This window comes from Micromys minutus (assembly GCF_963924665.1).
Source record: "Micromys minutus genome assembly, chromosome: 2".
Taxonomy (NCBI): Eukaryota; Metazoa; Chordata; class Mammalia; order Rodentia; family Muridae; genus Micromys; species Micromys minutus.
Genome location: NC_137971.1, coordinates 1,697,454 through 1,841,632, shown reverse-complemented (window position 1 = coordinate 1,841,632; position 144,179 = coordinate 1,697,454). Strand labels below are relative to the sequence as shown.

The 144,179-nt window shown below is 43.4% G+C and overlaps 3 protein-coding genes and 1 pseudogene across 4 annotated transcripts; 3 read left to right on the top strand and 1 right to left on the bottom strand.

Annotated features, from left to right (window-relative positions):
• Positions 1 to 4,685: 4,685 nt before the first annotated feature.
• KCNK18 (potassium two pore domain channel subfamily K member 18) lies at positions 4,686 to 21,151 on the top strand (the record flags this gene model as incomplete). Its single annotated transcript, XM_080912068.1, has 4 exons — positions 4,686 to 4,736; positions 7,972 to 8,596; positions 11,297 to 11,425; positions 20,352 to 21,151. The coding sequence occupies 4 exons, from the start codon at positions 4,686 to 4,688 to the stop codon at positions 21,149 to 21,151; spliced, it is 1,605 nt and encodes a 534-aa protein (XP_080768194.1).
• A 12,057-nt stretch (positions 21,152 to 33,208) lies between these two features.
• On the top strand, positions 33,209 to 33,861 carry LOC308417981 (eukaryotic translation initiation factor 4E-like; annotated as a pseudogene). Its single transcript has one exon. The product of its transcript is annotated as a eukaryotic translation initiation factor 4E-like (transcript).
• Positions 33,862 to 45,828: 11,967 nt separating this feature from the next.
• SLC18A2 (solute carrier family 18 member A2) lies at positions 45,829 to 78,197 on the top strand (the record flags this gene model as incomplete). Its single annotated transcript, XM_080911630.1, has 15 exons — positions 45,829 to 45,949; positions 47,416 to 47,767; positions 57,090 to 57,148; positions 57,412 to 57,495; positions 57,775 to 57,867; positions 58,640 to 58,729; positions 58,818 to 58,861; positions 58,930 to 58,990; positions 61,748 to 61,843; positions 69,136 to 69,214; positions 69,365 to 69,416; positions 70,267 to 70,330; positions 71,870 to 71,989; positions 72,076 to 72,209; positions 78,093 to 78,197. 15 exons carry the CDS (start codon positions 45,829 to 45,831, stop codon positions 78,195 to 78,197), a joined length of 1,554 nt encoding a protein of 517 aa, XP_080767756.1.
• A 434-nt stretch (positions 78,198 to 78,631) lies between these two features.
• PDZD8 (PDZ domain containing 8) lies at positions 78,632 to 131,065 on the bottom strand. Its single transcript, XM_080911607.1, has 5 exons — positions 130,111 to 131,065; positions 113,352 to 113,474; positions 100,598 to 100,700; positions 89,023 to 89,185; positions 78,632 to 86,030 (listed from the first exon to the last, which is right to left on the bottom strand). Exons 1-5 carry the CDS (start codon positions 130,977 to 130,979, stop codon positions 83,836 to 83,838), a joined length of 3,453 nt encoding a protein of 1,150 aa, XP_080767733.1. The 5' UTR covers positions 130,980 to 131,065; the 3' UTR covers positions 78,632 to 83,835.
• Positions 131,066 to 144,179: the final 13,114 nt, after the last annotated feature.

The window sequence follows — 144,179 nt, the reverse complement described above, 5'->3', positions numbered from 1 at the left end:
AAAAGGCCAATGAATTTGGAAACATCTTGATTTCACAGCTATTCCCAACAACAACAAAAGGGCATTTTGGTCTGGGAAGGTGAAAAAGTCTTACAATCCAAGAATGAGGACTTGAATTAGATTCCCCCAAACCACATAACATGCACACACACACACACACACACACACACACACTCACATATACTCACACACACACACACACACACACTCACACACACATACATACTCTCACACACAAACACACACACTCACACTGAAACATACATACATACACACACACACACACACACACACACCAAATCAAACAAACAAATACCAAATACAATAAAAACTAGCCACAATACTGCATGAACCAAAACCTCACAGCAGCTCATGCTTGTGACTCCAATACAAGAATATGAAGACAAAAGAACCCAGCTGGCTAGCTGGTCTCACCAAATGTGTGAACTCCAGGGTGAGTACAAGACCGTGTTTCAAAACATAAGATGAGATGGGCTCGTCAGTGTGTGGCTTTAATCCCAGCACTCGGGAGGCAGAGACAAGAGTAGCTCTGTAAGTTCAGCCTAGGGCTACAAAGAGAATTCTAAGCTAGTTAGGGCTCACAGTGAGACCCTATTTCAGAGGGAGTTATGGGAACACAAGCAAGGAAGACACTTAACAGTGACTTCAGGTCTTTACATACATGTGTACACATACATGAATGGGCATATACATTTATACAGATTTTTTTTTAGAGGAGCAAAATAGCCCCCCAAATAAAAGCAGGGGTGGAGGAGTTGAAACATTTGAGAACCCTTATTAAAACAAGTTTTTAAGAAAATCTAAGCTGACACCCTGGCTATCATAATGAATCATCCAGGGTGGGATTTGTTGTAATTTTGCAAAATGCTGGTGTATCTCCTTACAGGACCACACCATCCTCACATCCTTGGCAGCAGGTCATATTGAAAAGCATCCTATCCACTCTCATTTCATTTCTGTTGCGGTGACCAAAAGAAATAGGGGAGATCTGAGGTTTACTTGGCTCACAGTCCGGGTTACAGTCCCTCACTGAGGGGAAGTCAAGGCAGGAACTTGAAAGCCAGGCACATCACATCCACAGTCAGGAGCAGAAAGAAACAAATGTCATGTCCTTGCTTGCTTGCTCTCAGTGAGCTTTCTCTTGTAGTACTCAGGACCCCTTGCCTGTGGGACGATGTTACCCACAGTGGGCTGGATCTTCCTGCATCAATTAGCAACTAACTAACTCCCACAGACACGCCCTCAGCCAGGCTGAGCTAGGTTCTTCTTTAAGACTCTCTGCCCAGGTGATTCTGGTGAGAAGTAAGCACTAGATGAGGGTCTGCAATCAAAGAGGGCTGCACAATTCAGCAGTTGGAAGCTGCTTCTACTTAGTTTGATAGCCTGTCTAGGACTACCTTTCCATCGGTAGCTTAGGAAAGAGAGGCTGGGCTGGGGGCCAGATCTCTTTTGATGTTTATAAATGACAGGAGGTTGGCTTTAGTACTTTAGTTTGGATGAACAGTTCTCATTCTCTGAGTCCTGGCTGGAGAGGGGGGGGGGGCAGAGTGATGTGACAGATTCCCTGGAAAGAACAGAGAAACAGAATTTAAAGGCAGACAGACAGATAAACAAACATGGGAGGGCAGTTATCCTGTAATTCTGAAGACCCAACAGTATTTCACCATATACTTCTCACAAGCCAGAAGTGATAGCAAAATGCTGGGTGATTCTAACCCAAGAGTTTTGGTCTCTTGGCAGCAGGAAACAGCATGGTACCACCTTCCTTTAACTAGAGGAAGCAAGGCCCAGACCTGTTCTTGGAGCTCCCTCTGGTGGTAAAGATGGAAATAATCCAGTTCCGGGTTTGGTGGAAGCTCATCTTGCTAGAGGACTCCAAGGAACAAAAGGAAGAAAGACCCTCTTGCCTTTGGAGGGTATGGTATGGGGACAGCTCTCCCCTCTGTAAAGAAACTACCTGCTTAAATTCTGAAGAAATGCTGTCCTCTGATGTCTGGCTGTTGATGTATGTCTCTCTGTGTGTGTGTGTGTGTGTGTGTGTGTGTGTGTGTGTGTGCGCGCGTGCGCGCGCACGAGTGCATGCTGCACCAACCACATCTCCTAACCAGCCCTGAGTGTTCTCATAGTCTTCCCAGACAATGGCAGCTCTGATCACCTGTCAGCCCTGTGTGGATGCTCACATGCCACACTGCTTGCTGTAACTTGAAAGTCTAAGCTCAGAGGAGCAAAGGCTCCTGACTGGGAGATGGGGGCTGCAGTAAGGGAGAGGCAATAGAGCTGAAGCTTCAGGGGTGTAGCAGCCAGCTGTGTTGCTCAGGTCAGAAGCTTCTCTTTGTCTAAAGCTCAGGGAGCTGGAAAGCAACAAGAGGCTATTCACAGACAACAGCTGGGCCAGGCCGAGGTCTCCAGCTAAGCTCTGTGGCTCTGGGCTTGTGTGGACCTCTCTGATCTCCTTTCTATATTTGTCTAATAGACTGGCTGGAAAGGTGACTTTCATCTTTAACACAGAGAGAAAGACATACACATAGGTCAACAGATATGAAGACACACACATATATACACACTTATAAACACATACACACATAAACATGTGTACACACATAAACATACACACACACACATATACACACACAAATGCACCCAAGCATGCACATATTCACATAGACACAAATACATGGAGACATATAAATATTTCTACATCCACACTAACACCTAAACACACATATACATATGGACAAACACACTAACATACATTCATAGACATGGTGGTTCCTCTTCACTGTCAACTTGACGAGATTTAGAATTCTGAAGAACCACCCCTGGCTGTGCCTGTGAAAGTGTTTCTAAAGAGTTTAACTGAGAATCCTGCCGGGAGGAAATACATTTGTGGACACTGGGCACTCACTCGGTGGAAAAATCCAGGCTTCTTCACCTCTGCCTCTTAAAGAGTGTGAACCCAGGTCATGCATTTGCTGTCATATCATCTGTGAATAGTGATACTTTGGCTTCTTCCTTTCCGATTTGTATCCCCTTGATTTCCTTTAGTTGTCTTATTGCTGCAGCTAAAACTTGAAGTATATTGACTATATATATCTATACTATATAGATATGAAGAGAGTGGGCAGCTTCGGCTTGCCCCTGATTTTGGTGGATTTGATGTGGCAGACTGAGTTAGTACCCAGTGGGGCTTCCCCTTCTCTAAGGAGAAGGGAAGAGGGTGGTTGGGGGAGGGGTATGTGAGGGTGGGACTGGGAAGAGAGGAGGAAGTTTTGATTGGGATGTAGTGTGAATAAGGGGAGAAAAGAGGTGTGAATCAGTTTAAGGCAGCAGTTATTCATGCTCTGAAGTGGACAAGGGACGGGAGACATGGCAGCGGCCCGTTCGGCCTGTACAGGGCTTGGACGTTGACTTGGCTCTTCAAGGGCTGTATCTCTCTCACTAATATGAAAACACTGTGTGGACACTTCAACTCGTTCCTGTTCTCTCTTTCGACATGGTTCATCACATGGGGGTCACAGGAAAGACTCCATGCCCACACCTTCCCTCTCAGCAGGCAGCTCCCTGAGTGGTCCCAGCACTGTGAAGGAATCACCCAGCTCTGCCCTGGTGCAGACACTTGGCATGGGCAGGAAGCACCCAGCCAGTCAGCTCTAGTTAGGACAACTTGTAGGAACTGGTTCTTTCCTCCCATCTTGTGGGTCCTGGAGATCAATGTAGGTGGTCTAGGCACCTGATTCTCTAAGCATCTCGTTGGCCTCTGACTTTATTTTTAAGATATATTTTCAACTCACAGCAAAGCTAAGCAGAAAGCAGACTGTTTGGTTACACTCCACTCCTAACTCTGGGGACATGGCCAACGTTCCACACTGTAGGTCCCCCTGTGACAGTCACTGAGCCTGCCCTGACACGCCTCTGCCATGTAGAATCCACAGTAGGGTTCATGTATGTTCGGTAGAGTTCATGAGTTTAGGAAAGTAAACTGTGATGTGCACATACTATGTAATAACGCACAGAATAGTTCTAGTAAAAAAATCTGTGTGCTCCTGGCAATGTTAAGAGCACATACTACAACATTGGCTTTTCTAGAGTGTCGCTGAAGTGTGTATGTTCATTGTGAAGCCTGTTGGCATTTTTGGTGCTAAGTAATATTCTACTAATGGATGTACCAAGATTTATTCCCTCGCCTATTGAAGGACTTCCTGATTGCTTTCAAGTTTTGGCAAATATGTAAAGTTATTGTAAGCATCTGTTTATTTTTTTAGTACATATGCATGTGTGTATGTATGTATGTATCTATTATCTATTTATCTACCTATCATCTATCTATCTACTTATTTGATATGTACGCACATGTTTAAATAGGCTTGTATGCCTTAGCATTTGTGGGGCTTCTAAAGAAAACTTTTAGGAGTCAGTTTACTCCCACAGTAATGTGAGGTCCTGGGTATTGAACTCAAGTGGTCAGGCTTGGTGGCAAATGCCTTTAACTGCTGGCCCCTAAGCAATCTGTTTATAAGATTCTGTGCAGATATGGGTTTTCAACTTATTCAAATAAATATCAATAGAGTATGGTTGCTGGATTGTGTTTAATTTTTAAGGAAACTAAATTTTCTAAACTAGTTGTCTTGATTTCCTTTACTGTTATTATGATAAAACAGCCAGCAATGGCCGACCACAGTGATTGGCAAAACGGCTTAAAGGAGAAGCAGCCTCAGGTAACTCAGTCCTCTTGCTGAGACACAGTCACTGGTGCCCTTAAAAAATCAGTTCTTTCTTTTTTTTGGGAGGGGGGAGGAGACACGTGCTAGATGCTGCATTTCCTAGTGGCTGAGTGTTGTTATTCTTAGATAAATATAGGGGAAGGGATGTGTGCGGTCTCCACATCACTGGCTGAAAGAAGTCTTATCGGGCACATTTTGCCCCTTCCTCCTCTGTTCTGTCTTTATTTTGAGACAGGATTCTCACAGCTGGAGCACAGATGGTGAAGCTGGAGCACACTTGTAGCTGGAGCACAGATGGTGTAGCTGGAGCACACTTGTAGCTGGAGCACACTTGTAGCTGGAGCACACATGTAGCTGGAGCACACATGTAGCTGGAGCACACATGTAGCTGGAGCACACATGTAGCTGGAGCACAGATGGTGTAGCTAGAGCACACATGTAGCTGGAGCACAAATGGTGTAGCTGGAGCACACATGTAGCTGGAGCACACTTGTAGCTGGAACACACATGTAGCTGGAGCACACATGTAGCTGGAGCACACATGTAGCTGGAGCACACATGTAGCTGGAGCACACATGTAGCTGGAGCACACTTGTAGCTGGAGCACACATGTAGCTGGAGCACACTTGTAGCTGGAGCACACATGTAGCTGGAGCACAGATGGTATAGCTGGAGCACACATGTAGCTGGAGCACACATGTAGCTGGAGCACACTTGTAGCTGGAGCACACATGTAGCTGGAGCACACTTGTAGCTGGAGCACACATGTAGCTGGAGCACAGATGGTATAGCTGGAGCACACATGTAGCTGGAGCACACATGTAGCTGGAGCACACTTGTAGCTGGAGCACAGATGGTGTAGCTGGAGCACAACACAGATGGTGTAGCTGGAGCACACATGTAGCTGGAGCACACTTGTAGCTGGAGCACAGATGGTGTAGCTGGAGCACAGATGGTGTAGCTGGGGCACACATGTAGCTGGAGCACAGATGGTGTAGCTGGAGCACACATGTAGCTGGAGCACACTTGTAGCTGGAGCACACATGTAGCTGGAGCACACATGTAGCTGGAGCACACATGTAGCTGGAGCACACATGTAGCTGGAGCACACATGTAGCTGGAGCACAGATGATGTAGCTAGAGAACATGAGCTATGGGAGACATTTCATATTTAAACTCCATGATCTACTTCATTCTCTCACTACACTGGCTAGCATGTGCATTTTTGGCCTGATATTTTGATCACACTGTATATTGGTTTCTTTTACTCGCCTCACAAGTGATGGGATTATGAGCATATTCTGGACACCGTGTTTCTGCAAGGCTGGAAGTGACCCAGGATTCCTAGGCAAGCCTTCTGCCATCTGGGTTAATATCTCCAGATTTGCCTTCCTCATCCTTTCTGGAAGAACTGCCCTTACCTTGTTAAGCCTGTGGCAGGCCACATGATCTCTCCTCAGGGCAGAAGCAAAGGGCTACAAGTGGAAATTTAAGCAAGAAGTAGTTCTCTGGAGGCTGCACATGTGGGTAGGTGGGGTCAAATAAGCAAGCCTTGGAGGTCTGGCTTTCTCTCCCACCCTCTTCCTGCCAACCTTTTATATGAAGACTTTCTTCCTCCCGTTCCCACACGCTCCCCCACAGTGATTAAACCTGCAGGGTACAAATATAAAGTTGGCCGTACAACTTGATTGTAACACAGCAATTTGATCTTTAGGAATCAATGCCACCCTTAATGTAGGCGTGTAATTGGCTCCTCATTACTTGTAAAAGAATTGGTGGGTTATTTGTGTTTGAGCAGCTTGGCCCCTGAATGCCTATATGGGAGGTGGGAGGATTGGGGGAGAGAGCGGAGAAGAATATGGTGGCCAGGGTCTTCAGAACTGTGCTATTCTTCCCGTCTTGGTCCATTCATATTAACTATATCAAAAGCCACACGTTGGGTAATTTATAAAGAACAGAAGTTAATTTCATGCAATTCTGGAGCTAGAGGTCCAGCGTGACATTAGTCAAGGTGTTAGCATCTAGCGAGGGCCTACTCTGCTGACAGCATCCTCCTGTGTCTCGAGAGGTAGCCGCTTGCCTTACCTGCTGAGTTAGTTCTTCCAAGCCCTATATGACTATTTTACTGAGAATTAATAAACTCTAAAATCCCTTTCTAAAAATAATTATTATTTTGTGTATATGGATGTTTGCCTGCATGTAAGTCTACATGTCATGTACATATAACTTCCGTGGAGGTCAGAAGACTCGTAAGTCTACATGTCATGTACATATAAACTCCCGTGGAGGTCAGAAGACTCACTAGCTGTGAGTCACCGTGTGGGTCCCAGAGGTCAAACCCAGGTGCTCTGGAAGAGCAGTCAGCAGTCTTAATTGTTCAGCCACCATCTCTCTCCAACCCCAGTGTGTGTGTGTAGGATTACACATGCATGCACATACCATGGAACACGCGTGGAAGTCAGAGGGCAACTTGCAGAAGCCAGCTCTCTCAACTCACGAGTGGATTTGAGGAATGAAACACGTGGTCAAGTCTGGTAGCACCCACTCTTACTTGCCGAGCCAAGAGGGGCTCTCTTTCCAGTCAGCGTAGTTACTCAGTCCAGCTTGGGGAACACCAGTCTCCTGGAGTCACTCAGAGGTCAACGGGCGACTCATGGGCAGCTACATCATCCAGGAAGAGTCCCTCCCCCTGACCTCTGAGGTATCCTCAGAAATGGGATGGCCTTGTAAATGTAGTGTGTGGATGGTCACGGATGCTCTGATTTCCAGCTAACAATAGCCACACAGCGCCCAAAAGATAGAGTTTCCCAACAGAGGAACCAATTTCGGGTCTAACTAACCCTGGATTTAGAAAGACTTGCTGTCCTCTGGGGGAGGAAGAACTCAATAAATAGTAAGTTCAGGCTAGGTAGATGACTCGCATGTGTATGGCCAAGGTGAATTCAATCCCCCAAATCATCATTTGAAAAAAAAAGAAGAAAAGGGCAGAGCCTGGCTGCACCTCTTTATAATCCCAGTACTGGGGAGGCGGAGCCTGGGGAGGCGGAGTCAGGTGAACCAGTTTCAGACCAGCCAACCTGGCCTATTTATTTGGCAAATTCCAAGTGAGAGACCCATTTTGGAAACAGTAGGCCTATGCTGTGCTAATTCTTATTCCTGTTGTCCAGTATTCCAGGTGCCCGAATAGTGTTCAGAAAGAACAGTCATTTGAGTAGGTACTGAATGCCAGATTTGGTACCTGGAAGACGAAGCTGCAGTTTTGGAGCGGGAAAGACAAAGTACAAAACAATCTCTGAGGTCCTCCCAAAATCCCCCGCCAGAAACTCTGGCGCTGGTCAGGAGGATCAATAACAAACAATTTGGGGCGCTAGCAGGGGCGCCATCCCAGTTGTTTGGATACGCCGAACATGATGGGTTCCGGCTGCTTCCGAGTCCTCTGGGAAGCTCATGCACCATCCACTTAAGGCTGGAGCCTGGCCATTCTCCGGCCACTCCCACCTTCCTCTCCCAGGCTGGATGCTCCTCTGCACATTCCTCCTGTCCTACCCTCAGCTGCTCCGAGAGGATGGAGGCTGAGGAGCCACCTGAGGCCAAGAAATGCCGCTCCGAGGTCCCGGGGAAGGGCAGGGGATGCTGCCCTGGGGTCCTGGGAAAGGCCAGGGGATGCTGTCCTGAAGCCCTGGGCAAGCTTCTGCCCGGCCTCTGCTTCCTTTGTTGCCTGGTGACCTATGCGCTGGTGGGTGCTGCTCTCTTCTCCGCCGTCGAGGGTCGCCCTGACCCAGAAGCGGAGGAGAACCCTGAGTTGAAGAAGTTCCTGGACAAGCTGTGCACCATCCTGAAATGTAACCTGACAGGTAGGTAGGTGCCAAGGGACAGTTACTGCCTCGGAGATGCCGTGGCAGGAGGCTGTGAGCAGCTTGCCGGTGACATCCTCACTCCTGACAATATAGGTAAATGATTTCCCTGAGTCTCGCTTTTGTTCTCTGAGCAGTGGGGAGAGGAACAGACGCCCTTCCAGGGGTGCAGTGAGGAAAGATAAGCCAAAAGCGGGTGCTCTTAAGACCCGGCTTTCCCTTCCCAGCTGTGCCTCAGGCTCCTATCAGCCCCACCCGGCCCTCGGGCTTAGGAGAGGGGTAGTCACTGGAGATTTGGTAGGGTGGGCGGGAACTCCAGCTTCGTGACTTCAAGGAATCATCCAAATCGGGCTTGCATTCTCCAGGATGAACAAGTTTGGTTCCTATTGCAGTCTGTTTATAGTGGGCTTGTGGGGGGTGTGGTCAGGGGCTGGGACCAGTGATGGCTGGCTTGTTGTTTTAGCTTCATGAGATCAATGGTGGCAGGACTATAGTCTGGGGGGGAGGCTTCTGAGACCTGCCAATAGTAAGAACCCCTTTAAAACGGAGATGAGACACACTAGGTCCCCGGAAGGCATCCTTAGTGCCTGTCCATCTGTATTTCTTCCCTTGGTTTGGTCTTGCAAAGATATAATCAACAGAGCAAGAGAAGACCAGAGATGATAGATAGTCAGCAGAACAAGAGAAAATAAAAGAGAATAAGAGATAAGTGAAAACAAAAACCAGGAGGAGAAGGTTTGGGACCTGCTTCACTCTCTCACTGTCCCGCATGGCTTTTTCATGCTGGTACTCCCCAGGGACGTGGTTTGGGAGCAGGTCCTGTCAGCTGGGACCGAGGGAAAGCTGGTCCAGGGAAGCAGAGTCCTGCTCTGTGGAGGGTGTCTCTTCTCATACTTTTGTCAGAGTGATGGTTCTGCTCAGTGGCCAGGGAGATGCTGTTGGGACACTTAGGGGTGTCATGAGACTCTCATCCCCATCAAGTTCAAGGCTCCCTGAACCAGCCCCCACCTCAGATTTGCCCAGGAGATCTGTTTAAAGCACACATCTCCAAACTTTCTTCCAGATGCACACAATCAGAAGCCCTGAGGCTGGACTGGAAATCTCATTTGTAAAGGGACTGTGCAGCCACAGAGTGTTGGGGGAGTCAAGGGCTGACACGTATTATTAGATGTCATCGTGCATTTTATCACTTACTTCTCCCCAGCCACCCTTACCTTGGGTAAGCATTGTCTCCCTTTTGATAAAGGCCCCGGAAGGCTGCATAACTTTCAGAGTTCACGTACAAGCCAATAAGGCATTCTATCCCAGACATTTATAATGTAGAGTCTGAGCTTCTTACCACCAGGCAACACTGCTTGACAAATGGGGGAAACTGAGGCTCAGAAAGCAGCCTTTTGTCTAGAACGTTAAGTAGTCAGGTGAGTCTTGGTGCCAGATCCGCAGGCTGGTGCCATTCAATTAAAATGAGCAGTGGCTTCCGCTGTGGGCTAGGCTCTGTGCCATGCTGTGAGCCCAGGGACCAAGGCTCTCCATCCCAGGAGACAGCCGCAGGCTGAGCTGGAGCTCCGTGAGCTCATCAAGCCGGCGGTTCTGTGTATTGCAGGAGCCAGGGCTTCTCACCACAGTCAGCCTTGCTGAAAGCCCTTTGCCTCCAGTTCAGCTTCTACAAGACACACGGCAGAGGCTTTTATTCCTCTTAAAGATAAATGAAGGAGGCTGGACATGGTGGTACATTACTGCAATCTGGCAAAGATGGGAGGATTGATACCATCTGAAGCCAGCTGTCCTACAAAGCAAGCTCTAGATCAGCCAAGGGTGCATAGCAAGAATTCATCTAAAAAAAATAACAGCAACAAACCCCAAAGATTCAAACAATAGCAAAGCAAAGCAAAACGTAAAAGAAATGCTTCAAATACTAAGAAATCCTTCAAGGGGTTGAGGTTGTAGCTCAGTCAGTAGAGAGTTTGGCTAGCATGCATAAAGTCCCAAATGTCACATAAACCAGCGAGATGGCCCATGCCCGTGATCCTAACACTTGGGAGGTGGAGTCAGGAAGATAAGAAACTCAAGGATATCTGAGGTTATTTTAGCATTGAGGGTCAGCCTGGGCCCTCTTTTTCTCTCAGTTTGAGGCTATGGAAGGAAGGAAGGAAGGAAGGAAGGAAGGAAGGAGGAAGGAAGGAAAGAAAGAAGGATGAAAAAAGGAAAGAAGAAAGAAAGAAAGAAATGAAGGATGGAAGGAAGGAAGAAAAGAGGGAAGAAAAAAAGAAAGGAAGGGAGGAAGGAAGGAAGGAAAAAGAAAGGAAGGAAGGAAAAGGGAAGGAAGAAAAAGAAAGGAACAAAAAGGAAGGAAGGAAAAGAAAAAAGGAGGGAAGGAAGAAAGGAAGGGAGGAAGAAAGGAAAAAGAAAGGAAGGAAAAGGAAGGAAGGCAGGAAGGAAGGAAGGTACCCCCTAGGATTGTTGAACTCACACCCAGGCTCCCATGGAACTATCGGACCTCTCAGTCGCCGTAGGCACTAGCAGCTGGATCTAAGCTGTGGGAAATCTTTTCAAAGATGGCTTTGATGGCCACTGGCTTTGATGGCCACACTGCAGTGCTGCTGGGGACAGTGGGGGTGGGGGTGCTGGCCCTGGTCCTCACACTGGGCAGGACTGTCTGGACAGGCACGCAGCCCTTTCATCACTCTGGTCTCTCCCCAGTGGTTGAAGGTAGCAGGAAGGACCTGTGTGAGCATCTGCAGCAGCTGAAGCCCCAGTGGTTCAAGGCGCCCGAGGACTGGTCCTTCCTGAGTGCTCTCTTCTTCTGCTGCACAGTGTTCAGCACAGTGGGTAAGAGCAGGGCTTGTCCTGCTGCAAATAACAGCCTGCCTGGGACAGACATGGGGCTGGCATGTGCGCGGAGACATCCTTGTATCCAATACAAGGAACAGTCAGAAGACAGCATTCTTCCTTGTCAGTGCCTGCAGCCCCATGCCTGGGCAAGGGCCCTGGTGTGCAAGATACAGGCCATGTTGTGGTCCCTCTTGTACCATTGACTGAATTAATGCTCATGTGTGAAGCAGTTGGCCCACCTAGATCAGCTGGGAGGAGGGCAGTCATGATTTCAGCCCACAGGCTCCTGGGAAAGCTAAAAATGTTCACAGGTGATCAAATGGGATTTGTGCATGACGGTGTGCTCAAGGGGTCCTGAAAGTGAGAATAGGGGCAGCTGTATCAGTCTTGGATGGGGGCATCTAACTATGAGAATGATTTAAAGGCCTCTTAGGGGTGTCATTCTGCGGAGCCTGCTGTAGTTCCAGGGTGGGAAGGCAGAGAGGTGGGGTGGTTGGGTGATGAGGACATTCTAGGTCCCACATAATGTAATCAACACATACCTGGGTCTATAAGGAGGTGTATCAGTGAAGACAGGAGGGGGGGGGGAGAGAAAGCAGGAGAGAAAGACAGGGAGAGAGAGAGAGAACATAAACTAAACACTTGGTGTTAAAAGAAAGTATGTCAGGAATAAAGAGAGGAAGGAGGGAAAGGGTATCTATTTATCTATCTATCTATCTATCTATCTCTATCTGTCTGTCTGTCTCTATCTCTCTATATCTATCATCTATCTATATGTATCTCTCTATATATAGAATAATATATAATATATATATATATATATGGAAGTATGTCAGGAGTGAAGAAAGGAAGGAAGGAGGGCTGCAGGGAGGGAGGAAGGGATGGGAGAGGGAGGGGAAGAGAGAGAGAGGAGAAGGGAGAGGGGAGGGAAAGGAGAAGGGGGAGGAAGAGGAGGAAGTGAAGAGAGAGAGAGACTGAGGTCAGGTCATGGGGTTGAAAAGGCTTCTCGTCCTTAGAACAGGGGCCTGTCCAGCAAACTTCCAGTAGGGAAAGAATTGGTAGCTCAGCCTCCCAGAGACCCATACAACTTCAGCACAGGACCAGGAGGGGAAACTGCCACATGAAAGGCAACAATGACAACCTAAGTTGGGTCCACAGCTATGATTGGAGGGCAGGGAAGGCCTAGAGGAAGATCTGGAACACGGGGTAGAGACTCCAGACTAGCATCAGGTTTCAGGCTTTTATGGATAGGATGGGCAGGCTGGGAGAGTAGACAGGATAGGGCTAGATGCTCAGGGCTGCTGAGAACGTGGGCTTCAGACCTTGACTTCCCGGTGGCAGATGACGTAGGGAATGAGGGAGCTACAGAGGAGGGTGTGGTGTAGATATGGAATGGAGCAGGGTATCCAAGCTCTGGGGTCCAAACATCATAATGTGCTTTCTGTGGCTGCAAAAGTTACTACCCAGTCCAGGCCACGTCCGTGTCTGGTGCTCACCCCGGAATGCGGGTGATTTGAGCTCCACATTCTGAGCCCAGCAAGGTGACATCACAGGTCGAGGTCCTGCAGTGGGTGGAATTGGTGCTCGAAATGGACTTTAAGACACGGTCTGCTACTGCCTCTCAAGGAGAGAGGGGCTGAGCCTGTGGGTCTGTGAGTGCTTCAGACCTCTGTCTTCTGCTCAGGAAGCTGTTAGCTTAGATTCCTGAGCCTCCCCATGGAGCCTGGGGCACATGGTAGCCCTAGGAAGGGCAGACTTCCCAGAGAGGACAGAGCTGGCCATACCTGGTCTTTACACTTGACTTGCTTCTTCCCAGGATACAAAGAGTTTTCTTTCTATAACAGTCATCTAGAGGAGGCTCCTTTATAACTGGGGAGGGGCTTGAAAAAGGGGGTAGCTGACTTGGGAAGAGTGCCATAAACAGCCACACATTTAAAGATTGGCTATGAGACCCCTCAAAGCCATACACCCTCTTCTCAGGAGTCACACAAAGGCCAGGATCCTGAAGGACAGAGGGCATGGAAACTGGGCCGTGGATGTGGTCTTTTGTTTGTCACAACTCTTTCTTCCTGTTGTCCCACAAATGCATGACTGAAATTAAAATATCCTTGTTCCTCTGGAGTGTGTGTGTGTGTGTGTGTGTGTGTAAGTGTGAGGTGTGTGTGAATATGTGTGTGAGTGTGTGTATGAGAGTGTGTATGTGTCTGAGTGTGTGTCTGAGTGTGTGGGTGAGTATGTGTGTGTGTGAATGTGTGTGTGTAAGTGTGAGGTGTGTGAGAGTATTGTGTGAGTGTGTGTGTATGTGTGTGAATGTGTGTGAGTATGTGTGTATGTGAATGTGTGTGAGTGTGTGCATGAGTGTGTGTGTGAGTGAGTGTGTGTATGTGTTGAGCTTGCTCAGGCAAGGCAAGTACTATACCACTGAATTCCCTCCCCAGCCCTTACTTCATGCATACAGTTCTGCTCATGCCCTAACCAGACAGGCGCAGTTACCATCCCCATACTCCAGATGGAGAAACACGGCTCCTGTACACCTGAGCCCACTCTTCTCTCTCTCTCTCTCTCTCTCTCTCTCTCTCTCTCTCTCTCTCTCTCTCTCTGTAAACCACTTGTCTCCCCAGCACATGGGACCCGGGAAGCCTGTCTGGTGGCAGAAAGGGACCATAGACATTTGAGAACCCATGGTTCTCAAAGCCCCTAAGAAATGGATCTGCTCCTGAGTGGGGAGGGCATTTTCAGAAGGACCAGGGAGAGAGGCTGCTCACTAAGACCTCAGTGTCAGTCTCCATGCCTCATGCACCTCCCAAGCTCCAAGAGGACTCTTGCAGCCCTTGGACTGGCGACAGGCAGGGTGGGTAATGTAGGTAACAGGTAGCAAAGCACAGGAACTGCAGCACAGCAAGGACCAAGTGATCGAAAACCTCTGTTAGTTCTCACAGGGGCCCATGAGTGGGTCCTGTGACTGTTTCCATCCTCAGGATGACCAGGGCAGGCAGGACAGCCCTGTGACCACTGTAACCGGCTAATTCTCCGTCATAGGAGCCCAACCCATCCATTGTAGGAGGCTGTGCTTCACTTCCGTTCTCTGTTAGACAGGGGACATGTCACCCTGCCCCCAAGCTGTCTCCGGGCTTTCCCAGACGGAGTCGGCTGAGAGCCACCAGCCTAGTGTAACGGATCAAGGCATGTTGGACACGTGGAGTCCACACAACTGAGGAGTGTGTGAGGAATGGAGATTAATGTTCGGTGCTTCACACAGTGGTTCTCAACCTCCTAATGCTGTGACTCTTTAATATAGTTCCTTGTTGCGGTGATTCCACAACCGTAAAATCACTTTCATTGCTACTTCGTAACTGTAATTTCGCCAATGTAAAAGTCCTTGTTTCCCAATGGCCTCAGGTGACGCTGTGAAAGGGTCTTTCTAACCCCCAAAAGGGTCGCAACCCAAGGTTGAGAATCTCTGGCCCTAGCCAGCTGGCCTTTCTAAAACTGCTTTTGAAGAACCGTAAGTTTCTCATCTTCTTTCCTCTACCTCCCAAGTGCTGTGACTAGAGGCATGTGCCACGATGCTTATGTAGTGTGAGTATTGGTCCCAGAGATTTGCATGTGTTAGATGAGCACTGAACCAGTTAAGCCGCGTTCTGCCCCCTCTGAGACACACAGGCTCTCAGCGCAGCTGCGTATGCTAACCTCCTTCCTATCTCCCATAACCCCCGGGAGCCCTGCCCCTGACCTATTAGAACCCAGGCCCAGGCAGCCGTATGAGCCCTCCAGGTGTCTCTAACGGGCGCCAAGGCCTCAAATCCCTGATGTAGTTGAAATACATTAGCTTGGTGTAAATCTCAGGGACGCCAAACCACTCCCTATTGTGTGAGTCAATTAGAGAAGCCTGTGCCCAAACGTACCCTGGAAGAGGATGGTGGGGTGTGTCAGCACCGCCTGTGACCACCGCTGGGTGTAACCGCTGGGTGTAACCGTCCCTCTGCAATGCTGCTTCAGCTCTGCCTCTCCAACCGGCCTGAAAGACGCCTGGCTCTGGTGCTATGCAAAGACACACCTAATAGGTGTGAGGCTGGTCAGTTCTCACCTGGGTCGGCCCCCTGCGATCAGGAAGAGAAATGCTTGGGCTGTTAAATACTTGGCAGGCTAAGTGCAGGGGAGTGATTGTATCGGAATAACGGATGCATTATAGGAAGCGATGGTTTTCCATTCTGCGTTTTAGCATTCGGTAATTGGGGCAGATAGCCCATTGCCGGCGCGGGGCTGTGAGCCCTCAGAGACCTGCTTCCCAGGGGTCTTTTCTGGAATGCAGCAGATCTTTGGGACTGTAAACACGACTCACTCAGAGGGTCTTGGGAAGCCCACCTTAGGTTGGACATGTTCCTGGGCAAGGTCTCCAGGTGAAAGATCCAGAATCTTTGGGATGCAGCTCTGTGACCCCGCCGGAGGTCATCTGCCTTATCTGTTTATGGTCCATTAAATGTGGGCAGTAATGGAGTTTGCCAGAAGTTCTGCTGTGCAGGGGATTTTGATCCTAAAAAGCACTTTACAGACTGTGCAAGCAAATATTAGATTTGATTCTTTAAATTGAAATAAATTTAACTCCATGCCCTGACCTTGGAAACTACAGAGGGGAGGCAGTTACTTCTGAAGAGCCTTTTGTTAGCTTTCTGAAGTGTATGAGAACATGAGGCTTGTACCCTATCTGGGAAATGAAGCGTTCCTTACGTGGGGCACTTGTTCATAGCCTGCGACATCCTTAAGGGCTGATGGCTCTGAGGAACCCACGTGAAGCTTGGGCATAGGGTCTTTACTGATGCTCCAGGGGCAGCTTTGAACTTCCTATCCTCCTGCCTCAGCCTCCCAAGTAATGAAAGTTCCAGACCCTGCTCCAGTACCTTGAGGATTAAGTGCTGCCCTGCTCCAGTACCTTGGGAATGAAGTGCTGCCCTGCTCCAGTACCTTGGGAATTAAGTGCTGCCCTGCTCCAGTACCTTGGGAATGAAGTGCTGCCCTGCTCCAGTACCTTGGGAATTAAGTGCTGTCCTGCTCTAGTACCTTGAGGATTAAGTGCTGCCCTGCTCCAGTACCTTGGGAATTAAGTGCTGCCCTTCGATTTTGCACCCAGGTCACAGAGCTCATGAATCAGAGTAAGGTGCCCTGTTCCCTCACTTCAACCACTTGCTCCTCTGTGTCTTTCAACTCTTTCAAACTTCTCTGAGTGGGAACTCACTCAAAAATCAGCCTATTTGAGAGAATTCAGATATGCCAGCTCTTGGTTCCAGTTCCTAGCACATTTCTTACACTCCAAGGGATCACCCACCCCCTTTTCCTTGACAATGTTTCTCTGTGCAGCCCTGGCTGTCCCGAAACTCGATCTGTAGACCAGGCTGGCCTTGAACTCACATCTACCTCTGCCTCCTAAGTGCTGGGATTAAAAGTGTGTACCACCACCCAGCTGACATCCCTTCCTTAAGTCTTAGATACCTCTTCTTTCTAGAGTCACCCCACTCCCCTCCCTCTGATCAATGCCTGTCCTAGAAACTGTAAAGAGACACCATACCAAGGCAACTCCTTTTTTTTTTCTTTTTAAAGGAAAGCATTTAATTGGGGTTCACTTACAGTTTCAGGGGGTCAGTTCATTATTATGGTGGGAACATGGCAGTGTCCAGACAGACATGGTGCTGGATAAGTAGCTTAGAGTTCTTTCTACATTAGGATCCTTGGGCAGCAGGAAAAGGGAAGGAGGGAGGGAGGGAGGAAGGGAAAGAGGGAGGAAGAGAGAGGAAAAGACAGACAGAAACAGAGGGAGAAAGAGAGGGAAAAACAGACAGACAGACACAGAGCAAGAAAGAGAGGGAATATCAGACAGACACAGAGAGAAAGAGAGGGACAAACAGACGCAGAGAGAAAAAGAGGGACAGACAGACAGACACACACACACACACACACACACACACACACACAGAGAGAGAGAGAGAGAGAGAGAGAGAGAGAGAGAGAGAGAGAGAGAGTTAGTTTGGGCCTGACTTGGGCTTTTGAAACCTGAAAACTCACCCCCTTTTGGTTGATATGCAGGTGAAGGCAGGCACAAGATAAGGCAAGGCCTGTGATTAGACAGTGGAAAAGTACGGTGGGGATAGAGTTTTGGAAAGTCAGGTGAGAAGCCAAGAGAGGAGGAAAAGTCAAGATGAAGGAGGAAGAGGATGAACCTTATCCATGTGACTTTAAATAGCCACAGGTAGTTATGAATATTTTATGAGGGATGGATTATTGTAGGACAATTTGTCTTCTCTAGGTGGGCAGATTATAGCCTATCAATTGGCTTGGAGTTTATTGCATGGCTGTTTTGTGGAGTGAGAATTTACTGATATAAATCTGGTGAATTACAAGCCTCTAGAGTTCTGATTTTGCTGGGTTGCAGGGAATGTGAGCAGAGTTCGAAGTTCTGGGGTAGCCTCTGCACGTGGCTAGCCATGGAGTTGGGGAAGTTGTTGCAGGGCCCAGAGAGTAGCCTGTGGCTGACTGGGATGGAAACTGGGAAATTAGTAAGTCAAAAGGAGTTGTTTAAGAGCTCTGGGCCAGAGAGTCTGCTGAGTCTGGCTAATTGAGAGGAGTATACCCGCAGATGCCACGTGGCTCTACAATGCCGATGACAGTGACAGTTGGTGGTTCCTTTTTCTATTATTTATCGATACAACCCCTTGTGACACACCCCTCCAACAAGGCCACGCCTGATCCTTCTAAAGCCTATCAAAATGCTCCATTCCCTGGTGAACAAGCATTAATATGTGAGCTTTCTAATCGTCACACTGGCCTGTTTTTGATTTCTTACACACAGTGACAGCTTTGCTCTGGAGACATTTTGGTGAGTGCGCAGCAGGCCGGATTTCAGCTCCTGGTAACACCTTCGATGTTTGGGGTGGTAGACAGACTACTCAGCGGCATGAACATGCCACTGCCATGGGAGCATCGCACGTGGCCGGTTTTTGGTCCCTGAGCTAGCTAATCTTGAGTGTCCACTTGCCACACCTGGGAAGAAGATACTTTAGCTGTGGGGTCACCTTCATCAGATAATCAACACCAGGGCATGATCATGTGTAGAAGTTATGGCCGTTCTTCCTCCCAGCACCACGATCCCAGAAATAAGACTCAGACTCAGAAACATTTGCAAATGCCTTGGCCATATAGCTAGGCTCTGCTCTGATTAGATCACCCCTAAAGATGACCCATTAACCCATTAACCCATTTATTTTAACCTACATTCTGCCATGTGACTGGTTACCTGTTCTCGGGTGCCAATCAGCTGTTTCCTCCCATCCTCCCATAGAGCCTGGGTCTATCCCATAATTCTTTCTCCTCCCAGATGTCCCACCTCCCATTTCCTGCCTAAGTCATAGACTGTAGGCCTTTTAGTTGACACGTGATGCATCCATTCAATACACAAGATATTCTCTTTACAATTATGGGGCCTTTTCTTGACTTCTCACTGAGGGCCCAGCCCACTGAGGGTAGCATGATCCTCAGGAAGCCAGGCCTGGCCTGTCTAAGGAAGGTGCTGAACACTCTCAGAAGAACAAGCCAGTAAGAAGGTTCTCTCATGATCTCTGCTTCAGTTCCTGCCTCTAGGTTCCTGCCTCGGGTTCCCGTTCTAGCTTCCCTCAACAATAGGCTGTAACCTATAAACCACACAAACCTTTCCCTCCCCCAATGCTTTCTGCCAGCACAGCAACAAAAGTAAATAAAAATAGTTCCCCTTCCCATCTCTGTTCCAATCACCTCACCAAGAAATCTTCCCTGAGCCTAAATCCCACATGCTAGCCTTTGTCTTAATCATGATTATAATAGTTGCTCTATTCTGTGACTGGGCCTCATCTCAAACAGTAACAGTCGCATTGGTGGGTATTTGATACACATTGGCTTCCCCTGAGCCAGAGGCTAAGCAGAGGCCTGTGTCCTCAGGCAGGTCTACTAAGCACTCAGCAACTATCCTGATACCACGTGGTCCCCACCCAGCCCCCAGCCTGGAAGTATTCAGTGCTTAGAGACAGATGAAAGGGGTCTGATGAGAAATTTGGGAATCAGCTCCCTTCCCTTCTTCCCTAGGACTGGTGAGGTGGGCATCCCAAGGCCTGCACTTGGGAGACCAAATCTCCAACAGGGAGCCAGAAGCAGAGAGGAGACCGGTGTTCAGACTTCTAAGAATTATCTTCAATTTAATTTATATAATGGATGCATTTTTCTGTATTAATCAAAGATTAAACATAAACACCCACAACAAAGCTTTTTCCTCTGCTTGTCAATAGCTAAAAGAGCTCCATTTGCCTATTCTGAGGGGCTGCTGGCTCTGCTCTGGCTCTTGCAGAAGAGAGGGTGGTAGAGGAGTGTCAGAAAAACAGACCCTGGTGGGCCCTGGACAGCCAGGTCTCGAGGAATGAGATTTCGCAGTCCATTATCAAGGCAGGAGCATGGCAGCATCCAGGCAGACATGGTTCAGGCGGAGCTGAGAGTTCTACATCTTCATCTAAAGGTGGCTAGTGGAAGACTGACTTCCAGGCATCTAGAATAAGTGCCTTAAACCCACTCCCTCAGTGACACACCCACTCCAACAAGGCCACACCTCCTAATAGTGCCACTTCCTGGGCCAAGCATATACAAACCATCACACTGCCCCTCGGTCAAAGCACACGCTACTCACGTGGTGGATGCTTTGAAATAAATATTTATCCATGCATACGTTTATTTTTAGTAAGGGGATTAAACTCGCAGCCTTATGCTTGCTAAGCACAAACTTTCCCTGTGAGTTTTGCACCACCCCCAGGTTAGATATTTTTGCTGTGTAAAGTTTCATGTTAAAGGAAAGAAAAGGCAGGTTTCTCAGGATGGGAAATGGATACCAACACCAGGCTGTCTTGTTTCTCAGGTTATGGCCACATGTACCCTGTCACCAGGCTCGGGAAGTTCCTGTGCATGGTGTATGCACTCTTTGGAATCCCTCTAATGTTCCTGGTCCTCACAGACATAGGGGACATCCTGGCCGCCATCTTATCCAGGGCTTACAGTCGGTTCCAGGCTCTCCTTTGCCTCCCCCACGATATCTCCAAATGGCACCCCCTTCCCTTCTGCCGGAAGCAACCTGACAGCAAGCCCGCTGATGAAGCCATCCCTCGGATTGTAATTGAAGCTGGTGAGGATGAGTTCCTAGATCCGCAGCCCAGCAGGGAGCCTGAGTCTCCGAGCAGCAACGTGGAGCTGTTTGAGAGATTGGTTGCGCACGAGAAACAGAGCGAGCTGCAACCACCCACAAGGCCCGTAGAAAGGAGCAACTCGTGTCCCGAACTGGTGCTGGGGCGACTGTCCTGTTCCATTCTTAGCAACCTGGATGAAGTGGGCCAGCAGGTGGAGAGGCTGGATATCCCTCTCCCCGTCATCGCGCTCGTCATCTTTGCGTACATCTCCTGTGCAGCGGCCATCCTCCCCTACTGGGAGACCGAGCTAGGCTTTGAGGACGCCTTCTACTTCTGCTTTGTGACACTGACCACCATCGGGTTCGGGGACATCATGCTGGTGCACCCCCACTTCTTCCTCTTCTTCTCCATCTACATCATCGTGGGCATGGAGATCCTGTTCATCGCCTTCAAACTGATGCAGAACCGGCTCCTGCACACCTACAAAACCCTCATGCTGTTTGTTTGCCAAAGGGAAGTTTCGCTACCTTGCTGAAAACCTTGAGGGCTCTGGCGTCTCTGCGACAGATGTGAGCCCCGCAGGCTTCCCCCACCTTGGTTTTGAACAGGGTTAGAATCTGCCATCCGAGCTACTGAGGCTTGGGAAACAACCTACAAGTTCAGTGTCGAGATCCCTCAGAAACCTGGCCACATGGTTACGTACCTCTGTTAGGTACGGCAAGAGGAAAGGTTTATCTTCCTTTGTTCCTAGTCCAATCAGTGTCCCTGTCTGCCTGAAAGGCACCGTTTTAAGAATATGAAAGAACTGACAACTTCACTGCTTTTTTGTGATAAGAAGGGAAAAAAATGACCTTTGTCCTTGGCATGTGTATTTTGAGGGGAATTAAAATCTTCCCAAGTGGCCCCAGCCTTCCCTGATGAGTCGGAGTGTATCTAGGTAACCGTTTCCCTGAACAACTGCTCGGATGCACTTGACACCTGCTCCAGCCTGGGCTGCTGACATCACCAAGTGAAGTTGTCACCTGGGAGGAGTCTTCATGACCAGATTCTAGTTAGAGTGCCTGTCTCACTGCTTAGCCCATGGATGGTGCCACCTGTGTGAATTCGATGGTGATACTGTTGTCACATCAGGAATGTACTGGTCTCCACTGGGTAGAGACACTGAAGAACTGCCCCTGAGTAGCTGATGTGGAGTAGTTACACCACCTATGTCTTGGCAACTTACTCCCTCTGTGGACTATCTTTGGCCAATGAGGTGTGAGCCTGTGCTGGACCAATTAGAAATGTCACAGAGGGAGCAACCTTCATCTGTGGAAAATGGGCAGACAGATGGCACTGGCTTTCCTACACAGTAACTCTGGGCTATGCTGTATACCATTGACATTCTTCCCAGCCAGCTTCAAATAAATGATCATTAGCACATTTCCAGTCTTCGATCCTCATCATCCACACCTAATTCACATCTGTCTCCAAGCAGCTTTTGAGGACCAAGAAGAAGACAGTAGCAGATGACAAGGAGATCTGGCTGGCAAGGTTGGGGAAGGATACATGTGCCACTTCCTTTATTTGAAGGTTACTGGAAATACCTTGTGGCTACATCTTGTCTCTTTGACATGCTTGCAAGCTCAGAGTCCTGCAATTAGCAAAATTTGTTTCTGGGTCAGTGATGGCTGGTGTTACAGAGGAGAGTCACGGAAATGATGTGAGGTGGTAGTTTGAAAAGAAAGTACCTGGGCCTGAGGGACTCACTGTCTTAGATTCCAGCCATTGCCAAAGGAAACTTCTCAGGGGAGTAGGTCTTCAGTTTTTCCTTCTGGATTATTCTCCCTCTTCCCTGAAAGGGTTAAATTCTAAATCCCACTAATCCTTGAAGATCTACCTCGGACAATGGAATCAACCAGGTGTGAACAAGAGCCTGTGCAAAGATAAAAGCACCAAGGTGACATTTCAGGCCAGTGCTCTGGTTTTGCCAGCTGACATTCCTCAAGCTTTGTTGGTACTGGTGAGGTGTGGCAGAGCCCCCCAAATCCAAATTCATAGAAGACTGCCCCCTCTAAGGGGCTTACGATGGGGCTGGAGGATACCTAGAAGTTCTACAGACACCTACCAAACACTGGGTATTTATTCAGTTCGGGACACACAAAGCAGAACCAAGTGAATCCTCAGAGCATTAGTGACTTCACGACAAGCAGATGAACTCCTCAGTAACTTCCACCTTTCTCTTTTGGTTACCTATCTTCTATGTCTGTCTGTCTGTCTGTCTGCCTGCCTATCTGTCTGTGTGCATGTACACATGTGCCAAGGTGTGTGTGGGGGGGCAGGTAGTAGAGGATAATTTGTGGAGTTTTTCGTCTCCTTCTATCATGTGTGTTTTGGGGACCAAACTCAGACGGTCAGAGCTTGGTAGCCATCACTTTCGCCCACTGAGACATCGCATTGGCTGTTGCTTCTGAGACAAGGTCTCATCTAGTCCATGGTAGCTTAGGATTTGGCATATAGCCAAGGATAATCCTGAACTTTTGATCCTCTGCCTCTACCTCCTAACATGCTGGGGTCATAGGATTCTGCCACCATGCCTAGCTCACTCCATGCTGAGGGCCAAACCCAGGGCCTCATGCGTGACGGGCAAGCACCTTACCTTACCTGCAGGCAAGCACCTTACCTTACCTGCTGAGCTACACCTGCAACCCTGCCATGTTCTTCTTGGGACAAATGCAGACATGGAGGCTGTCAAGAATGCACATTATGCAGATTAAGTAGATGAAATGCTTCACTCGCTCACTTATCCAGTTTGTTAACAACAAAACTTTTCATGGCTCTGTTGACCTGTGTGTCTCTCTGCCCCTCACTTCCTACCCTTGAGTCGTGCAGCCCACAGGCAGCAGTGTATTTCTGCATGTGTATTCCAGAAAATAGACTCTCCAGGTTCAAGAATAAGAACTCATGGCACCAAGCCTTTCCTCGACGGCTCCACTCCTTGCTTCAAGCACTTTCCGTTGCCCCTTGGTACTGTCTGTCTTACCGATCTAGACGATGTATTTATATTGTGTGTTACCATGACAAATACCTAAGAAGACAAAAACATGGAAAGGTTTGCTTGGATTCATGGTTTCAGAGCATCCTGTCAGGGGGTCTCTTGGCTCCATGTTTTTGGGACTGTGGTGAAGCAGGAAAATGTGACAGGAAGAGGTGGACAGGGGGGAGGGGAGAGGGAGAAGAGGAGGAAGAGGAGAAGTCAGGGACAAGATATACCTTTTAAAGGCACACCCCATCCTGGTGACTCACTTTCTCCCACCAGGCCTTATCTCCTATGAGCACATTTACCTAGGAATCCATCGATGGGTTAGCTGATGAAGCCAGAGCCTTAGGATCCAGTCACCTCTGCATAGAGCTATCAGCTGTGGGGTCCAGCTTTTGACAAATAAATCTCTATGGAGACAGTTCATCTGCACACCACAGCAGCCTCCTGAATGACCTAATCATGGGTCTGGAGCATGAAGTCCGCGAACAGAATGGTAGGGTTCTGGATTGATGGACACACAAAGATCTCTTTTCATAAGGGCATTGATCCCATCCTGAGTATTCAACCCTCCTGATCCGTCTAATACTAACATCCTCACCTCCACTGGAAGTCAGCTTCAAAATGTGGCTCTGGGTGACACAGTCAGTCCATAATACTCAACCCTTAGGGGCCACTGGTCTGGGCAGTGGTGTTCGAAACATCTCTGATGAGTGCAACTTGCAGCCAAGGTTGAGGACCAGACCATTAGCTGCTCTCTCGGAGTTTCAAAGTTCCCTTTCCCTATGGTTTAGCTGAAGATTTACTTTGTAGGCTCAGTTCCCTGTAGTTTCCGTAGACTGCCCAGATTACCAGAAGTGGTTGGTTTTGTCCCCTACATGTTCCCACTGTACCCCAACACCAGAATACAATGACATTCTAGTCCTCTGTCCCCTGTCTAAACTTGGAGCCACCTGAGTACAACCACAGTGATCTTTGCACTGACAACCACATACAGAACTCAGTGGGTCTCTATTAGACTACTCTGTGGGAGCTGTGAGGGGCCTCACTTACCCAGAAACTCCTAGGCCCTGGAGTGGAGGAGCACTTGCTGTGTCTCTCGCCCGACCTCCCCTGTACGTGGGTGCCACACTTGCGCAGAAACTGTGACTCTGGCAGCCTGACACTATTTAACCAAAAGACTAAGTTCGGGTGAATTCGGAGGTGGGTTCAAAGGGCACAGCCAGTGAGGTAGGGTGAGGAAACAAGTGGCGACATCTGGAAGGTCCAGTCCCGGGAGAATCTGGAGACTCTTGTGCTGACTTTATCAAGGTTGCAACCCATGGAACCTTCTGGTCGGACCTTGGCGAGGTAGAATGCGAGTCCTAAAATGGCCACCAGATGGCGCGCCAGACCGTGTCGACCTCGCGCTCCAGGGCCAGCAGGTGGCGCGTTTGCCTTTTGCTGCCTCTTGGCAGCTTTAGGTGCCTGGAAAAATGCTTCAGGGGGGAAAAGAGCAGCCAACCTCCCGGCAGAGTGGCCTCGATCTCAAATCTTGCAGTCAACTGAGTTTCCAGGAAGAAAAAGAAGCTCTCTCAACCCCTGATCGCTGTCCCACTCAGCACATCACCCAGACTTGAAAGACACGTAGTCCCGATTTTAAGTTCTCCGTTGACCTAGCACGTAGTAACTGCTCCAAAAAGAACGCCCCTCTTGGCTTTTGGGATATATACTCTTCAAAGGCATGCCCCTGAGTGTCCCCAGTTGGTGAGGCAGCTGGTCTAGGCAGCACTCCTTCACTGTCCTGGTGGGTTAGAAAGGGAGATTGTAAGGTATGAGCCTCCATCCCCACAGCCTGGGTAGCTTGGATAAGCAAGGCGAGGCGCTGTAGCACCCCAAACACACTTACCTCCCACTTGTGTGGGTCTCTAGCATCATCAGCTTTGTTTGCCTGCCGTTTCTCTTCGGTCTTTATATTGGATACTTTAAGCCTGTACCCTGGAACCAATGCACCCACTCTGCTCCCATGGCATGGGAGGAGGATTTAGCCTCCTATATCCTCCATCCCCACCCCACACTCTAGGCTCGACCCTCAGCACCCCCAGCAACATCCCCTGGCTTTCCTCTCATCTCCTCTCTCCACCTAAGTGCAGATCCATCTGGCGTCTGGGTTAGTCTGGTGGTATCCACTCACTTGGTACCCAGGGTTCATAGCTCAGGCCCTGGAACACAGCCCTAAAGGAGAGAGCTTAGAATGCTCAGCGTATAGTATCTCCCGTTTTGTCTGCCGGTGCTCAGCACAGCCTTTCAGGGGTGACCCGAACTCCTCCTTTCCTAAGGAATCAGATAAGCTCCACGACTTAGGAGCGATGCTGGGCCCACTGGGACCACTATATTTCCCCCCAGCTCTCTGGAATCTGACATCCAGCCACGCAGGCAGCAGGTATATCTACAGCGGGTGGCCTTAGTAGCTTGGTTGTTGCCATGGTGATAGGTGCTCACCTCTAGTCAGTAAGAACTTGGAAGCTGATGTGGGCGCAGGACAACAAAGAACATTTCTGTCTTCGATGCAAATTATGGCTTCTTTTCATCCCCTTTTAACTGTCCCGGCTTTGAGCCTTGCAATCTAGATCACAGAATAAAGCCCTTTTAAGAACTATAAATTAAAATCATAGGCCATTAAAGAATCTTTCTGAGGTTCAAGTTCAGGTTGGTCTTTTCAAAAAGTATTTGGAGGAAAGCCTAGAGAGCGGGTGGAGTAATCAGCACGTCACTGAGCCAACACAGATTTATTGAACAGTGATTGCATGCTCAGACAACTGAGGGCTTACAGTCAGGACTGCATCTTTGTGCCTCAGTTTCCCTGGTGTGCTAGCTGGTTTTATGCAGTCATCTGAAAGGAAGGAACCTTAATTGAGAGATGTCCCTATAAGATCAGGGTGTAGACAAGCCGGTAGGCCATGTTCTTAATTAGTGACTGATATACGAGGGCCCTGCCCACTGTGGGTGGAGCCAACCCTGGGCTGGCGGTCTGGGTTCTATAAGAAAGCAGGCAGAGCAAGCCATGGGGAGCAAGCCAGTAAGCAGCACCCCTCTGTGGCCTGCCTCCAAGTTCCTGCCCTGTGTGAGTTTCTACTCTCAGTGATAGATTATGATGTGGAAGTGTAACACAAATTGTTTCACCTTGCTTTTGGCAACAATGTTTCATCACAGCAGTAGTGATAGTAACAGTAAGACTCTTGCAGGGGCCCATGTGGAAAACAAGGGGAGTCCCCTCCCTCTGCCTTTGTGCAGGTAGGACCCTCTGAATTCAAGCTGTCACTTTCCCCTTAGGGTTTGATCTGATCTTTGAATGTTTGTTTATCCTTCTCTCCCTGAAGACCCAGTTTATTCAGTCTGAATGGAAACAGCCCATATCCAAAGTTCTGAACATGGATGTAAGATTTTTTCTCTCCTGGCTCTTTGAAGGAGCCAAGGCCCTGCACCCCACATCTTTATGCATGGGTGGCTCTCAGCACTCAGACACCCTAGTCTCAGAGGCAAGCAGTCACTTCTCCCTATAACAGCTCAGGATGCCCACTGGAGGTGATGACAGAGCTGAGGAGCCTGGGCGGCTATCTTCAAGTCAGCTAGCTGCTGGCTTTTTGGGCCAGTCAGGCATCCGTGACCTTGGCTTTTGGTAGCCTCCATCTGATAGCAGCAGACAGCCCCACAACACTGAGAGCTCAAGGCTTCTGCTTCCTATTTGTAGAAGACGCAGTGGGTATTAGTGTCCTAAACCTGACTCTCTGTTACTTTGCAAGTGCCATTACCTAGCTGTGGGGACTTGGATGTCAGACTTTCCTAGACTCCGTTCTAATGTCTTGTTTAGTGGCCAGGTCTGATCCCTGTGTCTTCTATAGCTGATCCAGTCACCACCGTGTCCTCCAGAGCTGGTACAGCCACTAGCACGTAGTATGTGCTTAGTAAATGCTCATTGATAAATATTAGACAGTGCGAGACAGGTCTTAATTATGGGACTGCTCATGAGACACGCAAAAAGAAAAAACCATGCAAGAACTAGGTAGACTTCTATGCCTAGAGTGAAGACTGAGCCAGTATTGGGGTTGAAAGAACCCACTTTATGCCTGGGAAAAGTCCTGGGTGAGACACCGTTGAGAGAAGACTAGTCAGAACAGGCCTGTGCTGGGCAGACATTCTCCTGAGTCCCAGTGCTTCTCTAGAGCAGTGGTTCTCAACTTTCCTAATGCTGTGGCCATTAATATAGTTTCTCACGTTGTGGTGACCCCCAATCTTTAATTTTTTTTCATTGCTACTTCATTGCCATAATTATATTACCGCCAGGAATTTTAATGTAAACATCTGTGCTTTCTGATGATCTTAGACAACCCCGTGAAAGGGACTATTGACCCCCAAAGGGGTGGGGACCCACAGGTGGAGAAGCAGTGCTCTAGACCCACTAAGGCTGAGTTCCTTGGGGTTCTGAAACCTCGGGTAGCTGACCAGAACATAGCTGCAGTGGAGACTGCCTTCCAGCAGAGGGCAGCAGAGGGCCCCAAGACCTACACATTGTGCCGCTGTGGCAGGGTCACAACTACCGTTTTCTTTTGCTGTTTTGAGACATAGTCTAATGGAGCCCAGACGGGCCCTTCCCTGGCTGAGGCTGAGGAAGGCACTGCAGAGTCCTGACCCTCCAGCCTCTGCATCTAGAGTGGCTGAGATTACAGGCCTGTGTGCTTTTAACAACCCTATTTTAGAGGACGCTGGGGATTGAACTAGGACCTCAACCTACCCCTTAGCCACATCCCCAGTGCCCGAAGCTGAAGCTCAGGGGTCGAAGAGAAGTGACAGTTTATTGATCTTGGGTCTGATACATATGAGCGAGCACTCTGGTCAATGCCTCCACAGGCCCCGTCAATCACAGCTCTGAGATTCAGGGAGACAAGTCTCTGGTGCAATATACCGCTCCCAGCTGACCACTGGTCCTTAGAGTGCACAGGTAGGCCCACAGGGCCTGCTCACTGCGTGTTCTGTGAGAGGAGCACAGATACAGTCATAGGCTCACAGGGCCAGCTCACTGTGGTATTGTCTATGAAGACCAAGTAATAGGAATGTCTGTCAAGAGAACAAGGCAAATCAATTTCACTAATGCACTGCTCCATACCCCTGAAGGTAAAATAAAATTGTTAATATTGCATGATATGTATGTGTGTGAGTACAGGTACCACAGCACGTAGGTAGCGGTCAGACAACCACATTCAGGAGTTAATTCTCTTTGTCCACTGTGTGTTCCAGGGACCCAAATCAGGTTTTCAGGCTTGTATAATAATACTTTTACCCACTGAGCCATTTTGCTGACCCAAACAATTTAAACTGTCTGCTCTTGTGCTATGTAGGCAAGAAAGAAACCAGGTCCTCGGTGAAGCTAGAGCAAGTGTTCTACCATTTCGGTACACTACCCTGCCCATGAAAGTTAAACATTTACAAACAACACCGATCACCTTTGCAGTAGAAAAGGCACAATAAAAATAAATTTTAACTTGTGGGCTTATATTTTTTTAAAACCTACTTTAATAAAGGTTTTTAAATGCTTCAAGACATCCTTATAGCCCATGGACCAAAAGTATGGAGGAAAATGGCTAATAAGTCAAGGGGGGTGTGAGCCTGTTTCAAAGTAGTTCTTTGTGGCGAGATGGAAATCTTCTTTGTTAGCAAGTCCAATCCCCTCAAATCAGCAGCAGCTGCTAGACCCAGAAGAAGCTTCAAGGCTCCGCAGATCAGCAAAAGCTGGCTGAAGCAGCCAGAAGACATCGAGAGGTTCTTTGGTACGTCTCTTTCCATGAAGTCATTACAAGCAAAGACCAGCAAGGTGGCCAGAGCACCACCCACTGTCTGCTGGGTTATACGGATACTCTTTCCAAATGTCCCCCGTCCTCTCAAGCGTCCTCTCCAACAAAACATCACATGACACAACCAAGTCTCCAACAAAACCAAAAGTTCCCATTCTGCTAATTATTGGATGGTTTGCCAGAAAAGCACGGCATCACCAAACTTCACCTCTGTTGGCCAGAGTGACAGCTGTGGACAAATCTTCAAGACAGCAACTGGGAAGTGGCCGTCTCTCTTCCCACACACTCTGATGAAATCACCACTCAATGCCCCGGAATGAGTAGCTGTTAGCACCCTATGAGCTGGTCCACGGAGATTCACCTGCCTGTGCTTTGTAGAGGCCTGTGAGCCTTTTGAATGAAGTGGCTAGGTTCACTGAAAAGTGGGTCGTGTTTGGCACGCTGTCCTGCGAGCTTTGGGCTCACTCTAGTTTTCAGTCTTTCTATACTAAATGCTAAATCTGGGTCACCCCGGCAGTTCCTAGTGTCCCCAGTGAAGGTGGCCATTGTGGGTGATTGAGGTCCTTCCACAGATGGCTGGGGGCTCCCAGGTTGCCCCATTGCCATTTGGAAGTCTTATGTCTGATATACAAACTCCTGCAGGCATTCCCAAGTGATTTCTTATGCCAAAGTGTCATCTCTCATTTTGGGGCTGTCTGGGTGGGGTCAAAAGAGACAGCGGGTCTACTGTCCTCTTTGGAGATCCGAGCTCTGTGCTTCTCCGAGGATCTGGAAAATCTCGAAGTTTAAGATCAAGTCAGGTGAACCACTTATCTGTAATCCAGTGTTGGGAGGCAGAGGCAAGAGGATTACCAGGAGTTCAAGACCCATGTGGGCTACACGGTAAGTTCCAGGCCTGCCTAGGCTTATATGGAATACAGGCCAGTTAGGATTACTCCGCAAGTTACTGTCTTGAAAGTAAAATGTTAGGATGAAGCACATATGTGAGCCAGGGGACACAAATGTCCCAGCAAACAAGAGCTGTGTTCTTGTGTGTGTGCACGTACACCCGTGCAGGCCTGCTGCCCCCAGACAATAGATGACAGTCAATATAAATCCAATTGGGCATAATGACCAGCTTTCTCTTCCCCCTCAGAGATGGTGACAGTGATTTCTCAGACGCCTTTTAGTTACAGACAAGTTTCTGAACAACATAATTGGGTTTGGGTCGTGCAGCCTGCAGTGCCGGAGTATTGATTATTTGTAACCATCCCCTGCCCTGCAGATGTCCGCTGTGTGTTCAGCATAACAAGAGGACAGGCAGCTCTGAGGGGGAGACGTGGGAGCCTCGGCATAGGAAGAACCCGAGGCTGACATCTACCGTGGGTAGCAGTGCCAGCAGCCAAATGCTTTCATGCAACACTCCCAGGCAGGCCTGTGACATCTCTGAGTTTTTCAGCTGAGCCAGACTCTAGAGTCAAGAATAGGATTGGTAAGAGGGGAAAGGAGGAGGAAAATCACAAGAATGAGAATTATTCCTGGACATCAGGGGCCCCGTCTGATAGAGCGGAGGTTATGTATTTGGAGTGTGTGCGTGTAGGTAATATTGAATGTCAGCTAGAAGAATTTACATTCGATCTCAGAAAGCCGTATAAGGCTCTCAAACCAGAGCTCACTGCAGGAAATGTATAGGTTCCCCATATCTCTGATGGATCAGAGATGGCAGCTGTGTTTAGAGGCCAGTGGTACAGGAGGAGGTGACCCTGATGGAGGAAAAGGAGGGGCCATTCAGCATGGCAGACACCAGGGTGGCTACTGTGACCCTTTCTTTGACAAGGAAACTATGAACAGGAGATGGCATCCAGGACTTTGCCTCGGGCAGTGCTTCTGTGAGGAAGGCAGGAAGACATCCCTGGAAGGCAGTCAACTCATCCCTGACTCAGAGTCAGGGTGGGCAGGCAGGGCAAGGCTGCCCAGATCTGTGACCTGCAGAAAGATGGTCGGTAGGCTACTCCACTATGCAGGGTTTTAACAAACACAACCGGCAATGCTGGGGGCTTCTTGTCCACAGCTTCAGGGCAGGAGACATTTTCTGAGACCAAACAAAGCCGTAGTGAGGGTTGAGCGCTGAAGAGATGGAGTGGATATGCCAGCCTCCGAGAGAGGAGGGGCCCGAGCGTGGGGCCAGCAATCTAGTGAGTCACCCTCAAATGGCAAATGTCCTGCCTAAGTGAACAGGGAACTTGAGTCATGAGTGACATTTAGAATCTTTACTCTGTCCCTGGTACCCTAGAGCCCTGGGAACAAAGCTGTGAACAGGACACAGTAGGCCAGGCCCCCACTGAGACAGGGAAGGGTGAGGAACCCAAACATTAAGAGGGTTTAGTTTTGGGGCATGCCAACACAGCCCAGGCCATGTACAGAGTGGGCAGGGAACACTTCACTGGGAAGAAATATGTGTCCACCATTTTCTTTCAGCCTATCTGTGTTTTAATCTAGGGCAGAAGTGATAAGGGTGGGTCAGTTTGGCAAGAAGGAAAGAAGAGTAACACCACCGGAAGTCACAATGGCGTGAAAAGGGTCCAGGGGTGGAGCAAGGCACAGGGTGCAGAAATAGGTGCACAGGAGTGAGACCATGGTAAGCAGAGACTACAAACAGAAGGTGTAGGTGTGCACGGGGAGGGGGCGTGCAAAGGCTGGTAGGCCTGAGCTCCTCATACTGGAGTGCTGGGGTTTGTACAGACACCTGAAGCCTTGTGAGAGCCCAAGGAGTTGATAAGAGTTGAGACAGGGAGAGGTGACAGATTAAGATGGGCAGTGGACAGGTCTGGAGTGCCATCACTGTCCCTCCCAGGTGAGGCCATTGAGAGGGTTTACACAGTGGCTTTGCCACCAGAGGTCACGTGCTCTTTTGCTCAGTAAGCATGGGTGGCTGCCGCTGGGGAGCTTCAGCAAGCTTCTGGAGAGTGGAGGAGGGAGCAAACAGCCCAGGGGTGTCGTGTGGCCCCTCACAAATCTCAGTCCCAGCAAACATCCTCAGACAGGTTAGCGATGCTATTAAAGTCACAGAACCTGGAGACCGGAGTTTGCAGATAATGCTGCACGAAGCGGGTGGATCCAGTGATTGGATTATTAAGTTACAGCATCTGTGACTTAATTTCATTGGCCGTCAGCGAGGCATCCTTCAAGCAAATTGACATTTGCTTTGCCAGTCCCTCTTAGAGTCAGAACAATTGATTTGGTTACATTTTATGCACAAGATTTGCTTTCCCCATGTCAAAGCCTTAGAAAAGCAGAAGGACATGAAATACACTCTTCAAAGTTGTAAGTCTATTTATACTAAACAACTTTTAGAGTTGGTATCATAAACCAAAACAACACAACAAAATACCCTCTTATTCAATGGAACCGAACCTGGCTGAGAGGCCTTGGAGGAAAGGTGAGGTCGGCTACTCTCAGAAGTAAACAAAATCCTCCAAGCCCAGGAAGGTGATACTTTTGTTTCTATTTGTAGCCGATCTTTTGTTCGGATTTTCTGCGGTGGTTGAGAACCAGTTCCTGGAAGGGGTTCTATGATCTCCACACATGCTTCATACAGACAAAATAAATAAACTATAAAGCAGTTATTTAAAAGAATGTCTCCTAGAGATGGCATAACATTGAAACCATTTTTAAAATAGTTTTTATCGTCCTGCTCTATGTTTTAAATTATATGACTACAGAGTTACATAAGATATTTTCATGCGTGTGATCAGATCAATCTAAGATGGCGACTGTGGAACCGGAAACCACTCTTACCACTAATTCCCCACCTGTGGAAGAGGAAAAAACAGAGTCTAATCGGGAGGTTGATAACCCAGAGCACTATATTAAACACCCTCTACAGAACAGGTGGGCACTCTGGTTTTTTAAAAATAAAAGCAAAACTTGGCAAGCAAACCTTCGATTGATCTCTAAGTTTGATACTGTTGAAGACTTTTGGGCTCTATACAACCATATCCAGTTGTCTAGTAATTTAGTGCCTGGCTGTGTGACATCTCACCTTTTAAGGATGGCATTGAGCCTAGGTAGGAAGATGAGAAAAACAAACAGGGAGGATGATGGCTAATTACATTGAACAAGCAGCAGAGACGAAGTGACCTTGATTGCTTTTGGCTAGAGACACTGCTGTGCCTTATGGGAGAATCTTTTGATGACTACAGTGATGACGTGTGTGGAGCTGTTGTCAATGTTAGAGCTAAAGGTGATAAGATAGTGATATGGACGACTGAATGTGAAGACAGAGACGCAGTCACACACGTAGGGAGGATGTACAAGGAAAGATTAGGACTTCCTCCGAATATAGTGATTGTTTATCAGTCCCACGCAGACACAGCTACAAAGAGCAGCTCCACCACTAAAAATAGGTTTGTTGTTTAAGAAGACACCTGAGTATTCTCACAGGAGACTGGGTCACACAATCGAGATTGGGAGCTGAACCAAAGCCTCACTGAAGCAGGGTGGACTGCGCTGAAGTTGATTCCATCCAAGTGTTGCTAAGATATAAGAGAAGTCTCCTTCACCTTTGTCTTTACTTCTGTGTCCATTCTCCTCCCCCACCCCCAATGTTTGCTAGTGTGTCAATTATCCCAATCAAAGAATTACAGTATACGTCACCCCAGAATGCACAGATGTGTTCCTGGCCTGCTCTGTCATGGTTAGCCTCACCACAACACACACACATCTGCCTTTCCACAGTATTCCAGAAAGAACTTGCATTTCTATCACCTTAGAAGGAAGAGATTTGGTTCTGTTCCACTCCACGCACGAGTGGGCTTTGCTGGTGTGAGAGTCTGAGTACAGCTGTCTAGCAACCTTCTGTTTCCTGTCACAGCATTGTCCCTGCTGTCCTCTTGCTGATGGCTGCTGGATGTTAATTCGTGTGCTTCCCTCCTTGATAGCATCAGTGATTCTGATTTCAGTTTTTCATTTGTTTTGCTTTTGTTTTTTTCCTCATGTAACACTGGTGAAGGATCCAGGAATACGACAGAAAGGTGGAATAAACATTAAATTTGTGCAAAAAAAAAAGATATTTTCATGCAAGTATATATGTGCTTTGAACATTTCCCCTATAATGCATCTCTTCTTTCCGACCAATTCCTCCTTTCATTAGTGGAGAACGAATTCCCTTTGTTCTCCTAGACAGTTTGGCCTCTACCTGGGCGCATGTGGCTTCCATACTCAGTGAGATGCTGCTGGTGGCCGAGACTGAATGGTGGAAGGCTGAGGAAAGAGACTACAATCCCTACAGCATCTGGCATAACCAAACTGCACAATCAGGGAGCCTGATGTGGTGGTTAGAAAGCACTTACCACGAAAGAGTGAGCGCATGAATTTGGATCTTTAGAACCCATGTAACCAGCTTCCTACCACGGCGAACACCTGTAAACTCAGCATGTGACCGCGAGAGATGGCTGGATCCTGGAAGCTCATGGACTAGCTAGGCTGGCCTATGGTCAAAACTCCATGCTGAGAGGCCCTGTCCCAAATAAGGTAGAAGGTCCCTGAAGACTGGTTGACACTTTAGGTTGTTTTCTTGTCTCAAATGTTCCATCCACACATGCTTTCATACCCACACATGTTTCCATACCCACACATGTTTTCATACCCATACATGTTCCCATGCTTACACATGTTCCCATACCTACACATGTTTCCATACCCAAACATGCTTTCATACCCACACATTTTCCCATACCCACACATGTTCCCATATCCACACATTCCCATACTCACACATTTTCATACCCACACATGTTCCCATGCTTACACATGTTTTCATACCCACACATGTTCCCATATCCACACATTCCCATACTCACACATTTTCATACCCACACATGTTGCCATACCCACACATGTTCCCATGCTTACACATGTTTTCATACCCACATATGTTCCCATATCCACACATTCCCATACTCACACATTTTCATACCCACACATGTTGCCATACCCACACATGTTCCCATGCTTACACATGTTTTCATACCCACACATGTTCCCATATCCACACATTCCCATACTCACACATTTTCATACCCACACATGTTCCCATGCTTACACATGTTTTCATACCCACACATGTTCCTATATTTACACATGTTTCCATACCCACAGATGCTTCCATACCAACACAAATGTTCTCATACCCATTCATGCACTATCACCTACACATACACCCACATTAGCATCCATACCTACATATGTACCCATACACAGACATGTACCTACACATATAGACATACATCCATACTTATACACATATCTACAACTATACACATACCCACACATGTACAAGCAAGACAAATGTGGCCACCTGACAGCCCATAACATTATTCTTTTATTTTAATTTTCACTCATATATTATATTCCAACTGAATTCTCCCCTCCTTTTCCCCCTCCCAGCCCCTCCCCTCCCCCTTTTATCTCCCCCAGATCCACCCTTCTACCTTCCCTCAGCAAAGAGCAGGCCTCCCAGAGATATCAACCAAACATGGTCCGACAAGCTGAAATAAGACTAGGCACATATCAAGAGGAGGCAACCCAGTAGGAGGAACAGGGTCCCACAAGAACGCCAAGTTACTCAGCCATAACATAGGCTGAGGACCTAGGTCAGACCCTACAGGCTCCCTGATGTCTGCAAGCCCCCATGAGAGTCCCAGCCAGTTGATAGTCTTCTCCTTCCAATTGTTGTGTCTCTATTCAGACAGCTGCCTCGCATAGAACTTTCCAGATAATGGCAGAATATTTATTCTAAACAGTAAAGATCTATAAAGAAAAGAAGAAAGAAAAAGAACTCTACCCGAGTCGTTTGCCTTTGGCCAGATACAGACCTGATTTTGCTTGTGATCCTCAACTAGTCTGGCTTGACCCCATGAGACCTGTGTGCCCCTTGGAGATTTCCCTCTGTGTTTCCTGTGCTTAGTACCACCCCACTCCACACATAATGCCCCTCAGGGTATCCAGAGTCAATGGCTCATTTGGTGGAAGCATTGTAGGCTGAGTGGACCACCTGCCTCCCTTCCTAGCCCACCATGACTAAAGCCTGCTTCTTTATTTGCGCTTCTTACACTCGAGGCTCAACCTGCTGCTCTTCCTACACAAACGGGCTCCCCTGAGCTTGATCCGTCTGCGCTGTGCCACCTGTGTGTGTCACACGTGTGCGCCTGCCTGCAGACTCCGGGGAGGTGCCCACTGGACTCTTCTCCCCAACAAGAAAGAACCTGCTCCTTCCTCTTCCTTCATACTCACGTTTAAACTGCAGCAGAGACATGTAGGCCTAGCATATCACTTCTCCTGGCTTCTCAGCATTCTTGAGTCTCCTCTCTTGCAAAGACATCCCCAAATCTATGTCTCCCCCTCAAACTGTGACCCAGAATGAATTGTTCCTCCCTTAAGCTGTCAGTGTTTGGTCACACAGATAAGAAAAGAAGTGGATAGGAAAGCAATATGCTCTGTACAGTATTTTCTTCTCCACATGTGCCTATGATAAAGCTTAATTATCTTATAAATTAAACGTAGTAAGATTCTAATAACATTGACTCATTAAAAATAGAGCCATTAAGACAAATGACATCATACATCATCTCAAAATATCTTACTGCAGGTTCACGTCCTTCTTATGACAATGGTAGATGATAGCAGGGGACAGCCTGGTGGCTTCTCTGTGGCATATCTGAATCCCCAGTACCTCTGCTCTTGGAGCCTAAGGCCATTGAACACACAAGCTATGGGGCTGCTTCTGTCCATTTGATGACTGAGATGTCTATTATGTGGTTGACCATCCGGTGGACAGTGTCCATGCAAGAGATGACTCACGCCTCTGGCTCGATAAGACATCAAACTGCTCAGGAGGCTGAACAGCTGGAAACTTATGAGTTGCTTATTTCTGGAAATTTCCACTGAACTTTTCTTTCCAGACCACAGTTGGCCACTGATAATTAAAACCTCACAAAAGAAGCTTGCATTTGAAGGGAACCCTGCATATGTATTGTCATGGAAACTAAAATTAGCTCAGTTCTCCATTTACATACACACACACACACACACACACACACACACACACACACAATGTCACACACACAATGGCCTGACCATGAAATGCTCCCCTGGCCTTCAGGCTCATGCATGTGAACCGGTGTTCTCTAGGTGACAACTCTATTTTGGGAGGTTGTGGAACTTTGAGAAGCTAAAGCCTGCCTGGTATATAGTGGGTCCCTGGGGCAGGCCTTGAGGTTTTGTATCTTGACCTGACTTACTGTCTCACTTTATTTTCTGATTTGTACACTTAAGCAAGCAGCCACCAAAGCTCCCATGGCCAGGGCTGCCACTGCTATGGTGAACTGTATCCCTTCAAACTGAGCTGAAATAAATCTCATCCTTTAACCTGGTTCTTTTCATTTATTGATCACCACACGAGGAAAATGACTAATATACCATGAGAGCCTGTGGGAATTTTCTGGGATACAGGCAGGTGAACATTTTTGCTCAGATATCTGCAGTTTTCTGTCAGTTCTGAGCAGAAACAGATGAGAAACCGAGGCACATAATAATATGTCTCAAATAATGTCTGGTTAAAATAAATAAATGAACGCTCTGTCCTGGTTGGCAATATACTTTAGTATCTCAAAATCTTAAGAGTTAATGGAAAAGTCAACACTGGTGGGACTTCTGTGCACTTTTAGTCTCTAACATCTGGTAAGAGGATGAGAAGGTAGAGAGAGATTGCGGTGAAAGTGGGGTACTGAGCCAGCTTTTGTGGGAACTTAAAAGCAAGGACCATGCTCTGGAACATCTGAGGTGAAAAGGCAAAGTGTCCCCTGGCATGACACCTGAGAAGACAGTGTGTTAATTATGATCATTAATTTTGAGCAGAAGCACTTGAGAAGAAGGAGCAGTGTTGTAAGGGTTTTTCTCACAGAGGGGTCTTTCTGGAGTACTGTCTGTGAACAATTAGCTTCCCAGAGAAGGCATGAGGGCTAGTGACAGAGAGCTGGAAGGCAGCTAGGAAAAGAGAAAGAACTTTCCAGAAAGAGAGAAAGGGTGTGCAAAGGCCCCAGGCAGAGAAACAGAAGACTGTCGGGAGGTAAGACAGTCATGCTTCCTATTGTCCCACAAGATGTCTGACAAAGGAATTTAAAGATGTGTAATGCCTACTCCTGGTTGTCAACTTGACTGAATCTGGAATGAACCACAATCCAGAACTGGAAGGCTCACCTGTGATCCTGATCTTGAGTCTGGGAGATACAAGTTTCTGACCTGGATCTTGACATGGAGATCTTGAGGCATAGTGGCTAGGTATCACAGGAGATTAGGACAAGGAGATCTCTGAGCTCAAGGCCAGCCTGGGAAAAAAAATCCCAGATCCAGGTGTGGGGGTACACACCTTTAATCTGGGCCACATCTGCTGAAGACCTACTAAGGACATTGGAAGAAGGAAGATTCGCTCTTCGTTGACTGCTTGCATTTACTTGCCAGCCCATCTGTTGGAATCCACTTCTACAGAAGACCAGCTGAAACACGTAGCCTTGTGAGACTAACTACTAGATCCTTGGGCTTCCCATCCACAGCTGACCATTGTTGTGAAGTTGGACTACAGACTGTAAGTCAACCAAACAAATTCCCTCACTATATAGAGACTATCCATAAGTTCTGTGACTCTAGAGAACCCTGACTGATACAGAATGAAAAGGTTTGTTTTGGATCTTTGTCCAGAGGAGCTAAATTCACCATGATATGGAAGGCAAGGTGGTAGGAACTTGAAGTGTCTGTTCACATTGCATTTGTTCATGGGAAGGCATGAGATGACCGTTGACATTTGGCTTCTACTTGCTCAGGACGTCATTGCATTTGACAGTACCATCCAAGCTCAGGGTAGGCCTTCTGAGAGTAGTGAAACATCTCTAAACACCCTCCCACACTTTCCCAGATGTGTGCTTCCCAGGAGACTCTAAATCCATCAAGGTTCACAATGAAGTTTTACCTTTGCCATCAAAGCTCCACTTCTTGTCAACTTGATACCAGATACATCACTTTTAAAATCACGACATACCACCTTTTGTCTTCTGAGGCTCATATACATCTTCTATTTAAAAAAGGCATTTGGTTCTTCTGCAAATCTCTAAATTGTGGTAGTTTGAATATACTTGGCCCAGGGAGTCCACTATTTGATGGTTTTATCTTATTGGAGTAGGTGTGGTCTTGTTGGAGGAAGTGTGTCATTATGGGGGTGGGTTTGAGACCTTCCTCCTAGCTGCCTGGAAGTCAGTATTCTGCTAGCAGCCTTGAGATAAAGATGTAGAACCTCAGCTTCTCCTGCACCATGCCTGCTTGAACATTATCATGTTCCCACCTTGATGATAATGGACTGAATCTCTAAACCTATCAGCCAGTCCCAATTTAACGTTGTCCTTTATAAGACCTTAGTCATAGTGTCTCTTCAGCCATAGAATACCTAACTAACACAAAAGTCTTAACAGTTCTAACATTGTTCAAAAGCCCAAACTCCAAATCTCTTTTAAAACTCAAGGCAAATATTGGGGCCCTTACAAAATTACAAAACAAGATGGGATGACTTAGTGGACAAATGCACCTGCTGCCAAGCCTAAAGAGCTATCTCCAGAACCCACATGGTAGAAGGAGAAAACAATTCTACAGGCCTCTGTCCTTCACACGTACGCTGTGGCTGCCTATGTACCTCTATATATACACTAATTGACTGACTGACCAACTAAGTAACTAAACAACTAAATGTAATGTAAAAAATATTCTGGTCATGGTGCATATGCATATCCCAGCACCTGGGAGGCAGAGGCAGCTGGATCTCAAGGCCAGTTTTGCCTACACAATGGTTCTGGGCCAGACTTGTTGTGAAACAAGTTACATACTTCCAGTCTACAATGGCATAGAATAAGAATTTCCTGTCCCACAAGAGATGAATGAGGCATGGAAAGAAAGATTGGTCCAAAGCAGGACAAGCTGCTGCTGCCACCATGCCTTTTCTACCATGGCAAACTGTACCCTTCTGAACTGTGACCCAAATTTGTCTGGTTGACTCTAAGGCAAACACTAGATGTCACGGCTCTATGAACAATACCTGGGGCACTTGTTGGCATCATCTGGGCTCCGATAGCCTTGGGCGGTCCTTCCCTTCTATCTCTGCCTCCGGCAGTACATGGGACCTCTGTCTTAAGCCAACTCAACCCCGTGTTTGCAGTTTTCCTTGGCCTCCCTGCAGGCTACGCATTGCCTCCTCTCACAGCCTTTCTAGAAACTTCTTTCAAACCCTCAGCACTCTGTCTTTTCTCCATTTTGTGCACCTGAAAGCAATGCTACCTTGTGATGACATTCTGCTGCTGGTTCAGAATGCTGCCTGGCTGTTCTATCACCGCTGTAGTAGACTCTGTGTGCCTGAAGAAGGCTTGCAGTGGCTGAAGATGGGAAAGCATTTACCTAAGTGGTCATTTTGGAACTGGAAACTCTTTGGTCTTGACTTAGGCTCTCTCCTTTGAAATTCATTTCCTTGTCTACCCAGCTGGAGCTTTGGTGGGGGGTCCTGCCCTCGAGGTACCTCTCCTGTTATCCCAGTGAAGAGCTCTGGGTCAATGTCCAACTTAGAGCTATTTCTCTGAGGCTTTATCATCAGCGACTTCAAATTCAGTCACACTCCTTTCCTTGCTAAGCTTCACATTTTTAGGTCTTTCTGTTCCACTTGCTCTCCAGATAAACACAAAGAGTAGTAGCCATAAAAAATTAGCCCTTTGTGATAGAATTTGGCCTCAGTCAGTTCCGCAGGACATGGGAAGAACATATCTAGATTTTTAAAATCAGAATATAACATGGGGGGGGGGGGAGAGACTGGAGAGATGGCTCAGTGGTTAAGAGCACTGGCTGCTTTTCCAGAGGTCCTGAGTTCAAGTCCCAGTAACCACATGGTGACTCACAACCATCTGTGATAAGATCTGATGCCCTCTTCTGGTGTGTCTGAAGACAGCTACAGTGTACTCATGTATGTATAAATAAATAAATAAATAAATAAATAAATAAATAAATAAACAAATAAAACATGAATGTTTCCTAGTCTCTTGTCTAGTAGAATCATTGTTCTCTCAAAAACCTCCGGAGTCTTCCTGTTACTTGTCTACATTTCTTTCAGTATTCTGGCTTGTCTCTGCCCACAGTTAACAGGCATACATATAGACCATCGTGGTGGGAAAGGCATGGTGGCAGGAACACGAAGTACTTGGTCTCGGTCATGGTATGTCCACAGATGACTAGAGACAGATGAAATGCTGATGCTCCACTCACTTTCCTTTTTAAATTTAGTTTATAGCCCCAACTTGTGGGTTAGCATCACCCACACTGAGGTTGGATTGTTACTTCTTACTTAAAGACCTCTCTGGAAACTTCACTTCCCCACCAAGCTGTGGCACGGATACACCTAAGTAATTGATGATGAGGATTTACCACAAGAAGGGAAAGCAGACCCTGAACAGATCAGGAGAAGGCTATAAAGAGTTGATGGATCAGACACGTCAGGGCTTTCCCAGCTCCTCAGCTTCCAGTCCCTGGCCTCTAATGTGTGAAGAATCTCCACACCACATTATACCTCCATGTGTCCTCTGTTTTAGAATTTGTCTGAGATCAGCTTTACTCGATTGAGAAAATTATTCCTTCGCCATCTTTCCTTTCAACCATCCATTGTCTCTCCTGGATGAAATAAAGGCTTACCCCTCACCCAATCTAACTCTGACAGTCTTGCTGTCAAAGTGCTCTAAGTCATAAAAGAACTATTACATTAAACAAAAAGAACAATATTGGTGTCTCATTAATCAAGATAGTACACATTATTTATTTATTATTGCCATGGTTTTATTTTGTTTTGTTTTTGAGATAGAATCTCACAAATTACAAGGGTTGTCATTGAACTTTTGATCCTCTTGCTTCAGTATCCCAAGTCCTGGGAGTTCAGAGGTGCACGACCACACATGTCTAGAGTAATATACCTCTAGTTCAGTTTTTATTTCTGTGTTTAGTAATTATTTGTTAAATTCATATTCTATGCAGGATATTATTGATAATCATTAACCATGGATAATTATAATCACACAATCCTGAAGGGAACTGATATGTTTAGACTCTTATGGCCGTAAGAAAAAAACATTAAAGTTAATACATTATTCATATATTTCAGTTCACATAATAGGTGAGGTGAACAAAGGAATTAACTTTCAGAAACATCAAAGTCGCATACAGTTTTGTTGGGAGGTAACCAAGAATGCTTTGAAGTCTCAAGCATATGCTACCTTAATTTCTCTTGTTGCTGTGACAAAGCACTCTAACAAAGGCAACTTAAAGCTTATAGTTCACACTGTGGGGAAGTCAAGGCAGAAGAAACTTGAATCAACTGTCCCATGATATTCTCAGTTAAAAGTAAAGAGCAATTAGTCTAGGATCCACAGCATAGGGAATGGTGATACCCACACTGGGTGAATCCTCTCACCTTAGTTAACACAATCAAAAATTTCTTACACACATGCAACAAGGCCAACCTAATTTAGATTTTTTAATTGTAATTTCTCTCTGGAGAGATTTTATATTGTCTTAAGCTTACAAAAGTAACCAGCACAGGACACAATGCACATCTTTTTAACTGCTAAAGAGAAACATGCTTGCTTTGTAAAAACCTATTGAGTGGTTTTACACTTTTATAATTTTTATATTCTACTGGATACATTTAAAAATCAGTATGATAGTTTTATATATACATGCTAGTGTTTATAATATTTTTATCTGTGATTACTGAATCCATTTTAGATCCTGATTTAAGAATAGATAAGACAACTTTGCTTTTTAAAGGATTTTCTTGGGGTTTCTTTGGATAAAACCCAAGAGCTAGAGCATTTGGTTCAATTTCCAGTTCCTGCATAGTGGCTCACTTTCCAAGAGATCAGATGCTTTCTTCTGGCCACCTGTAGTACCACAGGTGTGTTTGGTACATATATGTAGACAAAACACACATACATAGAAAAAGAAACCTTTTAAATATTTAAACACATATTTTGGGAGATACCAGAAAAGTTTGAAAACCCCGTGTAGGTGGAGCTCTGTGGGTCTGGTGTGCTCCCTGGAGCCTCATCTCTCCAGTTTTCCGGGCTGGGGTTTTGTGTTGTTTCTTGTGCCTCCTCCTCCATTATGAAGTGGCTACTAGTTATAAATACTTGAATGGCAAGATGTGTTCTCCTCTGGTCTCCTCTGGTCATTAATGTTTCACGAGCACCCACCATGGTGCTGGCTGAAGTTGGTAGCGCTCAACTGGCTGAATGGATGGTTGGGCTCTCTCTCTGTGTTCCACATACTGTGCTGAGGGCTATTCAGCTTGCTTCCCAGCAGGGGATCCAACGGATATACACATTTCAGAGCCTGAAGAAACAAAGTGAGGAAAGCCTGTATAACCCTCCAGAGCTCAGTAATCAAGGAAATATCAGTTTGGGGTCCCGGCATCTGGTGAGTGATTACATATGATAAACCACTGATCAAATTTTGTGGCTCAAGTCAGAACCTTTGGGTTCGGAAGCTTCAAATCCAATAGGCTGGGGAAGCAGCTCGTGAATTCCACCTCCCCACGGCCACCTTAGTTTTCTGCCATCTGCTTTCTTCTCCTGAGTGGGTCTCCATCTCCCTCCCTGTTTAATATTTAAGTTACACACATTCTGAGATATCAGAGACCGGTGTCACTGACCTACTTTTCCCATCCACACATCTTTTATCGTGGAGGGGGAGGGTAAGGATGGGAAGCACAGGGGGTCTCTCTGAAGAGAAGAGAATCAGAGAGAGCAGGGAGGAGCACACACCACAAGGCTGCTCCTAGCAGGCTCCTGCTGACACCGGGCGAGCATTAATAAAACAAGGCCAGACCCCTCTGCTGAGAGCCTGCAACAGTAACAGGGATGTTAAGTGGCTAAGAACACAGCTCTGACCCCTCTGACCCCACAGAAGGGCCCCAGAAAGCACTCCCTCTCCGTGTGTGTGTGTGTGTGTGTGTGTGTGTGTGTGTGTGTGTGTGTGTGTGTTTCTCTACTGTCTATCACAGGAACCTTCCCGACAGAGGATATTGTGAAGATAAGTCGGTTGCTCAGGTGCTCCGCCATTCTTACTTAACCAACTCCCTCACTCCTCAGACAGTGCAGAGCAGAAAGCCTCCTTTAACAAGGCTTCAGGGACACTTGGCCAAGCACTCGCCCATTCCAGGCTCTCCCACCCACCTACAGGTGCTCGGTGCCTGCAGAGTCAGTCCCAAGCAGGCTGCTCTCAATCAACTCTGAGAGTCTTCACTCCCTCTTCCAGGTTCATCTTTGTCCTCTCCCATTCCCTTCTCACCTGAAAGTGTCCAGAGCTCTAGCCTCCCGGCTGCATTCTGGATTGCTTTATGGAGTGGGAAAAGGGAACATGGTAAGATACAAGTGTCTGCCCTGGTTCCTAGCGCTTTCCTGGGGGTACACCCCACAGCCTTCATTCATGTCTTCTTAGACCACTTTTTGAACATGGCAGCTCAGAGACCCACACAATTTCTTCTGAGCATTTTGACCATGCCTGAGCATAGAAGAAAGCCCTAGTGCCTGCACATCTTTGGTCTTGATGCTTGTCAGGACCTTTGACTCTCTTGTCCTGGTCTCTTGTGGCTGTGTTCTAAAGCCCCCCCCCCTCCACCACCCGGCTTCCTTTTCAACTCCCCTTCCCCCTCCTTCCTCGCAGAGTCTCCAGAGTCCAATAGGGTGGGCGCATGACGGCAGCGCAGCCAGCCGGGGCTGGGGACCAGAAGCAGCTCTGGGTGGGCGGAGGCCAGTGTCCCAGCTCCCCCCACCCCTCCGCCCCCTCTCAGTGCTGTCCGTGACGTCAGAGCCAGACTGGGTAAACTGAGCAGAGCTCTGGGGCGCTGGGGCGGAGAAGGCGACCTGGAGCAGCAGGACGAGCTGACTGAGACCCAGGCAGTGCTTCGCTATAACCCTGCAGGCAGTCGCAGGCGAGCCAGAGGTACGCGAGGTTGGGGAGGACAGAGACCCCTAGGGATCCTTTAAGGCGGCGGGCGGGCACAGGGGATCCCTGGACTCAGGGCGCGGCTAAGAGGGGCAGCGTCCTCGGGTCCCAGGTCTGGTCCCCGACGGCAATGGTGGTGCGCTCTTGGGGACCCTGGGAAACTATCCTGGTGCCTGAGGGGAGCGGGACACGCCCCGTCGTCCCGGGCCACTGCTAGTGGACGAGACTTCTTGTGCTCCGTCCGGGTGGCGCGGGACTCCTGGTCGTCCCAGCCACTGACCGCACCCGCTCCCTCTGCACAGCAGAGCAATGGCCCTGAGCGACCTGGTGCTGCTGCGATGGCTGCGGGACAGCCGCCACTCTCGAAAGCTGATCCTGTTCATCGTGTTCCTCGCGCTGCTGCTGGACAACATGCTGCTCACCGTCGTAGGTACGTATGGATCGGGAGTGCCAACCGATCTCTACCCGTGACATGGGGTCCCTAGCACCTTGTTCTTAGTACCAGGCACACGGGTTCTCAGGAGCCTGTCCCTGGCACTGGGTCCCCACCCAACACCTTGTCCTCATCATCTACAGCCTGGGTGCCAGCATCCCTGGCCCAGCATCAGTACCATCCATGTATCTCCTCCCAGGACACCTGTCCTCCGCATCCCACTTACCTCATTTTATCTGAGCAGCTCTGTCCGCCCAAAAAGTTGAAAAACACGCTATGTAGAGAACAAAACAAAAACCCATCCTTGAACACAAGCCCGCCTTGCCCGACTCCTGGGAGCTGCAACTTGTGGGTTCGTTTTCCTGAGGTCAGGTCAAACCCCGTGACGTCCGATAAGCCACAGAAGTTGTGTTTCCTCCTGATAACCGCCTGTTTTCCTTTGCCCACTTTCACTGAGATGAAAAAAGATTTCTGTCAAAATGGACCAGTGTGCTGAGTTGCTGATGCCCTTTAGGACTTTTTCTAGACCCCAAAAGGTGGGGCTAACAGTTGGACCACTGTGAGCAAGGTGCCACCTACCCCTGAGGTAAAGCAACCTACATTTAAGACTGTTTGATCTGAGAGTGCCTTGTAATGCAAGTGGCACCCAGGGACAGCGCAAATCTCCCAAAATGATGAGTTAGACCAGATGACTCAGAAACAAGCCCCTTAGTCCCTCAAACTGAAAGATAGTCCACAAGCTGTTTTTGAAAAACCAGTTTTCCAAGAACAAAAAGGAAAAAAAAAATAACAGTTTTCCTCAGACCCCCAACGGTGAGTCATTTCCTCTTCCCCACTTGCAGAGTCTGAGAGCATCTTACTGTTGCTTCCAGCCCACGAGTGTCAGCTGTGGGGTTCTCAAGCAACTAGGGGTCCCAGTTAGCCTTTGTGTTTCTCGGGTGCCCAAGCTTCTGTAATTTATTTTTTGCTTTGCTGTGATAGAAGTCTACGGGATAATCAAGGAGCCATGAATTCTGCAGGCCACATTCACAGAGTTGCTCCGTTGAGAATGTCCAGGTTATCACAGGCTGTGAGGGTTAGATTTCCCCCCACAAAGTATATAATGGAACTTAGATATCTGTTTCCTTGCTTTATCCATTTAGAAGGAAGTTGAGCCTCTCTGACCCTGGGTCAGCACTGATTTACTTCAGGCAGTGTTTTGACTTCTCTCATATTCCTCTGAGGGAATGCTATAATGAGAAACCCTGTAAATGACAGACATCTCCATGGCCTGTCACATGGGTACAGCTGCTATCCTACAGACCTGGTGGGACCCTTGGCACCCCCCCTCTCTCAGCAGTGTGAAATTGTTGCAGCATGTTTCACCTTCTGGGTTTCATTTGACTTTTCACACAACCTTACTTGTGATGGCTTCTGTCAGAGAAGGTTCTAATGGGCCTCTTCTCTCCTGACCCTGTCCCCAGTTCCCATCATCCCCAGTTACCTGTACAGCATTAAGCATGAGAAAAATACTACGGAGATCCAGACCACCAGGCCAGAGCTCACAGCCTCCACCTCGGAGAGCTTCCAACGCATCTTCTCTTACTATAACAACTCGACAGTGTTCACCGGGAATGCCACTGGGGGCCTTCCAGGAGGGCAGTTGCACAAGGCTGCCACCACACAGCACACTGTGACCAATACTACTGTCCCTTCTGACTGTCCCAGTGAAGACAAGGACCTCCTGAATGAGAATGTGCAAGTTGGCCTGCTGTTTGCCTCCAAAGCCACTGTCCAGCTCCTCACCAACCCCTTCATAGGACTCCTGACCAACAGGTAGGCTGTGTGCCTCAGGTGGAGACCCCACCCCTGTACTCTGCTGCTGGCTCATCTGTCAGAGTGTGGAGAATTGGTGGGTAGTCGGCCAGGGAAACCGATCATCTGAGTCTGATGTCTTCATCCTCAGTAACAGAATTCCATATTTACTTCATCTGTCCTTCCCTCCATTGTCTTAAAGGTTTAAGATAGAAAACATGGCACAAGAAGGAGAAAAGCATAGGTTCTATGAAATGTGTGGCTTATAAGTACACTTGTAATGGTCGCTCTTGGGTAGCAGAGGCTCTTCAATGATCCCAGCCATCAAGTCTGGGTGGCTTTCCACCTCTGCTATTGCTTAGAGAAAATTAAGGTTAGGGCTGGGGCTGTGTGAGTGTGTGTGTGTGTGTGTGTGTGTGTGTGTGTGTGTGTGTGTGTGTGTGTGTGCTTGCCTGGCATATATGAAGAAGCCCTGGGTTCAGTATCCAACACTATATAAACTGAGCACTATGACTATAATCTCAGGACTCAGGAGAGAGAGGCAGGAGGATAAGAAATTCCAGGGCATCTTTGCTACATAGCAAGTTTAAAGCCAGCCTGGGCCTCAGTGTGTCTCTCTTTCAAAATGCAAAAGCACAAACAAACACACAACAAACAAGAAAAAAGAAAGCTAAAGAGAGAGAGAGAGAGAGAGAGAGAGAGAGAGAGAGAGAGAGAGAGAGAGAAGAGGCTTTGTTTTAGGACTAGCATGATGAAGGACCTAACAGCTGCACAAGTGTGGGCAGAATGTGGGAGAGATCAGAGCCCCTGCTGCATGGATTAAACTCTGAGCTGATGTGGAGATTCAGGGTTAGGATCTCCCCCACTGTGGGCCATTCCATTTTTCCCATGTGCTCCAAGGGAAGAGAATGAAGACTGCTGTCTAAGAACTCAAGAGGCTGGTGTCAGTTTTGAGTTAACCTGGAGGCTATGAACTGCTTGACATCATTCTCTATTGCGGGCAGCTATCCAGCAAATGTTCTCCAGCCAAGGTGGCCTGGTTCTGACTTGTGCTTGGACACTCCAAGCCCAGGGTACTGGGTTTATGGGCAATACCTGAAGATATCAGCTATGAGGAGTTAGGTCATAATTCCGCCATTTAGAAGGCTGATCTAGGAGGAGATGAAGACAAACCTAGAATACACAGGAAACCATAGTCCAACCTGAGCTACAAGATCCCAAGGGATAGGCCAGAGACAACTAGGTTTGAGGGATAGGCCAGAGACCAGAGACAACTAGGTTTGATGGTGGAGTTTGAATTATTTCAGATCCCAGAGCTGCAATGGAGAGTCCGAGAGCCCTTCAGTATGGAGCAGGTGTGGCTAGATAGTTTGTTGGATACTTTGTAAGTGGAAAATGTTGGCCCGGTGCTGAGATGTTACAAAATATCAAAGATACCAACTATAGCTTGGAGCTAAGCAAGGCCCAGAGAGAGAGGCCGACCCTGCCTCTCTAGGGTTCAAGGTGTGTGCACTAAGGAGCCCTAGGGTGACCTCAGAGCAATCAGGGAGGGCATGGCAAATCTTGGTGTTCCTTCAACACCAGCTGCGTTTGGGCATGTGGGCTGCTGCTGCTCTACTCACAGGGAGGCACAGGGCGCTCGCTCCCTGTGGACTGGATGCTGACACTGAGCCTGTGTTAACAACCCTGTGCTTCAGATGGTCCTCCCATCATCTTCTGAGAAATACTGCATGGCTTCCACACAAAGTGTGGTAAGCAAATGAACCAGGCATGGTTGATTGCGCACCCACAGAGGAGCCCCATTATGGACGTGACCTTCTGCTGCTCCTGTGTTCTTCTGCACAAAACCAAACAGAGCTCAGGAGTCAAAGGCTTGTTTCTTTTCTTTTTCTCGTCTGAGACCACATCTTTAAATGCATCTGGTATAATTACGGAAAAACATCTCGGGGGTTTTGTGCTCTGACAGAGCAAACAGCTCGAATGCTATATGGGAAAATTGAGGACATTATCGTAATAATGCCCTGACAATCACTTGGGAGGGAATGTGACTAGTCACTGGGTAATACTTAGCCAGCTTGCTGAAATGAGGTGAATATTCTAATCTCCAAATGGGAGCCACAGACAAGTCACTCTTTCTAAATCCCAATCTTGTTTTTAATGTTTTACTTACATCTCTGAGAAGCAGCTTGTTAAAGTCAGCGAGACCTTCCCCTCTTAAATATTTCTTAGAGCTATACAGCTGAAGCTTTTGAGGCTTGTGTCCCTCTCCCAAGAAAATCCTAATTTTGCTTTGGGGTTTGTGAACTGGAGCTTATAATCTTAGGGTGAGAGATCCAGTTTCAAAATGAGCTAGGAAAAAACAAAAAACAAAACAAAACAAAACCCCAAAAAACCTGTTTGCCCTCGTTATGCATTAAATTTAAAAAGTGATTATTTATTATGTGTTTCTGGTGTTGCCCGGGAACACAGAAATGCAAACGTTTTTAGTATTGACAGACGCAGATCAGGTGAGCACTGTTCTTTCTTCAAACTGATGGTGGCTTGCACACTTTTTTGAGTACAGTGTAAGCCCAGGAGGCGCAGATTTAGAGGCTCGCTGCTCCTTGGGTCACTCACAGGCTCTGCTCTCCACGCTTCTGATGGAGACTAACAAAGAGGGACACGTTCATTTGGTGGTTCTCCCAGTTTTGATGTGATTTTGTTCAGATTTCAGTTACCAGCCAGAGGAATGAGTCACATTTTCAGTACTGTAAACAAATGTGCCTAAACCTGCATTTTAATATTGATGGACATGTTTCTGACTAAATGTCATGGGTAACTCACATTGTGTGCTGTAAGCACACATGCCTAAATGGCATTGAATGGTGACTGCTAGATTCCTGGTTAGAAGGCCATTAAACCCTTTGTAGACTTTATCAGAAGCCTTTGTGCTACTCCCAGAATTTTAGAGGTAAAGGGGGTTATAGCACAGCAGGAAACAGTTCTCACACACAGCCATGGTCTGAACAGCACACTGGTCAGACACAGACAAGTTTCATTTCTAAAATGTCCTGTCTCCCCTTGCTTCATTCCTGCTTGCTGTGATTCAGTTTGTGGTTTTAGCTACTAAAAAGAAAGAACACAGGTATAACATTGTTACTCTTAATTGGTTAAAGGCACATTTTAAAATCTATGGGTGGAGGTCTAGGTTTAGACATTCCCAAAGATGTGGGGGGTCCCTTCCAGCCTGGCTGGTGAGAGCCCTACTCTCTAATTCTTACCTGTGTTACCTGAAGAGGTGACACTGTGAACCCAGATAACCACACTGCACAGTGTCCACTTACACTTCTGTATTCACGACCAAAGTGTTGCAAGTGCCTTGGCTTTTATGTGCTGAAACCAGATAACAGTCTGCTTGACTGTTACTTGGAGTCATGGGATATTGTCTCATACTGAACTTTAGGAAGACTTTAAGGTTACCATTTTGGGCAAGCCTTGGCTACACTTTTCCCCTCATTTTATTTATTCTTGGGCTACTATATATTCACTGCCACCTTGTGACAGGACAGTAAAGTCAGGATGCTTCATTTTGGGACATGTATGTACTTTTGCATACCCAGTATCATTGTCTAAAATCTCAGGCCTTGGTCTATGTCTCTCCTGGAGGCTCATCTGATTTATTTTATAGTTCTAGTTGAACTTTGCATCCTGTAGCTGTACATCGAAAGAGGCTGCAGGGTTCTGCTAGTGAGTTCTGTCATCGTTTGCACTAAGTAACTTTTACACATGTGTGTACGCGAATGCTCTGTGCAGACAAACGATATGAAAACATCATTCCAGTTCACAAGTCAGGGAAGGTATGCTGTTTGTCCCCTCCCCCACCCCTCTCCTTCCCACTCCTTTTACGAGAGACAGTTTAAGTTCAGATGATGCTAAGCATGAGTGGTCAGCTCATCCTCAGTCCAAGCAGACGTGACTGGTCTGTCTTCACGAGCTCAGCATCTGGTTTAAATAGTAGTTGCCTCTTTAGAACCGAGTGCTGTTTCAAGCCAGCAGATGGCCTGGGAGCAGCAACTCCATGCCTGGGAAGGGCCCCCTTTACTTCCTTCTTAGCCTGTCATTGTCTGGGTGGTCTGCTTTTTATCAAGCTAGTGTCAGTGGCTTAATTTATTTCCATAGTTACCTAGTATATTTGAAAGCGGTTGTTTTTCCTCCCAGATCTTAGCTAACCCTGAATGACAAGCAGGAAGCCACAGGGCATGAAAACCTTCTGAAATCTTCCCTTCTTTTCTTTCTTTCTTTCTTTCTTTCTTTCTTTCTTTCTTTTTCCCCCCTCTAGCTTCAGCCACTTGGTTTGAAGTAGGCTTTGTAGAAAGTACTGACCTTTTCAGCTCATCTGCAGACAGGGAAACCAGCTGTTTGGGAAAGGGATCTCCCATCCTAGAGACATCACTGGCATGGGTAGGGAGGGGGACAATGGAGATGGACTTCTCACACGAAAACCAGAAAAAAACAGGAATTAGAGCATTCTCCTGTGAACACAGGGGCTCACACACAGGCAGGTCTGGTGTCTACACGGATCCTCGCACACATCTAGCCCAAACTCCAGCTGATGCAAGGGCTGGGCTTAAGAATTTCATTTCATTTCCTAAATACTGAATAAACTTCCTGTTATAGCAGAGTAAATTTGAGGTATTCCTGTTTCTTGACATTAATTTCCTGCTGTACCTTTTATGGGTGTGCAGAGATTATTATATGGGAGGCTGTGCTGCTGCTGATGACAGATCGAGATCTATGGGATTCTTATTTATATCGGTCTTCACTGTCATCTACAGTGACGGAGGGGACTATACTATCATCCCAGTGAACTGAGAAGAGACCTGGGCATGTTAGGCTTCTCTGGTTAAAGAGGAATTTAGTAGGATTACAGAATACGTATCAACTGTCAGAGGGATGTGCCCGTTAGTTTCTGTCAATTTGACACAAACTAGGGTTGCCTTGGAAAAGGGAACCTGGGTAGAATTGTCTCCATTAGAGCAGTCTGTGATCATCTCTGTTGGGGGTATTTTCTTGATAAAATGATTAATGTGGGAGAGACCAGATCATGATGGGTCATGCCACCTCTGATCCTGGGTTGGATACGAAAGCAGGCTTAGCAAGCCCTGGACAGCAAGTCAGTAAGCAGTGTCCCTCCAAGGTTTCTGTCTCTGCTTGGGTTCCTGCCTTAACTTCCCTCTGGGACTGATGATTATTGAGACCCATAAGCCAAATTAACCCTTTCTTTCCCAAGCTGCTTTTCATCCTGGTGGTGTCACATGGCACTAGAAAGCAAATTAGGGCATTGGGGTTTCTCTGCTCACTTTCTGCCAGCCAGGGTCACATCTATTGTTCTAAATGCTTTCCGAGGGAATCAATATATGATTCTCATTCACATTTAAATTGGATTAATTGTTGCCTGGCACTGTGCAGAGGATGACTGTGGTACGGTGTGACTCATTTGGACACAGGCTTGCTGACTCAGATCTAGTCCGGCTAACAATACTTTAATTTCGATGACATTGAGGTGAGACAAGAGAGCAAACTGATGTCATAACCTGAGTCCCTGTCCATATCAACAATGTGTGGAGAAAGGAGGAAGGGTCTTGTGTTGCCTCCTCTGCTCAGGGTGGTGAACGAGGAACAGCTCTTCTCCTGAGGATGGGTGTGGCCGTGTACAGAGAGCTAAAAAGTCTGAGGGTGGAGGCCCACAAGGTAGCTCACTTAGTCATTCTTTAACTCGGGGCTGAGTAGCAGCAAAGGATGTTGCCAAGGTGACCACGTGGTCACTCTGCCAGCAGCTTGGCCGTGTACAGTGTGGAGCACATGTGTATTGTGCAAAGAAAAGAGAGCACCCTGGAGCACATGTGTGCGCAGCTTTCGGAGTGTACAACTGGCTTTTGTGGGTCCTTGCAGCTTGACCTTTGTCATCCTCTGCTGCTTTGGTAAAATCCCAAAGGGATTTTAAAGAGACGGTAGCTTCAGTGTTGTTAAAAATAAACAAATGTATTAACACAATAGCTTCAAGTTTAGTGAAAAGACCAAGGTGACTCACAGCCCTTGGTGAGGTTTGTTATGAGACCCTGTACCCTGCACTCAGGCAGCCACTGAGATTCACTGTCCCTAGGACTTCTGTGCACAGCAGCGAGGCTGTCGGCCACAGTGGGCTTGGGTGCAGACACCGCTCTGCGTTGCCCCTAATCCTGGGCAAGAGCTGCCCAGACATTTACTCTGGAGGGGTTGGGATTCTTGACTCGGACACAGAAAAGAATTTCAGAACAAGCCGGGATAAATCAGAACTCATATTTATTAAGAAGAATTTGTAGCACAGATTTAAGCTTAATAGGAAGAGAGGTGCTCCTTCATACAAAAGGAACATCTATGTAAGCAGCCTTCAGGGCAAACGTTTTAAGTGACTCTCAGCTGGTGAGAGAGTTCACCCGGACTCTGCAGTGAAGGGTTCCTTTCCCTTCTCACATCTCTGTAATCTCCCTTGTCTTCCTGTCCTGCCTCAGTCTACCTACCACAGCAATGCAGTCCTGTTCCCTAGCTTCCCTGAGCCGATATTGGCGACCTGAGAAGTACACATATAAATCAGTTATTTGAGGAATGCACTGAGAACCCCAGGGCACCAGATTTCTGGTTTCCTGAGTGCAGTCACCAGAAGAAGGGTTACACAGGCTCCCATCCCACTGCAGACGCCCCCTGCAGGGGACCCAGGTGTCTGGACAGATGTTAGACTGGTATGACACCACTAGCGGTCTAGCATAGTAAGCACAGGGGCCACGGATGTCTTAAGTGGTTGCATGGAGCTCATGGGGCCCCAGGGCTCCATAAAAAGGCAGGTAGACCCTAGAAACTTCACTGGCAGACCAACCTACACCTTAGCAGAGATGTTGAACATTAAGCTTTGTGAGAGACTGTCTCAAGGGAATGCAGCAGAAAATGACAGAACAGGATACGTGACATCTTCCTCTGAGCCCTCTGTGGGCATACACATACATACACACACAAATTACACACATGCACATACATACAAACACACACATACAGATCACACACATATATACACACAAATCACATACACATACAAATTACACACAAACACACACACAAATCACACAATCTATGACAAAAGAACTGTTGGTAAGATTCCACTAAAAAAATAAATAAAACACACATCTATAAACTCTGGCTACCCTATGGTGTGATTTTTTAAGGAAGAGCCCTGGCGTGGAAGGAAAGAAAGCTCAAGTGCAGTTAGCTCAATGCCATTTGACAAGTCACTTTTTCATGTCTTAGTTTCCCCACCTGTGAGGTGAAGAGGTAGTCCACTATTCTTAGGAAGTCATTGAGCCGGCTGTGTGCGGCTCAGGGGGCTGCGTATAAAACCTTTAAAGAAGGTTCTCACAGGACACTTTGGGTGATGGTCTGAACTAGATGAGCCTTTCCATGTAGGCCTGGATTTGGCATGCTTGGCTTTCTTCTTTCTGGGATGCCTCTGGTTCCTCTCCAGGTTCATAGAATTTTAGACTGGAGGGAGAAGAGGCCGGAGAAGCTGTGAGCTTTCCTAGGTTGGGAGAGCTAGCCACCGGACAACAGCTTAGGCAGGGTTGGCTTTGCCTCCAGGGCAGAGATGTGTAGATGCTGCTACCATGCTCCTATGCCAACAAGGCAGAGAGGAGAAGAAAAAAAGAGTAGAATGAAGGAGAAGCAGCTGGAGAGATGGCTCAGTCAGCTGCCTGGTGAGCATGAAGACCCTGCATTTGGTTCCTAGAGTCTATGTAAAGATGCTTGGCCTGATGACTTACAACTACAGTCTCATATCATGGAGGACTCCAGGGAGGAAGTGGATGGTATTCTCATGGATGGCACTAAAGGTTGACTTCTGACCTATAGCACACACACACACACACACACACACACATACACACACTTGCACACATACACAAACATGTACACATAGGCACACACATACACACACATGCACAAACATGCACACATATACATACACACACATGCACAAACATGTACACACACAAACATACACACACCTGCACACATACACACATACACACATGTACACATACACACATGTGCACACACATACACACATGCACAAGCATGTACACACACAAACATACACACACATGCACAAGCATGTACATACACAAACATACACACACATGCACAAGCATGTACACACACAAACATACACACACATGCACACATACACACATGTGCACACACATACACACATGCACAAACATGTACATATACACAAACATACACGCACATCACACATGCACACATACACAAACATACACACACATGCACACACACATATACACATATACACACATGCACACACACATGCACACATACACACACACACAAACATGCACATCCATATACACATATACACACATGCACACATATATATACAAACATGCACACACATACACACATGCACACACATATACACAAACATGCACATACATAAACATACACACACATGCACACATACACACACAAATATGCACACACACACATACACACGCACACACACAAATGAGGGAGAAAATGAAGCAATTAAAGCACTTTTTCCAGGTTCCCTGGTAGACAGTTACATGTGGACAGTTCTATATTCTGGTTTAAGGTGTAGCCTTTGTCTCTCTTTGGAGACCAAAGGAGACTTGCCTGGGAGTCGGCGGTAGGAAAGGGTGGGTATCTAACCATGCACATGCCTTCCTGATACAACATGGCCTGGCACCAGAATCCTCAGTGGACACTGGACACTGGTTTGCCAAAGCAACTTGGACTCAGGCTTTTGGTATAAGGCACAAGACCTTCTAGGCTGGTTTTAGTGTGGTCAATAGGAAGGTTGGCTTTAACATTTTGATTTCTAACACGTCTTAGACATGGTGCTACTGTGTTTATTGCTGGGTGACTCACCTGATGGCCTTTTATCAAAACTACTTGACTGCATTTGTCCCTTTGGGGAAGTTATAGCAAATACTACACTAATAATAATAACCATAATGGTAGAAATAGGTTCTTTGTCTTTTAGATATGTTTGGGGCTACTTGCCAATATTGTGCTAACATTTATTCCAGAGAAATTTCCATTCAGAGTGGCGGCCCATAAGTGTATTCATACTCTGAGGCAGTCAAACACAGAAAGGTCACGTAGGAAGCACTGAGTATATGAATTTTCAGACGAGTCGACAGAACACTTATCCAGCTGATCCCAAACGGATAACGGCTGGAAAATCAATATAAAGCCTTACAAAAAACAGCCAGACTCTCTCTGTGTCCGTGTCTTTCAGAATTGGCTATCCAATTCCCATGTTTGCTGGATTCTGCATCATGTTTATCTCAACAGTTAGTAAGTATCTGTTGTTTGCCCTCTGAATGCGGGGCTTGGAAGAAGCCTGTCCCCAGTGAGCCGGGAATCAGACTAGACCTGGGGGAGGAGGGATGTACTGGCAACAGTGTGGAAGGGGGGGTGTGGGTCAGCTCATAACCTCAAGTATGGATACACTCATGAGTCTACGGGAGGGTTCCAGAATCACACAGTGCTGGGACACCCCTGTCCTGTGGGCAGGGGCATGGCCTTGATGTGAGGGCCTGGGCATGCTCTCTTGGCAGTGTTTGCCTTCTCCAGCAGCTATGCCTTCCTGCTGATCGCCAGGTCCCTGCAGGGAATTGGCTCCTCCTGCTCATCTGTGGCTGGTAGGCATGAAGACCCAGCGGGTGGTGAGACTTGTGGGGACTGATGCAGGGTCTGGAGGTGGGGGGGAGGGGTGGAGGGAGACTTCTGCAGACTGTGCTCACCTTCCTGTTGGGTCCCACTTAGCCTCATATTTCAGTTAGTTTCGTTGGCTCAGGAAGATAGTTAGCCTGCTTGGGGTACATGGGGTGGCGTGTGTGGGGGTGGGTGAGAGGACATCATGGATGATGTTCTTTGTGCTCCCCAGAGTATGAACACTAACTGGATCTTCTTCTGTTTAGGGATGGGCATGCTGGCCAGCGTGTACACAGATGATGAGGAGAGGGGTAATGCCATGGGAATCGCTTTGGGTGGCCTGGCCATGGGGGTCTTAGGTACGTACTTGTCACTGTGCAAGTGAGACCTGGTTGGTATTGGGTTACAGTGTTTCTTGTCCTTTAGTCCTGACCACACTAAACCCATGTCCACATTCCTGTGAACAGACATCCAGCCCTCCTCTCTGTGTTACTCCCGTGGAGCCTTTGGGAAGTGGTGGGCAGAGTCTCCTGCAGGGAGGATGTGGTCTCCAAACTTCCTGGGCTCCTTGGCCTCTGCATCCAAACTTCCCGAGCTCCAGTGTAAAACACAGGAATGGGTAGATGGTCTGTCAGATCCCTTCCTCTAAAATTTCAAATTTTTAGAATTAGAATCTGTCTATAATCTGAGACAAACTTCTAGCCTTTTGTATCTTCTATGACACCTGTCCCCATTGACATCCCAGACCCCCAGGGGACGGAGACTTTCTCTGAAGGAGTCCTGAGCCTTTGTCCCCATCTTTCACATTCCTCTTTGCTCTGGAAGCAGTGGTTCCCATGTCTGCTGGTAGCAAAGAAATGGATCCGTAGACTCTCCTGTACAGAACACAGATTGTTGGATACCTCTTTGGATTCAGGCCCTCGGTCTTTGAGGATGCCTTTTCATGCTTTTCCCATTGCTTAGTTGAAAATGTTCCTGAGAGAAGCTCAGCTTGCTATTAAGCTGAATGTGGGTTGGGCACCCCAGATCTTTTAGGGAACAAAGCATAAGAATCAAATGATTATTCTCTTATGGGGAGAGGCAGAGCACCCATCTACCATGGATGTCTTGTGGATCTTTCTTTTCCTGTAGTGGGACCCCCATTTGGGAGTGTGCTCTATGAGTTTGTGGGGAAGACAGCTCCCTTCCTGGTGCTAGCTGCCTTGGTGCTCTTGGATGGAGGTAAGTGGCTACGGCCGTGACCTCTAATGCCACGTGCTGGGGCTGAATCTGCTTTCCAAGAAGGGTCACCCGTGCTTTCCTCTCGTAGCCGTTCAGCTCTTTGTGCTCCAGCCATCCCGAGTGCAGCCAGAGGTAAGCATCTGGGAGGTGGGGCCCCAGGACTGGCCCGGGGAACTCTAACCCCTGATTTTGCCTGACAGAGTCAGAAGGGGACGCCTCTAACGACCTTGCTGAAGGACCCGTACATCCTCATTGCTGCAGGTGAGGACTCCTGAACTCTTGAAGTTAAGGGTAGTTCTGAGGGGATGGGTGGGAAACATGGTCAGAGACCTGGGTCTCCTGCACCATCCTCTTTTGTCTCTTGACCTTGTGTTAAAAGCTATCACTACTTGGCCTTGAACTTTCTGGAAGACCTTACTTCAGATATCTTTACGTGGGTGTTTGGCCTGAAGAAGTAGGAACTGAGAACTGAGAAGACATCTCTGCTTGCCGAGTGAGGAGTCATGACTTTGGACCTGGGGTCTAGATAGAAAAATCTGGGACCCCATGGCGTTGTCCAAGAGGAGGCAGTTTACTTCCCTGCTGGGCCTAGACCTCTTTTCCAAGTGCCTAGATACAAGGCTGAGAGTAGCAACTCGCTCAGGTGCCAGGCAGGAAAAGGGCCTGGCTGCCTGTCGTGGGGACAAGTCTGCAGTGTAGCTCAACTCTGGAAGGGAAGATTTGTCTAAGCAGGGCTCCCAGATGACAGGAAAGCTGTAACAGTATTTGAGACAATTGGGTCTTGTTTTCTGTACATTTATATCCACCTCTTTTCATTGCTCCAATCTGGGGGCTGCTGATGAAGCTCAGTGGATAGAGCTTGTCTACCACACGCAAAACCGGGGTTCATTCCCTGTGATGGTTTGCATATGCTAGGCCCAGGGAGTGGTGCTATTAAAAGGTGTGACCTTGTTGGAGGAAGTGTGTTGCTGTGGAGATGGGCTTGGAGACCCTCCTCCTTGCTGCCTGAGGATGACCAGTCTGTTCCTAGCTTCCTTTGGATAAAGATGTAGACCACTCAGCTCCTCCTGCACCATGCTTGCTTGGATGCTACCATGCTCTCTCTTTGATGAGAATGGACTGAACCTGTTCAAAACTCTCTGCATGAGATTTAATCAGAGAATGACGTCTCTGTTAGGCTTTTTTGAGACTTCCTTTGTCAATGCAATTGATAAGAATCTCTTTACCTTAGCCTCAGGTAAGTAAGACAAGGGCAAAAAGTAGCCACATTCTTCACCAAAATACCACAAAACAGTCTTTACACCATGCTCTGAAATTCTTTTCTTCGGAAATCTTTTGGTCCAGGTCAGCACAGTTTGAAATTATCCCCAGCAACAAAGTCTTCCATATTCCTACTATGATGACCCACTAAGTCCCATTTAAAGTATTCCACTGCTTTCCAAATCCAAAGTCCAAAAATTCATATTTTTCCTAACCAGAGTATGGTTAGGTCTATCACAGCAATAACCCACTCCTGGTAACAACTTCTATCTTAGGTTTTACTGCTTGGAATAGATACCATGACCAAGGCAAGTCGTATAAATGACATTTAATTGGGGCTGGCTTACAGGTTCAGAGGTTTCGTCTATTATCGTCAAGGTGGGAGAATGGCAGTGTCCAAGCAGGCATGGTGCAGAAGGAGCTGAGAGTTCTACATCTTCATCTGAAGGAAGCCATGAACAGATTAGGCATCCTCAGGTCAAGCCCACCCCCACAGTAACACACTTCCTCCAACAAGGCCACACCTTTTAATAGTTCCACTCCCTGGGCCAAGCAAATGCAAACCATCATATTCCCCAACTGCATAAACTGAGATTGGTGATGCACACCTGTAATCCCCGTATAAGGTCATCCTTGGCTATGTAGGGAAAACCAGCCTAGGCTATATAACACTGAATAAAATAAAATAAAATAAATAAAATAAAATAAAATAAATAAAAGCACTGGGCTGTTCTTGTTGAACCCTTCTGCTGTGGGATTTAGCCAGGTCAGCACACAGGCTAAGATCTGGGAAGCTAGTGCCCCAAGCTCTTCATGCACTGAGCTCTACAAATACAAGAAACAGTGTAGAGTCAAGGTGAACTGGAAAGTAGGGGTGTGAGAGGGTGGGATCCTAGAGTTGTGACTCCCAGAACTTTGAGCACACATGGGCCAGGCAGTACAGCCTGGCCCTTCCTGCTTCTTGGAACCTCAGTGATGTGAAGAAAATCAAAGACACAGCCAATGCTATTAGACCAGACAGTTTCTGGGTTACTGGTTGTGGTGGAGGGAGTTAGGAGTGAGGTAAATGGAAAGAGAGTCCAATTGTTCATCTGTTCTGTCACTAAATGTCACCAGGAATGAAGTGCACACACTGTCATCATGATGATTGCACAGCTTTCTCTGAATGTGTTCTAGCAAATTTCAGGATCCACAGAGCCCAGCACAGGAAGCTCCTAAATGATGGAGGGTCATTCTGAGTATCCTATTTCCGGATGGCTCTATATTTACAAAGAGCTAGGTTAGCAGATCAAAGATGAAGACTTGTATGGATACTCAATGTACATGGCTAGAAAAACACCTGCCCTCGGCGTGTTTGTATGCAGTGTACCACGACAACTTAGGAATCTTGAAAAAAAATCCATCTATTGCACAGTAAAACCCACTCGTAAGGGCTTCAGAGCATCCTGTGTTGTGTGTGGTCTGCTAGCTGCCTGGCTCATGCAGCCTTCTTCCTCAGTGAATTGGAATGATTTTGCTTCATTTGTAAGGTTTAAGCCAAAAGAGCTTGGTGGCTCCCGTCAGTTACAGACTGCATGACTTGGGACTGGTCTTGTATAAAACTAAAGTAACACTCCTTGCAATCGTCTTGACTTGAGATTTAGTTTTTATCTCATGAGAGTAGTTCTCTGAGCCGAGGCCCATGGGATCTGCTTTTTGAGTGACCACATGTACTCAGTATAAAGGCACAAGCTCACTGGCATGCTTCCTCCTATACAGGCTCCATCTGCTTCGCAAACATGGGGATAGCCATGCTGGAGCCTGCCCTACCCATCTGGATGATGGAGACCATGTGTTCACGAAAGTGGCAGCTGGGTAAGGATTAGGGTGGGTCCCATCTGTGTGCCTGCCCCACAGAACCATCCACAGCAAGGCAATGAAGTGACCACTTCTGTTTGCCTCTTCATGGAGTCCATGTTTGAAGTTGAGTCAGTTTCAGCTCCAGGTTTTATTGTTGTTTTGTGTTTTGTTTTTTCAATTGTTTCTGACAGATGCTTCAAGTAAAGGGGGAAAGTACAATTAGATATTGAGGAGGGAGAGAAAATGCATTAATCTTGATACAGGCATTGTTAGAATTGTTACATTTCATTGTTACTATTAACCTTGTAGGTTCTGCTTTAATTTTGCTACAAGGCATTGTTAGAATTGTTACATTTCATTGCTACTGTTAACTTCTTTATAACCTCTTCTACTTTATAAACTATACATTATCATAGGTATATGTGCATAGAGTTTGATACTATCTCCAGCCTTGGGCATCTACTGAGATCTTAGAATGTGTCTTCCACAGTTACCAGGAGACTCTCACTGTCATTCTTCAGTGGACTGGCATTTATTATTGATATTTCTGTGACCGTGGATATTGCCCCCATGCTGAACTCTGTTGAGCAATGATCGATTATCTTTCTTCCTTGAGTTAGTCATTGCCTTGTCTTTTTTTCTTCTTCTCAGTTTTCTGTGTGGCATTTATGAATGTATTACTTGGGTCTCTAATAGAGATGAATGATGCTCCCGGTGTTCACATCTATCATCGGAACTGAGCTTTCTGTGGTTTTCTCATTGTGGACACTTGTCCTAACACTCCAGTCTAAATATGGCACAGTCTAGCTTGAATGGGGACTTTCCTCCTCATCATCTGGGTATCTTCTTTGACTCTCTTCCTTTGCCCTTCTTCCCCATGTAGATATTTGAACAACTGTGTGTGTGAAGGCAAGAGGTCAATGCCATGGAGGAAAAGCTTCTCACTGAGCCCAGAGCTCATCAAGTTGGTTAGGCTGGCTCCACCTCCTATACTTGCTAGGATTACAAGTGTAGCCCACCATGCCCAGCTTTTTATGTGGGTCCTGGTGACTGAATTCAGCCCCACCCCATGCTTGTGCACCAAGCATCCTATGGCTTGATCCATGACCCCATCCCAGTGAGATGTACTTTTAAGCATTCCCTGTTGAAGGATGTAATAGTTCATTTTGCCACTGATCCATATCACAGAATGTGCATGCCTTTCTATCATGTTTACACAGATACCTGTAGAGTGCCTTCCCAAAGTCAAGCTACTGTTTTAATACCTGGTAGCCTTTTTTAAAAAGTGACATAGGTACTAGAGTCAAAAAAGTAAGAGTGGAGCCTCTTTTCATAGATTTAATTTGTGTGTGTGTGTGTGTGTGTGTGTGTGTGTGTGTGTGAGACACTCACTATGTAACCCACACTGGCCTCAAATTCTTGATCCTCCTGCCTCCTGCTGAGTACCAGGATCATAAGTGTGTACCACACTGGGCTAGTGTGAAATTCCAGGTGATATTCTTTATTAATTTTTGTATTGAATTGTTTTGCCCTTTTCTTACTGGTTAAGTGTTCTTTGTAGACCAGGTATCGATCTCTGATGAGAAATTTTGCAAATAGTGTCCTCACCTTGAGGTGTTTTTTTTTTATTTTACGGGTGATGTTCCATCTCTCAGGACATTTTAAATGCTGTTTGTCAGATGTAGCAGGCTTCCGTTTGTATGTCGTTGTCCAGCTCAGAGAGATGGGTTCTTTGCCAAGATCATTTAGAAATTAAATAGCCAGTTTTCCTTTAATGAATTTATGTTTATTCCCTTATAATGTTAGGTTTGCATGGAATTAATTTTGCTCTAATCTTTAGATGGGGATGATAGTTTTTTTTTTTTTTTTTTCTATTCGGCTAGCCATCATCCCAGGGCCATGTGTCTAGGGGCTTCTCTGACCCTCCCATCTCTATTTCTCTCCGAATGGCCATGTGTTCTTGGGTGTATTTCTGGATTCTCTCTTATCTTTCATAGACCTGCCATTGTCCCTGTGTCATGACCCCTCTGGAATCACTGTACCTTTAGGGTGTTCTGGAAAGCTAGTCACTGTAGTTCCTTCAACTCACATGGATAACCTCATAGAAGATGCTTAGTTCTGATTTCATTACACTACTCTGTGTGTGCACATGTATACACATACACCATAGTGCACTTGAGGAAGTTAGAGGACAACTTGCCTTCTTCTACCATGTAGATCTTAAGGATCAAACTCAGGCTTGGCAGCATGTGCCTTAACCAGTGAGCCATTTCCCCAGTACTTGGTTCTGACTTCAGTGAGCATTTTCAGTGTTGCCAGCCTTTCTTTCGGTACCTTTACTGACTGTCAGACATCCATCCCGTGGCTTTACTTGCTTCAGGACACTTGTCTTCACAAAGTACCAGCCCCTTCAGATTTTTTACTGATTGCTTGTGTCTGTCCATCACCAGTCCCTAACACTCTTCAAACAACCAATGGGGGGCGGGGGTAAGGATAGGGTGGGAGGTTTCTTTTAGAGAAAGATGGCCTGGATTCTGCTCATGACAATGGCTGCATCACCTTGTGAATGTAGTGAAGCCCACACAACTGGAATCATTAGACACAGGCATCATATGGTCTTAGTGAAGGACGGATTCTTCACTAAGGGAGTTTCTTACATAGAAGCTGTAGTTCTGAACTTCCTGGTCAGGACAGAAGAGGACGTCCAAAGGAGCTTCTGGGCTCCTGGAGAAAGCCACTGCTAGGTGTTTATCTTCCCACTCCATAGTACAAAAGACAGTGACACTCCTGCCTTGTGTGGAGAATACAGCCGACCTTTTTGGGAGGCTCTGGCTTCTCCTTCCCTTTGTTCCTTGTCATCCTGCATCTCAGAACCTTTTGTTTGCTTGGGGATTGCATGGTTGGGGGTTTGGTTGAACACTGAGCATTTCCTTCCCATCTCAGCCAGGAAGCTTTCCAACATTGTCGATGTCTCCACTTAACTGACTTATGACCCTAATTGAATGTGTCCTGGCCATGTGCTGGCCACTCAGGCTGCTCTGCTCAAGTTCTCTCCAGACAGAGCCCGAGGCTTTCTTCTTTAAAAGTCTTTAAGGTCAGCCAGGAGCCCCAAGACCACAGTAGAGAGAGAGAGCAAGCTCCGTTGATGTCAGTGAAAGATCATTTTATGCAGGCTTGTCATTTGCCTAGTGTTTAGCTGACCCACACTGCACACTTCTGCCCGAGGCTTTGCCTGCCATTCACGTCAAAGGTAGGTTTGTCTGTCTGGAGGGAATTTAATTTTACCTCTTTCCTTGGCTTCAGGATGAGACAAAAGATCCTCTTAGTGGTTTCCATACCGCCTGCAACCACCATGACCTTGAATGAAAGTACCACAAATGTGCCCTTGTCCTGGCTGCCTCAGAAATCTGGCTTCTGGTGGCCAAGGAGTTGTGCTATTTTTCCCTTTCATCTTTGGATAAAGACTGTGTCTTAGTTAGGGTTTCATTGCTGTGAGGGGACACCGTGACCAAGGCAACTCTTCTAAAAAAAATTAATTGGGACTGGCTTATAGTTTTAGTGGTTTAGTCCCTTATCTTCCTAACAGGTAGCATGGGCGCTTCCAGGCAGACATGGTGCTGGAGCAGGAGCTGAGAGTTCTGTATCTTGATCTGAAGGCAGCCAGAAGAGATTACCTATTCTTCCCTGGGTGGAGCTTAAGCACAGGATCTCAAAGTCTACCCACACAGTGACATGCTTCCTCCAAGACCACACTTCCCAATTATGTCACTTCCTGGGCCAACCATATTCAAACCACCACAGACTGGAAGTCAGAACCAAGCAGCCCTATTAGCTATGTAAGTGACACATGATTACTTTTATGGAAAGGCTTTGGCTGTCGCTTTAGGGAAAGAAGAGATGGCAGATGCTCCTGCTCCAGAGGCATCCGTTTGAGTCTGTTCCCAGCACCTCCTCTATCATGTGTGAACAAGTCTGGAGTTGGAGCTATTGAGGAATCTGTCTGCTGTGTCCTTTTTACATCAAAATCAACAGCAAATGATTCTCTTGGACAGCTTGATGCTTAGGAACAGAGTTCAGGGTGGGGACTGTAACCCCCAAAGGGAAACAGGCCTCAGTTAACAGTCCCAGACAAGGCTAGGGCCAAAATTCTTCTTGCTGGTTATTCTGGCATGTCTGTTGAATATGATGTGATGATATAGAAGGGAGGGAGGGACATGGGTTTGCTAGTCAAGGAGCTCATCCTGTCCTGGTCAGTTATGACTTCATAGGACATCCTGTGCTAGCATGGTAAAAAGATGTGGAACACATGGATTTCTGACTGCTGGTGGTTTTCAGATGCCAGGACTTGAGCCAGCAGGCTTCTCTTAGGTCTAGGCAACAAGGACCTACTGTCTCACTCTAGTTCCAGGATCAGCCATTAGCAACAATCAGACAAGGCTCACCTGGAGCCCAGAAGAATCTCATTCACTCCTATCGGCTCCTCAGGCCAAATGTCCATCCTCAACTTCTTTGGTGTCTCATGGTAGCACAAGCTTTTCTTGTGCCTGTTTTGGGCTGAGGTGTGCTGGTCCCTGTGGTGGATTCTTTGGTGTGATGGGAGTATGTGGGGACTCCTGTCAGAGTGACACGCATGGCATTAGATGCTGCATATAGGCCAGGTGAAACCAATACTTCTCACTTGGGTGAGAAGAGTCCCAGAATGAATTATTGTCGTTTTCACTGAAGAGGGAAATTTGTGAGGTGTGAAGTCAGCTGCCTCCTGTGACGTCCCTGTGGAAACCGTTTCTGAGGAAGAATGGTCTCTCTAGACACCCAGAACAGACTGGCTTTTAATTCACTGAGCTGCTCCTTCCTTTGCCTTCAAGGTGTTGGATCACAGGCATTCACCACCACATCCACCTAGAACACTTTTCTTTTGATGTTCTGCCACGCTGTGGGGCACCTTCTGCCACAACCGAGCTAGGCTATGGGGTGGGTACTTACTGCATGGAGTGTGGAAAAGGCCAGCAGGTCAGGGCAGAGATGGAAAAATGGGATTTGCATGAAGGCATGTAACTGAAATTGGTCTGGAAAAACCATTCCCAGCCATATGATACAAGGTGTCACCTGAGCTCACACCCACTCAGCATACAGCACCAGAGCAATGGCTTTTCACAGGGCTTTAAAGGGGTTGGGATCTCTAAGTTTAGCTAGCAAGTTTTAAGTTCAAGCAAACACCTTGTTTCATGCTTTCTAATCTGGTGCATCTTGGCTTGAAAATCATGATGAAGTTTGCCAATGCAGAGGTCTTGCTCCCATGGGAAACAAGGTCACTGAGTTTCTCAGTCCTGTGTGAAACAGGACTTTCAAATTAATAAGGTAAGGCTGCTCACTGGCTTTTGAGGAGTCTGTGAATGTCCCACTTGGGGTTCTAGATGGAGGCAGAATATATCAGAATCCTTGGATCCTAGCTGGGTCCTTTGAGATATCTTCTTTGGCTGGTGTCATCAATGGCTGTCTGTGGGCCAAGGTTAAGTGGATTACTTGGTTGATTGGCACAGTCAGCAATGATATATGTGAGGGTTTTTCTTTTGCTCTTTAATATTTAACATTTCATCTTAATGAACTCTTACTCAAAAATTTCATGCAGAAATTGTTTCCTCTTTTCTACAGAATATCTCCTCTACCATTGGGACTGCAGTCCTTCAGGGCAGTGATGTTAGGTGGCAGCTACCTTGTCATATAGGATCTGGTCCTCAGTCCCCATAGAACCTTTCAGTGTTGTTTCTCTGAGCCTGAGGCCATACGTCAGCAGCTGTTTGTCCTGCTGCTATTTTTCCCACAGTTTGCATCTACATCTTCACGGCCCTTGGTTCCACCTGATAGTGCCAAAAAGTCAACACTATTTCTATTTTCAACCTTGGCCTGTGGGCCACGTTTTAATACCATCTGCTTTGGAGAGTGTGGCCAGCTGCAGGTTCAGGGTTCTCAAAATAGTATTTTATGTTCCCAGGAAGCCACGTCACAAACCAAACACCATCTGACTTTTTCTTCCAACAATGCTGTGGTGACAGGACCCACTTCTCATTCTTAGCTGCAGGCTGGCATTGTACTGGACACATGGCTGTCAGTAAATGTTTGCTAGATGAGATTATACCGAATGACTGTTTGGCCTCCGCAAATTGCTAGGTGTGATAGAAATAATCCTAGTCCTGACATGATTCTGTTTTGTGTTTTGATCATAGAACCCATTAACCTGAAATTCTCATTATGTTAGAAGCCCACAGTTCTGACAGCTTCTTCCAGTTTACTGGCTTAGTGTTTCATTCTTAACAATACATAAGCACGCTTGACTATTCCAACACTTCTTGAGCATCCACCATGCATAGCTAGCATACACAGGGATGGCTGAGAACAATGTGGCACTTAATATTTAAGGGCAAAGCTTAGGATTAAGTCTAGTATATCTAATTTCAAGAAAAAAAACTGCTGAAATTATGAAATTGAAAAGTAGTCTCTTGTCAAGAGATCATTCCAGCTTAGACAGACCCTCTGCGAACACATCTAGTTTGCCTTGATGGGCCTTTTGTGCAGTGCTGATCACATTCAAACATGTTCAAACAACTTCTGTCCTTGTCAGCTGAAAATGGCCCCTGCTACATTGTCTCCTCTTGGAGAGCCATTAATTCCTGGACATGAGGTATATCTGTCAGTCATAATCTTACCATGAAAAACAGACAAATGGTTTTCTTTTCTTTTTCTTTTTTTTAAAGACAGGCAGATGTTCACAGTTAATTGAGAAAAGCAGGGCTTGAGGCCGTAGGTATGTGTGACAAAGCCTTGTGTGCACACATACATGTGTGTAAACTTGCAAGGAAAAGTAGGCTTTGAATAGTTCCAATGGCCTTCTTTCTTTTGGTCCCAGCTTCCCCTAAATATTCTTTCAGTGGCCCTGCTGTGTGTCAAAAATAGCAGAAGTGGTGGCGACACATATATAAATGCCCAGAGCATATGGGTGGTCATTGCTAGGCTCCCACGGCTGGGGACTGTCTCTCTAGGTCCATATGTAATGGTACCATCAGACTCAGATGGAAGTGAGATGCAGCCACTGATAGAGAAGTGGGTTCCATTTCTGGAGCATCTAGGCAGCTTTCTGGAATAGATAAGCCATGTGGGGTCCAGACTGAAACCGGATATTAGCTGCTCGGGTGCAGGCCCCAGGCTTCCTTTCATCTTCTTGAATCAGCACCGTGGTGTCTGTGATTATTAGTTTTTCTGGTGTGTGACTCCCACAGCACTGATAAGGTGTCCTTTTCATAAATCTGCAGGCGTTGCTTTCCTGCCAGCGAGCATCTCTTATCTCATTGGAACCAATATTTTTGGGATACTTGCACACAAAATGGGAAGGTAAGATTAAATAAAAACATTCAATTACTATGGGAATGATGTGGTTCTTTGAAGAAATTCAGTGTTATGACTGTTGCAATTTTCATTGAAGACGTGTCTTGGGAAACATGGTGTAAGTGTTTGTTTACTGATGAGCCCTTTCTCTGACAGGTGGCTGTGTGCTCTTCTGGGAATGATAATTGTTGGAATCAGCATCATTTGTGTGAGTAAAAGATTGCGCCTGGCAGGCAGTTGTGGGGTGAGAGTACGTAGGACTGAAGCTCTTGTCTTGGGTGAGCCTCACCAGGCCACATCTTATAACACTTTGAGTTTCTTACTATGGCTTTATTTTGTCCTTCATTTTACTCCAGCTTTTGAAAAGTCATTTTAAACATGTCTGGAAAGATTCCAGTTGGTATATTATTTAATTTTAGGCCAGATGCTATTTAAGATATTTTATTATGTAGCTTACTAAGTCATTTTTCTCACAGTTATCTTATTTTTAAAAGTTTTATTTAAAAATTTTTTTTCTTAAGGCCTCATTATGTCAACTCAGGCTGACCTAGAACTCACAACAATTCTCTTTGCCTTGTTCTCGCAAGTGCCGATATTTACAGGCATGAATGATGAAGCATTCCAGTGTCTGAGATACTTGAAGGCAAATAGCTCAACAAACAGCAAGATGTTACCCCAAATAAACACTGTTTAGTGGCCAATGTCTTCTCAGACATGGCTGTCAAAGCTGTAGAGCAGTCTTTATGGAGAGCCTGAGTTCTCACAGCAGCCAGAGTGTACATTTCAAGGCTTTAATATACATTTATTGGCTGGTTGCCCTGGACGCCGAACCCAGGGTTTCATGCTTAGTGGGCAAGTACTTGCCACTGAACTACATCCTCAGTCTAGGCTTTGGCTTTTAAAGATTAGGGTGGCAACTCCCTTCCTTTCTCTGCTCCCATTTCTTTCAAAGGGGAACAGGCCCATTAGGCCCAGATAAAAGATATTTTGATGCTTTTCCCAAGATGATTTATTAGGGTCTGCATCTTTTATTTTAGCACATTAACTTCCTCTTACAGATTCCTTTTGCAAAAAATATCTATGGACTCATCGCTCCCAACTTTGGAGTTGGCTTTGCAATCGGTAAGTCACACAGGTCTTGTGCCTCTGTCTGGAAATGCCCCCTCTCTTTTTGAAGAGTGAGCAGACCAGAGACAGGTATGCAGCTCAGATTTCCTGAAGCTGCCATGGAGGCTGCCGTGGGAACAGCTCATGACACCCCATCGTCCAAGTCCATAGAAATGCTTGCTGAAAATCAGGTGGTACTGGCTACACTGTCATGCTCCAGCAAACACATGGCATCCTCATATGCAACAAGTTTGACTCGGTTTAAACTTGAGAGCAGACCTTTCTAAATGAGACTGTGCACTCATGCCCTGAAGGGACTTTCCTTTTACAGGCAAAGGAAAATAAAACATTAGAAGTCTATACTGATGCTATGCTTTTGTTTCTCACTTATATTGATTGATCTCGACAAAAGTAAAGGCCAAATCTATGACACCAGATTATGAGAAATTTCGTCTTTGAGTAGCATAGCAGAAAGAATGAATGGGATATTTTCTGACCCTCCAGAGGAGGCCCAGGTGGTCTTGGCATTTTATGTCTCCTCATGGACCTTCACAATACCAGTCCTGTGTAGTTTCTTCTTTAATTCTTTGCTTAATATCTACTGCCTACATTTTGCTCCATCTATTCTTTCTCTGCAGAAGGCTATACAAATCAGATGATTAGCCAATACAAAAAAAAAAAAAAAAAAAAAAAAAAAAAAGAAAGAAAGAAAGAAAGAAAGAAAACCATTTCTTTTATCCACCTGCTGTTGTGTGCCAACAGATGGGTTTACTATGTCCAGTCACCAAAACCACTTTCAAGTCAATCCATTTAGACAGTGCTCATGCATGACCATGCTCGTTCAAATAGGATTTGCACCCAGAATTCTGAACACATGTGCTCTTTCTGGTCCTTGTCCTTTTCTAGTCAAGAGACCACAGCGTGTCATACTGATCTTTTCTGTTGGTTTAGCTAATGAGCCATGCCCTTCAGGTTTTAGTTTTCTGAGCAGGGAAAGACACTCATACCCTTCTTTGAATTCTAATATTCTGGCCCTCTTGGGTACCTTTCTGCTTAGTAACTCTCATAGTCTACATCCTGATGTTGGGTGAGTGGGAAAGAGGTTGCCTTAAGTGTGTGTGTGTGTGTGTGTGTGTGTGTGTGTGTGTATGAGTGAGTGATAAGTGGCAAGGGAAAAGCAATTGAGTAAATAGTGGATCAAGAAGGGCCAGGTTCCAGTGGCCTGTAATCTATTAGATCTGAAGAATGCTAGGTGAGTTGCCAGAGGACTGGGTACCATCCTGTTCCCTTACCCCAAAGATATGACAAGGTGAGGCCAGGCAACCTACAAATGGCAGCCTAACAAGGTCTCAGGATCCTGAATTCTGATTCTGAGTCTTTCTGTCACCTATTCACAACAAAAGTTTTGTTGTTGGGAGTCTTTTGTGGAAAAGCATGTGACAAGGACAGAGGGAAAGAGCTGGCAATGTACTGAGTTTAGGACATAGTCTCTGACATCCAGCCTGCTTCTGGTTCGTACCTCTTTTCCATATTCTGATCCTTGACTATTCACAGGGATGGTGGACTCCTCCATGATGCCTATCATGGGCTATCTGGTCGACCTCCGACATGTGTCTGTTTATGGGAGTGTATATGCTATTGCAGATGTGGCCTTCTGTATGGGCTATGCTATTGGTAAGAATGCTGGCTTTCACAGAGATCTTGACATTTTCTGGTGATAAGATGTTTGGAGAAAGGACTGATTTTCTGTTTCCCCAAAGGTCCCTCTGCTGGTGGTGCCATCGCAAAGGCAATTGGCTTTCCTTGGCTCATGACAATTATTGGGATAATTGATATTATTTTTGCCCCACTCTGCTTTTTCCTTCGAAGCCCACCTGCCAAGGAAGAGAAAATGGTAAGAAAGCATCTAATTTAAAAAAAAAATCATTTTGGCATGGCCATCTGGATAGTTTCTGCATAGTTCAATTCTAAAATGATATCTGCTCTTCAATAGAAACCTCCAAATAAAAGCAGCAACATGTCCCTTTTAGTCACTAACACAAGGCAGTAACTTTTATTATTGTTACTGATTCAGCCATTTCTCTCAAGCCTCACTCATAGATTTGAAGAATAAATTTATCCTTGTACATAGATTATATAAATCTTGTCAATCAAAGGGAACCATGGAACAATCTAATCTAATTGTCTATGGTTCTGGAAAGTTGTCCTGACTCCTGGGATATAGTGCCAGTTACTTCTAGCCTCACATTTTTTAGTGACAGTTTCTGTCTTGGTCCCACATACATAAGATCCTGGAAATATTTTTAACGGTCTTTATGAGAGTTTGTATTTACACCCCCAGGGGCACACATGTGAGCAAATAGAGCTATTTATTTTCAGGACTAAAAACACAGTCACAGGCAAGCTCTAAAGAAGAAAGTGTTTTATTTTTTAACAAGTTCAAATTGTTGGCTCTAAATTTGAAGTGAGAGCTGTATGAGTCCTGTGCCCTTTCTAAGATGTTTCCCTTACTCAACAAAAGAGTTCCCTGCTTTTGCTCATAGTCTGTCCTGGAAGTAGTGTCCCAGACTAAAAGATCAGATGCTGATATTGTTCCACAGAAAGGAGACAGTCTGGACTAAGAATGAAGGAGAGCCCACGAGACATGGTAGTCTTGTGTTCAGGAACAGACCTAAGAGTTTCTTTGTTATGTTCTTTTGGAGTAGATCAGAAGTGATTTCTGAAGGGTTTTCCCTCTTCTAATAATGTAGATTGTGTGTGCCAGGCAAAGCACTCTACTATTGAGTTTCACTTCATGCTTTCTTTTTACCTTTAAAAAATGTTTTATTTTGAAACAAGTTCTCATTAAATTGCCCAGGTTGGCCTTGAATTTGTTCTATAAGAGACCAGACAGGCCTTGAAGTTAGGATCTTCCTCCTTCAGCCTCAGAAGCAACTGGCATTACAGGCTTCTCCCACAAGCCCAGCACAATGGTACTTTCTGACACTAAACAGGTCTTAATACTTTATCATTTCTTGAACTACTTTGATGGTCTTCCCCTAAAGTGAATTTAAAGACAAAACCAAAATTTAGATTGTGTAGCTTATGTTTGTCTGAAGCATTTTACACTCACCTATCCATGTACTGCAATTTAGAAACACATTGATCTCTGGCCACTGACTTTGTGCCCTGAACTATATAGGACAATGACTAGAGACTCACCTCCCCTTCCTCCTCTGACTTCCTACATTAGCCTGGATGTGCACATCAGTGATGCATGCCTGTTTGTCTGACCTGAACCCATATCCTTCAGAGGCAGAGAGAAGACTCAGCACAGCCCTGGAAAGTTGTCCTTCTGTGGCCATATTATCAATAATTTGATTAAGGCTGAATGCAGGTTATTCCCAAGCCTTTTTGACCAAAGAAATTGAATTACCAGTAAATGTTTCTGTCACCCAGGAGACTGTTATAGACTCTTAGGGATGGTGAAGAGCTGGCATGGGCCTGGGGGCAGCTACATTGGCTCCCCACAGAAGATTATGCAATTCTTTTTTCTCCATTGCACTGGGAGATGATAACACTTCACAGGAGTACTGTGAGAGTTAAAACAGACTCCAAGCAATAACCAGTAAATGAGTCACCCACACATCCTTCCTGCTTTATCTAAACTACTGGAGTATTTTGTTCACCCAGTAGCCTCCAACACTCTTTAAGGCAAGAGATTCCTTTTGCTAACCAGACTTTGCTGGGTGGGCACTGCTCACCAAGACAGCAGATGTCAGTGGCTGTTGTATTGTCTATCTGCTGGGTGGTAGCATCATGTAGTAAAAAAAATGAAAGTTGTCAGATGACTAGCTGAGAAGATGGTGTAGGTGGGAAGCTGTCTAGTCAGCTGCCACAGTGTTTTGAAAAATGTTAGAAAACCAATCTTCTTCTCCATTTAAGCCACTGATTAGTTAATTTAAAAAAAACCAAGTAAACAACAAACAAACAAACAAACAAATGATGCAGAAGAAACAACCCTGGAAGACAAAGAATGACAGGTTTCCAGAAAGTCACTTCAACTATAAAATGTCACAATCCTTAAAACAGTGCCTATTGAGACAAATTAGTACATCTTGAGATGTGCGTTTCTATGCCTATAATTGATGCCCATAATTGGAGAAATGCCATTTAATGGGCACAGTGGTAACATCCACTGAGGTGGCACCCAGCAGCTGATGCCTTTTTATTGTGCAAGCAGAGCAGAAATGTGGGTAGAAGCCAACATCCTCTAGTGATAAGGGCGCATGTGATGGGATGTGCACCGTAAGAATCAGCATGCACGTGAGAAACCCCAGAACGTACAAGTGCTGAGGTGGAAGTTTATCAGCCACCATATGTAGACTTGAGGGGCAGCAAAGAATTCTTTCATTAAGTCATTCCTGGTGACAGGGTCCTCACCCTGCTGCTTGTGTGAAGGAGTGTGGCCTATGTTTCCAGGACTATGAGCCACAGCCGGTAAAGTGCTTGAGAGCACTACAGCTTTTCTTCCAGTCAGATTTCTATGTGCATTTACTGTCGACATCATTTGGTCTGGTGTCTTTACTACCTTGGAGACCCCAGTTTTGCTCAGTGAACAGTGATGAGAGCCAGAGATTCAGCAGGGACTGGCTGACGCTGACTCCAGTGCCAGTTCTGTTCTGCAGCCATATGTCAAGTGTAAATCCCCTGCTTCATGAGCCACCGGGTACTTGTCCTATGCTTTCTTTTCATGGCATACGATCTGACTTACTTAACCCTTTATAACTTTTTTAAGTAAAACTACTGCCTGGTAAAGCTTTCGGCAGAGGATATTAAGCTAGGTTGTAGAAGCCATAGAACTATATGAGAAAGGCTGCCTGAAACATACAGACTGTATTGAAGAGTTCTGATCAGTTATGTATTCACAATAGCCAGTTGAAATGGACTCTGTAGTGCAGGGTTCTGTGAGGGCTCACACACATGCAAATAAAGTGTGCTTGTTCAATTGCCCATACACGTAAAGATCCAAGGACAACATTGGGTGTTGCTTTTCACGGGCTATTCACCTTGAGTCTCTTGCTGGCTTAGAGCTCACCAAGTTGGCAAATCTGGCTGGCAAGCAAGCCTGAATCTGCCTGTTTCACCTCTCCAGTGCAGGGATAACCACAATACCTGAGCTTTTAAAATGTGGTTCCTGGAGATTAAACTCAGGTCCCCATGCTTTCGAGGCAAACATGTTCTTTACCCATTATACTATTTCCCTAATCCCAGTGTAGCTTTTAAAGTCAGGGTCGCACTCTGCAAATCGCTGGCCTCAGACTCTGAGATTTATCTGCCCCTCCAACCTGAGTGGTGAAATAAAAGGTGTGCACCATCACAACAGCTCTCAGAACACTTTTAGCTGAGTCCACATTCTATGTCCAACTTAGCTCTAGAAGTGTCAACAGTGGATGAATAGAGATAAAGGTGGTTGTGACTAAGGCAATGACCACTTCTCGAAGTGGCCTTGCTGCCTGTGGTCCAAGTACAGGCCAAGGCTCATGCCTATTCCTGGCTTTGGTGGTGCTTTCTAACTGCTGTCTCAATTGCCTCCTAATATGAACTCTGGTAGCTGTGTTTAGTGTTTCACCTCCTGATAATCTATGATTTGCTTATTCAAATGTCTTCCTAAATCCTCCCACTCCTTAGGGTTCACCTAAGCTTTCATTTCATCTGCAGACTTTTGATAACCCTTAACCTTAACTGAGTCTTCCAATTGTAGCCCTGGGGGACATGACCATACCTTTGGAGTTAAAACTTGCTGGCATAGGACCTTCAGGATAAGATCATATACATAGCAAATACCCAAGAAATCCATGTCAGCTGATGGCTGTGAAGGCAGGAACCTGGGATTTCATTTTAATCTGCTCTACTCTACTCCTAGCCCATCTCCACAATTTTTTTTTGGGGGGGGGGCACATTTAAGAATCACTAATCTGGGGAGAATACCTTTAGCAACCAGTGGTGAAATCTTTGTATAACACAGAAGAATGGTTCAAGTGTATAATCTGTTGCCTCAACTATTTTAACAATCAAACCCTTTAAGCACAACTACCACTTCACTCAGTGAGCAGCATAACTGGAAAGGGAACTTGAAGCTGGCATTTTGAAATGACAGCCTGACTTGGGTCAGAGTTCTCATCTTATGTCACACTGCAGATGGTTTGAGAATCTCTTTGGGACTGATAAAAGGGTTGAGCACTGAGTGAGACTTATCACATCTGGAGGACAAGGGCTGAGAATAACTAGCAGACAATCAAGACAGACAGCCATGGGCAGTATCAGAAAATTTTACTCTGCTCACATTTGCAAACTGCGCAGAAAGAAAAAGAAAATCTTGCTGGGAATAGCTCCTATGCAGGAGGAAAATGGCCCAGACATATCTGATTCATTTGGCTTGCACATGCCTCCCACTGCACTTCTCCAGCTGCTGTGGGATGTCTGTCCTGAGGCTGCACATGATGGCTGCACTGTTGTTCTCTGTACCTGCCAGTTCTGACTCTGCAGACTCAATATGAATCCAAACAACCAAAAACAAGTAGCTGTACTAATCTGTACAGTTCTTTATCACCCCTACACTGAACATTTGCATTATGTTCAATACTGTAAGTGATGTCAAGCTGACTTGAAATACACATGAATATATGTTCTATGCAAATAGAATAGTCTACATAAAGGACTTAACCATGTGCAGATTTTGGTTTATATCCCTTGGTTAAGTTCTTTTTCCTTTAAAAACTTTTATTGCCCTACACATGTCTGTTAGATTGTCAGGCTCCTTAGAACTGGAGTTACAGTTGTGAGCTGCTATGTGGATACTGAGAATTGAACCTGAGCCCTTTGGAAGGGGAGCCAAAGCTCTTAACTGCTGATCCAGATCCGCAGTTCTCCTTGATTAAGTTCTTTAAGCCTTTACCCATTCTCTCACCTTGCCACCTAGACTCACTGTCAAAGCTAAAGCTTTAGTCTACTAGTAACCACATTCCTGATGAGATGCCATCTGTATCAGATGACTGGTTGGTTAGGCACTGTCAGCAGGAATGACTGCAAGTTAAGGATGGTCTGAAATGAAAGTATCATTTTTGATGTTTTTTTTTCTTTTGTAGTTACTTATTTTTTTTGTTTAATTTTCAGAATGAAAAGAAGGTAGAGGAACTTTATGCATATACTTACGCTAAAGTATGACCTAAAGAGAGATGTCTGAGCATCACATTTGTGGACAAAGCCCCAGGATGTTTGACCTAAGAAATTAAGGGGCCATAGCAGAATGTGTTCTTAACATATTGTAAAACAGTCTGCATAGAGGGCTAGTACCAGAGCAAGGTCCATGATTGGAATGAACGCAGTAGATTCTAGTTTAGATGTCCCTATACTTCCAACAAGAGCTCTCTTCAAACATCTTCATCAAGTTCCCTGTTGTAGCACGCGATAAAATAGAATTTGGATGCAATGGGGTCCACAGCTCCACCATGTACAAAATTCTCAGTTTAACTTTTCTAAAACCTAACCTCCCTTTGAATCACAAAACTCAACTTCCATCTCCAACAGGTACAATGAAAACACCCTAGATGTTTTACTTCTTGCCTATTACCTGAAACTTCTCACTACATGGAGCACGACAGGTCTTCATGGTCAAGACATGGCGATTGCTTCAAATGACTGTTTAATTGATTATACAGCTTCCAGAGTAGTATTTCTTAACTACCATCTTGTCTTTATAAAACAGGAAGTTAATGTACTTGCGTTTTGCTTTCAGGCTATCCTTATGGACCACAACTGCCCCATTAAAACAAAGATGTACACTCAGAATAATGTCCAGTCATATCCCATCGGTGATGATGAAGAATCTGAAAGTGACTGAGCCCCTCTAATGTCGCCTAATGTTTAACTGTGTAGAAGTGTCTCCAGTGAGGTGACTCATGCAGAGCTGTCTTAGTCCCACCATCCACTGCTGGCAAAGAGTAAAACAACCAAAGGTGATACTTTCTTTTCTGTGGTTATGATTGACTGCCAACAGCCTTATAAAGAAAAAGGAGCTTTTCTAGGGGTTTGTATAAATAGTGTTGAAAACTTTATTTTATGTATTTGATTTTATTAATATTATACAATATATTTTGACGAAATAGGTATACTGTAAATGTATAAATATTTGAATCCAAATTAAAAATAATTTTTAACTTACATTCATCAACACTTGGACAAAAAATCTTGTAATTTTTCTGAATACTGGTAATGAGTGTTTAAAGCACACATTATCTGAGAATCTCCAACCCAAAAAAAAAAACAAAAAAAAACCCAAAAAACCTAGCAGTCCAAGAAACAGAATCATGTAAGACAGTGCATTGTATACCAACACTGAATGTGCTATTTAACTTTTAACTAGTACCAGTGTACTTAGGAGTTAAAAGCTAGTCATCTTAAGTGCAGAGGACAAGAGACCTCATCAGTCATCTTTCAGACTTATTCATAAACCTTTGCTGGCACTAGCTTTCTGTTATAACCACCCACCTGGAAAGGGACGGCTGTAAATGACTCTCTGTGTCATCTCATTGGCAGCCATCATTCAAGTGCCAACCAACAAGGGGTAAAAAGTGAATGTCCTGAAAGAAGAGGAAAGAACCCAAATGCTGCATTCATACACACACACACACACACACACAAACACTTCTTGATGGTCTTATTGGGTGAGAATAAAACTTGATGCACTTTAAACAGTCAAAGTGAAATACGATGTGGTTTATCAAATCCAGTTCAGTTCATGTTCTGGAAAAGGGATCAAGGCTATGGAGCTGCTATAATGTGAAAAGTCATATCACATCTCTTACCTGCTTGCAGGTCACCCGAGTGTTTTTCTAGAGATTTGTTAATTTTGAGTTGCTGTTATTTTTTAGACTCCTAAAAGTTGTTTATATTGATGTAGAACTGAATTTCAAGCAAAGACGAGGGAATGAAATTGTTTATGTCTAACATGATGTTAAGAAAGATAATGGAGTGGCCAGAACACCTTCCCTTTCTGAAGCAGAAAAAAAAATCTACAAATGTGTGTTACTGTATCATCTTGTGTGTTGGTAGAAAATTTTTCTAAGCATGACAACACTGATCTGTCTTTGCAGTGTGCCAGCTAATACTGTTGGTGAACATTATGTATGCTTTGTGTGAGATTACAATCTCTGGAATACAAACACAGTGTGGGACATGTCTCAAATAGTGTCAATCCTGCAGTTCTGTGACCAAAAGACCTATCAGTTTTGTTAAGCTGAATTGTTTGTGTGACCTTGGACATTAAAAAAATTTTAGGATAACCCCTCAAATCTTATTGGCTATTACACATTCTTCAGAAGAGTGGCAAATATTATTTTTGCTTTATGAGGCCGTTGTGGGATCTTGGCGATCTGAAGTCTGGTATGTTTGGAGGAAATCAGGTTTCTACTTACTAAACTGTTGGGACAGTCATGTGTCTGCAACCCTGAAAGATAGCTGCTCTTACATGGCAAAAAGGCAGGGCTTAGCCTTCTCCAGGACGCCTTAGATATTCGAGAGAGGGCTTGTAGTTGTCCCTGCCCACAATACCATGTGCACAACAATTGATTCCTGTCATTTCTGCTTTTGAGGGTTCAGCCTCGGTAAAAACGAGCAGCAAAGGCATGCCTGTTACTGCTCTCCAGGGAAAAGATAAAAAAGAAATTGTAGAGCTCTTTGGAAAGTATATGTTGTTTGTGAGAGGAAGGGAAAGACATTTATATGACTGGTATCCTGGGTATGCAAGACTGAAAATAGTGTTTAAAAAATACTGTGCATGTGCCAGAACAAAGAACTTACAGCTCTTTGAACATTTAATGTAGAGGTGGCTTTTGTTTGTACTTTGTAATTCAGACACAAAAATCTTAGTGAGGTAGTAATGAATACTCAACTTCCTTTTGACTGTTAAGTGTATCTGTGCTGGCTGCACTTTGGCTAGATTACTTAATAAATCTTCTCGAACACTGTGCCATGCCTGCCTGTATTCTTTTATAAACCATTTCATCAACATCGTTGCTGGAATAAAAAACATAGACTCTGTTTTTGGCTGTATATGTTTAATTAAAAACATCCTATGTATGCAGGCATCAGGCAAGTAACTCCAGGCTAGGGTAAACCATCCTCTTTGGCCTCCCACTGCTTTCTTAAATGAAATATAAGACTTTTTATATCCTATCTGTGTGAAAAAACAGTGAGTTGCCCGGGACTTTGACTCAGATGAATTGTTCTAGTTGCTGTGAACAAGTTATTGTCTGATAAAGAGAACAGTAATACCCAGTCACCTGACAGAATAGGCTCCGAAAGACCTAGAAATAAGATCAGTTGAATGTGATACACATGGTAGTTTCCAGGATTAGGGTGGTCTGCTGGTTTACTCAGACTTTAAGAAACATTAAGGGATCAAAGAGGATGAGGTAATCCCCCCTTTCCAGCCTTGTTTGCTTTCTAAGGGGAAGGTATGCAAAGCCATCATTCCAATTTAAAAATTAAAGTAATATACTTTGAAAAAATTTGAAGCAATTTCAAAACTTTAGGGGACTTAAAATTTTAAACTCTGCTATCTCACTTATTAGAACCAAATATGTTTAAAATGTCTTTATAATATCTTTAAGTTAGACTTTACTCTAAAGTTTGAGGCTGTTCTTAGAATGAGAAGGTATCTATCTACACAATAAGCTCTAGTATTATTTAACCAAGTCTGATGCTAAGAAATACAGTAGGGTTAGGCATGGGTTACATGCCTTTAATCCCAGCACTCTAGAAGAGAGGCAGGCAGATCTCTATTGAGTTAGAAGCAAGACAGACACTGTCTCAAACCCCCCCCACACTAAATAAAAAAGAAACATAGAAACATAGCATATCATGATTGCAAAATAATACTAACGTGTTATCATCTTGCCTAACCCAGTCATTCAACTTATTACCAATGAAAAGAGTACACTTTAAATACATTTTCTTTTCTGAGACAGATCTTACTATGAATAATAATTTATTTATTACTATATAGCATTAGAAGAAAATGCATATATCTGTTTCAGAAGGTAAGGAAGCCAACGGTAAAGCTCTGAATGCTTTTACATATTTGTTTAGTAAAGGTGGAGTGTTAGCTTGTTATAGGATTGTTAGCCAAATTATACCAGGTAATGCCAGAGAAGAACCAATCACCTGTTTTAGATGTCATCAAATGGAGATATTCTTACTTTTCGTGGTAGTCTTTATTATTATTTAGCTATTGATAACATAGCATGGCAGCAAGATTACATGAGTAATGTAATATAACACAATCTTTTAAACCAAAGCCTTATGCCTTATACCTTACTATGCTCGAGGGTATTTAGAGTTCCCAACTGTGATGCCTCTACTGTCTCTCCCAATAGAAAAATACTGCACTACATTAAAGGTATATTTTACAAACATAATTAGCAGTACTGCTGAGCTTTCCATGATTGTGGTCCTAGAGATAAATACTTTAAAGCATCAGTTAGTTTTTAGAACTAAAGCTTTGCGTTATTTCTACAGCTCTTTCCAATGCATCGGTGCAGGAGCATGCTTAGACACCACTAAAACTTCCATGGTTTGACCCATAAACACACTATCCACTTACAGCCATACCACCTGCAGGGTAGCAATGGCAAGTTATTGTTTACAAGGTCAAGTATAAGATGTGGAATACTTTAGCTTCTGGAATCTGTTGTGGAAAGTCTATTGTGGTGTTCCTTTTAATTGTGAACATGCTTAAATAAACAGTAAAGAGTGGGGTGGGGTAGGGTTACACAGATGTAGTCTTGCTATAAACCTGACAAAGGTAGCCCTGTTCCCCAGTATTTCACTTAATAATGGGAGTGAGAGTCAGCGACTAAGTTTAAGACTGGCATAACTGCTATACTCAACCATGTTTTCTCATGTAAGTAATACCTCTTATTTTTACAGCGTTTTACTGTTCAAAGCGCCTTTGCAGGTATGCGCCTGTTTCCTCATAACAGTCCAGTGAGGAAGTGTGAGTACCTTTGGAGCTGGGAGAGCTGTGTGGTCCTTTGTGACCTGCCCATGGCTGTGCGGCTCACTTGATCTTAAACTCCTGTTGGAGCTTGGGCTACAGACTAGACCAGTCTATTATACTATGCATTTTTCTGCAGCCAAAGAGCTATTCCATATATTTTTAAATTTAATTGGTTTATGTGTTATCGTAGTACTTACCTGTAAAGGGGAAGAGACTTTTCTGTTCCACAGGTATAGCAAGAGTAGACTTTTAGGATATATCAATTTGGGTCAAGTTCATATTTCTCTCAGTGTTTGTTACCAGCATCTACTAGATGGGCCCAATAGCACAGCAGGCCTTCATTTTTTGCAAACTATGCATACTGTCTACTTTTAGTTTTCTTTACACTGAATGAAGATGGTCTGGACTACTGAAGTATTCAGAATGACCGACATTCCTTTAAGGCCACAAGACACCAGATGATGTAGTAAACAGTCTGTATAATTGCCCTCCACATCATACAAACAAAGCAAGTTATCAATACAGTCATATTCAGAATAAGTCCTGTAAGATTTTAAATGTCCTTGCACATGTTTTATTTCCTATGGGAGAACCAGAGATGAAAAATCATCATGAGTGTCCATAACTTCCATTTAAAAGGAAAGCATCAACATTTGAAAGGTTATTTCAAAATCCTACTGTTTACTGTTCTTCAGTAATTAAATCTTGTTATCCTCTCTACAAAATTCTTGACCAACTGGACTTTGCATTTATTCTCTATTCAATGCAACCTCTTCTAGTTAATCACTGTAATTTTACTACACTTCAACTGCAGAAAAGCTTTAAAAATATAGCAGAAGCATAAGAAGCAAGCAATATGTATAAAACAATTAAACTGTATGAGCATAACAGATTAAAGCCGTAGGGTCGGCTTTCGTTTACATTTGGCAATAATAAAAGCAAAATGAGACAAAAACCCCCAAGCCCCATGTAACAATAACATCAAGGAAGCACAGCTGACAAGCCTCAAAACATAGAAGGAAGAAGACTCAAACCTGTTCCCTCAATGATTGTTGTCTTCAATTTAGGCATGCAACAAATTTGCTGCTATAACCGTGATGAAAATGAAAGAAAGTATTTCAGGAATCTGGACAGGATCTTATTTAACACTAATTAAAAAACCAGGAGAAAAGAAAAAAAATGACAGTGAGACATTACACATACACAAAGTTAGCGTACATAATTAGAAAAGGTTAAAAATAAATTAATAAAACCCAATTCCCAGTATAAATCCAAAACAAAAAACCATAGCTATAAGCAGAACCCAAAACAACCAATTTTATGAGCCGGTCATGTTTCTGCTGGAGACCACCGGTTCTTTCTCATACAAACAACTATAGAAGCAGGCCAGAGTGCACCAGAGAGAACTGGGCATGGCTGTACCCGTGGCAACTCAGATACATCTGTCCTCGACCATGGGAAAGCTGAAACAGCTCGCTGGTTACACTGACTCAGACGGGCCGAACAAATCATCAGAGATGTTGCTGAATGGCTGGGAGTCTATCAACTGGCTTATCTCACTGTCGAGGTCTTCTTCTGTATCATCTGTGTACTTGTTCATCTTTTTCGAGTGCTGGTCTAAAGACAGGTTTTCTAAGGTTTCAATATCTTCAATGCCGGCTCTGTAGTGGATCATCAGAAGTGTCAGAGCTTGTAGTCTTTCTCCTGACTTAGCCAAAGCAGCAGAAAGAACTGATTTTTTCCTTGTATCATTTGTTTCTTTTTCTTCTCTAACAAGGGAATTATTATGTTCCAGCTCCTGATCAATTTCATTCTGTAGCTTATCCAACATGAACTCTAGCTTCTGGATCCTCTCTTCTGTCGGCAACCCTCTATACAGATCACGACCAATCTCTTTTACTGCAATGAAAACACTGTCATCCAGCCCTCCTTCCTTTCTCATTAACTTTATTCCTGCACTGTTTCCTCGTTTGGAAGGACTGTTTGGACCACAGACCTCTGTGTCACTGCCTTCGTTGTCTGACGTATTGGGTGTGTGTTTTGGTGATGGTTCTACAAGATCTGTTCCTGGTTCAGCAAGGCGGGTTTTAGAGACTTGACGCAAATTTAGTAAACGAGAGCTGGTATTAATGATGTGCCTTGTCAACCCTGTTGTCTTATTGACTGACTTGTTAGCTTCTATCTCAACACGAGGAGGAAGGCCCAAGAGTGGGTCCTGTCCTTCCAGCCTGAGGTTTTTCAGGGTCCTGTCTATTCGCCTCTCAGTTGCTCCACAAAGAGGTGTCTCAGCTAGACACTTTTCCTGACATTTTTTATGACAAACATAAGCACAGAACATACACTGGGAAGCAGCTTTTGTCCAAACTTTTTTTTTACAGTAGTCACACCAGGTTGGGTTTTGGAACTGAGTATCTTGGAAACTATGTTTATTTTCTGACAAACTCATCTGTCCCACAAAATGTTCCTCTTTAGAGAGTGTAGAAACTTCTTCAACCAAATGGAGTTCTTTTTCTTTCTCTACATTAGGAACTATGAGGTGGTCTGGTTCTCCTTCCTTCAAATACTTGAAATGAATGGTGATGTCACCAAAACAAAACTTGTCATTGAAGCCCTTCTGCATACTCAGAGCACGCAGCGCAGTTCTAGTGACCATGGCCTTAGGTGTAGGGGGCTCCAGTCTGAACTTGGAAAGGTACTCCATGTTTGATGTCGCTAAGCATCCTAAAGCCACCTCCTCGAGTTTTAAACTAACATGCCCTAAACAGATGAGGCCTCCTAACTTGAAAGGATCCCTACACCACAGTGCAATGTTCAGGTACCTGTGGCCGGCTTCTATGTCAAACATACAGGATGCTCTGGTTCTTGACCACTTTCCTACCTTATTACGATACAGAACCTCTGATGATTCCCACATCTGATGATCATCTGAAGTGTCTTTAGTAGGAGCAGAACTTTCTGAAGGAAGGTCTTTCACTACTTCCTGCTTTGCTGAAGACTTTGCTGTCATATCTTCTCCATGATCCACACTCTTCACTTGCTTCTCAGCGGGTTTATCAGCAGGAGGAGGAGGGAGAAGCACCTTGTCTGGCTTTTCTGGGGCTTCCAGGTCTGCCTGAGCTGAGGTGTCTGCAGGAGGCAGAGGCACTCTTCCCTGGGGTCGTGGGGGCACAGGTGGTTTGAAGGTGGGTCCTTGGGGTTTGGACACTTGTGCTGCTTCTGCGGCCTCTGAAGATTTTAGAGTTGATGGTTTATTTCCTTCTTTGGATAGAAGTTTTTGTGGTGGCGGGTGGATTCCTGAAATTAATTTACGATTTAAAACTGGGGATATAGCGCCAAGGGGTTTAATAGAAAGTGTTGTTGGAGTACGTTTGGGACTGTGACTCAAAGGCTGGGTCTCCTCTTTCAACTCTGTTTGTACTCTGACATCACTCGCCAAGTCTTCAAATTCAGAATCTAGGTCTCTATTCTCAGTATCCACTGGTAACCCAGTAGCTTCCTCTTCATAACCTGGCTGGCAGGAGCTTGACACCAAATTTTCTTCCAACTGGCCCAGACTGTCTTGCAGCATCGCCCCTTGGTTAGCCTGCCCAACGGGTCTCTGGTAGTACACCAGCACTCGGTCCCCAGCCTGCTTGATGAGCTTTAGCACCTGCAGCGTCGATGTGATTTTCACACCTGGTTAAGATTCAAAAGGGGCAGCATGTAAACTACAGCAATGAAACGCTCTACTGTCATCACCTCGTGATTATTTAATAAACAGAAGAGCAATAGGAAGCCTTGGAAAACATTTTATTTAAATTTCAAAATAATCAGCACATAGTACCCTAGAAATACTGTTACCTAGGTGATACAAAACCCTGAGCAGCTTCTAATTTCTATGGCTTCCCATTCCCTCTTGACATAAGCTCCTCATGTCCAGCTGAACTGGAAGGGAGCAGAGTGGGACCATTTAAGCAGGCTTACTAACAGATAAACCACTCCGAGTCACAGAAAGCTGACGTTTCACTGAATGAAGTTCTCAAGTAAGTTCAGGGCTGGCAAGCAAATGACTTAAATTTAGAAACCAATGCCAGACCCTTTCACAGATCCTGTCTATTAGCCATAAACCATTTTAAGAATGAAAAGTGCAAGAGGTAAGTTGTCTTTACATTGTCTCATCCTGACTATAAATCAGCTTACTATGTCTTAATGCAATCCTGCAGACAGCTGACTTCCTTGTTCCCACAGGTGTCAATCCCAACTCTGTTCTGTTCCTTTGGTTTCCGATATTGCTCCTGACCACTGGACTTTAACTTCAGTCTCAAATACCTTTAACTATCTCTCATCAGACCTTTGCAGCTTTAATGCCCACATGGCCACATTTTTCAGTTTCAGCTCAAAGCATCAGTGGAATTCAAGCGTCTTCACAGGGACGCTCCTGACTCCATGGCTTAATAACTTGCACTGGTCCTAAGAGCCCCGTGTCCCAGGCACTGCAGCATGACATGTGCACAGGAGAGGCATCATCTGCTGAGCTCCCGTGTGGGCAGAGCTCACCCCATCCTACCTCCTTTCCAGTCTTGGGGAAACATGCCCTCCTCTCAGGTGCTCTGCAGGTGGTCACTATACCAGCATCTGCTGGAATCTGGATTTTTCTTTTGGAATATTTCAAACGCACTCAGATTTAGAAAACAGGAAAATTAACTTTATTACTGAGACTGAATATATTTTGTCAATTTTCTTTCTACTACTACCAATCTCCTATCACTAAACTTTTGTAAATCCAAATGAGCTATAACTATGATTTAAGAAATACCTATAAACATAGGGCAAAGTTTATTAAAAGAAACAAGTGACTAAAAATATATAGTAGGACTTGAATTTGTATCCCAGAGCTGGGACAAGAGATGTATTTATTTATATAGGAGGAGAAGCACTAGGAACTAAAGTTTTCCATGGTGCTGAGAAGACAGCTTCAGCAGTTCTGAGCACCGCTTCTCTTTCAGAGGATGGGGTTCTCTTCCTAGCATCCGCATGGCTAATAGTTCTCTGTACCCTGTCCCAGGACAGCGTACTTCTTCTGGCCTCTGCAGACACTGTATGCATGTGGTGCATGCACACTCATGGAAACAAAACATTCATACTCATTAAATAAAGTTTTTATATTATATTTGAAACTTTTAACAACAAATGTGTACAATATGTAATTTTTAATCAATAAAACTTGTTAGTACTTTCATGAACATTGGACACCTTGAAAAGGTTATTAACTTTTGCTTTTTTCTCTGTAAAGATTTGTATGATTTGGACTTTTATTTATTTTGGGTAATAGGTATTTTCTACTTACATAATTGAAAACAACTTAAAAGGCATATTTAAAAATTAAAATAATACTAAAAATAACCTATAGGTACAAAACAGAATGTGTACTAATGCAAAAACATTTATATTGAACCACAGTTTTGGGTGAAGGAGACAAACATTTATATTTATATACTGAGGTGTGTGATTGATGAGGTTTACTTTAAGTCCTCCTCTGTGTGCATGAATCAGGAAAACTAGTACGACCTAGGGAGCTTGTTAGAAATGAAGGTTCTTGCCCAGTTGTGGTGGGCTACAGAGTGTATTCCAGGACAGCTAGGGCTACACAGAGAAAACCAAAAATACATACATACATACGTACATACATACGTGCATACATATACCTACATACATAAAATGAACTCAAGACCCCGCCCCAGTTTTTCTGAATCCGAGTAAGTTTTGAACATTATTACAGGGTGACTATGGAACAAATGGTCCTATATATACCACACTCAAATTTCCACATGAAATGCTCATTTAACTCCAGGTGCTTAACTAAATTGTTTTCATTATCTTAAAGTCAAGATGGATTTGAATAAAAAGCAGAGTCTAACATACCCAGTGATAATCCTTTTTGGGGAAACTGCTTTACCTTATTGTCTTAGCTGTAAAAGAACACATGATACTCTTCTAAAAAGATTAAGATTAATTATAGCCAGTTTTATGTGTTCAAAGCCTACACAGGTGGGCCAGGTACTATGAAGTCTAAAAAGGGCTTGGATTACTTCTGTGCTGCTGTGTAGAGTTCAGTCCTGATATTAATTTTTATTATTTCCAACAATCCAGCTGACAGGAAGGCATGCAGTATTTACCATAGAGATTTGGACTGGATTCTGAATAATAGCATGCTAACAAACCTCAGGCCTTTCACATAATATGGATGGAGCCTCAGAAAAGGTTTATCCTCCCTCTCAGGCAAGGAACTTTCATCTCCTGTTCATTTCTAGTTCGACCACATGATGAGAGTAGTGCTAACCTTAGCATACGTAGGGTCGTGTGGTAATGGACATACAAGAAGGCACTATTATCTGGCTCTCGATTTTGTATTTAATAATACATAGAGGAGACGTGGGAAGGGAAAGGAAATTAGAAAATTCTAGTGAAGTGGTTTAGAGATGAAATATGGTTAAAGATCAGGACTGAACTGATACTTGTTTTTTACAAATATGTTAAGGCCTCTTTTACAATTTTCTTTAGAATGCAGATTTTGCTATAAAACTAACAAATGCTTGTTTCAGAAATAGGAAAGAGAGAGAAAAAAAACCTCTCCAACCAATTTTGTAATTTTTCTGTACACATAAGTCATACTGCAGTGTGTAATTACCTCCAATAGCAATGAGCCGATCTCCCCGTTGAAGATCTGCAATCGCAGCAGGTGAGTTTGGGGCCACAGTTTCAATGATGACATGCCCAGCATACCCATCAGATGACTGAACAAGACGAAGTGTAAGTCCAACACTTTGTAAATTCCCTTTTATTAATTCAACCTTTGATAAAGGATTAAAAAGAAAGAAACCATTGATTTAACAGTAATACACATGAGGACATCACAGTCAGTCATGACTCTGAAATCATTGTGACTATACTTACAGATAAATGAGAGATGAAGTCATTGCTAACAATATAAATTAATACACTTTCCGATTATGATGATTAAATGTAGTCATTAAAAACAACAACAAAAGGTGGTCTGCCTATGCTCGAGAGTGTGGCCTCATATCCGTGTGCATCCAGGCAACATCAACTGGACCACAAGGAGAAGAGGAGGAGGCAATGACGGAGTAAGAAGAGGAGCGTGTTCTGGGAACAGTCTGGCTGAGGAGCTATGGCTGCTGGGGAAAAGAGAGTTCTTTCTCTCTGGGTGTGTGGCCACCACTGGCAGTCTAACTGTGCTCCAGGCGATAGCCCCATGCCCACATTTATGGAAGCACAAGTTGGACTCAGTAATTAAAGATTAGGAAAGATGACATGAAATTGGGAGCAAGGATGTGGAGAGGGTCTGGGGAAACTGGATGAGTGGGGAGAGAATAAGATCAAAAGACATGGTACAAATATAAAATTCTCAAATTCGAAGAAGAGAACATGACAACGTGAGCGGTAAGAGACTATGAAGGCCACAGTCCTAGGGGAAGTGGGGGAAGAGAGTCAAAATATACACATCAAATATAAATATACAAGTATGAAATTGCCAAGCAACAAACAAAAATATTCTAAAAACATTAAACACAGTGCATTCAATATGATTTTTAAAGGATCATACCTACCATGGAAATTTTGGAATTAAAGAAACAAAAATCAAAAGATAACCACTCCTAATCATACTATCTAGAACTACTGTTAGAATTTGCATTTGCTTATACTTTAATACAAAATTAAGAATTGAGGAGGCTGAAAGATGGCTCAGTAGCCAATGGCACTGACTGCTCTTCCAGAGGTCCTGAGTTCAATTCCCAGCAACCACATGGTGATCTGTAATGGGATCTGACGCCCTCTTCTAGTGTGTATCAAAAAGACTAAACAGTATGTATTCACATACATAAAAAATAAACTATTTTTGAAAAAATTAAGAATTGAGTCAGAATTTGCATTTGTTTATACTTTAATTTAAAATTGAGACTTGTATCAAAGCTGAGGCATGGTAAATATCATATTGTGAATGGATTCTTGATTGTTGCTTTTCTCAAATTCAGTAGGAATAATCTATGTCATTAGATGGGCTTTGGAACTTTATTTTATGTATGTAAGTACACTGTAGTTGTTTTCAGACATATCAGAAAAGGATATTAGATCTCATTACAGATGGTTGTGAGCCACCATGTGGTTGCTGGGAATTGAACTAAGGACCTCTGAAAGAGCTGTCAATGCTCTTAACCACTGAGCCATCTCTCCAGGCCCTGAAACTTTATTTTTTATGGTATTGCAACTGGACTTCTTTCAAGAAAAATGGCATCAAAAATATTAAGGGGGCTGAAGAGTTGATTCTGTGGTTAAGAGCACTGACTACTTCTCCAGAGGACCAGGGTTTGACTCCTAGCACCCATATGGTGGCCCACAACAGTCTGTAACTAGTTCCAAGAGATCTAATGTCCCCTTTGTCCCCTTCTGGTCTCTGCAGATAATGTAGAAATGTTATACACAGACCTATATGCAGGCAAAAACACCTATACACATACAATAAAATCTGTAAAGATATTATTAGGGCTGGGCATGATGGCTTTAGTCCAGTGCTGGGGCAGAGGCGGGGCAGATGGGTCTAGTGTACATAGTGAGCTCCAGGACAGCCAGGGCTGGAGATGCCCTGTCTCAGAAGGGAGGGAGGGAGGAAGGGAAGAAGGATGGAAGGGAAAAAGAGAGGAAGGGAAGAAGGAAGGAAATTTAAAAGCTATTAAGAAAAATACTGCACCTATCCTGATGGTATACAAAGTTATTTTCTTGTCATTATTCCTTAAACAACACACTATAATGATAAACAACACTATATATAATATAAACAACACTAAGCTCAAAGATGAGAGAATTTGTTTCCTGCCTGAATGAGAAAACATTACTACTACCCTTCAACACTACACTGAAACTAGTCATAAATGTCAAACATAAATCGGGCACCTCTATAATCTTTCCTCAGAAAGACTTTCTTTTGAATGAAAACAAGGCCTCTTAAAACAGAACACTAGCTTGGTCATCAGACAACTTAGTTTTTAAAGTAACTAAATGGTAAATTAGGACTGCATCTTTCAGTTACAGAGACAACAAAGGCATAGAACACACTGAAAACAAAAATTTCATTATATAAATACAAATGACCTAAAAGATCCAAGGAATAAAAAATAGTATTCTACTTAGATTCAAAGAGATCCTAAAATAATTCCATCAATACACTTACGTTTTCTCTTTTTAAATTTGATTAAAGCCTTTGTCAATGCTTTGATCTGAAACAAATTTAAATTTTATACAACCGTTCTAGTGAAATAAAAGATAAGGTAAGTAGGCAAAGGCTGAGGTTGTTAATGGAAACAAGAGCACAGAATACTCTCGTCCGTTTAAATTCTTGTCAAAGAAAAACAGCTCTTAATCGAAGTCACCAAATTAACTTTCACCTTTATATAGTAACAATATACTTCTGCAAAGTGATTCATGTATTACAAAGTGTGGGGGGGCTTAGGGAAACAAACATATTTTAAAATATACTTTCCTAAAAATAACTTTTTATCTTGAAATAATGTCAGTAATAACAGAAGAGTTACAGGGTTCCCCTACTTATCCTGAGCCATATTTCCTGACCAGCATTTCAGCACATTGACTTTCCTCTTGCATACTTTTTCCTGAATCATCTGAAAGTAAGGCACAGATATGATCCCCCTTTTCACTAGCTACCTAAGTGTCCCCTAACAGGGACATTCTCTCAGATAAACCATCCTTATTATAGTAAACTTGCTTGTCTGCTTACAATAGAGTGACCACTTGGCTTTCTTATCTTTTCTCTGTTTGTTTTGTTTTTGAGAGAGAGTTTCCCTGTGTAGCCCTAGCTTGTCCTGGAACTCACTTTGTAGACCAGGTTATACTTGAACTCAGCCGTCCAGCTGGCTCTGCCTACTAAGTGCTGGAAATAAAGGTATGCACCACCATGCCTTGTTTGGCTTTCTCATCTTTAAAAATAGTTTTTAAAATTTAAACTTATGTTTAAATTTTTATTTTATGAATATGTTGCCTGCATATATGCATGTAAGCAATGTATATCTCTGCTGCCCTCAGAAAGCAGAGCAGGGTATAAGACATATACATACCTGGTACTGGAAGTAGAGTTATGGATAGTTTTAAGCCATCACATAAGCTACCAGGTGCTAGGAACTGAACCCAGGTTCTAAGACGAGCAGTGCTCTTAACCACTGAGTCACTTCTTCAGCCCTAGGTCTCTTATCTCAAAAACAGACGAAAGCACTACATTCTCTCATGGCCCAAGAAACTATTTTATTTGCCCTCCTTACCTTGTTATAGGAAGAATTTGAAGGCATGGGCCAAGGGAAAAAGGCATGTGTGAATTTCATAACAACCTCAGCCTTTGCCTACTTTTCTTACCTTTTCCTTTCACTAGATAACATTTAAATTTGTTGTCGATCTAAGCATTAATAAAGGTTTTACTTCATGTATCGATTATTCAGATAAAGTTATTTTAACAGCCTTTTGATCTAAGCAGACCATTGTTTATTTCTCTTCTCGGGTGAGGAAGTGAACTGTTCATCATCACACAACTACAGTGGACGAATGTGGACTTGAACCCAGGCACACTGGATACCATTGGTGGAGATGATACAATGGTATGGAATGATGATCTCTGAAGAAGCTGCATCTATATGACATATCTCATGGAGTACTTTCTTGACTGACCTAACTATGGAGATGAAATGTTTCAGGTCTATAACCAAACATCTATGAATATTACAAGTCCCTTTTAGCAAACTTTCCTAATTTCTATATCTGGCCTGATAGTCTCCTATTACATCACTTTTCAACTTCTCAGAATGTTTAGGTTTTGTAGAGTTCTAGCCTCAACCATCCGAAAAGCCAAGTATATATACTGTAACATCTAAAATCTACACAGGAAATTTCCCCCCAACTTGTGGTCTACTTGCCTGATGTTTCCTATCAATGTAAATGGTATCTATACTAACTTATGACTTTCCTTTTTTATTTTGTAACTGTAAAAATTTGTGTAACCACTTCCAAGACAGAATATGTTCAGAGTAACCTGATCCCATGTTTCCTGGTCATGGCCATTCATATCTGATCCAGAATAACCTGAAACAGAATTGTTATAACAATAGCAGAACAGAATACCAGACACTCAATCTGGGTTTGTAGAATGCCTGATACCTGCTAACTGGGCATCATTTCATCTTTTTAAACCTCATTTTCTTATATATAATAATGAAGACAATGATTTGCCTATACTTGTGGGGCTAATAAGAATTACATGGTTAATGTGTGTAAAGACTTCAAACTTGGCAGCCACCCACAATAGTACCTTGCGGGTGCTGATTGCCTTTGACCGAGTACATGTGGACAGTGAGGTGGATTCCACCTACTGCACAAGGCCTGGCAGTATCTTCAACAAATTCCTGAACTGTCTGTGACCAGCTCTGCATTCAGCATCTGTGCATGACTGAGAAAGTGAGTTCTTGGTGAAGGACAATTTTATGAGAAGATATTACTATGCTTTGAAAAGGTTAGTTCCTGAAATATGTCGATTAAGCTAATCCATTTTTCTTGGCTCACAGTAATAAAATGTCTTAAGAAATAGAACCTAAAGTAATGCTTATGTTTTGTGACTATTAGCTCCTTAATTTTCTCTTGGCAGCTCTTTTTTTTTTTTTTTGCACGTCTGTGTGTACATGTTTGTGTATGTGCAAGCCAGAGGTCACGTGAGTGTCTTCTGTTGTTCTTTATTTTCACCTTACTTTCTGAGACAGGTTATCTCACTGGACCTGGATCTCATCATTTGTTCAGAGATAGGATACCAGTGAGATCTAGAGGTCAGTCTATCAACCCTGCTCCCCGACAACTTGCTGCCGAGGCTACAGATTTCTACCACCACTGTTGGCTTTTACATACTAAGTTTTCCTTGCTTATGTGGCAAGCACTTTACCCACAGAGTCATTTCCCAAGCTCTTCACCAGCCCTTAAAGCAAACGAACAAGTAACTAGAGCTGGGGATGCAGCTAGAGCTGGGGATGCAGATCACTGTTAGAACACTTGCTTATTAGCATGTGGTAAGGTCTTGGGTTTGAGCCCTAGCACTGCCAAAATACAAAATGAATTTTAATTTTTATCACTATATTATAAAATCATGGCTTCTCCTATCCTATTTGAAACCTAAAAACGACAACATAAAGTACAAATAAATGGTTCAATTTAAAGGTTCACTAGAAGCTGAAATAGGACTGAGCATGCAAAAATAAACAGCAAATCAAAAGAAAACTTCATTTCTGAACTGATCTTTGTTGGTCACTATCAGTTCACACCTAAGTTGTCTAGAATACCTGCTTTTTCTTCTATCTCTTCAAAGCTGTTCCTTTTAGCATCCTTTCTCTAAAACTCATCCATTCCCAGAGTTATCCAGAGCAATGCTGATCCCATTTTTCATCTTCATGAACACCAACCTCGTTTAGATGTGTATTCCTTCTATGTCAAGTTTTTCCATTGCCAAATCACATTCCTGACTCTGCTACTCAATTTATTGAACATACTATTGATGAACTGCTTCATGCCAAGTGCTGAGTCAGACATTCATAGGTGCAGAAGCCCTGACCTCTCATCAGATTGTGAGCAATATCAGTTTGATTTACAGAATAATCAAGTACTTAAAGATGAGATGGATTTAGACCCTGACATGGTCATGCTGCCAAAATGGCCTGGCTAAGATTCAAGTGCCACTCTTTATCTTCCTGAAAGAGAGTCTGATTTGATCAGAAGCCGCTTTAATCCTGTTGGAGGCTAGCCTGCTCTACAGAGTGAGTTCCAGGACAGTCAGGACTACAGAAAAAAACTGTGTCAAAAAAACAAAACAAAACAAACAAACAAACAAAAACCAAAAACAAAAACCATAAAGAAATTCTGATTAAAATAGTTTTATTCTAAAGCCTCCATAGTTTCTACTGTCTTGAAAGTATTCTCCTATTCTATGTAAAGATTTTATTCTTGTTTTGAATAATTTTCCTGCACTACCAAGTGTTTGGTGAACTTGGACAGCTCACTCTACCCACTCAGGATACTCAGATACTCTCTATCAGGTCTTATGTCTTCCACCTAAATGTTCTCTGTGTTCTCTCAAACCCCTAAGGACACTGTGACCCTTCCTCCACTTGTCACCTTTTTAACACATTCTTTTCTAACTTTCCTCAAAGAATGCTACTTTCCTTTATCAGAAGCTCACCATACTGTCAGAACTACTAATAGCAATACATGATACACACAGAAATGCTGACCTCTTTCTCTTGACAAGAAGGATCAGAGCATGGACCACACCTCATATTGTTTCTTGGTGTCCTCGACTCCTCATTCTTAGTGTACTAGACTACTTTGATTTAAAGTAAACAATATTTTAACATAAATTCTTACTTGTTCCCAGAATTTCACAACCTTACCAGAGTATAAAAAAGCTGAGACAGTTATTTTTAACTAAGATGAACTTTTAAGAGTGGAATTGCTATATAGAATTAACTGTTAGAGCTGAAATGCATTTGCCTTATTTAAGAAACCAATTATAAAATATTACATATGGTTAAAATTTCACCAAGTCCCTACTGTATTCTCAAATGTTATCAAGCTGAACTAAACCAAAGTTTTCATAAAAGACTGACATTTTCAAAACAAGCTTTATTTGCTTTAATCTTTCTCTTCCTTTTGATAAGATTAAGACTGCAAATGGCACATGGCTAAATAGGCACACCAAATTTCGACCTGCCAGGCATGTGGCCTTAAGTAAACACACCAAAATGCCAAGTCCTAGACATCTGGCCTAATCTATTTAGAATTCAAATGTTCTTACTTAAAATTACAGTTTTTCAGAAAACCCTTTTAAATCATTTATATCAGTAATATGTAGAGAAATTAAATTAAATCGGTAATATGTAGAGAAATCTGGAAATGTAGATTTTTATTCATTATTACCCAAGAAGGCTTCTAAAATTGTCCAAAAATTAAAACAAAGTGAAGATAGTTCAATTTTAAATCATATCAAGTCATTTATTTCAGCTATGCTGAACTACACTCATGAGGCATTCTTTTGGTGTTTCTAGTCCTGCTGGAAAGAAAATATATCACTGGGTACTAACAATTGTAAACTAAGATTCTCACACTGAAAAAACAGCTCTTTACAGCTCTTTAGTAAAACAATATTAATAAACCTCATCTGGTAGTCTTCCTCATCCTAAATATATTTCCTTAAAAGAGATGGGATATACAGAGAAGGAAAAAGGAAATCAAGGCATGACTAAAAGTCATGCTAAACCATGGCAGTCTAAAAGAAAAATTGGTAAGGTATTTGGAGATATGTCTGGATAGTTAGACTCAGTCTTCCCAGATTACTTACTGAATGTGCAGAACCAAACCTATCAAGGAACTTGTTCTAACAACAGAAGATTCTGCTGGAGACAACATGGATCAAATTATAGAGTAATACAAATATAACTAATACTTCAGCTGTGACATGTACTTAACACTTGAGTTTGTCAGTTAGGAACAGTCCCAGAAGTGATTACTGTAGGTAGGTGATATTGATACAGTAGTAAACATTCTTAAATATTTGAAAGCAAGAGCAAATGGGAGTAACTTGTTGGTAAGAGAAAAGCTGGATTCCAAACAGGATAAAACTCAGATGCCAGCAAAAGTAAGAGGTTGCTATCAACCTTAGACTGAAGGGTAGACATAAGTGGCTATTGGGGCTGAACATCAAGTGGAAACTGGAATGGAGACTTGCAGTGTGAGGAGAGTGTGAGGTCAAGGATAAGACAGCTGTCAGGAGGAAGAATACCCTGGTTTCTCCAGTCCACTCTCATTTCCCATGAGTGTTTCATATCCACCAACTACAGCTGAAAGCTAATGACACTGACAACTTGAAATAACAGGGACTCTCCAGGAATGGAACAGGAAAGAAGGCTATGAACTTATCTAAACAAGGGAACAAGCTAAGGCCGGCACAAGCAGCAGTCTGGAGAATACAGATGTGCGTGGAGAAACAAGCTGGGTTAGCACTTGCCAGTTTACAAGAAAGAACTTCAGGACAATTTAGGAAGGACATACAGTTATCCGAGATGTACAAGGAATAAGGCTAGTAAGAAGTATTGAGTGCTATCATGACTAAAGCTGAGAAGGATGGAAGGAAATGAAGGGGCCATGCTTACCAGGCACCTTTCCTGGCCATGTCAGTCAGCCTGCCATTATTTTGGGGGCAGTAAGGAATAACTCAGGGATTTAATCAAGCAACAGGCCATGATCATTTTAGTCAATCAGACCTTAAAGATCAGTAGCCCATCCCCTCTGTCCTTCTAGAACATTCAGCTACTGAATCACAAAATAGTCTAGGAAATGTATTAATATTTGTGTAGCTGGCAGCAACAGATTTCTTGAGCTTTCTATTACCACTATTCATCAGTGGTATGAGATGTCTTTTCTCAGTGCCACCAACTGAGGTTCCTACCTCACTATCTTGTCAGTTGGTAACACTAACATTCTCCCCATCCATCTATCTTTACATGGGCATTCATGAGGGAAGACTTGTGGCAAGAATAAGAACTGCAAAAAGCAGTATCAAAATCAGCCTAAAAAAGAAGTCAGTGGCAGATGATGGAAAACATTTCCCCATGTGGGCTACATGCAAGAAACAGAGTAGGCATAAAAGCAGCCTAGGACTGACAAATGCTAGAGAAGACAGTACTAGTGAGTAACCTACAAAGGGCCCTAAGTCAGCTGGCCCAATGCTTTGAGTATATGCTGTTCCCAGCTCATTAGCACACTCACTTCAGGAGTGTCTCTCCTACTGCCTCTATTCTTATTAACTTTTAAAAAAGGCTATAGACAAGTTTGTTTTCTTATGAACTAGCCATCTAAAATCTATTCACAACTCTATTCTCTAGTTGGTAAAGTCCTTACTGTGAAAACATGGAGGAGGGAATCTGAATTTGACATACATTAAAAGATAAAAACAACAAAAACTCACCACACCTGGGCATGGTGGCACACTTTGTAATTTCAATGCTGAAGACAGAGGCAAGATCTCTGGAGCTCATTGGCCAACAGGTTAGTTCAACCTACTCAGTAAGTTCTAGACCAGTGAGAGATCTTATCTAAACAAAAAGGCTTTTCCCCCACTCTGGAATAATAAATAATAGAGGTGGTCTTTAACCTCCACAAGCATACACACCACACACACACACACACACACACACACACACACACACACACACACGTTTTCTCATACTATATGACTCAGTTCTGCCAATGTAATTTGCCTTCCTGGAATTATTCAATTCACAAAATTTCAGTTTATTGGTTGTTGACACTGTTGTTGACATACTTAACACCTGGTAAAATTATTCTTTCTTGACAACTACCTGTGACATATGCTAGGATCTACAATAATAATTCAAAATTAAAAGTCTTACTAACTAACCTTTGCTATAAAATATTAAACCTGTCTAATCTCATAACTTTGACGATAAAATAAAGAAAACTGAAAATTCCAACAGCTTTGGCACGTTGTGAGCAACTCAAAGTGAAGCCAAATTTAACCAGACAAAACAATAATCTTTTTCATAGAGTTATGTATTTTTTGGTACAAACTCTAAAACTGGTTATTTCATTCCTTAGAGAAGCTACTTCAAATTGATTGAAAATGTAAACTTAAAGTTGGCACAGGAATAACAACCAAGAAGAAAGAAAGAGAAGAGGGAGAGAGAGGGAGAGAAAGAAAGATGGACAGAGACACAGACAGAAGAAAAGGGGACCTCTATTTGCTTACCTTGGCCTAGAAAGATAGCTAATTGGATAACTGTACAAGGACTTGAGTTTAGATTCCCAGCATCCACATAAATGCTGTGCACAGCAGTCTGGGAGTGGTAGCACACACCTTTAATCCCAGACACTTGGGAGGCAGAGGCAGGCACACCTCTGAGTTCAAGCCAGCCTGGTCTTTATTAATGGGTTCCAGCCCAACTGGGGGACACAGTGAAACTGTCTCAAGAAAACAAAAAGCAACTTAAATAAGCAGTGGGTGGGTATAGTAATGCTAATCTCTAACCCCAGAGCCAGGGGTGGGAGGTGGGACAGGAAGGAATCCAAAGAGTCAAGACCCTTAGAGTCCCCAGCCTGCAAGCATAGCCAAAACAAGAACTCCAGATTCAATAAAATTCCGTCTCAAAACGTAGTGCCAGAGAAAGACGCCTCATATTGACATACACACAGTGACACATGGAGGAAAGTCTTAAAACCTCTCTTCTACCACATTCACAAAAAGCTCGTTCCTTCCTCATGACCAAGCTCTGTGAGTCAGCCTCGCTTTTATTTCCCACTCAGGTCAAAACTATTCTATTCCTTCCAAGAAAATTTTATGCTACCCATTTTTAAATTTAAGGATGAGCCCAACAGTAAGTAAGATCTTTAGCGTCATTTTCACAACTTTCGTTTGTTTTCTTCAGAGTAGGAGTTGTCAAGCTCCAGAGATAGCTATCCTCACTTTTCAGTTTACTGACAGCTTCTTCTTCTCCACCCCAGTCATCTACCATACCAGCATCAGGATCTGTGCCCAGAAAAGCTAACTCCTGATAAAACCCTGCCGAGTAAGTGCACACTGACGCACTCAGGAACTTGATTCCTTCTGGGGGCTGGGATGACTGATAGCTCAGTCAGTAAAGTGTTTGCCTTTACAGCATGAGGACTCTAAGTCAGACTTCCCAGAACCCATGTTGTTTTGTTTTGTTTAAGTCAACATGGTAGCACTAGAAAGCTAGAAAAGAGAAAAGACAAGTGGATTTCTGGGCTGGCTGGCCAGCCACTAAAGCTACTAGGTGAGCTCCAGCCCAGTGAGAGAACATCTGGGGGAAAAAAAGGTAGATGGTGTCTAAGGAATTAGAGTTCTGGCTCTCACATGTGTAACTGTGCATATGCACAGATTGGAACCTCTGACTCCTCAGCTGGAACAATGCTGGAGTTCTGAGAAGAAACCAGAGCAGACAGTCTGCTCATTACCAGCTCCAGGTGACCTACTTTAAATACTGATGCTACTCTCTTAGCAAAAACAAGTAACTGTTGACTTATGACCAACAATAAATCCAGAAATACAGAAATACTAATAAAGGCGTACTTATAGAATAAATCTTACATAAGTGTAAAACTATGCATTTTACCGTCTTAATAGAACTTCTTTGTTTTTCTTCCCAAACACCACTGCTCAGCTCAAGTGTGCAATGAACATTTATTTCTCTGTCATAGGATCCAAAAATGAGTAACCTGCAGAAAAAGACAGAACAGGAAGGGTACTATACCAATTATATGCAATGAATATTTTCCCTCTGATAATTTGTAAGGAGAAGTGAACACATTATATTTTAATAGAAATAGCAAAAGAGAAACATTTGTTACACCCTCTAGTGGAAAAACCTAGTAAGGCTCAAGTTAGAGGTTTCCTAGGCAGCTGGTTTTCATAGCTAAGTTAAATAAACTGAAACATGCATTCATGAGGTAAAACAATACAGTAGCAAAATAATATAGTAGCAGTCAAGGAGATTTTCAAAACCCTCTATGGAAAATGTAGAAGGAAAAAAAAAACAGGAAGATTTAAAATTAGAAGACAATATACATAAAGTACTTATGAGCACAGTGGTAAACAAAGCAATAAGTGTTCAATGTTTGTTATTTCTATCCTTAAAAAATATGTATGAATATTTTGCCTGTATGTTTGTCTGTGTGCCACATACATGTCTGGTGCCAAGAGGGCATCAGATCTTCTGTGTATAGTTCTAGATAGTCGTAGGTATTGGGAACCAAACCAGGGCCCTCTGGAAGAACAGCCAGTACTTTTAACCATGGAGCCTTCTCTCCAGACTCTTTCTTTATGTTGAAAACAACCAGAACAGAATAAAAGAAACACTTAATCCATTCTTAATACTCAGTTTTATAAAGGACACCAGGTCTAATTCTGAGATAATATAAAAATTCTTACTATTGAAGAAAAGAAAAGGTATTATCCACGTGTCCAACTTCTATATTATCCACCCCCATGAGACTGAAACCTGCCAGTTTGTCTCTAGAATAATCTAAGGAATAGTTTTAGCACTTACCAGCATATTAGGTGTTATTCTATTACTTTACCACTATTTAAAGAGCACAGGTAGCAATGAAATAATTAAAGAAAACTGGAAAAGTGCACCATGAAAGTTTGAGAAAATTATGTCCTAAGTTTGGAGGCACTGGTCCCAGGTCATATTCACATCTTAAAAACTGGGATCATAAACTGAGAATCCTGAATAACTTGAGGGTACAGAAAGAAAGTCCCTAAATTTAAATATTAAAGAATCTTTACAAAGACTTTAAACATAGTGCCTAATAACCTATCACCAAAAAGACAGGTTAAACACATTAAGAAAATCTATAACTTTAAAATACTGTTTTTAGAATAGTAAGAATTCTCATTCACTAAAGCGCTACTGCCCTCATCTGCTCAGAGACTGAACTGCCTCAGGCTTCCCAGCAAGGAGAGAACTCTGTACTAGCTGGAGATCTAGACTCCAGCATCAGATCAGGAGTCAAAAATCTGAAAGCAGAGCTCTTAAAAATTCTTCCTGAAATCTTTCTACATTTTTAATAGTGTCTTCAATGTATAACAAAAAATTAACTCAAAACAGTCATATTATTAAATATGAGATATGAAAAAAAAACTCTACAAAACTCAAAGAAAAACTAAATCTTGCCCTAGACTAAATTGTACTTTATTATGATACAAAGTGTTAAGTACCAAAAGAAAAATTATTACAAAACTAGACTCACAAAAAGCTGGCCTCTAGCTCAGTGGCAGAGCATTTGTCTGATACAGGTCCTAAGACAGGTCCCAGCACAGAGATAAAACAAAAGAAACCCCCAAAAGAATTATGTTTATATTTCAAAGTGCACCATCACATAAGTGAGACATTTCTCAAAGTGAAAGAGAAAAAAAATTTCAAATGCATTTGATAAAAGCCAAGTATTTAGAAGGAAGAAAAAGTTGCAATATAACAATAAAACATAAAATAATACAATTTTAAAGTAGGCAAAAGGGAACAAAATGGAGAAATGGATCAGATATTAAAACCATTTACTGTTTTTTACAGAAGACCTGCATTTTGTTCCTAACACTCACACGGAGGTTTAATTAAGTGTTTGTAACTCCAACTGCAAAGGATCAAGTCCTCTCTGACTTCCATGGGCACCACATACACATTGGTGTGCTGTAGGATGAAAGAAGAGAAGGCCAGCCCTGAAAAGATCCACACTCTGGAATGCTGAGATTCTGGGACCTTCCATTCCAGCTCCAAGTTTGAATCTACCTCAACTACATCGAAGTAGCTTCTCTTAAAGACTTGCTTCCAGAACTGCTTGGTTTGCCTGTCCAGCCTTTCAGACTGACATAGTCAAGATGTCATCTAAGTAGTGAACTTTCTCAGCACATAGTGACTGGAAGGCAACTGATGCCAGCTAGCTCTCCTGTGACAAAGCTAGTTTTCCTATTTTCTCTTGGGTCCCCTGAAGGTGATTCTTTGCTCCAATTCAGCTGGAAGCAGATAAGAGAAGATCTCCGTCCCAGTTCCTTAAGTGGGGGTGGATGGTTCTGGTTATTTTTGAATTATGGATACTTTACAAATGCAGCTTTGGACAGGGAGAGAACTAGAGAGTTTAAACTCAGGGATTCCTACCTTTTCTCTATCCTTCCTTCTTAGGTGAGGAAAAGGAGGTGGAGGAGAAATTGGGGATATAGTAATATTATGGAAGTTAGAAAAATGGACATAAGGACAGGTTAGTAAATTTACTCTCAGCCAAGATATTACATAGCTATATCTTACATTAGCAGAAATCTTTGTAATTGGTACAAGGTTGAGGTTGTGCTCTTTACATTGGTATGATTTCATTTGATACAAATCTAATGTTTTCCCTAGTATAGTTTCTTATTGATTTAAAGTTGAGATTAATATTGTTACTTTCATATAGGCATTGTGCCTATACAATACATTTTGGAATATAAGGCTTAGATCCAGTCCTATAACTGTTATTATACACCGTTTTTAGTTGATTAATTAATACTAACTAAGGGCTAGATAACAAACTCATAGTTTGAGTCTCAAATGCTTTTTGTAGTTAGATGGGTTTCAAAAATGTCAGAAATCCACAAATTATGACATTTAATGTTATTTATCTTTGTCAAGACATAACTGCTTTTTACAATTCCCCTTTGATGGAATAAACAAAGAATTGAGCATCTCTACCTCGAGGTGAGGTATAGTTAGTTGGTGGCTAGGCAGCCATTGGGCAAAAAAACTGCCAAATTCATCAACAGACTATTACTGTCCAAAAAGAGACACTTTGTGCAGAATAGTCGACTGATAATCTTTGCCGCGCCAAAGTTATCAGCCCTTCCAAGACTTCTGCCTTTTTAGGTCTGTCAGTGATCCTAGGCCAGAAGGCCGAAGACTTACTCATGTCACATGTTGCTAACAGGGAACTACTGGTGGGCATTTTTCTCTACAACCTCTCTAAGCTCTGGAAACCTTGTTAGTCTTCCTATGTTTTTAGATATTTGGCCATTCTCAGATTTCTGACTAATGGAGTTGAAGACTAATTTAGTTTGATGACCTATCCAAGATAATTAACTTTGAGAAAACAGTCATTTAGAATATTTTCAAGTGATAATAGTCATATACAGCTTAAAGGCAGTTTTGTTTTGTTTTTTAAAGTAAACAAAGAGTGATATGTAGATTTATGTTAAGGAAATACATGATTGAACAGGGAGAGATGGGAAAAAGGAGAGGAAACAGAAAAGGAGGAGTCAGGCAGTAAAACAGAAGAGGAGGAGTCAGAGGAGGAAGAGGAGAGGACAGAACAGGAATGAGAGGACTGTTCACGGCAAGTGAGAAGGATTTCTTAGGAGGGGAATTTTCATTCATTACTATTGAGATGTTAAATGGTAGAGTCACTTTGGAGAATAGTTTGCCAGTTGCTGAAAAAGTTAAAATATAAAGTATGCTTTAGCAATTCTGCTCCAAAGTAGTATTATTTGGGAAAAAAAAAAAACTAAAGTAATTACTAGAACATTCTACAATATGGGTGAACTATGAAAGGTTGCTGAGTCAAAAAAGTCAGTCACAAATGAACACATATCTCCACTCACATTAAAATTTCAGAATAAGTAAATTTATAGACAAAAAGCAGGATCATTATAGGAAGCTATTGTTTTGAACTTGAGTTCCTTTACTGGACCCAAAAGAACAGACTATTAAACCAAAATGGAGTCCTTCCTGTTAAATGCCACATCATCCAGGCTAGTGCTAGGGTGGGAGAAGGAGAGACAGGTGGAACCTTGGGGCTCATTGGCTCTACATGAACTGATAAGCTCCGGGTTAAATAAGTTGGAATAATAGAGGAAGACACCCAATATCTACCCTACCTCCATCTTTATACAATGTCACATAATCAACTTGAAACTTTAAAGAAAATAAATGCCCACAACAGACCAATCTGTCCTGAAAACAGATTCCATTGTATCTGTCAGCATAATAAGCCAATTCATTCTGCTTTAACCTTTATAGAAGAGTAACCTGGAGCTGGAGAAATGTTCAGGAGTTAAGAGTACTTGCTGCTCTTCCAGAGAGGACCCAAGTTCATTTTCCAGCACCCACAGTAAATCCAGCTCCAGGGAATATAACACCCTCTTTGGGTCTCCATGAAATAGCAATTCCTTTGTCTCTCCTTTCCTTTGTCTCTCCTTTCCTTCCTCTCTCCCCCTCCTCCCACACACACACACATGCATGCACACAGTAAAAAAAGACACTTTAAGAAAATGTAATTTAAAGAATGAAGATGGACTGCATAGGGGCATGAGGTTATGGGAGAATGAATAAAAATATACAGCTGCCAGGGGAGGGGACATGGGGGAACCTCTAGAAAGTCCCAGAGATCTGGAATGAGGGAGGTTCCCAGGACTCAATTTGAGTGACCTTAGCCAAAATGCCCCACAGTGAGGAGATGCAATTTGAAGAGACTACCCCCAGTGAAGAGATGGGGACACCAACTCACCTACAAAACATCCCTCCCAAAATTGCTCCTGTTTAAAAGAAATGGGACAAAAATGGAGCAGAGAATGAAAAAATGGCCATCTCAGGGATGGCCACTAATCCCTGACACTATTATCGATGCCATGTTGTCCTCACACAGAGGCCAAGCATGAATGTCCTCAGAGTTCCAGCAGCTGACTGAGATAGATGCAGATACTTACAGCCAACCATTGGACTTAAGTCAAGGACCCCTATGGAAGAGTTGGGGGAAGGGTTAAAAGAATTGAAGGGATGACAACCCCATAGGAAGACCAACAATATGAACTAATCTGGATGGACACCTGAGCTACCAGGGATAAAGCTACCAACCAAAGAGCATATGTGGATTGGTCCATAGCCCCCAGCACATATGTAGCAGAGGACTGACTTGTCTGGCCTCCTCAGTGGTTGAGGATGGGCCTAATCCTATAGACTTGATGCCTCAGGGAGGAAAAATGGGAGGGAAATTGTGTGTGTGGGGGGGTGCGCTTTTAGAGGTGAAAAGGAAAGAAGAGGAGGGAATGAACTCTGTGAGGGGGGACTGGGAGGAAGAGCAACATTTGGGATATAAATAGTTTAAAAAAGTATACCAAGTGAAGCTATAATGCTGGATGTAAAATATGCTAAGGATCTCAACTGTATACTCTGAATAATAAGTTTTATGCAATCTGGATTATATTTCAATAAAGCTGTTTTAAAGAAAATAATGAGTAATTATAACAAATTTTTCTGAGACAAGAGTATGTGTCAAGTATTGAAGATATGTTCCATTAGTATTGAAACAAGATAAATTTCAATAAAATATAAAGTTATCTTTATCTGATATAAATAAAAGATTAAAAGTATATAACTAAAAAAATATCAAATAAAAATCATTAAAATATTGGAGGATAAAGGTGCTTCTTTTTTTTCTATTTAATACTCTTGGAAGAGTCACAAACACAAAATGGAATTTTAACACCTAAACCAACACTTCTTATAAATGGACTTTGAAATTCTATAAAAATAGGCTTCCACGAGAAACTAAATAGACATTTACCATAAATAAATACATAATACTACCTGTGGTGGTTTGATAATGTTTGGCCCATGGGAAGTGGCACTACTAGGAAGTGTGGCCTTGTTAGAGGGAGTGCGTAACTGTGGAGGCAGGGCCATGAGGTCCTATATATATGCTCAAGTGTGCTCCAGACCCTCCTCCTGGCTGCCTGTTGAAGACAAGTCTACTCCTGGCTACCTTTGGATTAAGATGTAGAACTCTTGGCTCCTCCAGCACCATGTCTGTCTGCATACTTCCCACCATGATGATAGTAGACAGAACCACTGAAACTATAAGCCAGCCCCATTTAAATGTTTGTCCTTCTTGGCCATGGGATTTCTTAATAGTAATGGAAACCCTAAGACACTATCCAAAGAATAAATTGTTTCTCCTTTCTCCTTTATATATTTTTGAAGATAAAAATGGGCCCATATTTATGTACACATTTACTTATTTTATGAACTTTATTATAAAAATCACTTGCAAGCAAATAAAAAAAAGCATACATCCTTTCTATTAAATTTTTACCTTAGAAACGGCTTCCCATAATATGTGAAACCAAAAACCAGACACTACAGTTTTAAAAGACTTTATTCACATAACTAATAAAAAGCAAAATCAGGAACTACTGGTTCTAGGAAGCCATCAAAGAGTGGCAGCATGGCTTGACTCTAATCTGCCCATAAAAGCAGAAAAAGCAACCAGGAAACAAAAGCAAACACATCAACAGCTACAGCAAAGCCAATGAGCACTTTATGTGAGAGCGTTGAGACTCTGATGCTGCCATGGTTAAAAACTAGGAGCAAAGAATGTGAGAACATGCTCACAGACAATAAGAACCAAGCCTGCTTTGACATGGTTAACCTTTAAAAATTATAGTTTTTGTTTTTGTTTTTCAAGTCTATGGGTACTGTACTGTAATGGCTAGTCCTGGTTGTTAACCTGACTACAACTAGAATGAACTACAATCCAGAAATGGAGGGAACACCTGTGATCCAGATCCTAAGACTGGAAAACACACGCTTTTGATCCAGATCTTGAGGTGTAGTGGCCATGAAAAATTTAGGCTCAGCAAGGCAGTACACACGACTTTAATCCCAGGAAACCAGAGCAAACAAATCTCTAAATTCAAGGCCAGCCTGGGACAGAACAAGTCCTAGATCCAGGTATGGTGGACACACCTTTAATCTGGGCCACCACACCTTCTGCTGGAGACCTACAAGAGGACACTGGAAGAAGGAAAGGCTTAGCCTGCTTGCACTTACTTGCCAGCACATCTGTTGGAACCTATTTCTTCAGGATTCCAGCTTATACAGAAGACCAGCTGAAACACGTAGCCTTGTGGGACTGAACAACTACTAGATTCTTGGACTTTCCATTCACAGGTGCCCACTGTTGGGCTAGTTGGAATGTAGACTCTGAGTTATATCAATAATTTCTCTTAATGTTGAAAAACATCCCTTAAGTTCTGTGACTCTAAAGGATCCTGACTAATACAGGCACCATCCAACCTGACCCTAGTTCAGGACTATGGCTGCAGAAAAATAGTGGCACAGAGTAAGCAAAAGCAATCTGATATTTTAAGAATGTACAAGGAGATGGTGCAAAAGCCAGCAGAGAGAACTCATAAACAGCATTCACAACACATCTTCAAGCTTGGATAGTGTCAGGAGAATTGCAAATGACTCTAGACTCTTTGTAGTATGTTTTGTGTTTATATAATGGAGCAAGCCTCCAACTGTATGAGATCTATTACCAGACTAAACAAATGAACCAAAGTGCTGATGCTGTTGAGAGTCATTAAGTATAAAATGGGGAAAGAGCCAAGGAAAGAAACTATTCTGTGAGGATAAGACTATAACTGGACATACCAGAGAACCCATGATTTCTTCAAATGCATGTGTTACATTTACATATGGACACTATACCATAATGCACTGTATCCTCAAACTGTGATGTGAGTCAAGTTGCTTTTATCAGGTATTCTATCAGAGCAACAGGAAATCTAAGTCAGAAAACTGGTACCAAGAAGTGGAGCTGTCACAGTGATAAACTTGACTTTGTAACTGGTTTAAAGGAGGAGTGTGGAGGAGTTTGAAACACCGGGTTAGAAAAGCCTTAGAATTTAATAAGCAGAGTTAAATGGGCCGTTCTGATAGGAATCTGGAAGACCAGGATACTGAGGAGAATATAGACATAGAGGGCCAGATCATAAGGTCTCAGAAAGGAACAAGGATCAGCAACCAGGCTACAGGCCATTCATCTTAAGGACTGGTAAAGAGTGAGGTTGCGTTCTGAGAACCTGAGCCAGGCTGAATTAAAAAGTAATGGACTATTTTGTTTGGTAGAAGAACATTCAGGTTGTGTCATGGTTATTGCTCTCTGCTTTCATCCTGGTTACACTGGGAAAAAAAGGAAAAAGTGGAGCAGAACATTATAAAAACCATGCAATTTAGTAAAAAATATAGTGAGTAAATTTAAAGTTACAGAACAAGGCAGGTTCAAAACCAGCTATAACTAGTTATTACTAGCACAATTAAAGAGAAACATTGCTCTGAACTGGGACAAGAGAAAAGGTGTCCACCCATTAGAGGCCCTGTCAATATAAGTTATTGTACAAAGAGTTTAAGGGGATATACAGCTAAAGGGGTTCTCTGCTTAAGGAACTGTTTCCCCAGATCAGAAACAAAGGCAGTTGGAACTATGGTCCAAGGAGACCAGGCTTCATCCCAGCTGAATGTAAAATCTGGCAGTGTGTGATCCACACAGGTGGGAAGGTATAGAACTTACACCATGGTTCCAGTGACTTGCAGAAGCCAGACAATGTGTGGCAGTTAGAGTATTTGCCAAGAGGACACTGCCTGAAGGGGAAGTCTAAATCGTATGCTCCAGAATGTTGGAAATGCCAGAGCCGCATGTCATCTGCTGAGAAAAGCTGCAGGCAGAGCATAGAGCTGGCCCAAGAGAGAAACTATATGTGTACAGGTAGCAGAACTCAACGAAGGAGCTACCCAAGCTCTTTGGAGCCCAGACAGAATAAGGAATGAACCGACCAAAGCAAGAAATGCCTAGCATATGTTCAGCGCCTGGAATTTGGTGAATTTGTATAGGTTTTTCATATTTTCTCCCTTCTTGTGTGCACTGCACACACGTAAGCATGCAGGTGCTTATACTCAGGATCACTCACGTGAAGGCTAGGGGTGATATGGATGTATCCTCTATTGCTCTCTACCTCTTCACCTCTTCTTCTTCTTTTTTTTTTTTTTTTTAAATGCTGAATAGCCAGCAAACTCTCAGGATCTGCTTGTCTCCACCCTGCGATGCTGGGTTTTAAGTTCATGAAGCTATGCCCAGCTTTTATGTGGTTGCTGAGGATTCAAACTCAGATCTTTTTACCCGATTAGCAATCACTCAGAAGAGAATTTTGACTTTGGACATCTCAGCCATGTTCCAAGTATTAAAGACTAGTGGGACTTATAAAGTTGGACGGAATATATTTTCACAGATGACCAGGAACCTATGTAGATCATAAGTGGAACATTATAGCTTAAATGTGTTGTGCTTGAATGGCAAGCTGACAAGTACATTTGTGATTATAATCGTGATTGTTAGATTTGACAGGATTTAGAATCCTCATGGAAACAAACCTCTGGCTACCCCTGCTGATAAGGGAAAACCCATCCTAAACATGGGCAGTACCAACTAATATGTCAAAGGTCCTGGACAAGAAGAAAGAGCTGAGAACTTTTGTTCCTCCTGTGGTGCAGTGTGATTAGTAACGTCACATGCCCATCCCCATGTCACACTTCCTCACTGGAATGGACTGTACCCGAAAACCGAACCAAAATACACCCTTCCTTTCCTGAGTTGCTTTTGTCAGGGATCCTACCACAGCAACAAGAAAGGTGAGTGATACAGACTGTAAGGAACTGTTACTGTTGGGGAAAACTAGAATCATGAGGCTACATTTATAAGAAATAAATGGGGGAAAGGGAAGTGACTGGGGTTGAACATGTCAACGCCTGTGCATTTTTATGTATTATAGTTAGCACTGAAAACAAAACAAGAACTTTTAAAGATGTATTTTTAGATCCCTATAAAACAAAACAATACCCGAAAAGCTGCTGAGAAAATACAGGGTTAGAACAGAATCAATGTGACTCAGTGAAGATGTGACCTGAATCAGCACCACCCACCTACAGTGAGCACAGACTACCCTGAATATACTACTTTGGAGCGTAGAACCCAATAAACAAAACATTATGACCCCCACTTTACTGGTCATGTTCTTAATTTGTTTTTCAAAGTGTAACTGGTTGATAAAGTCAACCACTCAATATATCCATTACAACACCCAAGTCTTTCACATAACAATATGATAGATTCCTCTTGAGAGTTTAGAGACAAAATCATTTTCTAATCAACATGTATAATTTTTCAGAAAATAATGAACCTTAGAAAAATGATGACTACCTAGATTTTGTAACTTTATGATATATGTATATTTTAAAGCAAGCATAAACTAAGAAATTCATTGTTTTGGTTGATGTGGAAAAATTGATCTCTACAGAGTTGTTTTTAAGTTATTTATCTTCTTGCTATAACTACACTTGAGTTTTACAACCATCTGTTACTATAGTTCCATAGGGATTGGATGCTCTGACTTCTGTAGGCACCAGGCACATACATGCTGCACACACATACTGCAAGCAAAACACTGATACACATAAAAAATAATTATATCTTTAAAAGGCATTTATTTCATTGGGAAAATATACTCTCAAAATCTTTTGACATTAGTTTGATTTAAAAAAAATACCTTTCATGCATGCTTTTAAATCTGAAATTACTTCAAAATAAACAACAAAAATGTTTAAGGACTATTCACACACAACTTTTTCATCATTTCAAAATGAACAGTTTTTAAAAACTACACAGGCAGTTTTGAGTTGTCTGGTAAGACTGCTAGAAACAAATCTCAGGGGCACTGGAAAAGAAGAAAGTCCTCAACTTCAGAGCGCTCTCTTCAGTCTTAACTTTTGTTTTGTTTTTCAACTTGATGCAAAGATAGATTTCTAAAAGCTTAGCAACATTTATAAAAATATATGCTAAAACTGTAACAGTAAATTATTTACATGACATTAATATAGTCATGTTTTTAAAGTCTCATTCAAAAAATGTGTGCGTGTACACGCGCGCGTGTGTTTGTAGTACATCTCCAGGAAACTTCAGCTCATCACAGCAAGCCAATTCAGAACTGATGGTCTATGGAAACTTTTAATTGTCTTTCATTCCTTTAAAACTGTTGATTCTATCCATTACAAACTTTTTCATACCACTAAATAATTATGGTGAAAACTATCTTGAAAGGTGATAGACCTTTATATTATTTCCAAATTGTAAGATTATAATTTTCTGGGCCTTCTAAAGGGCACTTTTATTGTTCTTCTGTTTTTACCCTTCTGGCGTCACTGTCAACCTAGCCTAGGACCTGCTGTATCTTTTTATTAGACACGGTGGTTCCTTTAAAGATATAATAACATATATGGTCTCCTTTTTTTTTTCAATAAGTCTCTTGACAAGACTTTCTGGCAGAATGAAGCATAACTGCTAGTTACCACAAGACTTAAGAAAATGAATTAGAAAACTCAGTATAATCATAATTATCTATTTGCAAAGACTCAAATGTATTAGGCACAGAATATAGGCAGTGGTAAAATTAACTGTCACATAGAAACGTAGTCTAAGACACTGCACAGTATTTGGAACATGAAGCAGATACTAAGGCGACTGAGTACTAGGATAGGCTGGTCTCAAAAAGCATGAGGCAGGATGGGTCATGAAGGCAGATGGAGCTAGTCTTCTAAGATGTCTAGGCAGAAAAGTGGCAGGCTATAGTCCAAATCTAGGCAGCTAGAGCTGCCTGTTTCATGTGGGGGCAGCAATGATTTTATATTTTTAAGTGGTTAAAAAAAAAAATCAAAATACCACTTCATTACACATAAAACTTAACTGAAAGTGACCAAGTTTCAGGTCAAAGCTAAGCCGGTTCATTTATGCATTGCCTGTGACTGGTTCTGCAGTACACAGCAGAGTTGGAGATATGGCAGACCCCGGGGAAAATCACCATGTCTGTATTTGCTACCTTGCCTTTTGGAAGATATCTTGTCAAACCCTCTCTTAGGAAGGCCTGTGTAGCTGAGGCACTATGAGGTAAGGGCTGAACAGAAGGCAGTGAAAAAGCAGCTGAATAAAAAGACACTCATAGGTCAGAGGAAGATCTGGATGTCATCCTGGGAGCCAAAGGGAAGCCACTGAGCTTTAAGTAGGAGAATGGCGACTAAATTGCATTTTAAAGGTCATTCTGCCTGTTAATTTAGGCAAGAGACAAACACAGGTTGGTCTACAGTGGTGAAATACTGAGCCTAGGAAAGACTACTTCCAAACACAGTGTTCACTCTGATTTAGTCACTTAGTGAACATTTTTAATTATTATAACTCACAAAACTACTATGCTAGGAGTGCTCTCTAATAGGAAAAGTTAAGATAAAAATGTCAGCACAGCACTATTCATTTAAAAAATTGGGAATTATTGCAAAACTAAATGCTTCCAAGTGACTTTCTAAATATGATTTTTGCAAACTGAAAAAGGCTATTTTCATTAAGTTTATGTATAAAGTATGTGTAGGTAACATAATGCAACGTAAACATTAAAGCAGAATAAACATACAGTCCATAATGCTTTCTTGGCCACATAAAGTAGAGAGAAGACAATGAACATACCTGCTACATTCTAACAATGTAACTTTAAGCCGGCCTTCAGTAAGTGCCCATTGTTGAATATGGATAAGTTCCTCATCTTCTTCAAATCCTTGCAAGGCTTGGTATGGAAAAAACGGCTTAAACCTAATAAAAGTAAAGATAAGTATAAATTTCTGAATAATCAGTTTAAATTAACAAAAGACTCAAAACATTTATAATGTGTTTGCTCTACAAAACAGAAGCATAGCACTCTGGAAGGCAATGGTGCTTCTCTAGACACCCTTACTGCCCAGGACACTAAGAATACAGAAAGGGGAAACCCAGACGTATCCAGGAGGCCCTAAGGTTGGATGGAGACAGATTCTTTGAACCAGATGGGAAGCATCTCCTACAGTACTTGATCAAAATTTAGAATGCACCGTCAGTGGACAAAAATGATAGTGATTGGGACACAATCATTGTATAGTGATATAGTTAATAATATCACTATATTCTCTAGAAACTTCAGCATTGGTACTCTAAGTCATCTAGCTAAATCACAGCTGCTCTAACAATCAATTCTTGTTAAAACGTCACAATTCTCAAAAGGAGAACCAGTTAAACAGTGTGATACATAGTCTAACCTAAATTTATTAATGCCTACAGTGTATTGCTAACAATGTTTATGCATAAAATATATTAAAACTAAAATAAAACTATGTATTCTATTTAAGCTGAATAAACTAAACAGGATAAAGCTGTTATTCACAAGTCAGTCAAAAAAATCTACATATTCATACCCCAAAACTGTTTGGGTAAATCAACCAAGCATGTATGAAAATGTCATTTAAAAATCCTGTCTCAAAACCAAACAAAGCAGTTAGAAGCACTGGAGTAGGAAAAGCCAATATCCAAGAATTACTGTAATGTATTAGCCTGAAATTTCTTGTTTCTACCCAAAAAAAAAAATTACAAAAATTCAAACAAACATGAAAACATGATCTACACATCATGAAAATGAAGATAATAATAATAATAAAACCACACTGCTCTTGAGAGTGAATAGACTGCAGATGTCATCAACATAAAGCAGTGATGTAATATATTGGAAAAAAGCAAAGGGATATTAAGAAAGGGTATTAGTTAAGTCTTATAAGGTTAAACAGGAAATAACATTGTTGATATCAAAAAATAGTTGTTACATTACTCGGCAACATGGAAGCAACACCACAACTAAGCATAGCATTAACTCTTATTTTGTATGCTAACCTATTTTCTATAAGTAACTCTATGAGATGGATAGGTATATAATTAGCACTCATTGTATAGATGAGGAAATTGAGAAACAAATCAGTAAAGTAACTTGCTCAAGGGAAATGCACAGAGCTAGAAAGTGGTAGAGCCAAAATATAGAAGTCTAGCTTTAGAACCTATTGCCTTAGCTACTTAGAAGTTGCTAAAAAGAGAAACTGTTACATATAGTCACTTCTACATGTTGAGACTTAGGTCAGTCAACTAATTTTTATAAAACTTTTCTGTTTATGCTGTGGCTCAATAGTAAAAATAAGTCATGGGTTAAATTCTCAGCACCTAATTAAATCCTTCTGTTCTATTTTTAATTTGTATGCATTAACGAAAGTGAAGCGAGAATGAAGGACCAAATGCTAGAGGATGTAAAACTGCTGGAATAGACTTAATTAGAAAATCTCTATTAATTCTAAAAAGACACACAATTTATGACTCAACAATCCAAGTGTATCTAATAGAAATGTGCATAATGAAAAGATGTGTATATAACCGTTTATAACGACACTAAGCAACTGTCCATCATTATCCTACTGAAGCACACTTGTACAGTGGAATAGTCTACAAAAAATAAAATGAACAAATCACAGCCATGCACATAAGCATTTAATCAAAAAAGCTAAACCAAAAAAATAAGAACATAAAATATGATTCAAATTATAAAGTTAAAAAGTAGGACAAAAGGTATTAAAAGTCAGAAATCAGAATAGTTACTTCTAGGCCAAGCAGGACTAGATGGTATATGACATGCTTTTCTGTGTGTGAACTTACTTGTGTGTTCTTCTGTGCAGGCACACATATATGTGGACATACGTGTACACCAGAACATCCTTTGAAAGAGTATCTCCCGTCACCCGGATGTTATCAAAGATGCTTCACTGGCTCCACAGCCCCAAAGACCCTCCTCCCCCACCTCCCTCAGCACTGAGGTCACAGCACACCATCACCCCAGCACTGTTCTATGTGTATGTAAATGTTCTATGTGTATGTAAAATGTGCATTTAGAACTAAATTCAGACCCTCACTCTGGTTTTGTAACTGCTCATCTTGTCAATATTCTGAGTAAACTGTCACAATTACAAACTTCAGATGTAGTAAGTTAAATCTTCAATAAATGTTTAAAGACAAGAAACAAGTTTGATTTTTAAATGTGTTACTTTAGTATGTTAAGCATATATTAAAATGTATAATTAAAATTTTATACCTACAGAAGTAGCTAAACCTCCTTCTCATATTGGATGACAGCATCTTCTGTAACATTAAAATGTGTTTTTACTCTAAGATGTCTTTTCAAGATTGTTCTGTAAAACACCCTGAATACCAGCTGGTGACATCTCCATCACATGGCAGCAGTAAGACTGTTTGCAAACACTGTGATCCTTAGAGAAGGGTTTGCTACAAACCCAGTATAAAAATATGCTGAGGTTGAGAGCTACTCGACTTCAATCAGCTTGTGTGTTCCTTCCTGGATGATAAATTTACTAGAGTTTTCAGCCCAATAAAAGGCAAACTAACAATTAGTTTTTAAAAGAACACAGTGTTTCAATGCAGAGCAAGAATTCTACCTCTAGAAATATAAAGGCAAAGTGGACAGAGGACTTGCCAAGGAGGCAAAGTGTAATGAAAAGAAGACAACATGTAAAGCAATATAAATAGCACTCTCAACTCCATGTGTAACAAAGCATATGATCTCAGAAAGGGTTTTCATCTCCTATTATTTAAAAGCCAGGGAGGCTGTATTCTTTGTCTATGAGATGAGTTTGTTTTTAAATGCTAGCACTTTCTAAACTGCAAGGTATCATAAACATTACCTGCTAAACATAGGATTCTTCAAGTGTTTATGTCACCTCTGTAAAAGTCTGTTCCATATTTATAAAGGACACATGCTCTGCTTTCTACACCCATATACTGAGATCTCGGTGCATGACTGTAAGAAAGCACATTTTAAGAGCAACATTTTCTTACTAAATGATAACCAAATATAATTTGAACACTATCAGTCAACAAACAGGAGAGCTGTTTAAACCTTCAACATTATCTATAATAACCTTGTTTTCTCAGGGTTGCAAAGGCACTGACAAATAAAGTGTCCTACCTACACAACTAGCTCATCAGAACTATTATCACAACAACTAGGCATGCCCCACTTCTTATCCAGCTAGCATTTATGTGGGAGGCATTGTTCTAGCAGCTTTGTCTATATTATTAACTTATTTAACTCTTAAACACACATGTGACAGCATTTCTTTTATCTTTAACTGGTTAAAAACACAGCATGTATTATGTGTAACACTCAATTCAAAGAGTGAAAATAACAAAAACCCTTCCAAATACTTATTCTATGCAACACTACTGTGAAAGATGAATGTACAAATATCCTGTAATACAGAGAAGAAAATTAGAAACTAAAGAGAACAGAGACACAGCCAATAAGAGCAAAGACACACACCGGAGGCCAGTGCTCCTTTCAAAATAAAGTGTATTTGAACCTGATGATCTTACCCACCTTAGGTAGTATTGGTGAAAGCTGTTAGATTAATGTGATAACAAAGTAATCTGTATTCTACCATTAGTGTATCTTAGTGCAGTATCTGGGAAGTAGAGGGTAAGAATCAAGAAGGAACAAAAGAAAAGGAGAAAACTTAGTTTAATGATAGTATGTCAGCTTCATTTGAATGAAAAATAGTTCTCTACTCATAGCTGGCCCCTGCTGATGCATCTCACATCCATTTTAATGCCCATAATTTTTAATCTTTGTAGAACTCTAAATTCCTTCTCTCAGATTTTCTTTAATTTCCCGATGACTATCTGTTGTTGTTGGGTTTTTTTTTTTGGGGGGGGGTATTATAAAGCAATTTAAAGTAGCACTGTTTACTTGGTCTCAGACTTTGGCTCTAGTACTTAATAGGCTTAAGACCTTTTAGGCAAGTTACTTCAGCTTTTGAGGCCCAGTTTCTTCATTTGAAAAAGCAGCAAGTGTCCATCTTGTACAAGGGTTTTAAGATTAATGAGTAGTTTCTCATTAAGCATGTGACACAAGGACGAGAAATACTCCATATCCAACTGTGTGTGTATATTATGGCTGGCCTTCTGTAGATATGTCAGAGAGCAAACATCCTCCTCCTCCACAATAAAGTACTTCAAAACCTCCACTGACGCAAAATTTACAATCATGGCTAGTGCTCTTCCCTCAGCTTTAGATTTCAGGTGGCCCTGAGTTCAGTGCCTATAACTGTTTTAAAACTGTCCCTTGCATGGTATGTATCAATTAACAATTACAAGAGAACAAATCAATAGCCAGTATCCCTCCCCATTTTAGTATTCCTAGCCATTAAATGTTATAACCTCTGTAAATCAAAACTACATTTCACATGTATCCTTGATTCTGACAACTCATAGCAATGTATGGAACTTAATAAACCTCATTTTCTATAGGTGGAGACTAAAGATGCGACACTCAAATACCTTGTTTGCTGTTTTATCATAACAGCAAAGTTAAAACTATATCAGATCCACTCTCATTCCCGTATGTCTTGCACCATCAACATGGACTAGCAGTCCTAAATATCAATTGAAAATAATGTCTATACCCAATATTCATCAACGGTAACTCAGAAAGGAACAAACAAGAATAATAGTTCCTTTATATATAGTGAAAATAAACATCAGGTTAAACTCGTGGTTTGCAAACACTCTGTTCTTGGATCTTCATGTGTGTTTTTCAATTACCGAGGAGTCCAAAGAGCTGTTGCTTGTAGGGTTGGTATCCATTAATATTCCCCCATTAGAAATTAAACTTACATTCTACTTAGCTATCAGTAATGACATCCCAATGTATCATGTGACTTTTTGAAAACTCCATGGTAAAGGACTAAACAGGAAAGGCAAAATATATTTTTATACTTTATATTACTAGGAGTATAATTTTGACTTGACAGGACCCCCTTATAAAGATCTAAGAGCAAAAGGGTGCCTCAGCTACATTTTAGAAAGACTTAAGGATTATAATGCTTGTGTGTTAAGAGTTTGTGTACAGGTATGCACGACTGTGGAGACCAGAGATCAATGTTAAGTGTTTTCTATCAAATCCCACCTTATTTTTTTAATCATTCAATTTTATTTTATGTGTATGAGTATTTTGTCTTCATGTAGGTCTATTAGGCATTTTGCCTAATGCCTGCTAAGGCCAGAGAGGGCCTGGAACTAGAATTACAGTCAGTAGTGAGCCGCTATGAGGGTGCTGAGATCCTCTGGAAAAATGGACAATGTTCTTAACTGCTGAGCCATCTCTCCAGTCCCTCCACCTTATCTTTTCAGTGTCTCTCACTCACTAGATCTGGAACTCATGATTCAGTAAGGCTAGCCAACCAAAGAGCTCTAAGGATCTACCTTTCCTCAGTCCTGTCCATACATCCATGACCAGAACTGGAATTACAGGTGCTTGAACACCATGCTCAGCTTTTACATGGATGTTAGGGATACCAACTCAGGTCCTCATTTTGCCCTAGACAGGGACTTAACCTAGTTACATTGTTTCCTACTACTAGATTAAAAACAGAACAACAACAACAACACACTTCTACCACAAATTATTTCTGGACTGTATATCACCTCTGACGAGGTATTAAATTTTATTGAATAAGCTGAATGAACTCTTATGGAATGGGGGAAAAGATAACAACCTAAAGTAAAATTATCACCTCCCAACTGTGGAAAAGTCAGGGACCATAACGTATGACTATGTAAGTTTTGTCTGGGCACATCAAGACAGAAAACAAACCATATTCTACACAGGAAGACAGAGAGATTTGAATAAAGCAAGGAGGAGAAAACTGTACTCGAAGGTTATGACTGTTTGGCTTTTTAATTGTTCTCTCTCAAGTAAAAGCAAAATGCTTTCTGAAGTATAACTGATTTTAATACTACCTATGCCTTTATATCTGTTTATGTGTCTGTTTATAATAATCATTCAAGTAGTAAGTAATAAAACAATTTTTATAAGATTAATGACTCTCCCTGTCTATCCTTTGAGAAATCTACATGAAATCTTTTCTGAGTTCAGCCTACAGAACAGGGAAGCAAATCATGTATTCACATAAATACTTTTCCTCTCTCAACCTAGATTTTCTTTAAATTGGTCTCAGAAACTATAAGCAGCATAATTTGTCCTAGGATACACTAGACCACAACACAAATTCTGTGTCTGCTAATGCTACTATTTCAGAGAGAAAAGCTAAGTTACTTTTCGAGAAATACCTTAAGAACAGAGATATTTCCTAAGTTCCAACAATTATTACCAGAGTCTGGTTCAATAACTTCTCATGACCTCCAAGATTCTCAGGATTAAGTTCAAATCCTAACTCTAAAATTATTAAAAAGTTCAATTTTTGAGTAATTTACTCAACTGTTTATTCAGATTTCAAAGTGATATTTAGATATTTTAGTAATTACTTTTTTAAAAGGCCTAGATATGCTGTGCTTAGCAAAGTTTATTACAAATTATGATCATCAATTTTTTCTTTATTCATCTCCAATATCTAAAGTTTATACTCCTTACTACACCAACATTAGTAAACAAAAGGAAACATTTTACTGCAAATGTTTAACTTAATTCCTCCATATCAAAAGTTTGCTATTCTGACCTGCTTAAAAACCAAAAAGTTGCCAGGCAGTGGTAGAGCATGCATTTAATCCCAGTGGCCAGGAAGGAGAAATAGGGATATCTCTCAGTTCAAGGTTACCCTGCCTGGTCTAGAGAGTTCTAGGACAGCCAGGGCTACAGACAAACTCTGTCTCAAAGAAAGAATAAATGCTGGTACAACCACTCTGGAAATCAGTCTGGTGGTTCCTCAAAAAATTGGACATAGTACTACCTGAAGACCCAGCTATCCCGCTTCTGGGCATATACCCCAGAGATTCTTCAACATATAATAAGGACACATGCTCCACCATGTTCATAGCAACCTTATTTATAATAGCCAGAAGCTGGAAAGAACCCAGATGTCCTTCAACAGAGGAATGAATACAGAAAAGTGTGTTATATTTACACAATGGAGTACTACTCAGCTATTAGAAACAATGACTTTACAAAATTCCTAAGAAAATGGATGCATCTAGAGAATATCATCCTGAGTGAGGTAACCCAGTCACAAAAGAACACACATGGTGTGCACTGACTGATAATTGGATACTAACCCCAGAAAACTCTGAATACCATAGAAACAAGTCACAGACCTTATGAAGCTCAAAAAGAAGGAAGGCCAAAATTTGAAAGGCTCAGTCCTTCTTAGAAAAGAGGAAAAGAAAAAGAAATAAAAACATGTATTCATCATATATTATTGTATAACAAATTTTGTGAGCTATAATAATATTTTATGAAATAAATTTTTTAAAAAAGAATAATCTTTCCAAATACTGAAGTGCTAAATTTTATAACAAAGCTGTACCTGTCAATAACAGTAAGAATGAGATTTTCATTGCCTTCTAAAAAAATCATTTCATTTAACTGTGTAAGAATCACCTTACTCTAGCAAATTACAGAGAACTAAAGACCTGAATGATTTACTTATGTTACCAATGACTAATGTAAAGCTTTATGTAGTCAGCAACTTAATCCATATAAAAAACTCCTCCAGAAAATAGGAGAGGGAAATGACTTAGTGGGTAAACCATTTGTCAAGCAAAGGTAAGGACCCACGTTTGTTTCTCCAGGACTCACATAAAACTGGACTCAGTAGCACTTGTCTATAATCCCATGTTCCTATGGTGAGATGGGAGGCACAGACAAAAGACTCCTTGAAGCTTGCAGGCCAGCTAGCTTGGCAAATAAGAGACTATCTCAAAACAAAGTAGAAGGTGAAGAATAGTCTGGACATTGTCCTCTGACCTCCAAGACAGACAGACAGACAGACAGACAGACACACAGACACACAGACACACACACACACACACACAGTCAGGGGGCACAACTTTATAAAACACATCTGTGAAACAGACAAAACATTAGCATACAACAAACATTAGACTTGTAACTTGCTAGATACTTTTAACTACATGAATAAGTTGTCTAAGAGCAGAACACAAGTTAATTTTCAAGATAGAGATTCCTAGTCCTTAATACTGCAGAGCACCCCCCCCCCCAATTTTCAGCTACCAAAAAAAAAAAAAAAAAAAATCAGCTCATTAATCCTCCCTATGATTTGCTTGTTTTTGAGATTTGGTCTCATGTGCCCTACACTCACTATGTAGCTGAGGATGGACTCCCCCTCCTCCATCTCCCAAGTGCTAGGATTACAAATGTGTAAGACAAAGTTACTATTGATCCAAAATCTTTCCAGCAAAAACTTGTAGTCACGTAACTGTAAGTTGTAGAGGTAATTACTGATTAGACCCTAGGAGCAGTAGCATCCTTCCTTTAATATCATCTCAGCTACTGCTTCAGTGCCAGGCATGCCATGCTGATCATGGACTCTAACCCTGTGAAACCAACTGAGCCTTTGGATATGGTGCCTTATCATAGCAATAGAAAAGTAATGAAGACAATACTTAATGCAAAAGAATAAAGTCTCCTGGCGTATTTTTACTATAGGAGCCACAGTATTTTTACATATACAAGAAGAACCAATTATATTGGGGAGAGAGGTTTTCCAGCTCTATTACTAAAGCAAATCAGAAGCCAGCTATTTCAATATCCCACTCACCATAGAATCAGCTTCACTCTTCCCACATGAAGAATTTATGGTGCCTAATGTGCTGACTACAGAATAAAGAGAAATGTGTTCTAAAGCATTCTGCTGATTTCACAAAAATTGACAATTATGCACTAGACTAATGAAAATAAATTTTATTGTTATTCTATATCAGTTCACAGAAAGAATGATCTACAGTTAATTAATATTGACTTTTTTAAATGTAAAATTAAAACCCAAGGCTTTTGGAATATAGAGAAGGCTGCAAAAACGCCCATATTTGGCTTTTCATTCTGTAAAAAAGAGGAACTAATACCCAATATAGGGCTAGGATTGACAACAAAGTTCTTGTAATGGACTGATCTCTGCAGAACAGTGCAGGGAGAGAAGGCACATATCTCTAGAGACTATATAAAAATATTTGTTTATACATCATTTGCCAACAATAATCTTTAACCATTAAGGAAAAAAAAAGCAAGTTAGAGCTGAAATGATTGCTCAGTCAGTAAAGTGCTTGTGCAGGCATGGGGAAATGAGTTCAACCTCCTTGAGCCACAGGTAAGACACCATGGGCCTGTAATCCTAAAGTTAGGAAAAAGGCAGAGACAGGACAGCTGTCTGGCGAGACCATCTAGCTGTATCTGCAAGCTTCAAGTTCAGTAAGAGAATGTGTCTCTAAAAATAAAGTGGAGAGCAACTGAGTCAGAAGCCCAACACCAAACTCTGAACTACACATGCACGGGCATATGAATGCACATGTGCATGCATGTGTAGACACATACACATACACCTTCTTAAAGGGGGGAAAGGGCGATAAACACACTCCATATATTCTGTTTAAGAAATCCAAAGAAGGGCTGGAGAGATGGCCCAGTAGTTAAGAGTACTGACTGTTCTTCCTGAGTTCAATTCCCAGCAACCACATGGTAGCTCCCAACCATCTGTAATGGGATCTGATGCCCTCTTCTGGTGTGTCTGAAGTGTAGCTACAGTGTACTCATATAAATAAATCTTTAAAAAAAAAAAACCCAAAGATAAACAGAAATACTCTAGGAGAGATCATGTCTTCCCCTCTTCCAAAGAGCTGAGACAAAAGTGTAATGTTTTAATTTATGTCCAATAGAAAGGATGAAGTTCAGATTGTCTGAGGAAATTACAAAGGCCAGGTATATAAGAAGAATATGTCATCTACATGAGCAAACACAGAAAGAAAAGGCTAATGGCATAACTGTCCATGTAGGCATCCACACCAGCAACATGGTCATCACCCGGGTAAAGCTGGACAAATGCCAAGAGAGAGAAAAAGAGAGAGACCCTGAAGAGGAAAGCAGGAAAGAAGGGCAAATACAAGAAAACAACTGAGGAGATACAGGAGCAGTAGAATCTCATTAAAGCCTGCTTAAGTTATTTTTTTCAGAAAGGCGTAAAAAGGAAGAGTTGGAGCCACACATACTGTGGGAGAGAAAGGGGGTAAAAAGGAAGACTTGGATTCACACACAGAGAATATACCTGGTGGTTCCCTATCTACTGCACTTGGTCATTAAGGAGAGAAATGGAAGGTAGAGAACCAAGAGGCATCTACACTGAGTGTAGAGAATGACTGCATGTGCTTGACTGTTTACGTATACTCCTGGGAATAGCAGGAATACATTTCTAACTACCCAACACTATCTGAATACCTGTAAAAGACTGACAAAATAGTGTAAAAAAAATCAGCATTTACCCAATGAGATTGGTGGACTTTAGTTAATTTTATCATTATTGTCTTGAAGGGTAGAAACTTGGACTTCAGATATCAACTGAATTATTATTGCATCAAATGCCTCAAACAAGCTAGAGAAATCTCACCAAGAGGGTGGGGGGAGGAACGGAGGAAAGAGAAAGAGATGGGGGAGAGAGAACATTGTGTTATACAGAAGTTTATTTAGAAACGTCTGAGCTACACTCTTGGTACATTACAAGAAGATAAGCTAGACTATGAAGTGTCTGCTCTGTGCTAGCTTATTGTTATTAGTTGAGTTTAAAGCAACAAAACTGTCTTCTGTCAGTGTTTGCTTTTCAGCCTGATATCTAAAAACCCTATGTATGTTTCAAGGTAAGTAATTTCATGAAATTAAACAAAAATCTACTTTTCTATTTTTCTGCAGAAATTATCCACAGCCCCCATTAGCTTTCCATAAAACAAAAGTTAAAAGACCCCTTAAAAAGCTGAGACGCATTTTTGTTTTGTTTTGTTCTTGGGCAGGCTAGAATCATGTGAGTTTTTTTTCTTGGTTGTTGAGGGTAAAGATCTGAAGAAAGCCAGGCAGTGAATAGTTTAGAATTTTCAGGTGCAGAGAGTTTCATCATCTTCTTTTAAAAATTAAACACACACACACACACACACACACACACACACACAAAATAATTGAAGCTTACAGGCCTATAAGCACCTAGCCCTCATAGCTACTGAAACAGCATGGGGCCTTCCTTGGGCTTCCGGGATTTTTCTTACTACTTCGTTTATTTACTTGGGACTCTGAGAAAATCAATGATACCTTCTAAACCTGTGTTTCTGTATCCATAAAAACATCTTGCTTGAGAGAGACAGCAAGCGTGTTGACTGCTTAGAGTAACTGCCAGACACCTATAGAAAAGTTATTTTATTGTCCAGCTCATCTAATAAACTGCTAGTTAATACACCAATATTAAATGTTGGGACAGGATACTCCTCCAACATAATATGCTTTATTAGAGGAATAAACTGTGGTTCTCAACATAGCCAGTACACACATACATTACTGATTAAAGCCTAACTTTCTCATATACTTTTGCCCTCTGATTTCTAAAGCAGATTTATCAATGCATTTCTATAATAGTAGCATCTTCAGGAAACTCAATGTGCCAGACATAAAACTATCATTAAAACAGAGAACACTTAACTCTAGTGTTACTCTTTGCAGTAGATATGTGGAACTGAGTAGTGCTGAGCCCTGTATATAATGTTTTTCCCTAGATATACCATACTATATATAGCAATAAGTAATCATCTGAATGCTCAAGGGGAGATATCGATCTGTTCATGTTCCTCACAAACTGAAGTCTTAAGTATATCCAAATACCATTATTATTAATTTGATTATTTGTTTGCCTTAGAAAACAAATAGTGTGACAGCATAACTTCCATATGACTATTTCATTTTATTTTCTAAGACTTATTTATTCTATGTGAATAGACTGTAGCTGTTTTCAGACGGATAAGAAGAGAGCATCTGATCCCATTACAGATGGTTGTGAACTACCATGTGGTTGCTGGGAATTGAACTCAGGACCTTTAGAAGAACAGTCAGTGCTCTTAACTACTGAGCCATCTCTCCAGCCCCCTTATATCTATTTTTATCACAGGCAGACCCAGCAAAGAACTAGATATATGCAGTATGCAATCACCACTTACAGGAAAATAAATGACTTTCTAAAACGACTTCATGATTCATCTCTGAGAAAATGATCTTGAAATTCCATTTACAAAGAAACATGAAAACATATTTCCTCTGAGCCATAAAGTAAGAAGAAAGCACAGCAGATAAAAAATCAGCTATTACATTACATCATTGCTTCAAAACAGCTAGAATAACACACTAATGCCATTGTTTCTAGTATCTTGAAGTATGAAAGGTTAGTTAGATTTCCTAGTAATACTAGTAAGTAAAGCTAACCATTACTATTGCCACTAAGAAACTTTAGTAGCCACCTTAAAGAGAACATACCATTGTAAGGTTATCTATGTACACACAAAAAAAGTATGAAAGAGTTAAGTACAATACATTACATCTCCCAAATAGTTTTGTCCAGGTTTTTTTTGTTTATTTGTTTGTTTTTGTGAATTTACTTTGGAAGTTTCTAAGAGAGAATGGGTTACTTAAAATCATCTTTGCCTCAAATAATCAGGAAAAAAAATTAAACATAACTGACATTAAGAACAAATGCTCTTCATCTCATTAGACCAAGAAATAAATTATGTATAAACTACATTATAAAGTAGGAGGCTTTACAGACCAAGCCTAACTTAGTTCTTGGAAATCAATGGTGTGCACATTAATATAATGGTGTTATTGTCCTGTCCCTTGACCTTAACAGGATAATATAATGTGGTCTTCTTTGCTTTCAAGTCACTGAGAATATGTAAAACTTCCTACAAATATATTTTCATGTAGTTTACAGTAATAAAAAGACAAAACAAAAGAATTAGTTACAACAAAATGAATGCTCAAAAGATATTTTATACCCATAAATACCTATAAATAACTTCCCCACATGTTCCATATTCAATAAACTCAAATACAATGCCAATCAAGTGACTGTTTCCTCTTTTGTACCCAAGAATTGTTAGTTACTGACCAAATCCACTCAAGCAAACCATTTTCCAAACTCAAACAAAAGACAGACCCTGCTAGTTTCTTGCTGTGTGGGATGCATATATGGAAATAAAAATCAGAAATCAGAAATTGACTTCAAGTAAAATATCTCACCTTTTAGCATTGGAAAACCAGTATAGGCCCAATAAACAGTGCCTGCAAACTGAATTTGTCCTTCCCATCTTCCCATGAGCTACAGGACAACACCCTAAAACAGGAGTTGAATGACCCTTTTACAGAGTCACCTAAGATCACTGGAAAACACAGATATTTGCATTACAATTCATAGTAGTAGCAAAATTACACTTCTGAATTAGCAATGAAAATAATTTTATGGTTGGGGTCACCACAACATAAGGAACTTTATTAAAGGGACACAATCTTAAGAAAGTTGAGAACCATTACTCTAAAATCAGATACATTAATAAGAATCTCAAATATGTGACTCCTAAACCTTAGATATCCCTGCTCTGCTGCCCCACGACTATAACTCAGACTTCACAGTGAAGAAAGACTCTCCGTGTATGAAAAAACAGTGATAAAGACTAATTTGGAAGTTTTAAAAGTATTTCTACTTTATGAACAATTTTTAAATACACATTTTAAAGGGAAAAAGATTAAAACAATGAGGGGGCTATATAAACTCCTAACTTCAATACAATAGAGAACATATTTTCAGCATATTAAACTTCATTTTTAAAATCTAGTGTTTTATAAATGACTGCTTTAGTTGGTAAACTTAAGCATCTATCATGAGTCCTTAGGAAACTTTACTATTTCTAGGTCAAAGCCTAGGACCTGGCTGTTAGCTGTAAATGCCTACTTCATTTTAGCAATATGGAAAAGGAAAACAGGGGTTTAGAAAGTGATGACAACAGTGTTCACCAACAAGACAATTGTTACATAATGATTAAAGCAGCAAAGAGCCTAGAGACTTAGTATAATTTTCTTTTACTATTTTAGCTCTTACTAAGAAGATTAGATGTTCAAATGGATAAACACAATCTGGAGGACTAAAAAAGAAATATTGAACAGAGTAACACCCAAAGGCTTAGCCTTACAAAAACTTTAAAGGATCCTCTTGAAGTTTCCAGTTTAAGTCAGGAAGTTTATAGCTACGGTTTACCAAGAGTTCTAAGGTTAACTTGAGAAAATATCTAACTTACTGTAATAATACTTTGAAATAAAATCATTTGAGAACCAGGTGGGGGTGGAACTTCTAGGGGTGAAGCTCAGTAACAGACTGTTTTCTGAGAGTGTTCCAGGCTCCTTCCCTAGCACCATAGGTGGTGATGCTAATGATCAACAACTGTGTACCCAAAGAAGACAACCTCTCCCATGCCCTAGTCTGTACTGCTTTAGGAAACATCATAATTTTTTTTGCACCACTAATAATCAAGGTAATTAAATGGAGTCATTCTAATGCACTTAAAGGACTTCATTCTGGATTTAGGGTTAAAGGTTTGGGCTGTCTAAAATGTTATTTCTAATTCTAAAAGCTAAAGAAACTTTCTTTTTCTTTCTGTCTTTTTTTTTTTTTTTTTTTTTTTTTTTTGTAGTTTTCTTCATTCAATTAGAATGATTTAGAAGGTTTTTTTCAAACAGGAAAGCAAAAATTTAAATAAAAAGTATGTATTGGTGGATAATTCCCAATCCAAAAGTAAAAAGTGAAGTTGAAATAAATTCTCTTAGTTACAAAAAAATTAAAAAGCAGCCTCACTTTAACCTAACCATCACTTGACTGCTTGTTCGGCTTAAGCAGGTTATTTAACTACTATGTGCTTCATTCCTTCAACAATAAAACAGGATTAACACTGGTTACTTTCTCTTTATGAGAATGATGATAGTCTGAGGCATCTCTATCTGAATCAGGCCCACAGTCACCACTGTAACATCCCTCAGTGGAGCACCCCTTTGGAGAACTGGCTGAGCACACCATGCATGTTTCCCAGTTACGAACACAAAAGCAACTTTCTAGTAATTTCAACCTTCTAACAGCTCCACCTAAGTTTAAATGTTATTAAGTAGATAATTCTCACTAAAGTCTGAATTTCATAAAGGTGGAAGCAGCATTTATTTCTGATCAGCATTGAATCTTGAGCACTGAGAATAGTAAGAATATAGTAAACATCCAAAAACTCTACATATTGAGTGATGCACTCTGCAGTGGTTTCTGATTGATCAAGAGTTGTGATTATCAAAATCCGTAACAACTTGTGTTTATGATTTCCTTAGCAACACACTGCTATAAATACATCACTGCTTACAAACTACAACTCATAATGCAGTCATGTAAAAGTAGGTTTCATAAACTGTGTCTACTTTACAGAGCTAGAAATCCTGCATAGTAAATAACTAGTTCACCATCCATGGAAATATGTGTTCCACACAATAGTTCTCTTGCCATCCCAAAGTTTAACTGTTGTTTATTCTATCAGCCTAACAAAAACATAACTAGTAAAGTCCAAGATCCACAAATCAAAACTCCATCCCGAATCTGCACTGCTTCTGCATTATGTGCTAGAGAAGATGTCCAGGAAATTCAATCTTCACTAAAGAGCAGCAGCTGAGGAATACTAGACTGGTAAGTCCATAGTGTTCTGTTTAGTGAACATAAAGTTAAAGAAGGATAGAAAGAGAGTTAAAACTTTGGTCATTTTAAAAGAAACATGAGCCTTTCTACTCCAGCAAGCCTTCCAAGTCGAACACGTAAAACATCTAATCCTCCAAATACTCATTTCCACGTCTATGTCCGAAAAAGAAAATTCATACATTAGTTAATCAAAGGTGTTACCACATAAAACTAGGTCACCAGATACACAAGAACTTCAAAAACCTCCCAACCACTGTCTTTAAAATAATACTCCCAAGGTGACTTGGAGTTAAGGAACAGCCACAGGGAGTAGACACCTGAGAAGTAGAGTCTGGGTCTGTCTGTGGTGCAGAATCTACTTCCCAAGGGCAGATGAGTTACCACAAATCCACAAAGAAAAACACAACGCTTGGGACTCAACTCCTCCAAGTCACATCCCTCTGCAACAACCCCTGCCACACAGAACACACCCCGGCTGTGAGCACGCCCTTCAGGTCTGCAATGTTGTCCAGGAACAACTCTACGTGGTGCAGGAGATGCTGAAGAGGCAGAGACACGGCCTCTGCCCCCCAGGCTGCAGCAACCACACACAAGTGTGTTTCAACAGGCCCAGGAGAGACACTGACGGCCAGGAACAAGGTGGCCAGGCCTCCAGCTCCCAGTCCTGCCTTGGCAGCACGGGAAGTGTACACCAACTGCTTTTCTTTGCCTGGGGGCCTCCTGTCCAGGTGGACATAAACCAGGGTCCTACTGGGAATCGGCCTTGGCCCCTCCCTGGCTACAGTCCCCGGACAGCCTCCGCTCTCCTGACCCCTTCTCACCTGATCTTGTAACTGGGCAGGGTGTGTTTGCGTTTGATGATCTTCTTGAGCTGGTTGACGATGATGGAGGTGAGCTGGGGCATGGGCCGCCCCTCGAACTGGGAGCGCACCTCGAAGTCAATCAGCGGGTCCTCCACGAAAGAGAAGAACCAGTGGGTGAAGGGCACGCGGGTAAGAACGAAGCGCAGCCTCCCCACCACGCGCGACAGCTTCACGAACAGGTAGGCGGACTTGCCGAACACCAGGTCCACGTCGATGGCCAGGTGGAAGCCGCCGTTGTACTCCACCTCCGCCTCAAAGGCCAGCTCCTCGGGGCAGGTGGCGGGCACCGCGTCCCCGTCGGGGTCGTCGGGCTCGCCTGTGCCTGAGGCCACCACGGGTCGCACCAGCCGGATGGTCTTGATGAAGGGCACCGTGTCGCCCAGGAACACGTCGCGCAGACTCAGCCCCTCCAGCAGGCGGCCGGCCGTCTTGGTCTGCAGCAGCTCCTCGAACTCCACCTTGATCTTCTTGGTGACCCAGCGGCGGGCGAGCGCGGTGTCCCGCAGCTCCCGGAACAGGAACAGGATGGTGGCGTTGAGGAAGTAGCAGGTCTCCAGCGTCGGCGGGGCCGAGCTGTCGGTGGTCGGGGTCGGGCTGGCGCCGGCCTCGGAGGACCCGGCGGCGGGCTCCTCGGCGCCGCCGCCATAGAGGTACTCCCTGAGGGGCAGGCCCGGCACCGGCTTAAGGTAGCGGAAGCCGTCGCCCGCGCGGGCTGCCTCGTCCGCCCGCGGCTCGGGCTGTCTGCGGTAAAGCAGCAGGAACTGTGTGAGCAGCGTGAGGAACGAGCCCAGCACGGCCGACGCCAGGATCATAAGCAGCAGCCCCATCCCGCCGCCCCCGCCGCCCCTCGGCCTGCTCCCGCGCTCTCCGCGCCGCCCTCCTCCTCACGCCGTCGCCCCCGCCGCCTCCATCTTGAGGACATCGGTCGCGGATAAGCTGCTCCCCGGGCCCGAACCCAGCCTCCGCAGCCCGACGCTGCCTTGCGGCGCCTTAGCCCGCCGCGGCCTCGAGCCTCCTCAGACTCTTCCCCCGGGGGCGGCCCGAGCGGCGGACCGGCGGCGGGCGAGGGCGGGAACGGCGCCTCCCCGCAAAGTCTGCGCTCATTGGGCGAGCGGCGCGTGACGTCAGGGCGTGCGCGCCCCCGGCGCCCCGGCGCGCGTGCTCGCGGGTCCTTCCCATCCTCTCGGCGCGCTTCCAGCGCTGCTCCCCCACGCCTGCATTCCGCCGGCGGTGGCGCGGCGATCGGTGCGGCTGTCCTCTCAGGAGCGCGGGAGTTAACGGAGGGCGACCTAGGGTAGTCGGGCTGACCGGGCCAGGCGCGGCCATCCGTTATTTTGCTCCCAACCCCCGCACCAGCCGTGGGTCCTGCCCCGTTACCTCTGCGCCGACCGCAGTGAGTTGCTGCTTTCCCTGCAGGGCAGCGCCGCAGAGCCCGAGCGCAGACTGTTGGGACACTGCCCAAGCCGGCCAGAGGACGGACTGCATCAGGGACTGCCATCGCTAGTCCGCACCGACCCGCAGACCTGCGTCCGTAGTGTGGGCCTTGGGAAGGGACCGAGCGGAATCGTGAGACTGGGACTAACTTTCCCCACCTTGGGCGATTTCGATTTAAATGAGAAAGAAGTTTATTTGAGGTCCGGGAGGGGTGGGTGGGCTGAAGGGAATTTGCCAGCTTATTGAAAGGCACCCTAGCGACTCCATTCAAATGTCCGTTCACGCCCCCCTCCTCCCTTCTAAGTCCCCAATGAGGGCATAGTCAGAGTCCATCCCTCAGGCAGTTACTTTTAGTGCCCCCCCATTTCATGGAGTACTAGTAGCATAGTAAGGAAAATACTTAGAGTGACATTGTGGAACTCTTGAGTTCTTGGTTTCTACTTGACATAAAATAACACGGAGAATTCTGGAGTTGTTTTATTTTTTTAAAAGCTGATTCAGAAAGGAGAGTTGGAAATGCAGAGATGGGGCGAGGGGGGGGGATGCGGGGTGGAGGGAGCAGATTTTGCACAGGGTACCAATAGAGCTAGAAGCCTTTGTGTTCCCTGGCAACAGTGTTTCCTCTGGTGCTTTCTGACGACTCAGTTGTTACATCATAGCGCATATCCCTCCTCACAGACACCACCTTTCTAGCCCTAGGGAGGTTAGGTATTGCACTACCAGAACTTTCGAGGATTCAGGCTGGTTCTTGAGGTATCAGTGCAAGGATCCTTTCTGGTCTTGACCTGGTAATTGGAACCTTAAACCAGAGTTCTTCCCCAGCTGAGCCAGGTATAGAACTTTGGAATCAAATTGATCTTATCTCTCTTAGCTATGACCAGGTCTGAGACCAGAATGGCTTTTGAAACAGGAAGACAGATGTGAGAACAGATATATATTAATATGTGTGTGTGTGTGTGTGTGTGTGTGTGTGTGTGTGTGTGTGTGTGTGTTAAACCCAAGTGAGAGCTATAAGCCCTTTCTCAATTTTCACCAGAAATGTTATACCACTGTCCCAAACATTACACAAGGGGTAGGTGTGGGAAGTTTCTTCACATCACTGAAGTATTAAATCTTGCAACAGGGAGGCTGGAGAGATGGCTCTATAAATAGTGTGGTTGCCATTCAAATGTGGAGCTGAGGTTGGTTTCCCAGCATCCACTAACAAAGCTGGGGATAGTAGCACAATCCTGTAATCCCAGGATTGTGGGCAGCAGACACAGGAGGTTCCTGGGACTTACTGAGCTCCAGGTTCAGCAAGAGACATTGATTCGAGAACTAAAGTGATTGAGGAAGACACCTGATGTCATATCAGGCCCCTACAAACATGCACATGTATATATGATCATACTGCATACACACACACAGAATCAAAACAAGAAAAATCCTTTGTGTTGATCTATCATGCTTCTTAAATCATCCTATACCTAGTAGCCTCCTCTTTCTAGCAAGGTTGGGGCGTCCCACGGGATGAACCTTCAACCCCACTCCATCTCCACATCTTTCTAAGAACTCTTGGAACCCCGGATCTTCTCGGATTGTTAGTCACTCAATTCTCTAGTAACTGTCATCTTCAAAGGGCACCATCCAATCTACAAAGGGGTTCAGCAAAACCTTGAAGGAAGTGGATTTTTAAAAATTGGGGGGAAGGATAACATGCTAAATACTAGTAAGAACACAGATATGATGGTTTGATTCTAAAAAGACTACCACAGGCTGGTGTTTGAACACTGGATCCCCAAGTTTATAACTATTATTTTGAAGGCTTGGAGTTTTCTTAGGAGATCAGCCTGGCTTGTAGGAGGTAGGTAACTGGGGTAGGGCCCTGATTTCTGTCTAGTCTCTGCTTCCGGCTAGGCAGCATAGAAATTAGCCACGATCATCCCAGCTCTTAACGGACTGAGCCACTCTGCCTTCTCAGCTGTTTCCTCTCCACCATGATAGATGGCCACCCTCTGAAACAGTATCAAATAAGTCTTTACTTCTCTGTCAGGGGTTCTGCCATAGTGGCCACAACAGTAACTAACAAAGCAAAGCACCATTATGTCAGGCATAAGGTTAAATGCTTTTATTGTTTTAAAATATGTATGAAGTTTATAAATAAAATGTTTTTGTAGTCAAATATATTTTATATTTAGCTGGTAGTGCTCACAATAACTTGGGCACGTTATGCCCTTTTATGAAATAATGCTGTATTAACTAAAGCTTGGTGCTTTTTAACGATATTGTTAGAAGAATAGAAATCCAGCAACCCGAATCTTAATAGTCATGCTGGTTCATAGGAGCTCAGAAGTCTGAGGACCACTGTCCTTGACTCTTAAGAATCAGATTCTGGGTAGATATGAAGGAGATGCACTGCTGATGTGTTTACAATGGCATCATCGAAATTAAGCTGTCCTGTGGTGATACAGAATGAGTGGGAATAGCTAACCAACCAATGGCTAATTTGACTTAAGGTTCCATGAGAAGGATCCTATACTTGACCCTGCTTAGGTAACCAAAAACCATAGACGAGCTAGCCCGGAGACCTAGGGTAAAAACAAATACTACTGGTCTTAAGAGGAAAAAAGTATCAACAAATAACTCCTAATGGTATTCCGCTATACTTACAGATCAATGACTTATTCAGTCACCATCAGAAAAGCTTCCTCCAGCAGCATATGGGGACAGAGGCAGAAACCTACAGCCAGACATTAGAGAGAGATTAAATAGGATGTCTTACCCTCAGAGTTCAGGGAAACCCACCAAGGAGGAGGCAGAAAGAGTGTACAAGTTCAAAAGAATGGAGATTACAAGAAACCAGTGCCTTCTGAGTAGACTAAGGAAGGCATATAAGTTCACACAGGAAGCAGCAAGACCCACGAGGGTCTGAGCCAGGTCCTCCACATACACATAACAGCTTTTAGCTTAGTGTTTTTATGTGTCTTCTTAGTGTGAGAGTGAGTGGACCTCTGGAGCTTGTGCCTGCTCTTCTCTTTCTGTTTGTTGCCTGGACTGACTTCGATATGACATTTTTTGCTTTATCTTATATTTTATTTAGTCACATTTGGTTATCTTAAAAGCCTGTTGTTTTCTAATGAAAGACAGAAAGGAGGTGTACCCAGAAGGCAGGGGAGGTAGAGAAGAACTGGGAGGACTAGACGGAGGGAAAACTCTAATCAGTATATTGTATGAGAAAATAACCTATTTTCAATAAAAGAAAAAAAGAAAGGAAAGAAAAAATTAAGCTGATCCAACATCTTTTCTCAGAAATAGCTATCTCAGAGGTAAAGACAATTAGATGGGCTTTCTATTAAGACCCACAACATTACCAAACAAAGGAGAGGTGGTGTCTTTTAGGACCACTATACTCTGAATCCTTTATATTGAACTCAAAATAGGAGAAACTCAAAGCCTGTGAAATTTGGCAGTGGGGTGGTGGTGGTACGGCAGGTCACATAAAAGCCAATTTGATGAAAATTATGTAAAATAATGCATTCTTGTCAATTAGATTGACTGAGAAACACCTAGGGAGGCCTAACGGTGTCTGGGAGTCTTGGAGGGCATTTGCAGAAATGATTTAGAGCCTGAAGACTCTGGCCTAAGGAATGAAGGTTTTATGGGTTCATAATATGATGTCATTATTGGAAGGTGGTGAAAGCAGGAAGGGAAGACCTGGCTGAAGGTCAGTAGGGAGGGTCCTTGGGGTAGGTCCTGGCCTCCTCTTACATTCTTCTCAATTTCTATTGGTTGGGAGGAATATGAGCTTACCTCTGATGTGCCACGCCCTTCCTGATATTGACACTTCTGAAAAAGCTAAAATTAATCCTCCTTTTAGATTGCTTCTATTTGGTCTTTGTCACAAACTTAGAAAAATAATATAGTAGCAAAATTGAGGGCAAAGCAGAAAGAAGTTTATTTACTAAGAAATGATACATTGAATCATCTTGTGAACTGTGAAGATAACCATCCAACATACACCTGTAACAAATGAGCAAAACAGAGTCCCAGGCAGACAGACACACCGGTAACTAACTAGTGCTCCAGAAAGCCCCTGCTCCAGTAGACACGTATGGAAATGCTGCAATAGCAGAGTATTCTAGTTCAGGGGCAGAGAGAAGAAACTGCCTGTGGCTATCGTCACTGTCATGTGATTCCTGGTAATGACGTGGAATATCTATCTCCCTGATCTCAGCTGCAAATGTCCCTTTCAGTCTTGCATAGAACCCTAGGTTGAGAGGATTGTTCCTGCCTCATTCCTTCTACCTTTGTCCTTGTCTTGTTATCTTGTCTACTGTACCAATCTGCTCTTAATTTCTGTGTTCCCCTGGACTCAGGCAAAGAGTGTAGAAAGCATTAGCTCTGGACCCAGATCTACAGAGTCCAACATCTATGGCTCTCTAGCTCAATCTTAAATGTTAGGAGGGAATCATTGATTGGCCACACTAAATCATTGGTGACCCTGGGCTTGCTGATTCAGAGTGAGGCAAATTCTCTCTCAAGGGGCTAAGAAAATGATGGTTTGCAGGGTGTGATGGTTCAACCTTTAATCCCAACACTCAGGAGGCAGAGTTAGGAAGAGCTCTGTGAGTTCAAGGCCATCCTGTTCTACAAATAAAGTTCTACGACATCCAGGCTCTGTTACACAAAGAACCCCTGTCTCAAACCACCCCTCCAAAACAGAAAAGGAAAATGATGAGCCATTGTAGTTTGATAGGGAATGAGAAATTGATTCTCTCTGGGGAATATGGGGGTTCGAAGGCAACTAGAATTTCTTTTGGTACTTGGAGGAGTTTTCAGAAAGAAGCAAAAACTCCCATGTTGAAAATGCAGTGTAATTTAGGTACATTGGACAGGATGACTGGAAGAGGGTGGAGTGAATAAGAGCTGGGCCAGATTGAAAGAAGACTAAGGGTAGGAAAGTGATGAGAACTGAGTTAGGGGGCGTGGGGCATCAGGAAGATGACCAGTTCTATTTTGCTGACCTGTGGTGTTGAAAGGGGTTTAAGCAAGACCATAACAACACATTTCCTTCCATCCTCACCAGCAAAATGTCCACACCAGAGTAGTCCAACCAACTGCCATCCCAAGCTCTGTTCTGTTTCTGTACACTAATGTTCCTTACACACAATACAGCCCTCATCACGTCTGCAACATCTTTCTTCATTATCCTAGTCAGCATCTCTCCTCATTTCCCACAAAGTGACCTCAAGTCTTTACCAGGCTCTCACTCTTTCCCCACCATGTTCAAGGGTAGACATAGCCTTTCATTACAGGGAAGAAAAAAAAAAGCGTGACAGCTAACCCAACCCATGTGTCTTTCTTCTGCAAGAAGGAACCATACTGAAACCACTGTGAATAAAACTTCCATTCTGAGTAGGAGTCAAATAAAGTTTAAGTTTCCAAGACTTCCCTGGGTAACCAACATTCTAGTTGGCAAGTTGAGACATGAATGCCAGTCAAGTTGCCCTACGTAGTTAAATAAGGTAGCCAATGGGTACAGGATAAATGTACCACAAAGACATGGTCCTAAGGAAGTGTCGTCCCCCCCCCCCCAAATCCTGATTGGTGAGATAACCTGGCACAGATGTTTTTGGCTTGGTGGCTTAATAACTCTAACATTTGGGCTTGTAGCCGCTGTTCTGTGGCCCTGATGGATCTTTTTGTCATCTGCTTAAGTATTAAAATGAACATTTAAAGACGCAGTCAGCTTCCCAATCTGTGCTGCTGTTCCTGATTGGTCAGTTTTTGCCACCTGATTCAAATAAAGATCTTGCTTTGCTGGACTCTTGTGACTGCTTGTAGTGTTATAGATGTTTGGACCCTAACATTTCCCTAGCAATAACTCACTGATAGAATCCTCTCTTCGGTGGCAACAGCAATCACAATACAGACAGATGCTCAGCTGGTAACAGCTTGCCTTGCAAGTGTAAAGAATTAAGTTCAACCCCCAGACCAGAAGTTGAAAAAAAAAGTTGGTCGTGGTGGGCACAATCCCAGCACTGAGGAGATAAACTAGACAGTTTTCCCAACCTACTTGGCCAGCTTCAGGCCACTAAAAGATCTCATCTAAAAAATACAAGGTATAGGGCCCAGTGAGAAGGTTCAGATGTGAAAGAAGAGAACCAGCTTGTGTATTGTTTTGTTTTCTAATTTTTCAAGATGGGTTTCTCTGCAGCCCGGGCTGTCCTGGAACTCACTCATGGACCAGGCCGGCCTCACACTGAATACTGGGATTAGAGTCAAGTGCCATCAATGAGCCACATGACAGGCATGAGTGACTGGCTCCCGGGTCTGACCAGCTGTCCTCTGACCTCTACACGCCTGCTGCAGCGCCCATGCCTCCTCCCCTCCCCCACCCCCGCACACATAAAAACTTGAGAGTTACTGAAGAATGAAACCTGGGTGTCCTCTGGCCTCCATATGAACCCATATGTGTGCACCTGCCTATAATGAGCATGCCCACGTACCACCCCACACCCCCAATACAGCACACAAAACTAACACAATAAAGCAGCGCTGTGCTCCTGCTGTGAATCCTGCTTCTGCAGCTCCTTCTCTTCACCTTCAGCACACGCACCACTTCCTCCATGCTTACAAAACAGGACCCCAAAGATCGCCCACCTTCATCTCTCCCACTTCCTCTCTCTCACCTACGGTCAAGTCTTTTAAAGGACCAGACAGTTCACTCAGACTGCAGCTTCCCTTCCCCTCTTCATCCACTATGGCCCCCCTTCTGTCTGAACAGTACCCCCTCCACCCCATGTGCTAGCCAGTTTTAACTATCAGATTGACACAATCCACAATCACCAGGCTGAAGAGAGTCTCAGTGAGCAATGGTCTGGATCAGGTTGCCCTGCGGGTGTGTTGTGGGAGGTGGAGGGAGGGAGTTGTTTCTTAATTATTGATGTAAGAAGTCTCAGCCCACTGTGTGAAGTAGCATGTCACTGGTTTGGGGCTCTGGCTTGTAAAGGTTGGGACACTTCTGTAAGCCCACTTTTATTCTGAATAGTAACATGGAGACCTTTAATTTGTATTGAAAGCTTCAGGTACTATAGCAGGCCAGACACTTAGATATTCTAACCCAACAATGCTGGCCTGGCCTGGCCTACTTCCCAGCCATGTGGCCTGTTACCTGCCATCTTAGTCCTACTCTGGCACCACCTCCTGTATCCATGTCCTGATGGTGACTCCATGGTCCCCACCTGAGACCTTCTCCCTCCCCCTCTCTTCCTCCCACCCTTTTCCTCTCCTCTACAGCTATTGGCTGTTCAGCCCTTTACTTAACCAGCCAGAAGGTGATAGGGAACCATGTTTTACAACAGAATGAGTCTGTAGATACCCCATAACAATAATACCAAGTTCTGACTGCAAACTGGTCTCTGGGTACAGAAGCCAGCCTTTGAATACACAGTGCACAGACACCTTCTCCAGCACTGGACTGTATGACTGCACCGATTAGGCTGAACAGCAGCAAGCCAGAAAGCAAGCATCCATTTATTCTCCTAGCTCTTGACCGAGATTGATGGGACCAGTTGCTGCCCTGCCTGGGTTTTCTCAAAATGACGGACTGTGATTTGGAATTTTAAGCCAAACCAACCCTTCTTCCCCTGAAATGTTTTTCGTCAGGGTGGTTTTTCATAGCAACAGAAATGAAACTGGGACACCCCGCCTCCAGGAACCCATTCTTGGAGAGTCCTTTGTAGCTGTTTCCCTCGGAGTTCTGAGGACCCTCCGATAAGATGGAACATTCTCTTTTTCCTGAACTCTTTCCTTCCCTAGACAAGACAGTGCAGGATGTCGAGTAAGGTCAGACTTCAGACGTACTTTCTCTACGTGGTTATCAACAAGAGAGACTATCCCTTTAAGAGTTGTTGAACGGTTCTGTGTCTAGAGATAGTAACAGAAAGCAGTCTTTCCTGAACAGAGTCCTGAATGTGAGGTGCCCAACTTTCCACTGTGCTCTGAGGATTTTTTGGAGGAAGCTCTTCCTTGGTGGTGGTAGTAGTAGTAGTAGTAGTAGTAGTAGTAGTAGTAGTAGTAGTAGTAGTAGTAGTAATAATTCTGGGCAAACTAGGATAAGTTTGTCACCTTTAATAGTTTTATGGATGGAAATAAGGGTGATGACCCCCCCCCCCCATCTCTGGGAACCACAGGATGCTTCAAGGAGCCAAGGAGGAATAGGATGGGTTGTTTCCTCTTTCTTATTGGAAATGAAAAACTACTTCTGTTAATATATTTTAGAGTCTAATACTAAGTTCTGTCTGATTTGTACTTTAATTACTGTACTACCCATGTTCCAAACTTCTTATCCTTCATTTGAGGCTGTGGACTCTTTCATTACTGTTCAGAAATGGAAATGATCACTGAGTTGTGAAACTTCTAGAGTCAACTTCAGGGTTGTCTACCTTAGATACCTCAAAGCAGATCACTTTAAATGGACAACTAGCTTTTGTATATGTCTTCAACTGCTCTCCAAGCAGGTCCATTTCTGTCCTGAAAGTCTGTGCCATTACATCTTGCCCCTAAATTCTCCTAATTGGCCCTGTCACCTCCAACGTTCCTCTCATCCTTTCCAGTTTTTTTTTTTTTTTTTTTTTTTTTTTTGCCAAGCCAAGGTGTGTTTTTGAAATATTGCTCCCACCCAAATGCTACATACATGGCTGGTCAGGCAGAAGTTGATTAGGGCCACCTTCACACACAAGAAAGCACTTAGAGGCCATTCCTACAAGGATTAGCCAATGTCACTGTGTGTTCCAGGTTTTGTGTGTGTAGCAGGGTGTCTCTGTTGACAGCCCTGACTGTCCTGGACTTCTTTGTAGACCAGATCCACCTGCCTCTGCCTAGAGTGCTCCTTGCAGGAGTCCTTGAGGGACCTTACCTAAGATGTCCTTACAACACCAGGGTGTAACTGGCTCTTAGAAGTTTCTTGTGAATCTGGGCCACTTTATTACCTGTCTTCTTTCATCTCCATGTAGTCTTGCAAATCTCAGTCTTGTTAGGGTAAAACCATAGGCCTTCAACATCCAATACTGCTTGGTCTGGGGTCTCCCATTTCCATGGCAACTATTCAATCTGACTATTATCGGTTATGGTTATTGTTAGCACAGGAAGCAATGGTTATTGGTAGCATATAATTAGTAGGTCACAGCAATGTTCTATTAAAGTATTACTTACCACATATAGGCTGTGTGTTGGGATGTGGTTAGAGAAAGGCCTGGACTCTTATTCCCATAGGCATATCCAACTTCACCACCTCCTCTCAGACTCTTCAAGCACCAAGCCACCAACTCTCCAATCCCTCAGCCAGTGTGATCTTCCAATGTGTGCACAGGTACCCTTAACTGAATACCCAGAACACTGTTCCTGCCATGTTCTCACAATCGTTCCTTTGGCTTCTGCAACCCCACCAAATTCCCCTAGAGAGCATATCCTACTCATTCTCTTCGTCTCCTTCACAGCATTCAGCATAGTCCTGTGCACCCTTGCATTGGTTTGCCATCTCCTGCTAAATAATGAGCTCCTGCTGTGTAGTGCTACCTGCAGGGCAGTAGCTCAGTTTGACTTGAAGGAAGGAAGGAAGGGAGGGAGGGAGGGAGGAAAAGAGGGAGGGAAGAGAGGAAAGAGAGAGGGAAGGAGGAAAGGAGAGAAGGACAGAGGAAGGAACTAATGGAAACAAGGGGGCAGAATAGGAAAGGACAGAGGGACATCTGTCCCTTTGCCTGTTAAAAAGACTTTGGGTTGATGTGTATATGCAGGTGAGGACAGGCACAAGATAAGGTAAAGCCTGTGATTGGGCAGTGAAAAAAAATGCTGGCACAGAGTTTTTGAGAAGCCGGAGAGATAGGAGAAGAAGGGGAAAAGGAACCAAGATGGAGGAAGAGAAGGACAACCCGGACCCGTGTGGCTTCAAATAGCCGCAGGTAGCTATGACTGTCTTATATGGGATGGATTACTACAGGACAATTTGTCTTATCTAGGTGGGCAGTTTATATCAATATCAGTTGGCTCTGAGTTTATTGTGTGGACATTTTGTGGGGTGAGAATTTACTGATATAAATCTGATGGATAAATGACAAGCCTCTGGAGTTTTGATTTTACCGGGTTGCTGGGAATGTGAGCAGAGTCCGCAGCAAGAGAGCCTCAAAACAGGCGGTCTCTGTACGGGACTGGCGTGGCAATGACCCACCAAGGGAATGAGAGGGACAGCCGCTGATGGGGCTAGCCATGGAGGCAGAGAGACCGCCAGGGACAGAGAGTAGCAAGAGGTAGTGTGGTGTGGTACCTGCAACCATTCGCCATTTTTAAAAATATTTACTTCCACAAAGACTGAGGTAACTGAATGTCCAAGAACAGCAACAACAATGTGCGTTTTCCCTGTTTGCCTGGAGATGAAGAGACGATGAAGGACTGCATCAACTGTCACCTTCAGTTTGGCACCTGGCAGTGGTTTTTCTGGAGGTGAGAACAGATCTGTGGTCACACTGTGAGTTAGGGCAGGGTATAGGCATCTCCTTACAGCAGGTTTTCCAAACCTGTGACCTCAAACATCTCTCCATGACCATAGTCCCCCCTGCTGAGGTGACCACTGAAGTCGGCTTCCCCAGAGCCCTTGCTCAGAGATAGTTTCTCTGGGGCCAGTTCTCAGACTTGCTGGTTACACAACCTGGAGCAAGCGAAAGAGAAGCTCAAGGCTCAGATTCCTTCGCATAATGTGGGGTAATGGCACAAGGCTCTTGGGAGACTTGATAACAGAGAAGGGACTTTAGTGATCTGGTAATTGTCAACTGTCAACAGGGTGGTTATTGTTAGCTAAGTTTTTAGAACAATCAGATGTTTTGATTAAAGCATTAGGCTTCATGTTTAACACGTGTAGGGTTAGAGTTGTTTCCTCAGCCTGGTATATTTTATATGCCTGAATGTTTTTGAGTTTGTAAATCAAACAGTTAAGCTCGTGTGTGTGGATTGTGTGCACACAAGGCCAGAGGACAACTTCAGGATTTTTTTCCTTATGCTTTCTGGTTTGTTTGAGACAGGGTTTCCTCTGTGTGGCCCTGGCTGTCTTGGAACTCACTCTGTAGACCAGGTTGGCATTGAATTCAGAGCTTCACCTGCCTCTGTTTGAATAAAATTGTGGTTTTCAGTTCACCTCAAATTATTTTTGTTTACTTTTACACTTTTAGCCATTATTATTGTGTGTATGAGCATGCTTAGTGCACACATCCACAAGGTATATGTGGGCACGTTCTTCATGACACACTGTGATGGTCAGAGGACAACTTTGTAAGTTTTTCCTTTCCTTTTTAGCACAGAGATTAAACTCAGGTCATGAGGGCTCATGTGTCAAGTTCCTTTACCTCTGAGCCATCTTGGGGCCTATGTCTTAGGTTTATGACAGTGGAATAAAATCTAGCCTTTAGGAGACCAGATGAAGGAGAGGTACAAGTTTGCAGCCAATTAGGACAATGCGATGAGACTTAGTCCCCAGAAAAGGGGGAGGGAAGCCATTTCTAGCATGCATTTCTTCATGTAACTGCCAGTTTAAATAACCAGTATCGTGCCCTGCTCAGACTTACCTATATTAAATAAAACTGATTTTAAAACAGCAATATATATATATGTTTCTTAACTGCTCATCTGTACCTTATGTGGATAGGCTAATTCCTAAGCACATTAGGATCTGCCAAAAGGACACACATAGGGGGGAAAATTCTGAGAATGACACAGAATAATACTGGGCTTTACTAAAATTTGCCTTGTTGGGCTCTGGGAGGAACTGACAGGCTGTTTAGTTTGTCTCTCTTTTCCCTAAAGGTGCCTAACCTCCCAGGCGAGTCCTCTCACAGTGTTCAACTCTGACAGTAGCAGGACTGATCGACAGACCTTTCTGGAATTTGTGTCTGGTAGACAAGATAAGAAGTTCCTCTGGGGCCTGAGCAGTGTGCGTCCAAGAATGAATGCCTATGCTAGCAGGTGCTGAGAGACAGAAGCACCATCTAGATCTCTAGTGTGTGCAAATGTGTGTGTATGTAAAAGAAAGGGAGATGGAGGCAGAAAGATGGAGAGACTGTGGAGTCCCAGAGCATGAATGAAATCCCTATTTCCTCTCTTGCCTGAGGAAACCTACGAAGGAACACCCTGGTGAGTCAGGGTAGCCACTGAGGTGTTTACTTGTAAGAAAACACTACTGAGCCTCCAAGACTCCCTGGGATAAACAGAGCCTTTGTGACAAGTTGAAGGTGAAGAGATGAACACCTCTTGCTTCCACTTGCTCAACACACACCCAGGCAAGATGGTTCAGCAGCTGAGCAGCCCCCGCTGATTCTGCCCTTGATATACACTTGCTAAGCAGTCCAGCCACACTTGATAAGAAAAGCACTTGGCAGTGAAGTACTTGAGTCCTTAACTTCCTGACCTATTGATAAATGTTTCAGATGAGTACTTTAACAAGCAACTTAATAATACACATATCAAGATGAAACCAAACTAATGAAAAAATTCTATTCTCCAGAAAACACCAACTCTTTCTCTCTCTCTCTCTCTATCTATCTATCTATCTCTCTCTCTCTCTCTCT

Excerpts from the sequence above, each read along its gene's own strand:
- PDZD8 (XM_080911607.1), bottom strand. The coding sequence starts at position 130,979 with ATGGGGCTGCTGCTTATGATCCTGGCGTCGGCCGTGCTGGGCTCGTTC. Across the intron at positions 113,475-130,110 it reads CTGCCCAGTTACAAGATCAG|GTTTAAGCCGTTTTTTCCAT; the intron begins GTGAGAAGGGGT and ends TACTTTTATTAG. Across the intron at positions 89,186-100,597 it reads AAAGAAGTTCTATTAAGACG|GTTGAATTAATAAAAGGGAA; the intron begins GTAAAATGCATA and ends CCTTTATCAAAG.